At 40.6% G+C, this 144,179-nt stretch overlaps 2 protein-coding genes across 7 annotated transcripts; both read left to right on the top strand.

Moving 5' to 3' along the window:
• Positions 1-34,091: 34,091 nt before the first annotated feature.
• On the top strand, positions 34,092-100,661 carry SPIN1 (spindlin 1). Of its 6 annotated transcripts, none has more exons than XM_074931978.1 (6): positions 34,092-34,455; positions 74,238-74,438; positions 87,476-87,524; positions 92,762-93,015; positions 94,017-94,250; positions 96,938-100,661. In XM_074931978.1, exons 2-6 carry the CDS (start codon positions 74,411-74,413, stop codon positions 97,135-97,137), a joined length of 765 nt encoding a protein of 254 aa, XP_074788079.1. In that variant the 5' UTR covers positions 34,092-34,455; positions 74,238-74,410; the 3' UTR covers positions 97,138-100,661. The 6 variants fall into 6 exon arrangements, with proteins under 6 accessions (XP_074788079.1, XP_074788074.1, XP_074788076.1 ...); XM_074931973.1 differs by having other exon boundaries at positions 34,095-34,455; positions 74,238-74,462; XM_074931975.1 differs by having other exon boundaries at positions 34,102-34,216; positions 74,238-74,462.
• Positions 100,662-112,609: 11,948 nt separating this feature from the next.
• On the top strand, positions 112,610-121,040 carry NXNL2 (nucleoredoxin like 2). Its single transcript, XM_074931724.1, has 2 exons — positions 112,610-113,096; positions 120,421-121,040. The coding sequence occupies exons 1-2, from the start codon at positions 112,795-112,797 to the stop codon at positions 120,587-120,589; spliced, it is 471 nt and encodes a 156-aa protein (XP_074787825.1). The 5' UTR covers positions 112,610-112,794; the 3' UTR covers positions 120,590-121,040.
• The last annotated feature ends 23,139 nt before the right edge of the window (positions 121,041-144,179 follow it).

Here is a 144,179-nt window from a genome sequence, read left to right as displayed (position 1 = left end):
CTGCTTTTTGTTGTAACACTCCCCTGATGTTATGAGGTGCATATAAGACAACTTCTCCATTAAAGGTAATGCGATTTGTTTCCTCAAGTAATAAGGCAGCAGCAACAATGATTTGTAAACAACTCGGCCAACCCCTGCTCACAGGGTCCAACAGCTTTGATAGGTATGCCACCGGTTTCTTTTGTCCGGCCCATTCCTGAGTTAATACTCCGAATGCCGTTCCTTCATGTATGTTAACAAATAAATGGAATGGCCGCTTTAAATCTGGTAGGCTTAAAACCGGCGCTTGACTTAGCTCCCTTTTGAGACTGGCAAACTGCTCCTGATCCTGAGGGGTCCACTTGGGTATTTTGTCTTTAGACAGTTGTTCATATAAGAATTTAACTTTAAAGCTGTAGTTCTCGATCCATTGCCTACAATACCCAAATAGCCCTAATGCCTGCCGAATTTGCCTCTTAGTGACAGGCATAGGTAATTCCAGAATTCCTTTAATGCGTTCTGGATCCAATATCTTCTTGCCGTTAAACAAATAATGCCCCAAATATTTCACTTTTTCCTCCACAAATTGTAACTTTTCTTGTGATACCCGTAGTCCCTTTTGTGCAAGAAAGTTTAGGAGTCGAATGCTTTCTTTTCTTACATCCTCCTTATTATTCCCTGCTATGAGCAGATCATCTACATACTGTAACAGTACGTTTCCCGTTTGTACTTGGTATTCTTTTAAGAGCTCTTCCAGGGCCTGTCCAAACAGATTAGGGGACTCAGTGAACCCTTGGGGGAGCACGGTCCATCTCAATTGCTGTCTACGGCCTGTCTCTGTGTCTTCCCATTCAAAGGCAAAATAATCACGGCATTCTTCTGCCAGTGGAGAGGCCCAAAAGGCATCCTTTAAATCAGCCACACTATACCAGGAGTTATGGGGTCCTAGCCTGCTTAGCAGTGTGTATGGATTTGCTACTACAAGGAACCGGGTGATAGTTCTTTTGTTTATTTCCCTTAAATCATGTACGAGCCGATATTTCCCATTTGGTTTCTTTACAGGCAGAATGGGGGTGTTAAAGGGTGACATACAAGGCCCTAAGATTCCTTGTGCTAGCAATCGATCAATCTCTGGTTTTAATCCTCTTCGTCCTTCTAGGCATATGGGATATTGTTTTACCCTCACAGGTATGTGGGGTTCAGAAATTTGGATTTTAATCGGTGGAATTTCCAGTCTACTAATTGTGTCCGGAGAGTACCAGACATCGGGGTTAATTTGTCTTTGATCATCCACGGTCAAAGGATAAGCAGACACTGTTAGCTCTTAATTTTTTACTTTAATTTCTAATTGCAATTCAACAATTAGATCTCATCCTAGCAGATTAAATTCTGCTTCAGGGACGAGCAAGAGTTCACCCATTCCAAATTTATTTTCAGTTTCGAATACCACATTTTTGATTTTGTTTACTTTAAAGGGTTCTCCTTTTGCCCCAATTACCTGTACTTTTTCAGGGGAAATTTTACATCCCTCAGGTATTTGCCTAATAGTCGATTTCTCAGCCCCAGTGTCTACTAAAAAGGTGAACTCTTGTTTGTGGGGACCTAATTTTAATTTTATCAAGGGCTCATGATGACTCCGGTCCCCTAAAATATAGAGCCCCTGACTCTCCTATTCCGTTTTCAATATTTCTTCATCCCTGATCCTTTCTCTGCAATTCTTCTTTATATGTCCCTTCTTTCCACAGTAAAAACAACATCTCTGTTCCTTCTTTACTACTATGCTCCCTTGTTTCGTTCCAGCAGATCTGTGTTCACCAGTCCGCCCTTTGCGATCCTCTCTGACCGCTGCTACCATCATTTTTACTTGTCGCTTACTACTCTCTTCTTCCCGCCTTACATAGACTTTCTGAGCTTCCCTCAATAATTCATCCAACCCTCTATTCTGCCAGTCTTCTAACTTTTCAATCTTCCTTCTGATATCTTCCCATGATTTTGCCACAAACTGAGTTTTGAGGAGCGCTTGCCCTAAAGGTCATCTGGATTTACCCCGGAGTATAGCTGAAGGGCTTTCCTCAGTCGTTCCAGCCACTCAGTAGGGCTTTCATCTTTCTTTTGCATTTCATTAAATGCTTTATTGATATTCTGGCCACGGGGTACTGCTTCTCTAATCCCCTGAATTACTATAGTTCTCAGGTCCTGCATATGAGTTCTATGCACTGGATCCTGATTATCCCAATTAGGTCTTTGGAGTGGCCATTTAATATCTGCTTGAGGTCCCTGGGCATGTTGAGCATCCCACAGTCTCATTCCTGCTCGTCTAATCATATCTCTTTCCTCGATAGTAAATAATTGACCAAGGATAGATTGCATCTCATCCCAAGTATAAAGGTTTGGTCCCAAAAATTGATTTAATCTTTCTGCCACTCCGAGTGGGTCCTCAGTTAAGTTTCCCATCTCGGTTCTTTTAAAATCCCGTAGGTCAGCCGAGTTTAGGGGTACGGAAATATATCCGATCACAGGTTGAGGTCCCCCCATGGGTATTTCCCTTAAGGGGTACATCTGAGCTGCCCCTTTTTGACTTCTAGTTACGCGTTTAGGAGGAGGGGGAGACCCTTGTTCTGACTCTGGTGGGGGAGTGGGCGCTCTGGGGACCTCTGGAGGGGCTGCGGGAGCAGGAGGAGGAATGTAAGGAGGGGGGATTAGAAGGGTTTCGTCTAACTCTTCCTTCTTTTTCTTTTGTTTAGTTTTTTTCTCATTTAGCAGGTAAAGTCTAGCTCCCGGTCTTTCGAGCCACACTTACGCATATTGACTCTCCTCTGGGTTAAGGGGTTTTTTACTATTAACCCAGAGGTTTAATTGCTGTCTGTCCCAATCTTCTTCTGACCCATAGACTGGCCAAAAGACATTTTTAGAAATCTTCTTCCCTCCCCATATCTTAGTACAATATTCTATCATCTTCTGTTTATCTTTCCCTAAGGTTCCAGGGAAATATCTCCAATTGTCTAAGATATATGCCAGAGGGGTATTCTTAGGTACAGTGGGTACCCTTCCCATGGGAGTCGAAGGTTTGCTGCCCTTCGCCCCCATCTTCTGGATTATCCACAAATATACACTCACTCGCTCCCCTTGTTCCTGGCCCAGTCCCTCGTGGGAGATGGAAAACGCAGTACTTAAGGGTCCACACTCGCTTGGTTCAGTATATCGAACCTCTCACTCATTATAATCCAGGAAACCCAATCCCGCCCGAACGGCAAACCCGCGAACAAATTCGCAATATACTTACGCGTCCTGCGTCTTCGTCCGGACTCCCGTGCACAGAATTTTTATGGGATTTTACCGGTTTCTCCTTTGCTCATTATTCTAGAATTTTTAGGTTCGTCGGTAAGGTTGAGGTAGGCTGTCGGTCACGGGGCCGCAGATTGCCGCGGGGCGCCTCCCCGGAGGACAGAAGCCCACCGTTCCTTATCCGAGTCACGGCACCAAGAAATTGTTATAAATTACGACCACAATGCATCATAATCCAATTAGAATTTTATTAATTATAGCAAATAGAATATGAGCAAAGACAGCGCTGGACGGCAGGGGAGTCTGCGCTCCGCCAACTGCCGTCCTGATCAGTTCAAACAGTCCCTTTTTATACATTCTTCCTTCCGTGTTCATGAAGTAGTGGAGGTACTCTGCGCATGCTTCAGTTGTTGTTAGGGGGTCGTCTTCTGCCTCTTGGTGGTCGCTGATGTCCTTATATGGTGTTACTTCTCCTGTTTCTGTCAGTTTCCTGGAAATCTGGTGGTTATCTTATCTTGCACAAACGGTATCTGGTGACTGTGTAAGCAGTTGCGGTTATCTTTTGTTGCCTAACCTTTACATTGAGCTTAACATAAATCTTAATAAACAATACTCTAGTCCATAGTTTCTCACAGATAGCAAATAGAGAAATAAGTGTTCAGGCAGAAGTAAGGCAAACAGTCTAACAGAAGTTCCATGAGGCTAAGTCCATTGTAGGTCAGTTAAGTTCTTTACATAGAAAAACTCTGATTTGTGCACCTGAGTGTGGAGCATGCATCCACACTTAAATGGTGAAGATGTAACCCAGCTGGCTCTCTCTAACTTTCCTCTGTTTAGGGAAGATTTAAGCATTTTAGTGAATCTAGACACAAACTTTTAAACAGGTGTATAAGAGGTTTTAGCCTCATGTTTCCCAGGAAAGAGTCTTCATACTTGTTTGAGAGCAACTGCACTTGTTGCAAGTTGCTGGGAGCATTAGGAGGCCTGATCAGTTGCAAGGGAAGGACTCCTGTGAGTGCATTCAAACTGTGAATTATTCTAATCATGGCCCTCATCCTGCTTTAGGCAGAAGGGCAGAAAACCTCACAAAACACAACTTTCAGTGTTTCTTTACAGAGTAGTCTAATCCTTAGTCAGAGATGACCACCTTTTAATCAAAGCCATTTGGGATAAAGAAAACCAAGAGGTGTAATTCAACTCATTGCCTCCTCATAATCCCTGACCAAAATCTCCTGAATTCATACAAGATCCACTCAGAAATTGACTCAAGAAGGAACTAAATGATCTTGGAGAAGATACAACAATCTACCATAATAAAATCTACTGGAAATGTAAGCCAAAACATCTTGCTAACAATTTTATTTTCCTCTTTGTCTTGCTTTTTGTCTTGCTAAATATATTTTTTTTGAGAATGAAGTAGGTCAATGTCAAAGTAGCTTCTGGAGGATCTGTGGATAGAGATGAAAAGATAGAAGCAGGAACTACAGCAAATTCCTTGTCCCTGCCATGAATTGGTATCAAGGTCTGTAAAGTGAGCTCATTCAACTCAAAAGTGACTCCTAGACAAGGGCTGGAGGCTCCGCTAGGGAGGCCCAGGTTCCTGTGGGCTAGACCATGTCAAGTCCTGACACCTTTGGCAGTGGATTCTTCAGCACAACCCTTAGCTGAAATTGTCACTGGGAACTCGGAAAAAATTATTAAGAGAGACAGGAGCATCCATGAGATGCCTATGATAAACTAAGGCAGAAAAACTCAAGTGCAGGCCACTTTAAGTAGTTAGGGGGGAGCCCACCAGCATGCCCCAGTTTAAGAAAACATCCCCTTAAAACTAGGGTAATTAAAGGGAGTAACTCACAGTGCAGGTAGCCCAGAAGGAGGATTTTTAGATGTACTATTACTAAAGGAAAATTGTCCCACAGTGTATTTGGAAAAGAAAAATAAAGTATAGAGGGCAGTCAGAGCTCCGTGCACTCCAACTGGTCATTGACACAGAGGGCAGTCATAAGTGGATGACATTTTAATCCACCCACCAATCAAGGAGAGGAAAAAAAGAATTTATGAAAGAAGTATTGCCTTTCCTAATTGAAATAGGACTTAAACACAGTAGGCAAAAGGCTCAGTTAGTTCAAAACTAAGACAAATACTTAGGGATGTCTTTAGACGATGAAAATGGATCAATCCCTTCATGTTCACATTGGAAACACTGTAAAATTCCAGCCTCAACCAATGTTTATTCATTTTGGTAATTTCTAGGTTTAATTAATTTTCCCTAAGACTTTATCAAATCCTTTACAAAAAACCACAAGCCTCTGTATTTTCTTGTCCTGGTTTCAGCTGGGATAGAGTTAATTTTCTTCCTAGTAGCTGGTACAGTGCTGTGTTTGGGATTCAGGGTGAGAATAATGTTGATAACACACTCATGTTTTAGTTGTTGCTAAGTAGCACTTACCCTAAATTAAGGACTTTCCAGCTTCTCCTGCTCTGCCAGCGAGGAGGTGCACAAGAAGCTGGGAGGGAGCATGGCCAGGACAGCTGACCTGAACTAACCAAAGGGATATTCCATACCATGGCACATCATGCTCAGTACAGAAACTGAGAGGAGTTGGCCAGGAGGGATGTATTGCTACTCTGGCATTAGTCAGCATCACTTGTGTTTTCTTGGCTTTTATTTATCTTCCTGTTATATTCCCTTTAATTAAAATTATTATTAATAATAATATTTTAATTTTTACAAATTTGTATTTTAGTTATTAAACTGTTCTTATCTTAACCCATGAGTTTTACTTTTTTTTGATTCCCCTGCCCATCCCACTGGGAGGGGGGAAGAGTGAGCAAGTAGCTGCGTAGTGATTAATTGCTGGCTGGTGTTAAACCACCACATGGCTACTCTAGAAAAAATGTAAATGAATGTGGGGGAAGGAACACAGTGAGGCACTCTTAAAAAGATTTACGTATGGCCACTGCATTAGCACCCAGACCTTCCTCCTTCCTTTTACCTTCAGTTATCTGGTTTCACTGAAAGCATGGGAGCCATCCTTTCTCAAATACAAGCACAGAAGGGTTACTGTATAAGCATCCAGACTTTTGAATGTCAGTTAAGCAGAAGTCCAGTCCATGTGAAAGGGTTTGCCTTGCCCTAGTATGGATACTGAAGCGTTGGGATTATGTAATTGGAAGGTCAATAGGATTATGCAAACTGCATACTCCTGTCTAAAATAATTTCAGGTAAAATTAAAGACAGTCAGGTTAGCAAACCCAGAATTGCACAGTAGACTCTAGCTTTAGTAAACCATGGCATCAACTTCAAAACTGCACCCCAAAAACCTGTAGCCCCATACAAGTTGATGGAGAGAGAAGTACACACTTCTCCCTTCCTCAAGGCAGAGAAAGTCTCAGCCTGCAAAATGCAGTGAATCACAAAAGGAAGCTGCAAAAAAAGGGTTTACCATCTGCTACATAGATGGGTCCCCCTTTTATGACAAACGTATTAAAAAAACAGGATATAAAAGCAGTTATGTGCTAGATGGTAGAGTATTGTTTGGTCCAGCATGTCCCCAGTCTGCATAACATTCAGAGCTGCAGGCAGTGTTGGAGGTTTTGAGATTCGAATCGCCAGATATTCTTCTGGCAATTTATATGGACTTAGACTGGACTGTGTAAGGCTCAGCTCAGCTGTAAAATCTGCTGAAGAAGGGGATGCCATCACTGGGCAACGATGGAGAGCAGGACTAGGCGTAGGCCAGGTAGCCACTCACTATCTGTTGACAACTGCCCCAGGTGTGCAGAAAATGCCTCTGACACTCCCTTCGCTGCTTATCTGTCACCAAGAGCTGCAGCCTAGACTCATGTCAAGAGCATGACAATCGGGCAGCAGTTTGGCCTCTTGTGTGGTTAGTAAAACATCTAGAATCTTTAGATGGCAATCCAGTAGAACACAATGCTAAAGGGCAACAAATACCTAATCTAACCTAGACCACAGAAGGAGTAATCTGGATCACACAGTCTCCTGCCCACAGTGATCAGCAAACAGCAGCAGGATACTGTAATAACCAATATGGCTGAGAATATGGACAAGCAAGCTGTATATAGGTCTGAACAAAGCACAGAGCACAATCCTGACTCCATCCCTATTGCAGCTGTCACAACTCGGGCTCAGGGCAGAACTGAAAGAGTCATTTTAGATTTAAGTAACTTTCAGGAAGAGATTAAAGAGCTGAACCGGCTGAAGCAGGAAAAGACCTATCAGGTCAGTTACCACAGTATGAGAAAGTAATAGCTACTGCACAGCAGATGCAGAAGACGGTAAGCATGGAATTACGTCTCAGAATACACAACAGTGTACTGGGTCAGGCTGAGCCGGAATTGGCTTTCCCCTATGGAAGCCCTCACAGTGCTGTGTTTTATGTTGGGAGCTGGCAGGGTGTTGGTAGCACCCTGGAGTTTTGGCTGCTGCTGAGCAGTGCTTACACAGCACCAAGGCTCCTTCCGACATTTCCCCCCCAGTGGGACGGGGTGGGCAAGATCTTGGGAGGGGACACAACCAGGAGAGCTGACCTAAACTAATGACCAAAGGGATATTCCAGACCATGTGACATCTGTCAGTATAAAGCTGGGAGAAAGGAGGAAGGGGGTGGGGTCACCCTTGGTCTTCTGAGGCAACAACTATGCATATCAGAGCCCTGATTCCTGAGAAGGCCCAACACCGCCTCTTCATGGGAAGGAGAGAATAGATCTGTTTTCTTTTTTTTGCTTCCGCGCGCGGACCTTTGCTTCCCTTTGCTTATATTAAAACTGCTTTTGTTTTACCCACATGGACTTGGTCTATCTTATTTTCTTTCCCCTCTTTGCCCTGTTGAGAAAACAAGGGGAAGGGGGGGAAGTGATAGAGCCACCTGGTGGGTACCTGGCATTTAGATAAGGCCAAACCACCACAGTATTTTTGGTGCCCAACGTGGGGCACGACAACAGCCGTTTTATATTAAGCGTGCTGTAGCTATAGCAGTTATTAAGCGACAAGCTCTTGTGCTGTTCACGGGTTTGTTGATTGCGCTGCTTATCTTTATTTTGCTAAACTCGGGAACATGATGCAAGGAATTGGGAACATCATGAGTGGTTTTATTTTGCAGGCTCCCGAGGTACTTATTCATCCTTATGTCAGCTCCTTGATACTGTTCATTAATGCTGTTCGCCTATTGTGGGTTGTGTGGAGCTCAGTATGTTTTTGCTGTAAGAGAAGGCAAATTTTGGGTGAGTAATTACCAAAATGTGCCCTGAGGCGGCCTGTCCCTGGGTGGCAGGGGGAGTGGAAGGATTTGGGCAGATTCCTAGGACGGTTATCACCTCCTGTAGCCTGGGATCTTACCCCTGAACAGGCAAGCAACCCCACAAAATTGACACACCACCTGATAGAAGGGTGCCTTGCCTATCCCAGTGAAAACCAGCAACTCCTAGCACTGTACTGGGGCCTGGCCTATGCTTATTGAGCTGCAGTTCAGCACTCTCAAAGGGCTGTGGCTGAGATGGGAACTCAAACAACAACAACAATAGCAGAGATTTTCCCAGTAGTAAAAAAGAAACAGTGGGCAAGGAGAACAGCAGGACCATACCGTCAATTAATAAGGGAAGAGAAAGAAGAGGAAGAAGCTGCTCCTTCAGCAAAGGAGTCAGAAGAGGGAATAACAGAACTGAAACAGGAGGCGGAAACTACCCGGTCCCTGACGTCATCAGAACTGCGAGATCTGCAGAAAGACTACAGCCGCCAGCCGGGTGAGCGGATCGCTGCCTGGCTGCTGCGATGCTGGGATAATGGGGCAGATGCTCAACAACTGGAGGGTAAGGAAGACCAACAGCTGGGTTCCCTTGCTAGAAATCGAGGAATTGAAAGGGGAATTGGAAAAGAGACAGCAATTTGCGGTCTGTGGAGACGGCTCCTTTCAAGTGTTAGAGCAAGATATCCTTTCAAGGAAGATTGTATGGACAACTCACCAGGGAAGTGGACTACTGCAGATGAAGGTGTCCGGAGAATTCACAGTGATGGAAGTCATCTATGGTGATCCAGATAATGATGAAGCCCCTAAAAATCCAGAGGATGTCCTGTGCACAGGGGCCATGTGGAGGAAGGTGATTAAAGGTGCGCCACCCTCATATTCTGCCGGCTTTGCTGCGATGTACTACCCAGAAATGGATATGGGAGAAGATGTACACCAGCTGTGGAGGCAGTCTCTTCCTGGCTTCAGTATTTTGAAGAGAATCTTGGTACCCCCTCATCTCTACGGGCGAGTGCCCTGGATGTCCCAAGAAATCAATTCTCTTCTGCCCGAGTCAGGGAGAAAGGGAAACCCAGGCTCATGACACGTAGTGAACATTGGTTCTTCCTGCGTGGCCAGGGGGAGCATTGTGGTAAGGCATTAGCTGTCTTTTTCTACCTGCCAAGCCACAGAAATGTGGCACTCAGATCACAGCTAACCTTTGCAGGAGGTTAAAACCTTCATGGGAACAAAAGCAGACACCAATATGATGGTTGCTACTTGTTCAACTTATTAGCTGTGCAATTGCCTTATATATGCTCCTTAAAGGTATCCACCTTAAGCATGGCTGTGTTTTCGTAACATTCTTCTTTGGCATGTTTGATTGGTTCCCTATTCTTCCCATACATCGCAAGGTCTTCCAAGCACCTCTCCCTACACTTCCCCCTCCCATGCTATATAGCTATATTTGTAATAATTGAAGTGCTCGTTGTTCTATTTCTTCATATGTATGGTTTTTTACTCCGTTCCCTTTTTCCTTTGCTTTCTCTTCGTTCTTTTCCTGTATTCACCACAGCTGCTGCATGCTTCTCTGTAGTGCTTGCCCATACGTTGGATATGGGAGAGATGGTTCGTCTAGCAAAAGATCCAAGTAGCCAAAGTCCACAGAAAATCTGCAAAACTTTTAAGAAGAAATGGTTATTTCAGATTTTATACATCGTGCAGGTATCCATTTAATTAAACCATCCTTTTCCACTGCTGTGTACCCACGCCCAAACACTCTCAGCGACCAGCCCGATTCCCATGCCATCGCTCCCGGTTCCTTGATCTGAAGCAAAGGATAGTTTTTTGTCGCCTGGTTTGGCATAAATTGTTTCCACAGGGGAGGTGTGGACCCGTTGCCTCTAACAAAATGATTTAAAGCATAAAGGGTGCGGGACAAGAGTCTGCTCTCGGTCTATGGGTATTGTCCCCTTATGACCTTCCCCCTCCCCAAGCTCTTGTAGTTTTGCTTTTAGGGTGCGATGCGCACGTTCCACTATTGTTGCCATTTTGCCCTCTATGATTGGTGCCAGCGTGGTGTCCATGTGCTGTTCTCCTCCTGGGCAAACATCTTGCTTTCAACAGTACAGCTTTCTTACCTTTTGCTACTCACACTGTTTCTCAGCCCTTTGGCTTTGCAGGTTTTCTTCACACCAGCTACAGCCTGTTGTTACAGTGAGGCCATTCGGTCTGGATCGCTCATAACATGTCTGTTGTTTTTTTAACCAGTCCATGAATCCCTCTTTTGTTTTTGAGTGATCTAGACCCTTTTTATTGTTTGGTCCATCATTTTCACAAAACACTTCCACACAGAGCTTAACATCACTAAAAGATTACAATGACAATTAAAACGCTTATTCCATATAAAACCAAATTCTTTAACCATCTAGTAATTGGTAACCTTTTAGCTGAATCATTATTAAATATTCTTTCTTCTTCGAGATGTAAACCTATCATGTAAGCATCACTACAAAACCAAGTGTCATTTACTGGTACTGCTGAAGGAGACACATTTTGCCATCTTAGCCTATATACATCCCCAGGCCTGATCTTGCATGCTATTCCCAGCTACTGGGGGAAGAGAGCCTCTCAGCTCTAACTCCAATCAAACAGGTCTGAGATGGGTCGGCAGCAGTTGCTAAGCCCAGGCAAAATGTCTGCTGTCCTGATTGATTTTTCCCTGCCACCTTGGCACAACTCAGCAGTTTCTTATCTATCTTAGGAGGCCTGTTCTTCATCAAAGCTTAGCTGTTTGTCAGGCTGTGTAAGGCCGATGCCTCCCAGATCTCATCTTTGTTTTGCAGCGGCACCTGCAAGACTTGTTTGGGAGCTGTTATCAATTAAGGGTTAGATAAACTTCAAAACACAGCATACTTAGAATAGTTCCACAGAAGGCTAAAACAATACAGCAGTTACAATTACTAGTTAAAAAGAGTAGGCTAATTTCCCCACCCAGAATTAAGGGTTATAACTAAATACTACAAAAATAAACAGTAAGGAAAATACAGAGTAGCACACTTAATTAATAGAAGTACTAACATTCAGATCCGCAATTGCTAGGGAACCCTGGATGCAGCAAGAATTTAGAGTGCCCTTCCTTACAAACTGGAAATCCTACGCAATGTGTCCATCCGTAGGTGAGGCATCCAACGCCACTGCAAGCAGGTCCAGCCTCTAAATCCACAGGCCAAAATAACTGGTAATTTTCTTTGAGCGGAAACATCTGATTCCATCCTCCTGTTGGGTTCCACCTGGAGCCTGGCCAGCTCTCCAGGGGGAAAACCAAGGGAGTTTCTAGAAATGTTAAACACTTAAGCTCTTAATTCTTCATATTGCTAAACAAAGAAAGTTGAATACACACATTCTTACAGCATTTCATCCTCATTAATAACTACATGTCATCTAAACTACATCTTTCACTAGTGACTAGTAAGCCTATATATCTCATTAAGGAGCTGCAATTACTGTTAGCGTTTTCTCTTAAAAGAATTGGCAACTGTAGTTTGTTGTGTTGCGGTAGCAAACATTACCCAGACATTCTGCTTAAATGATCAGTCGAAGAGACCGCAAACAGTTGGTACAGGGGCATCCACAGCAACCACAGCTGGATCCTGAGTGCTGGCTGCCTCTCACGCCTCAGGTATGGTGGCACACACCTTGCCAGTAATCACCAGGGACTGTGACCTGTGAAGACACAAGCATAACCTCTTCCCCAGGTTATTAAAGGAAATGGTCCTTCTCAGTTACCCCTTTCTAGGTTTTTGTTACCACTTGAGCTTTGCTTTGGACTTCTTGTTGATCTGGTATCTGTGATGAGAAATGACACAATATTGGTGGTACCTGTGAGACGGGGGAATGTTTAAAAGGTTCGTGACATATAATGCCTTATCTAGTCTTTCGTGAGGTGTAGATTGATACCATGCATCTCCCCTTTTCTGTTGTTGTAACAGATGCTTTAGCTTTAGTGAGAGTACATTTTACTAGGAGTCAGTCTTGTGTCACTGTCTGAGCCCAAAATATTTAAGGGGTACCTGCTGATCGAAATCCTGAGTAATTGCGGCTTCTTGGCATACTGTTAGGGGGAGCCGCAGTAAAATAAGCAAGCCGAACAATTTTTGACCCTTTTGTTACAGAACACGGGGGTTCAGGCCATAATTCTGAATTTCTTCTCCATAACCAGCACCTACGCCCCATGTAAGACTGTAGACGATCTTTTGCCAATATTTCCATTAGGCAGATGGTTCAGAGGTGCACTCTCCCCGCAGAGTATGCACCTAAATTCAAGGCAACAATGAACACAGAATTAGTGCCTCCTGCTCGAGGAGGTGTTGTACATGTAACGCTTGGAACCCTGAGCCCAAACCAACGGCAGCACGGATGAGCCAGCGGGCGGGCACTAGGACCCTGTCGCTCCTCGGCGGCCGCTTCCCTGGCCGGAGCACTCGGCACTGCAGTGGGCCGCGGCTCACACACACACACACTCACACAGGCACACAGAGGCGTCCCCCACACTCATTACCGACACGAGATAAAGTGGCAGCTATTACAGATACGAAGACTCCGTTCAGAACATCTAAAGCCTGTGCTCAATGACAGCGTCAGCACCTGCTCTGTGAAAAAACTTGCCGCTTTTGTTGGGGGGGGGGGGGGGGGGCGGGGGCCGGGCAGAGCGCGGTGCCGGGGCCGGGCTCATCCGCAGGCGGCCGCTCCGCGGCGCGGGGGGGGGGCGCGGGGGGGCCCCGGGCCGCAGCCGACATCTCCATACTGCGCGCCCCGACCACTGCTGGACCCCGCGGACTCCTCCGTCTGAGTAGTCTCCTCTGAGAAACGTTGCAGTCCCCTTTGTGCATCCTTAGATGCGTGTTGTTCGGTTTGGGTGGCTTTCATCAATGCATTTGCCTTATCCCATGTCATCAAGTGCTCTGGTTTTCCCAATTTTGCCTGCTCTGATAAATCAGCTTTTATTAGAGGCCAGAGCTCTGACTTCATCCAATCCATTGGCTCAGCCAGAATACCGAGCTTTAATAATCTTTGTAGCATCTCTTTTAAAGCGCTCGCCTTCATAGAAGTCTTATGCTGTCTTCCCCATATTTTTATTACCTTGATTGTGGCCTCCACGGCGCGCCGTGGAGTCTCCCGTCCCGCGTGGAGCTCCGCCACCTCCTGCCGTGTGCCGCCGACCGCCACCGGTCCGCACACCGAAATCACCACTGCCCTCACGTCAGGGTCACCATTTGTTGTGGTAAGGCATTAGTTGTCTTTTTCTACCTGCCAAGCCACAGAAATGTGGCGCTCAGATCACAGCTAACCCTTGGAGGAGGTCAAAACCTTCGTAGGAACAAAAGCACAGACACCAATATGATGGTTGCTACTTGTTCAACTTATTAGCTGTGCAATTGCCTTATATATGCTACTTAAAGGGATCCACCTTAAGCATGGCTGTGTTTTGGTAACATTCTTCTTTGGCATGTTTGATTGGTTCCCTATTCTTCCCATACATCGCAAGGTCTTCCAAGCGCCTCTCCCTCCAGGGGACGACATGAGGAAGTGGGATGGTCAACCTACCTTTAAGTGAAGCTTGTGTACATGAATTGTGAGGAAAGACCCCTGCCAAGAAGAAGGTATCCGAGAAGGTTGTTAATGTAGCTGGTGTAAAACCACAAGATAATAATCAGCGATCTCCCAGGTACAGGAAGACTGAGATCACCTCCCTTGACCCTGATGAAGGAACCTCTGGCCTGGCACGGCAAGGGTCAGACAGTGAATACTCCGACCAAGAACGGGAATAGAGGGGTCCTGCCTCCAGCCAGGAGGAGGAAAGGGACGATCAGGTGTATTGGACAGTGTGGATTCAATGGCCTGGCACATCAAATCCACAGAAGTACCAGGCTCTGATCAACACCGGGGCACAATGTACATTAATGCCATCAAGTTATAGAGGGGCGGAACCTATCTGGATCTCAGGAGTGACAGGGGGATGTCAACAACTGTCAGTCCTGGAGGCTGAGGTTAGCTTGACCGGGGACAAGTGGGAAAAACATCCCATTGTAACTGGCCCAGAAGCCCCTTGTATCTTGGGCATTGACTATCTCAAGAGGGGGTACTTCACAGACCCAAAAGGATACCGATGGGCTTTTGGTGTGGCCAGGGTGAACACAGAGAAGGTAAAACAGTTGTCTAATCTGCCTGGCCTCTCAGAAGATCCTTTTGTTGTGGGACTGTTGCGAGTTGAAGAACAACAGGTGCCAATTGCTATGAGGACTGTGCACCAACGGCAGTATCGTACAAACCGAGACTCTCTGGCTCCCATCCAAGAACTGATTTGTCATCTGGGGACCCAAGGTGTCATCAATCAGACACATTCGCCTTTTAATAGCCCAATATGGCCGGTACAAAAGTCTGATGGAAGGTGGAGGTTAACAGTAGATTATCGTGGCCTGAACAAAGTGATGCCACCACTGAGTGCTTCTGCACCAGATATGTTAGAGCTCCAGTATGAACTGGAGTCAAAGGCAGCCAAGTGGTACATCACAATCAATATTGTAAATGCATTCTTTTCAATTCCTTTGGCAGAAGAGTGCAGGCCACAGTTTGCTTTGTGGAGGGGCATCCAGTATACCTGGAATCGACTGCCCCAGGGGTGCAAGCACAGCCCCACTATTTGTCATGGTCTAATTCAAACTGCACTGGCAAAGGGTGATGCCCCTGAACATCTACAATACATTGATGACATCATTGTGTGGGGCAATGAGGCAGAAGAAGTGTTCAAGAAAGGACAAAGAGTAATTGAGATTCTTCTGAGAGCTGGGTTTGCCATAATAAAAGTAAGGTCAAGGGACCAGCACAAGAGATTCAGTTCTTGGGACTAAAATGGCAAGATGGACGCCATCATGTGCCTATGGATCTTGTCAACAAGATAGCAACTATGTCTCCACCGAGCAAAAAGAGGGAAACACAAGTCTGAGATTTTGGAGAATGCATATTCCAGGTTACAGTCAGCTTGTGAGCCCTCTCTATCAAGTAACCCGAAAGAACCATTTTGAGTGGGGTCTTGAGCAACAACAAGCCTTTGAGCACATCAAACAGGAGATAGCTCAGGCGCTAGCTCTTGGGCCTGTTCATACAGGACCAGCTGTGCAAAATGTACTTTACACATCAACTGGGGAGCCTGGCCTCACATGGAGCCTCTGGCTGAAGATACCAGGTGAAACTCAAAGTCAACCATTAGGATTTTGGAGCCGGGAATATCAAGGATCAGAAGCCCACTACACTCCAACTTGAAAGGAGATACTGGCAGCATATTCGAGCTGCTTAAGAAGTTGTTGGTACAGAAGCACAGCTCCTCTTGGCACCACGATTGCCTGTATTACACTGGACGTTCAAAGGAAATATCCCTTCCACACACCATGCAACCAGTGCTACCTGGAGTAAATGGGTCGCGTTAATCACACACCGAGCTCCGCTGGGAAAACCCTACCGTCCAGGGATCCTGGAAGAGATCATGGACTGGCCAGAAGGTAGAGATTCTGGAGCATTGCCTGAGGAGGTGGCTCGTGCCCAAGAGGCACCACCATAGAACGAGTTACCAGAAGATGAAAGGCGTTATGCTCTGTTTACTGATGGATCCTGCCATGTGGTAAGAAACCATCAGAAGTGGAAAGCTGCTGTGTGGAGTCCCACAAGACGAGTCTCTGAGGCCACTGAAGGAGAGGGCAAGTCAAGTCAGTTTTCAGAAGTAAAAGTGATCCAACTAGCCTTAAAGATTGCTGAATGAGAAAAGTGGCCAGTACTATATCTCTCCACTGACTCCTGGATGGTGGCTAACGCCCTGTGGGGGTGGCTACAGGAGTGGAAGGACAGCAATTGGCAGCGCAGAGGTAAACCCATCTGGGCTGCTGCATTGTGGCAGGACATCGCTGCCCAAGTGGAAAATGTGGCTCTAATGGTATGTCATGTAGGTGCTCATGTGCCCAAAAGCTGTGCCACCAAAGAATAAGCAAGTAGACAAGGCTGCCAAAATCGAAGTAGCTCAGCTGGACCTGGACTGGGAGCGCAAGGGTGAGCTGTTTGTAGCTCGATGGGCCCATGAAACATCAGGGCATCTTGGCAGAGATTCAACGTACAGATGGGCTTGTGATCGAGGGGTGGACCTGACCATGGAGGCCATCTCACAGGTCACTCATGAAGGTGAAACATGTGCTGCAGTCAAGCGAGCCACACGAGTAAAATCTCCCTGGAACAGAGGGAAATGGCTGAGTTTTCGATATGGTGGGGCCCGGCAAATTGACGACATTGGACGACTGCCACGCACACACCAAGGCAAGCGCTACATACTCACCATGGTGGAAACAACTACTGGTTGTCTTGAAAAGTACCCTGTAAATCATGCCACTGCCCAAAATACCATCTTAGGTCTTGAAAGGCAAATTTTATGGCGACATGGTACTCCTGAAAGAATCAAATCAGACAATGGGACACATCTTCGAAATAATTTTATCAATTCCTGGGCAAACAAACACGGCATTGAGTGAGTTTATGAAATGCTGGGGTTTCAACCCCAAGCCCCAAATTAAGGCTGACATATGGGTGATTCCCACAGCCCTTCACAAAGGGGGGGTGGGTTTGCCTTTAGGCTTCCCTCCAGGGTGGTGCCGGCCTTGCAGACAGAGCCATTGGGTAAAGGAGCCCCAGGTGTCTGCATTAAGGAAACAAGGGTCAGGTGTCCCACTGAGGGATAAAAGCTGGGACCCCTTGCAGGAAGGGCAGTGTCTGTCTGTGAGGTGGATGCACTGTGCAGAGTTCCCTGTTGGGGAAGGACCTCCTGCCTCCCTGGGACTGGGCTCCAGCCGGGTCTGGCTTTTGTAAACACGGGCTCTGTAGAGATTCAATGTGTGGCTTCCTTGGTCTTATGTATTTGGCTTGCTGACTCGGTTGTCTCCTGTCCCCTCTATGGGAGACTGCATTTCACCATTTATTCCACCCATTGTTGGTCATGTGGTGTCATTGTTGGGGTCAGTGGGAGTGATGTCGATTATGTATAATCTGACTGACTTGTTTGAACCCCCAGTGCTCACCCACGTACTGACCTTTTGTATCAAATACAATTTAGTTATTGGTTCATCTTTATGCTGGCTGTGTCCTTTATGCTAGGCCTAATAATTGGCAAAACAAAATTAGCGACGAGGATGGCCCTGTCTGAAGTTCCTGGTAGGGAAGATCCTGTGTATAGTTCACTGGCCCTCAAGTGGTTTAAATTTGGGGGACCATGTGAACAGTGGGAGAATCGGTTGGAGGAGGCTGAACTGCAGGATGTATTAGAAAATATTCAGAAATTCTCCAGTAAGGCACAGGATGCTGTAACCTTCGGGAGATGGGGATGGATCCTGTTAACAGCATATAAGAAACAGCACCAGCAAAAAGATCACTTACTGGCTGAATGTTCCTGTATGTGAGCTCAGATTATGACATTAGAATCTGTAAACAAGCTCCTTACTGATAAACTAGACACTTCTCAAACTACTCGAGAAGGATACAGTATGAGTTGCCCAGTGTAAATGTGGGAAGAGATGGGGACAATGTAGTCATAAGAAGGTCCACTCAGAGGTTATACAGGTGGATGTACACTGTAACCCTGATGACTCAGATGATGATATCTGGTACCCTGAGGAGTCTGATGGGGCTGGTGCCTCAGGTGACTCTGCAGATGTGAGACCAGTCATCAGGAGGAAGGTGGAATTTTCTGAGGGTGAGCCATCAGTAAACAGACCTACAATGGAAGATTTCACACAGCAAGAAATCAGTGATATTCTTGCACTGTTCAGTCAGAGACCAGGAGAGGCCCTGCTTGCTTGGATGGTACGTTTATATGATCAAGGAGCATCAGGGGTTAGCCTGGATAATTTTGACGGCAGAAAGTTTGTAACTCTGAGTTCAGACCCTCTGGTGCAGGAAGTGTTTCGGCCTAATGATGACAGTATTAATCTTTTGGCTTCAGCCGCTGTGGGGTGCAAGGCAAAATAACCCCTAGAGAATTCCTGGCCAGGTTCTGACCGGCCATGGTATACTCTGCAGGATGGTATACAGCGATTGAAGGAAGAAGGAATGAAACTGGCCATTCATGTAGGCCATGTTAATGTGTTGATGCAACTTTGATTGCCTGTGCCTATAAGAAATGCAATCGTTAGAACTGCTCCACTGGCTTATAAGAAAGTTCTTGTGACTCTCTTACTGAGTGAAACAGGAAATACCATTAGAGATGTACTTGAGAAAATGCATCAGCTAGGTGACCTTGGAGAATGGACTCCCCGGCAGCATCAGGGCTATCGAGAACTCCAACGTCAATGGGGCCCCTGGGAGTATACACAGAACCGAGACACCCGACGCAGTAAAAATACTGGACGTCGGCTGTCTCAATGACAATTGTTTAAAGCTTTATTAAAAGATGGCGTACCTCTCGCTAAAATTGATGGTCTTGACACCAGTGAATTATGGAGGTTGTACAAACAGAGAGGGTTACAGAAACCCCATAGAAAAGTGCAGAATTATCAAGCACACTGGTCAGAAACTTTTCAGCCTACAGCACCCCCTCTGGATCCTCAACGGGATCCCGCCTTTGTTCACGGTGGGCCCTCTGGGAGCAGTTTGGTTGTTCTGGGGAAGAACCACGAATGGCAGCAGTATTCTGACTTGTACCCCTCAAGAGACAGTAGGTACTGTAATCCATACAGAAATATTGGTCAAGCTCCGGTACATTGGGCGCGGGAGGACTGACGTCCCCATGTGGAGCTACAAATATTCTGGAAAAAACAGTCCTCTCAAATAGTGAAGGCTCTAGTAGATACTGGAGCGGAGGCCTCCTTGATTTATGGAAATCTGAAAAAATTTAAAGGTCAGTCTGTGTTACAGGACTGGGTGGAAAACAAATTGAAACTGTACAAACCCAAATTGATATGAAAATTAGAAATCTTCCAAAATGACAGTATACAGTCATGATTGTTCCGATCCCAGAGTATATAATTGGAATAGATATTCTTAAGGGACTGACTTTGAATCTTCTTGATGGTCATTATCAATCTGGGGTAAAGAGTTATATCACTAACTGAGCAGTTTTAGTAGGGAAGATAAAAATACCTCCGGTTCAGATCCCAACTGCGACCAAGGTAGTAACCATGAAACAGTACAGGATTGCAGGTAGTCATGAAGAAATTTCCCAATCAATCAAAGATTTACTGGCTGCAGAGGGTTTAAAACTGACTACCACAATGTGGAATAATCCAATCTGGCCAGTCAAAAAGGCTGATGGATCCTGGAGAATGACTGTGTGTAGGGAGAGGCACTCGGAAGACCTCGTGATATATGGGAATAGGGAACCAATCAAACATGATGTTACCAAAACACAGACATGCTTAAGGTGGATCCCTTTAAGGAGCATATATAAAGCAATTGCGCAGCTAATAAGTTGAACAAGTAGCAACCATCATATTGGTGTCTGTGCTTTTGTTCCCGCGAAGGGTTTAACCTCCTGCAAGGGTTAGCTGTGATCTGAGCGCCACATTTCTGTGGCTTGGCAGGTAGAAAAAGACAGCTAATGCCTTACCACAACAACTGTGGATTATAGAGAACTGAACAAGAGCACCCCACCTCTTGTGACAGCTGTACCTGATATGATCACTTTAATAGAAAGAGTTCAGAGGCATCCTGGCACGTGGTATGCTGTCATTCACCTGAGCAATGCATATTCTACGATTCTGATTGCAGAAGAGCATTGGGATCAGTTTGCATTTACATGGCAAGGACGGCAGTACACCTTTACCAGGTTTCCTCAAGGATGGGTGCATAGTCCAACTATCAGCCATAGAATAGTGGCTGATCACCTGGATGAGGTACAGCTCCCTTCTCATATGCAAATGATCCACTATATTGATGACATCCTGATTCAGGGGACCAATGAGGGTGAATTACAACAAATGCTTTAAGTGCTACTAAGGTATATGAGGCAGAAAGGTTGGGAGATTAATCCTACTAAGATCCAAGGGCCATCTCAGACAGTTAAATTCCTAGGAATACATTGGAACTGTGGTCATTGAGAAATACTACCTAAAGCTCGGCAAAAGATTCTTGACTTTGCTATACCACAGAATAAGAAGGAGGCACAGAGATTTATCGGACTATTTGGTTTCTGGAGACAACATATTCCACATTTAGGACAGACTCTGGTCCCATTATACAAGGTAACTCACAAAAAGCATGAATTCGAATGGGGAAATGAGCAGCAGGCTGCCTTTGAATTGGCAAAAGAGGCTATTCAAAGGGCTTTGGACTTATGGCCCGTGCAGGATGGCGAAGTAGAATTGAATTTATCTGTAAATGGGTCATGTGTTAATTGGAGCCTCTGGCAGAAACAAGGGAAGAGAAGAGTCCCCTTAGGATTTTGGGGAAGAAAGTTACCAGAGCCAGGGCATAATTACACGCCCTTTGAGAAACAACTGTTAGCCTGTTATTGGGCCTTGATAGAAACCGAGCAGCTCACGATAGGCCACGAGGTGGCCCTGCGCCTCGAATTCCCTATTATACAGTGGGTTAAAAGCTCCCCGAAGACTCACTGAATAGGGCATGCACAAGAATCAAGCATTATAAAATGGAAATGGTACATCCAGGACAGAGCAAAGATGGGACCTGGTGGTGTTGCTGCCCTCCAGGAGCAAGTAGTGGCTGCCCCCATGCGGGATCAAGAGATAAAGCCTGATCCTATAGCTGAACAGGAATCCCCTGTGCAATGGGGGAAGACCCTGGATCAGCTGCTATCTCTTGAAAGGGAACACTCACGGTTTACAGATGGGTCAGCTAAATATATAGGAGGGAAAAGGTTTTGGAAGGCAGTGGCTTATCATCCTCATTCAGGGAAACTTCTGGAGACCACAGGAGAAGAGGGAAGTAGCCAGTATGCTGAGTTATATGCAGCATATATGGCTTTAAAATAAGAGGATTTAGGGGAATGTCACCTATATACCGATTCTTGGTCAGTGGCAAATGGATTGGCTACTTGGCTGCCAACATGGGTAGCCAAAGACTGGAAAATTTATTCTAAAACAGTCTGGGGAAAGGCAATATGGAAAGATATTTGGGAATTGGTTCAAAGAACCAAGGTGACAGTATTCCATGTAGATGCTCATAGTAATATAAATTCACTTGAGCGTCTTTACAATTCTGTCACTGATAACCGGGCAAAGATTTCCCAAGCCGGACTGGAGTTCCCTCAGGAAGGAGACCATGAAGGCTTGGCAAAATGGGCACACCAGAAATGTGGGCATCTTGAGGAAAAGGCCATTTACAAGTGGGCCCAAGAGCATGGCATAGTTATGTCACTGGATATGATCAAAACAATAATTGCCCAATGCCCTGTGTGCCAGCATACTCAAAAGTGCCCGGTACCAAATATCGTAAAAGGAGAATTGGGAAGAGGGAAATTGCCAGGACAGATCTGGCAGATGGACTATATTGGCCCTTTACCCCAGGACCGAGGGTGCAAATACATCTGCACCACAGCTGACACATATTCAGGATACTTGATTGCTTATCCCTGCAGAAAAGCCACGCACTGTAGTACTACCTCTACCATAGATATAATGATCCTATACTATGGCATCCCCTTACAAATACAAAGTGATAATGGGTCCCGTTTCTGAAATAAATGTGTACAGCAATATGCAGAGCAGCATAACATTCAATGGATCTTCATATCCCATACTATCCACAGGCTGCAGGACTAATTGAACGAATGAATGGGCTTTTAAAGGAGCAAGTAAAAAAGTTGGGAAATGGAAACCTATCCCGATGGAGATCTAACCTGATGGATGCGCTTCACACCCTCAACAATAGACCCATTGGGGAGATGGAGACACCCTTGATGCGTATGACTACGCCCAATCTGCAAATAAAGCCTCTAATGGTAACTGAAAATTTAACCTACTGGGAAATGGTTCCAGGGGCAATGGCCCCCTACTGGGCCACTCCAGAGCCTGCTGGGCTAGATCTTTATGCGTCAGAACTGGTAAAGATAAATCAAGGCCGGACAAGGGTTATTAACACTGGGATAGGAATCCAAATTCCCCCAAGACACTTTGGCTTAATAACTGCTCGCTCAAACCTAGCCCTAAAAGGCGTTCATGTAATGGGAGGAGTGGCTGATGCAGACTACCAGGGAGAGATCAAAGTAATCCTGCTGAATAATGGCGAACAAGATTTAGATATTCAACCCAATGATAGAGTAGCACAGCTATTAATATTACCAATTCTGAAAACAACAGTGAGGAAGGGGGATCCACCCCAAGTCACCGCTGTTCATGGAGACAAAGGATTTGGATCCACCAACTTCAGTAATGGGGCGAAAGTATGGGTCCAAGGGCTGAGTGGCCCCCCTGATCCAGCTGAAGTAATAGCTGTAGGAAAACATAACACCATCCTAATCATGAAGCCTAGACAGAAAAAATGGGAACATGTCCCCGCAAATAAATATTATTTGTGGGAATAATTATGGTCTAAGGTTTTGTCTTCTAGACCTTGTGTGGCACTGCTGGGAATGTGAAATCTCTCCTGTGACAAATGAATTTAACCCGAATGGGCAGCGTATGGGCTGGAATACAAGTTGTCGCTGAACTGTGCTGAGCAGATGACATCAGCTTCAGATCCACAGTCACACTGATCTTCTAACGAATAAGACCACAACAGTGAAGAATATGAAGAAACAGCTGAGATGACTGTGGCAGTGTCTGCAGCCAAATACAAGATAAAGATGTCACATGTAGAGATCGTGTGAGGGCTCTGGTCTATCCATATGTCAAGGGGCCCAGTGAAATGCTGGGGTTTCAACCCCAAGCCCCAGAATAAGGCTGACATACGGGTGATTCCCACAGCCCTTCACAAAGGGGGGGTGAGTTTGCCTTTAGGCTTCCCTCCAGGGTGGTGCCGGCCTTGCAGACAGAGCCATTGGGTAAAGGAGCCCCAGGTGTCTGCATTAAGGAAACAAGGGTCAGGTGTCCCACTGAGGGATAAAAGCTGGGACCCCTTGCAGGAAGGGCAGTGTCTGTCTGTGAGGTGGATGCACTGTGCAGAGTTCCCTGTTGGGGAAGGACCTCCTGCCTCCCTGGGACTGGGCTCCAGTCGGGTCTGGCTTTTGTAAACATGGGCTCTGTAGAGATTCAATGTGTGGCTTCCTTGGTCTTATGTATTTGGCTTGCTGACTCGGTTGTCTCCTGTCCCCTCTATGAGAGACTGTATTTCCCCATTTATTCCACCCATTGTTGGTCATGTGGTGTCATTGTTGGGGTCAGTGGGATTGATGTCGATTATGTATAATCTGACTGACTTGTTTGTACCCCCAGCGCTCACCCACGTACTGACCTTTTGTATCAAATACACTTTGGTTACTGGTTCATCTTTATGCTGGCTGTGTCCTTTATGTTAGGCCTAATAATTGTCAAAACAGACTATCACATCCCTTATTACCCGTATGTGTCTGGAAATACTGAATCACAGAATCATCTAGGTTGGAAAGGACCCTAGAGATCATCTAGTCCAACCCTTCGCCTAGCACAGTTCCCACCTACAGCATATCCTTAAGCTCTAAATCAACCCTACTCCTGAACACCTCCAGGGATGGGGACTCCACCACCGCCCTGGGCAGCCCATTCCAATGCCTGACAACAAGTTCTGTAAAGAAATGCTTCCTAATATCTAGTCTGAACTTTCCCTGGCGCAACTTGAGGCCATTCCCTCTTGTCCTGTCGCTTTCTACTAGGCTAAAGAGGCTCAAACTCAGCTCTGCACCCTCCTCTTCTCCAGACTAAACACCCCCAGTTCCCTCAGCCGTTCCCCGTACGACCTGTGCTCCAGACCCTGCGCCAGCTTCGTTGCCCTTCTCTGGACACGCTCGAGTCATTCAAGGTCCTTTTTGTAGTGAGGGGCCCAAAACTGAACACAGGAATCGAGGGGCGGCCTCACCAGTGCCGAGTACAGGGGCAAGATCCCTTCCCTGTCCCTGCTGGCCACGCTATTGCTGACACAAGCCAGGATGCCATTGGCTTTCTTGGCCCCCTGGGCACACTGCTGGCTCCTGTTCATTGGGCTGTCAATCAGCACCCCCAGGTCCCTCTCTGACTGGCAGCTCTCCAGCCACTCCTCCCCAAGCCTGTAGCGCTGCTGGGGGTTGTTGTGGCCCAAGGGCAGCCCCGGGCATTTTCCCTTATGGAAACTCCTCCAGTTGGCCTCAGCCCATGGCTCCAGCCTGTCCAGGTCTCTCTGCAGAGCCTCCCTACCCTCGAGCAGATCAACACTCCCACCCAACCTGGTGTCATCTGCAAACTCACCGAGGGTGCACTCGATCCCCTCGTCCAGATCATCAATAAAGATGTTAAACAGGAGTGGCCCCAAAACCCAGCCCTGGGGGACACCACTCGTGACCGGCCGCCAACTGGATTTAACTCTGTTCACCACAACTCTCTGAGCCCGGTCGTCCAGACAGTTTTTTATCCAGCGAAGTGTGCAATTGTCCAAACCTCGAGCAGCCGTTTTTTCCAGGAGAATGCTGTGGGAAACAGTGTCAGAAGCCTTGCTAATGTAAAGGTAAATTACATCCACAGCCTTTCTCTCATCCAATAAGCAGGTCACCCTGTTGTAGAAGGAGATCAGGTTTGTCAAGCAGGACCTGCCTTTCATAAACCCATGCTGACTGGGCCTGAGCATCTGGTTGTTCCTCATGTGTTGCATGATGGTGCTCAGGATGAGCTGCTCCATCAGCTTCCCGGGCACCAAAGTCAAGCTGACAGGCCTCTAATTTCCCAAATCATCCTTCCGACCCTTCTTATAGATGAGCATCACATTGGCCAATTTCCAATCAGTCGGGACCTCCCCGGTCAGCCAGGACTGCTGGTAAATGATGGGAAGTGGCTTGGCGAGCACCCCAGCCAGCTCCTTCAGCACCCTCGGGTATATCCCATCTGGTCCCATGGACTTGTGAATGTCTGTGTGATGCAGCAGGTCACTGACTGTTCGTGGATTGCAGGGGGGTTGTTCTCCCAGTCTCTGTATTCTGGCTGTGGAGGCTGGATTTCATCAATACAACTAAACTTGTTATTAAAGACTGAGGCAAAGAAGGCATTAAGCACCTCAGCCTTCTTCTCCACACTGTTGAAGACTCTGTTGAGAGCATTGGACAGTGCGGGATGGAAGCACTGGGATATAAATTTAGCGGAAGCCACTTGGCTAATTTACACCAGAGGATCTGTTAACCATCCTGCTCCTGCCCAAACAAACCCCCTTCATACTGTGGGAGGAGATAAGGTCCCCGTAGTACACACAGGGAAATGGCTGGGGAAGGCAGTGTGGGTTGCTCCTCCCTTGGGAAAAGGCAAGCCCACTCGTGGGATTGTCTTTGCTCGGGGACCTGGATGTACTTGGTGGGTAATGTGGGAGGATGGGAATACTCAGTGTGTGCCTCAAGGACATTTATCCTTGGGGGGAAAATAATCTGTGGGGTGAGTTGTATGTTGCAGGAAGTGATGGAGGAAGTAGGAACGACGAAGAGTGAACCAGATATGTGCAGTGACGACCCAAACCTAGGCGGTGCTGGAGTCCAACAGTCAAACATACTTCTCCTGTCCTGAACATCCATCTTGACAGATGGGAGTGTCCTGGTTCAGCTAGGATAGGGTTAATTTTCCCCAGCAGAGAGGGGGAAGGGATCTCCAGCTGGGTTATTCATACCATGCTGACTGTCAGGTCTGGTGCAGCAGCGCAGGAAGCTTTTTCCTTTGTGGCTTTGGTCACGGGAAGCACCGGGCTGTCTGTACCCATTGCGGTATTTCTCTGTATATCTTTTGTCTTGTTAACTGTTATTGCTGTTTACTGTTGTTATCATTGCTACTGTTGTTGTTCAGATTGTTTATTACACTGTTGTATTAAATTTCTTCTTATTCTAACCTGGGGTTTGTGCCCTACTTGTGTCCGAGGGTGGGGGAGGGACAACAGCAACGTGGTCTCTCGTCCCGGCAGGGCCTAAACCAACACAGGGAGCCAAGTCACTGAACATCTGAAGGAGTGAAGAAAGCTTATGGAATGGATAAATGAGTATTATGTGGGACCTGGGCATGACGTAAATGTGAGGAATAAGTGGTGGAGACTGTACTGGGTCTGGCTGAGCTGGAATTGGCTTTCCCCTATTAGCAGCCCTCACGGTGCTGTTTTATGCTGGGAGCTGGCAGGGTGTTGGTAGCACCCTGGTGTTGTGGCTGCTGCTGAGCAGTGCTTACACAGCACCAAGGCTCCTTCCGACATTTCCCCCCAGTGGGACAGGGTGGGCAAGATCTTGGGAGGGGACACAGCCAGGACAGCTGACCTGAACTGACCAAAGGGATATTCCAGACCATATGACATCTGCTCAGTATAAAGCTGGGAGAAAGGAGGAAGGGGGTGGGGTCACCCTTGGTCCTCCGAGGCAACAACTATGCATATCAGAGCCCTGCTTCCTGAGAAGGCCCAACACCGCCTCTTCATGGGAAGGAGAGAATAAATCTGTTTTCTTTTTTTGCTTCCGCACAAGGACCTTTGCTTTGCTTTGGTTATATTAAAACTTCGTTTGTTTTACCCACAAGTGTTGGGGTTTTTTTATCTATCTTATTTTCTTTCCCCTCTTTGCCCTGTTGAGAAAAAATGGGGAAGGGGGGGGGAAGTGATAGAGCAACTTGGTGGGTACCTGGCATTTAGCCAAGATCAAACCACCACAAATACCTAATCCAATGCCTATATTAGCAAGGCCACAGAGCTAAGGCAAACATTCTGAGAATAGTGAAAGACACTGGCTGGTGGCCTAACAGGAAGAAGGATATAGATCACTTGTGTGAGAATCACCTTTCCTTGTGCACAGCCAATGGAGATTATGGTGGAGTAAATGCCCCAGTCCAGCACCAACGTATTAACTGCCTATGAGTATGACTGCAGATTGACTTTGTGGGACATCTGTCAGTGACAGCTCAAAACAACAAATACAGGTAGTATTAGATCCTTTCAGGAAAACCAACACTGCAGCCACCACTGTACATCTGTTACTTAAAATCTTTTCATGATAGGGTATGCCCCATACCATAGATTCTGATCTCAGAACCCGCTCTGTCTGAACAGTTATGCATGAGCTGTGCAATGCCCTACAAATAAAGCAAAGGTTCCACACTGCATGGCAACCCACACCTTCACATAAACAGCAGAGTTAAGGAAGCTTTAACAAAATGGTGCAGAGCTAATAGGAAGAATTGGGATGAGAAGCTCTGCAATTATTTTCACAGCATTATGAGGATCTAAAGCAACTCATGATTATACTCCCTTCCAAGTTATGATACAGTGGCAAATAAGAATGCTTGAGTCCTGGTGGTTTGGGGTAGAGTTACCGAGCCCTTGGGAACACAGGGTAGTTGAATGGGTAGAAACATTAGTGGAAGAAATAGCCAAGACTTACCAAGACATAGGAAGACAACTGAGGAAAGCCCAAGTGGATATGGACAACATGTTAGAATGTGATAGCAAACCAGTTACATTGGTAGTAGCCAATAATTCCCTGTGAACATTTTCTGACACAGAGGTGGGATGGATCAGCCTGTATTACACATAAGGTTAGTCCTGCCATTTATCACATTGAAATTTCACAGAGCAAGTGCAGAAGGTCATGAAGAAAATACCTGCATGCTTCTCAACTGAAGGAATAGAAAGCTGAACCTTCAGCCACCACAGATAGGTGAATCCCAGACTGGACTTGAGTAACACTAATTTCATCCTTCCGCAGAGTAGTAACATGTGTTTGAACATAAAGAGTTCTGAACACTTTCATCATAACTATACCCTTTGCCAGGGAGTGAGGGTGGGGAGGGGGTTGGCAGTAACATCCTCCTGTAGTTCTGCTGTTCACAGGAAAAATGCAGTCATATCTATGCATCTGGTTGATATATGCTATGAGAGCAACAACAGTAAAGACCATTCAATCCATTGACAAGCAACTAAGACCTGTGCTTCTAACAGTTTGGAGCTGCTAAATGAGGCACTACTGTGGTAGACTGCCATATGCAATGGTTCAATGGTCACAAGAGTGGAACATACCAATGCTTCCATGTTTTCCATATACTGAGATGGACTGAAAGCATCAAGCATCCCTCTGGAAACTTTCTATGCTTTTGTTATAGCACACATCCTTTAGCAGGTGATCAAAATGGAATTATTGTGACTTGAATTATGCAGGGAAAAACCCAAATATCACCACCTTTAATGTTTATACTGAGACTTGTGAGGTGGTGCTGTCAGCTACTGCTTCAGCTCCAAATTCCCTATCTAATCTTGCCATTCTAACATGGTCTCAAGTCTTAGAAGAGCCAAGCAATGAACTGTACCTTGGTTTGATCAACCCCACGAGTCTGAAGACCATGAAAGTCATTGCAGAATGAACTCTCTACAATTGGACAATTAAAGGCAGAGATTTGCACAAGAAAGGTCCTGGACTGGCTCATCCCACTGAGTGGAGGCACATCCAGTAAAGCTATGTCAGTTATCCACTTCAAAAACTTTAGGAAAATGCAATTTAATTTTAGGAAGGGTCTGGAAGGGAATGATACATTGGGTTTCAGAAGAAAGAATCAAACAATGCCTGTGTTTGTCCTTCCATTATTAATGAAATGTCCCTTTATGACTTAAAATTCCCACTATTGGTCTTCATGTACTTAAAACTATATCAACCTACTAAAATCTTCATAAACTCAAAAACTTCTCTTAAAGAAGTCCAGATGCAATTAGATGGCTTGAACATATATTATACGTAACTATGCCCCAGTGTGCTTCCTACTTGAAAGTAAGCCAAAAGGGATAAGATAGGCCAACCCACAGCATTTAGAAACACCCAAATCCAAGTTTAAAGGGGTTGGAAGGTCTAAGTAGATTCTAAGGGAGCAGGTTTGTCTCCTATTAATGTTGCAGAATTAAGTCATTTCTAATAAGCTTTCTTATACTACCAAAAAGTAGAAAAACTGAATCGACACCATGCCAATTCTTTTGACCAACTGGGCACCAGACAGCAAGACATCGATAAAAATCTTCCAACAAAGGAAAATATTACAGAAAATTATGAATAGATCATGCTTACAAGTATTAAATGTCTTGAATCAGGGAAAATAACCTATCTATGGTTATAGCATATATGCAAGCTGAGAATGTACTACAGACTATAATCATTGTCATGATTAGGCAAGATAGAACAAGCCTTTGTAAGAACTTAACAGAGGTAGAAACATTGATCAAACCTCCACTAACCACGAATGAGATTTCTCTAACTGCAGCAAATTGGTAAGTGCTACTTATCATCCAGACATAAATCAACTATGATTATTCATAATCCTAATTTCAGATGCTAACAGACATATTGAATGTCTATCCTGTGATCTGCTCGGGTTTGCAAGAAAAGTAGGATTTAGTAATGTATACTAGGGAGATGAACCACTACGATAGCAAGAAAGAAATAGTTTTAAAACTATGAATGTTGAAGGTTGTCACAAACACCATTCTTGGATCAAAGGTTAGAGAGTCATAACCCTTGTTTCTCACCATGCCCCACTGATTCTTCCTCCTGTACATTTGATTTGGTCAAGAGGAATAACTCCTCTATAATTTATGTTGGTACGGGTCATTTGTGTGTCAGAACTGCCTGTACTTATGTTCTTACTTCGCTGGACAAGCTCAAGAAATGGGCCCATGTGAACTTCATGAGGTTTAACAAGGCCAAGTGCAAAATCCTTCAGCAGGGTTGGTGCAACCCCTGGGATCAATACAGGCTGGGGGATGAAGGGATTGTGAGCAGCTCTGTGAAGAAGGACTTGGGAGTGCTGGTGGATGAAAAGCTGGACATGAGCCAGCAATGTGTGCTCACAGCCCAGCAAGCCAACTGTATCCTGGGCTGCATCAAGAGAAGTGTGGCCAGCAGGTCAAGGGAGGTGATTCTCCCCTTCTACTCCTCTCTTGTGAGACCTCACCTACAGTAGTGTGTCCAGCTTTGGAGTCCTCAGTACAGGAGAGACATGGACCTGTTGGAGCAGGTCCAGAGGAGGGACACAAAAATGATTGGAGGTATGGAACACCTCTCCTGTGAGGAAAGGCTCAAGGATTTGGAGCTGTTCAGCCTTGTTGCATTTAGGCTGATGAACTGATTTGGTGATTTGGTAAGAGATGAATCCCCTTGCATTCTAGCCAGTCCTCAGAGATTAGCGGGGCTAGGGGCGGCTGGATTTATCTCTTAATAGCTATGCCAACTGGGGCCATGACTATAGATCTGACACCAGATGCACGAACAGCCCGTATGCAGTAGGTCTGGTTGCATTTAAGAGCAGTCAGGGTCATGAATAGTACAGTTTATTATTATGAAACATTTACAGATTCTTTAAGATTGCCTGCGATAAATGCGCAAACTGCAGGTTGGTTATATAGCACTACACACAAAAGAAAAACGATTGCAATCACACAATTCCTGCGTAATCACTCAGCTTAGCCGAGGGCACAAATCTTACCAAAAGATGTCCCTCCTTGGGGGGGGGGGGGGGGGGGGGAAGGGCGAGGGGGCAAGGAGCACAAACCCGTTGATCTGTCCCTCCAATTTGGCACCAGATTCTCGTTCCTCTGAGTTAGATAGAAACTCGGGGTAGTATTTATCTAAGTATGTATGTGAGAGTGGGTGGGACTATGGTCAAGCCATTGTTTCTTGAGTAATGACACAGCACATTCCTTGGTGCAAGGTGAGTGCAGTTCTTGTGGAAAAAGAGGAAGAATGGGAGATAATACCAGCAGAGTTGTGCAAAATAGTCCTTGAGAAGAGTGGAAGAGCAGGAGTTAAGTCTGTATAGTTGTGTCAAATATTCTTTAAGTAAAGTGGAAGAACAGGACCTTGCAGTCTCCACCTTGCTTTGCATACGTCCTTGGTGCCATGGCAACACAAATCGCCGGATCTTCACCCCGTCCTGTATTTGTTCTGGACACCGTGTGTTAAGGAAATGTGTGTTTTGCAGTTTTTTCACTGTTTTGTGTTTTCCGCACCTCCAACAAGCCTGGAGAAGAGAAGGTTCCAAGGAGACCTTCTTGTGGCCTTTCAGTACTTAGAGGGGGTTTATAAGAAAGATGGGGACAAAATTTTTAGTAGGGCCTATTGTGATAAAATAAAGCATAACTTAAAGAGAGTAGATTCAGACTAGATATAAGGAAGACATCTTTTATGATGAGGGTGGTGAAACACTGGAACAAGTTGCCCAAAGAGGCTGTAGATGCCCTAGAAACATCCAAGGTCAGGTTGGACAGGACTGTGAGCAACCTGAACTGAAAATGTCCCTGCTGATTACAGGGGGGTTGGACTAGATGACCTTTAAAGGTCCCTTCTAATCCAAACCATTCCATGATTCTATGTTCTTTTAATTTCAGGGAAATTCAACCACTGGTTGCTTATCTCAACAGCTGTCTTGTACCTCAGTGATACACACATGTGGTTACAGATTTTACGACCCTGCTTGGGCAGTATAGCATTATTAAGATATACCCTCATCTTTACCAATCTTTTTTCCCAATTTCATGCTTTCTCTCTCTTTCCCTCTCTTTCCCTAATGCTCTTGGAAATATCTCTTTTTAGTTAGTCATCCTTGTTGAAAATTTTTTTTAAATTGTAAATGGATAATATCCCAGACTCTGGGGTACCCCTTTGTCAGAGGAATTACTGGGGATACAGTCCCTCTGTGATGAAATTGAGTTGTGAATTTAACAAAGGCTGACTGAAGATATGATTCTTTGTTTTGTCAGTAACAATTGTAAACAGAATATGTATGCCTGTACATTCATGTCCCTGTATTTTATTTTCTGTCAACGAATGTGTGAATGATATGATTCCCAAGTGTGAACTGGGAATTTGGATCTTACCCTGTGTATTTGCTACTTTTGAACTAAGAAATCCCAAATGCGTACCCATCCTTTGAACCAAAGCATCCTTACCCCAAATCAATTTCATTTCTTGGACTCCAAATGTATGTACACGGGGCCCTTAGACTCATGCAAAAGCTCTACATGTAATGATACTTTATGGCTCCCTTAACGGGTGGAAGTTTGTTTTATGGTGTTGTAACAGCAAAAATCGTATTATGTCACGATATGCTTGCCAAGCTCTACTTCAAAAAAAAATACGCATTTGATTTGTTAAGGCAGACTGGGTCCCTGCTGTTCACCTGTTTTCATTGTTAAAGAAATTACTCAGTTTGTCAGAAGTGAATTTACCGATTTTCCTCTTCTGTCGTCAGTTTGAAGTTATGAATGGCTCTTGGAAGTCTAGGCTTAAATGATGTACCAAACTGATAAACTACGATTTGATGACACTGTATTTTCATCAGAACATCTACAGATGATTTTACTTTTTTTCCCCCCTATGATTAAGAGTTTACACACAGTTTAGTCTGCAAAATTCTGGTACGGTTTACTGAATTTCCTTGTGTTCAACTCCATCTAATCTGTGCACATTTCATTAATTAGAAAATGCTCTCCACAACAGCTATGAAGTTTGCTGTTTCTCTTCTAGATGTCCGGGGATTTAACACCAATGGTTCAGAAGATGACACTTGTCTGTGGTCCAGCAACTGCTGAACAACAGCCTTGACTACTTGCACGTTTCCCATCAACTGCCCTCTCTATCAGGCTACTCAAGCCAAAAGCTGAGAGCACACAAGACAGCGCACCAGGACTGTGTGAAGAACTTGTAATCAGTGCTTTTGTTCAGCTGGGATTTTTGAAGTGTTCCCCCACCCCTTTTTTGTTTCTGTTCCACAGACAAGGACACCATTTTAAGATTTGAAGGAACTCCTGCTTCTCCATCACAGTAACATTTCCCGTCTTGCAATGATACCGATTTAGTGCAAAATGCAGGCTTTCAGTTTTCCTTCATACTACACTCAGCACCCCCGACAGTCTCTATTACTTACAAGCACTTTGCCTAGTCAGGCAAAATGCCAGTCAGCCTTCAGGTACCTGCACACTCTTGATTTCTTTCTGTCAGCACGACAACCAGCACTTCCTCAGATCACCTGAGATTGTTTGAGGGTTGGAAGGTGCTCGGGGACACCACAGAAACCCGGCTGAAAAAGCTGGGCACCATGACAACCCGTGAGACCGCCAGCCGTGGCCCTGGGCCCCAGGTCGGCCGCGGGCCCGAGGCCTGCCTAGGCCAGAGGCGCTCCTGGTGAGCGGCACCGCCGCCACGACCCGCTGCGGCCCGCCCGTGAGGCGGCGCCAGGCGGGCTGCGCAGAGCGGCGAGCGGGCGGGGCCAGGCCCGCCCAACGCCCCAGGGCCGGGTAAGCCGCGCTTCGGGCCGGCCCGGAAGGCAGGGCAACGCGGCAGCGGCGGAGCGCCGGGCGGCTGCGGCGGCCGCGCAGACGCGCTGGGATCGGCGACGGCGGCCGGGGCCGGGGAGCGCTCCCCCCGCTCCTGTCGCAGTTCGGGAGCCGCAGTGCGCCTGCGCGCCGGCGGAAGGGGGCAGGGCGGGGGGCAGGAGAGAGAAGGGCGGGGCCCGGCCCTGTGTTTTGAACGGCCCGATGCGGGCGGCTCACTTTTTGGCAGGAAGGTGAGGAGGCCTCTATCCTGGCGGCGGAGCTCGCGTAGGGAGAGGGGGATCCAAATGTGGCAGAGGCGAGCAGGAGGTAGCGGCGGCGGCGGAGGGGGGCAAACGAGACAAGGGGAGCGGCCGTCCTCGCTGCCGCCGCGGAGGAACTGAGTGGCCTGGCGAGGCAGGGGGCTGCGGCTGCAGCGCTGGCACCCCCGGGCCGCCCGCCTGGCACCCCCGGGCGCCCGTCCCGCCGGCAGGTGAGCGAGCGGGGAAGGCGGGGGAGGGGAGGGGAGGCGAGGCGGAGGGGGGGGGGGGGGGGGGCGCAGCGAGCGCAGCCCGTCGCGCCGCCCTTGGCCTGGCCCGGCCCAGTACCGGGCAGAGCCGGAGGGAGTCGCTGTGGGGGAAGCCGGAGCTCTGAGCCCAGCCTCGCCTCGCCTCCCCCGGGGCTGACAGTATGTGTCCACCCGCGGGCGTCCCGGCTCCGCGCCCCCTCCTCCGCCGCGGCCCGTCGCCCCTCCCGTCCCGCCCCCACCGCCCGCCTCAGGGGCCCTCCCGGAAGCCGCAGGAGGCGGGCGGCGGTGGGGCCGCGGGGGCCCCGGGCTCACGTTGCGGTCTCTGCCGCCGCTTCCCCCGCGGCGCCCCGTCTGCCGGGCAGCTCCCACCCTTCCGGGCTCCGGGGGGCAGCCGCCCGCCCTTGGCACCGGCCCCGGTCCGCATCCACGCTCCGTCCCCTGCCGGAGGGGAGGGGTCCGCTCCCCACCCGCGGAGCCATTGTATGTGGGCTGGGGCCCGCCGGGGGGGCTGCCGCAGAGAAGCTTCCCCCTCGATAGCGCACGCCGAGGGAGGCGGGGACGGGGGAAAGCGTGCCCCGGCTCCCCTCCCCGCCGTGGGGGAGCGGGGTGAAGGGGGCGTGAGTGCGGTGGCGGCGGGGCCGGGCTGGGCCGCGCCGCGGCGGCCGGAGGGGGAGCCGCCGCCCCGGGCCGGCAGCGGCGGGGCTGCGGGCAGCGGGGCTGCAGGCAGCGCTGCCGCGGCGCGAAGCGCCCCGAGCGTGCGCGTGTGTGCGCGCTGCGCTGGGATCCTTTGTCTGCCGCCGCTTTCCCCTCCTCCCGCCCTCCCTTCCCACTCCCTGGGCCTGCCTCTCCTCCCTCCTCGCCTTTCTCTCTCCCTCCCTTCGTTCCCCTCTCTCCCAGACTCCAAGCGCTGCTGCAGCTGCAGGTTTGTAAATACTGGACCAACACACACACAACATGGCTGACGCTCGCCCTGCTCCTCCACCAGGGTCTCCGCCTTCTCCCTCTGTCTCCGCCGCTTAGCCTCTCCTCCTTTTAGGCTTTTGTTTCTTTCCCCTCCCCCCTCATCTCCCATCCAAAAAAAAAAGAGGAAAAACAGTTCACCCTCCTTATTGCGAGCATGGCGGGATTTCAAGGGTAAGGATCCTCGCTTTGGAAGCTTTCTCCTTTCGTTTCGCTGCTTACAACAAAATGAAACCTAAAATCAAAGGGGAATTGGGAACCTGGCAAGGCCTGGGGCGAGGGAGGCAGGGAGGGAAGGTGGGGGGGGGGGGGGGGGGGGGGGAAACTGGGTGAGCCCCGCTGAGAGAGGCTTGATTGGAATGTGCGTATCTTTTTCTCTTCTTGGGTGGGGGGAGGCTGATGCACCAAAGTGCTGGCAGAGATTAAATACTATATTCCACTTGCGGAATGATCTTTCATTCAGGGCCGTTTCTTTCATTTCAGGACGTAGTTCGGTATAAGATATCAACTCAGCGCAGTGACGTTAAAAAGACCTGAACTAGTTAGGTCAGAATCGGCATTGTGTAGGTAAAAACCGTAGCATAGGCTTTTTGAATTTCTTTGCATCCCCTGTATCTCCTTGTCAGTGTCTTAAACAGCTCACAGATCATGGGATACAAAACTGGGATTAACACTTGCCAGCTTTTTTTGTTGGCAGTTTTTTGTCACAGATTAATTTGCCCTTGTGATGACAATAGCACAAACTGAAGCATTTCCTTTTTGCTAAAATGAGGCCTTCTGCTTTTCAGATTCCTTTTTTTTTTTTTTTATAATGGCATCGTGAATTTAAGTGAGCTCGCAAACTGAAACAAGAGAGCATGCTTCTGACCTCTCAGACACAAGGCAAATGCTCAGTTCAGTACCCCCCACCTCAGTTATTCAGAGCACCCCCTTCTGGCTTTGACGAAAATGGCTTATTTTTTTTGCTTATGACGTAAAACCAAAATAACTTGAACGTAGTTTGTTGAGGATATATAAAGTGATCTGCTGTGGAACAGATTTGTAGCTAGGTTGTAACAAGGGTGAATGCCGAACGTGCAAAGACATGATGCTTTTTATTGCTTTCTCTGTGTGTTACTGTAATAGTAAATGTTGCGTTTTTTGAAGGTTATGTCTAAAGACATGGTCTTTCAGTCATATACACAGGGATAGCTGTGGCTTCTCTTAATATCTGAGCATTGCCCTGAAGTAACAAATGTCCTAGCTCTGTCGTCTTTGTCTGCTTTGCTTTGGAAGCTTCTAGTGGAGAAGCACTGGCATGGCATAATCATACAGTTTTTATTGGGATAGAAATATATACTACACTTCAGTGCTGAAGTACTCATATATTCGTACATTTTTTCTGCTTTTTCAATCTCCATTAACAAGCATTGATTAACCAGAGGTGAGGAAAAAATAATTTATAATAATAGAGTTTACATCAACGTAAAACTTGAGTGGAGTCATCCAAGTTACAAGATCATTTTGGAATGTGTATCTACGTCATGGCTCCTGAGCCAACTGTGCTGCTTCAAGGTGGAAAAGTCTGACCATAAGTCTGTAACTTGATATATCAGTAGATTCCTGGAGCAGCCAGTTACTATTTTTTTTTTACGTTTAATAACCTGAAAGCAATATTATTAGTAAAGCCACAAGAATAGTTTATGTGTTGTTGCTAATTAGTCATTCATTATGATAGCCACCAAATTTTGAAATTATTGCTCTCTTACTAAAAATGTGAAGTGTACTGAGGTATGCAGCTCCTCCCTAGTAATAAGCCTTTGGATACTTAAGCTGATTCTTAGGCCGAAGAGCAAAATAAACAAAAATAGGCCATCTGCAACACATCTGTTTAGATAGTGGATCACTTAAAAATAGTTGTGTTTGTTAACTGGTACACTTTAGTTTTGTCGCTAGAACTGTATTTTATTCTGTAAAATTTCCTTGCACTTCATTAGCTTTGTGAAGTTTTTTTGTCTGTAGCATCTTTGCTATACCTTGTGATTGTAGTCTTTCTTATGACACCTTGAAGATTTTTCTTTCTGTCTTGTGTTGATTTGGTCAAAAATCAGTATTGTGCGTCTTTGTATCCCATGAGGAGCTGATCTAGTTGAAGAGCTTGCCAAATATTTGTGTCTTTGGTACCACTAAGTGAAGTCACTCCAGTGTTTTTGTCATTGTGGGTAATTCCAGGCTGTGTTTAACCAAATTAAAAACCCAGTACTAGTAGAATCGTCTTCCAAAACTGTTTACTTTTTCATATTGGGAAGTGAGACTGAGGAAAAAGAAAACTGTGAGAAATGCAGTCTCAGTGATTAGCTTTTTGGAAGATGTTAGAAATGAACTGATTTCTTTTAAGAAGAAACACTTTTCAGTGAATCTTTGACCAAGTAAATAATGACTTGGTGTAGTTCTAAATATTTATGAAATTACCAATTGAAATATAAAGTCCTGAATGTAATAAACACTTTTAGTTACTCTTCAATACTTTTTGTGTATTTTCTTGGTCTGAGTAGTATTCTTCCATTGACTTAGCCTGGATCTTTCTTTGCTGTCTGTTGCCAAGCTGCACTCTTTGACTTGTTCAGATTTGTAAACATCCAGCTGATACAATAGTTGTTTTAAAGTGGTTTTTAATGTAATGTATAATTAATTTGCTTAATATTTGACAAATGAAAGATTTTGAATAAGATTCTATTTTTCTGAAGAAATAGCCACTTTTTTTAAAATAGAAAGAAACCTGTTACTGTAAAGTTCTCATGCTTTCATTTTGGGTTTTTTTGTCTATTTTACTTTCTTTCCCCAGGTATTGGATCAGACTTGACTTCTTGATGTTGTTGCATGAGAATATGTTTTTGTAGATGGTTAAAACCGATTTAACCAAGTGGTTTAAAACCTGTCTTTCAGAAGTTGTTCACAGAAGCTGAACCGTGAGACAGAATCACTGTTATGGACAGTTACTTTCCGTTTTGTGTTTAGATACCTTGTTTCTCATACCAGGTGTGAGAGAACTTTTTTGTTGTTGTTTTTCTCATTCTCCGTCTCTTACTACTCTTTCAAGTTCAGTGGTTTTATGATTGGAAGGTGAATGGTGATCTTTTTTGACACAGGTTTTCCTGATGAGCAGCTTCTGGGTATCAAGATGTCCCACTTGCTGTCCAGATACTACCTATCTGTCAGCATACCACATGACTTAAAAGAATGGGGAATGCAACCTGCCTTGTATCAGTGTGCAGACAGTGTCCATCCACATCTCTATGACATGGATAAGTGTTGAGTTCCTTGAAACAGTGTAGTTAACTGGTTTGTATTTATCTATGAACAGCTGATTCTAGAGACAAAGGGGCCTCATCACTGATCAGTTTCAAAGAATGGTGAGATAGTTTAATTCAGATTTACCGCTTCCACCGTGGGGTAGTTGGAATTAACTTTCTGCTGTGGTGTAAAATATGAGTTCGCTGATGGCATGTGGAATTCAGGAGTTGAGTTGATATGACTATCGGCTTGTGTAGAATGGTTCTAAATCTAGGTTACCTTTTTATGCTTCTTTCCTGTAGTGTATGCTGTGAAACTGCTTGTAAATCTGTGCTATATGAGGTCTTGTTTGACTTGCTCACTTGGAAATTTTGTTGAAATGGTTCCACAAAATGCTGAAATATATCGAAATTGCTGTTGTTAGTTGTGGTGACTACTAGCCTTAACTATTACCTGATCAGATTCTAATATTCTGCAGTTATTGCAGGGTGCTTGAGATGTTGTTGAAATATCTTCTGATGATTTTTTGGGGATCTGCGTGCAGAATAAGAGTTACTGACAGTATACTCCAAGCACTTACAAGTAGGGTTTTTCTAGTCTTTTTGATAAGACTGTAAAGTTTATAAACCCCTAAGAGCTGATTAGCTCTTGGTTTGGGTTTTTTGTTTACTCAGTTGATCTGTTGTTTGTGGTTTTTTTAAATGTTGTTAAATGTTCCAATATTGTATTTGAGGTCTACACCTACAAGTACTGGTGAGAGTAGATACTTACTTCAATAGTAGTTCTGTGGATTTCAGTATTTAAATGCTTAATTTATACAGAGTAACTGCTGAACTTTAGACCTTCTGTTCTATATGGTAGTTTGCACAAAATGGAATCGTGTCATTTTAGTTATTATTTTGGTTTTGTGTTTTCCAGTTGTTCTCACATTGTGGATTTATGGTGGCCTTGCATAGTGAGAACATTCTTGTCATGATGTCCAACTGTTGAGTCCACTTGCTGTCTTTTAAGTCATCTCTTCGTTTTCACTTCACTTCTGGCCTAGCTGTATGCAGGTCCTATTCTCCAACCGTGTGGAACTGGTGGTCCCCTTCTTACAGTGCCAGCTACCTCAGCTGAAGGGCTCTGAGTTCAATCACTACAGCTGTCTTTCTTGAGTGATGGGTGGTATGTGGTAACCTAAATATTCTTAATGCTGATTTCCAGAGTTGTTTGTTTTAGAGAGTGTGGGAAGCCTGCCTGGTGAAGTCTGAGACTACTTTTATCTGCAAGTTTAGAAGTACTTTAGAATTAAAGTGCTCCATTAAAATGTGTTGCTTTCTTTAAGGTCACTGGTGCATCTTCCATCCTTTGTTTCCAGGTCTTCCTAGTGGTTCAGAGGTAGTCTTGAGATCTCAGTCTTGGCAAAGTAACTATGTAACTTTGGGAGCAGCCTTTTTAAAATGACAGTTCCCTCTGAATGTATACCTTGGAGGCTTTTTTCCCCCCTATCCATTGTGTTACTTTGTATTATCTCTTAGATTCCTCTTAGAGCAGAACAATTAATGAATACAGGGAATGTTTGTACATTTAATCTGTTTTAAGATTACTATGCCAATTAGGTCATAAAGCGTAACATTGCCTGGCAATTTACTGTCTACTACTGATGCTGCTATTTGGAGTGATACTGCTCTACCCAGATGTGGCCAGTCATATATAAAATGAAAAAGTAGTAAGCTTGACTCATTTTTTCTCCCAGCAATATTCTTTGACTTCTTCTAGAGCATAGTAAGATGTTTTAGCTGGTCAGTGCCAATACTGAGGTAAAATTTCATCCATACAGACTTTAATTTGATGCCCTTTCAAAAACCAACAAACTTTCTTTTCTTGTGAACCTGCATTAATCCAATTTAAATGTAAAAATGAACTTTGCTAGATCGTACTCTCTTGCCCTAAATGGGTAAGAACTAAAAGATTTATTAGAAGTCAGACTTCTGGTCTGGTATTTATTAAAATCAAATAATTATTTCTGTTGCAAAACTCATTTTCTTAATTTAGTATTTATGTTCATTCACAGACTTCTTCCCTAGTATGTGGAATAAAGGTAGCTTAAGTCCAGTGTTCGCTGTTGAGATTTTTAAATACAGAAATTCCAGCTTTCTAGATTTACTATAAGTGTTGTGAGCTGAGTAGCATAGGAGAAGGCATGTTCTATAATAGTTCACTAGTGACATTTCTGTTAAGTTTTCTTGGTAACTTTTTCCAAATGCCTTGACAAACATAATGTTTGCCAAAATTCGGTATAGTGCTTAGACTTCTAGTATGTGAAGGTTAAGTACGTATCATATACTAGCAGGTATTTTGTCAGTTCTACATGCCTGTAACTTATCTCAGGTCTTCACTTGAACTGTAAAAAGGCTTGTAGATTAGACTGGCTTTATTTTCTAGGAATGTAAAAAAAAAAAAAAAAAATACAAATAATGCTTAGAAGATGTAGGTTGTGTAACTCATACAGTTATCCTTGGAAGACAGTTGTCTATGTCTTTATGGTTCTGGATAATTGCTTGCCTGTTCTGTTTGATAACCATGTGTGGTTTAGACAATGATATGAACCCCAAAGTGAAATCAGAATGGGAGCAAATATATTAGAGATTAGTGTACTACCCTCTCAAAACCTTCCAGTTGCAGACAGCTTTATTATAAATTGACATAATTACTTTTTTTCTTCGTTAATCCCTTTCAGAAGTTCTTTGTCTTTATGGTAAAGATGATGCACAAATTCAGTAATGGTTGCTTTGCCATCAGTGGAACTTCAGTTTTGTGAGATGTGATTGGCCAAAATCCATGCTCTGACAAGAGTATATTCAAAAAAATAGCTTAACAGTGAATTCTGCCTTTCATTTGACTTCCTACAAATCTAACTCTTCAGTGCTTTTAGGATTAAGGAATATGTCGTTGTTTGATATACTTGGAAACCACAGATTTTTGGATATTGATAGGGTTGACATGCTGGCAGGTGGAGGGAGCCTTTACAATGAATATTGTCAGGGTCATCTCTCTACTGAAGGGAGGAAGAAAAAGGAGCTTCTCTAGAAGTGAATAAGGATAGAAATCACCTTGGTGAATTACATCTCTCCATCTTCTGCAGCTCCATTTTGTAAGCAAAAGCATACTTTACTGTTAGGTGCCAGCCTTAAGACAGAGAAGGCAAACAGACTCTCTTCTGATTGATGCGCTCTCCAACCTGTTCAGGTTGCTGGGGGAGATTCATTTCTACCCTCAGTGTATATGTGTATACCTGTGGCTTGTATGGAGAGACATGAGACAAATATATGTTATTTCATATCACTAGGGACGTGTGGCTGTATTAATAATGGATGAAAAGAACATTTTCCAATGGTAATATTTTGCTGTGGCCTTGGTGGGGAGCCAGGGTTGAAGAAAGCACTGTATTACAGATAGTTTTAGGCTAGATGCTTGAAGAATGGAATTCAATGTGGAGGTGGATTTCTTGTTTTGTTTTTCCTCATATGTATAAAATTAATTGAAGGTGGGGGTGTGGGGGGAGGAGCGTGAGACTTCATTAATAAATATCCTGGTTTTCAGTAATGCTTAGGACTCTAACCACATTTCTAGGAGACTTTGTTTGGGCAGGGTTGGCACAAGGTTGAATATGAAGCAGAGATCAGCATAAAAGGCAGAGGCATTCTTGGCTATTCTTCTGTGTGCTGTTTACCTGCAGGACAGACTTCTAGAAAGCCTCACCTGCTTTTGTACGGAAGGATATCCTGCCTTCTGAGATTCCGTTTTCATTGGAAGATACCTCACTTTTTGCCTTTTTGAATTTCTATTTCTCCCCTTTGTTCCTCAGTTGTTTCAAGTACCAAGGACAATCTAGTTCTCTCCGCAAATAAGGATGTGTATTTCCAAAAGGAAGGAGGGATGTGGTCTTTTTGAAGGATTTTTGGTTTTATCACTAATATCTAGATTGATGCAAAATCTCAGGAAATACAATTAGATGTTTGTTAGTGAATCTAGTTCAGGTCAGATATAAAGCTTTCTGGAGAGAAAATTAGATTACAGATCTAGAAGGGGAAAAGTCTACCTGTTGCTGCTGCTACAAATTCTTACTGAAGTGCTGTCTTGATTAATTTACTTTCTCATTTCATTTCCATTTATGTAGCATGCACAGGGAAGGAATTTCAAAGGAGGGTTTTTTATCGGAGCCTATTATCAACATCTAAGAAAGGAAAGAATGTTTGCTGTGGGACAAGCAAGGTATGGTAGGGAACAAGTGACTCCAAGGTGGTCCTCATTCTTTTTGACTTTCTTCTTGCTCTAGTTTTGTCAGCTTTCTACTATTGCAGAACAAGAGGAATTCAGTGGTTTAAGGCAATTGTTTCTGAGCAAAAATTGTCATATACTCAAACTCATGCAGATGTTATCCTAAAATACATTCTTTTAACAGTCCGGTATATAACTTCTCAGAGTAACTGGAAACAAGTCTTCATCCTCTTAAGTACGTCAGGGTCTTCTAATTAATTTCATGAGTATGGAGATACCATACCAATTTCAGAACGAGTAGCTTGTGTATTTTTCTTCCACGTTTTAAAAAGCACCAGCATTATGAGAATTGGTCTTTTCTGATGTTTTCACTGCTTTTAGGGAAAGTCACTGGTTTTCCCTCCCTGTTGTCCTGCCCCTCCCCACCCACTAGCCCCTGACTTAGGCAGGATGTGTTGTGTTTTCTATCAAAAATCTGAAAGACCTGTGTGTAAGCAAAGAAAATACCATATAATGCTGATGGTTTTTATTCAAAAAGGTATGATCAGCAGTTTCATGTTACCGTTGTTTTCCCTGATGAATCCAGGGTTGACAGCAGTATTTAAATTATTAATAATACAAATATCGGGTATCATTTCTCAACAGCTATACTACTCTTATATAAGTAACAATTCTTGTTTTAAAGTGCTGTGCTTTCACTGACTCTCCAAATTTATCAAAAACGACATAGTTAACTGTAGCTAGAGCTCATAATGCAATGCTGAATTTTGTTTGCAGTGCCTTGCTGTTACTCATATTATGGCTTTGACATCTCTTGCAACTCTTCACCATTTAAAGCTGATAATCTGTTTAGGCTGAGATTGATACTAATATTGTAGATTGAGTGAATATTCTGCAGCTGGTCTGGTAAAATGAAGATCATGTTATTGGTTAGTATCCACAGCAGAAGACTTGCCAATCTTAACAGCAAATGCACTTAAGTGATTTATGTTTCCAGTGTAAACAGTTACTTGAATGCATTTGTATGAGAACTGCTTTCATCTAAGCTAAAATGGCTGAAGGTGAAGAAAATAGGTAGGACCAATTCAGTTCATTACTGGTTGCTCATCTTTTTCAAGATGCACGTTAGAGGCAAGATACCATTTTCCCTGAGTCCTTTTTTCTTTTTTTCTGATCATTGCAAAGATAGGTTGAAAATTACTTTTGCTTTAAATTGTCTAATCATAAGTCTATAAGCTTTTCTTAAAATGAGATGTGCAGGGAGAAGTTTTTTTATGCTTTGGTCTCTTGTCTCTGTGATCATGCTTCAGTTTGCAAAATATTTGCTCTTCCATTGCAGTAATTCCTAAGAAAATGATCTGTCCACTGTGACTAGAGGGGGCCATATTTTACCCAATAACTTCACTTAATTTGCCATGGTTTACTAATTTTAAAAATTTAGCTGGCAGTAATTTGCCACTGGGTTACCTTCTAACAGCTGGAATAGGTGTGTTAGCCCTGGGCTTGCTCTTCCAGAATGTTTGGGTGATCCTTTTGACATTTGGAACATTTGGAACAATGTTTCTCAGACTAACACAATTAAACCTAGTCTTCAAACAAAGGTTGGTGACCTAAGTATCCCCTATGAGGAGACACTTAAGGGAAGAACAGGGAAATGTCTTACTTTCTCAGATGGACATTTCCCTCTCTTAGTTTCCACAGACCTGTCTTTGTCACCAAACGAAACCAAATAAACTTGCTTACAATAATAATAAATTATTTGGGTCAACTCTGTCTGTAGGAACATGAGTAAGGACAAAACATTTGCATTATAAAGCTCACTTGCATTTACCATAGAATGGTAGCAAACCCGTGATGGTTGTGTCTTGGGCAGTGGTTATTTTTGTGCGTATGTTTTTTTTGGATTCAGAAGAAGAGGAGGATAGCTACCTATCAATAAGGAGAAGCTAAGCTGCTTCATATTTGATATGATACAGAAGTGTGCAACTTAAGGCAATTATACTGGCCTGTGAAAACTTGTTACCCTAGTGTCTGTGCTTGTTCTTGCCCTGGGGTTCAACACAAGGTAATTTGCAGTAGACTGAACAATTAGGAGCAGGTTTTAATTTACCTTTGGATAAAGGGGTGCAGGGAAAATTCTCCTGGCTTTGAATAAATACTAAATTTCTTCAAATTTTTAATAAAAGCATTATTTTGTAAGATTTCTTTAAGCATGGAGGTCTGTGCTTACTGTGCATCAGCAAACTGAAACACACACAAGGTTTAATCAGTGAGTAGTTTTTCATTGCCTGTAAAAGGAATTACATGGATGCTTTAAAAAGTCATTGTGCTTCAGAGTCCTGGTATATTGTGTAAAGTCACAGGAAGAATTGTAGCAATGTGGTGAAAAGAAATTAAACTATCTTAATATTATTAAGTGATAAACTTTACGACTGTTTTTAAAGCTGCTTGGCTAAACTCTTATAGCTGTTCATGACAGTCCCATAGTAGGACAGAAGAATACCAAAATTGAACTATGTTTTCTGTTGACATAGGCAAATAATTCCATACTAAACAAAAAAAGTTGTGCTTATCCATGCTACTTGAGGACAGAGTAAAGTAGAGCTCTAAAACAACTCATTAAAAATGCTCGATGCATGTCTTTATTGTTCTAGTACTAAAACTGTGTATAATAATTGCAGTAATGGACTTTTTTTTTTTTTCAAAATTAGTTCTGCTGTGCCAAAGAGCGACTGAAAAGTTTGTGTATACATAAATGTTTCACTTGTTCTTCTCAGCTGTTGGAAAGGAAGTAGACTAGAAACTTTTTTATTTAAAAGCCTGTATATGAATTTGTGTTGAACGTAAAATTTTATGGTGACAAGCATGTTTTGTTTTTTTTAATGAAGCTGTTGCAAGTTCATTTGGCACTACTCAATTCTCTTATTCCTTCTTAAGCTTGATCCCTATTTGGTAGAACAGCCAGTGTGTGTGTATTTTTTTAATACCAAATTTCAGATCCAATTTTTTGGATTCTTGGAGTTCAGTTTTAGGTATGTATTTTTTGAACTAACATGGGAAGCAAGGAATTTTTCAAAGGGCAAGCATATGGCAAAACACTGTTTGGTCAACTATTATTGAATCTGGTTGTGACATTGCTAAGATGGGAGGCAGATCAAATAAGAAACTATGACATTTAAATCAGTTTAATTTTAGACAAATGCCTAAAACCAAGCTTTACTGTTCATAAGACCTAATTAATAACAGATTAAGCCTGCAAGACTTTCTGGAATAAACCTTTGGAGAACTTAACTTTCTTTTGTTTTCTGAGTTATTTATTTATGTATTCTTAAAATGGGCATATAGTTGTCCTTTTCCTCTGAAACCTGTAGGGAATTTCAGAAAACTAATTGTACTTGGTGTGAGGCTAAACTTCAAACCTGTAATTGAAAAGAGCTTATTCTTACTGCATTCTGGATATGGTATGTGTATGTCATTTCCCACTCCCAACCTCTTTTTCCTCAGGACTTTAATTTTTCTTTAATAGTTTTGTCAGTGCCTTTTTTTTTTCTTTCCTCAGTATGTTGATGACTAGCTCTCTTCCCTTTCAGGCAAAGTGCTATGCCTGTAGTTAACTGTAACCATCAGCTGATGTACGGATAGCTTGTCCAGTTTAGTGAACGTGTAGTGTTACCACTGTCACTTACTTCTAATCAGCCTGTATGATTTGAGGTTTAGCATTTAAAGATTAGTGCTCTTGGGATGTAAATTCCGTAACCACTGGTGTAAGATTGCTTTAGTAGTGGGTTATAGGCCTTTCCTGGCCTTTTTTGTTTCTCAGAAGAACTCCAGGGACATATAGAGCAGACAAAATTAAACAGAATGAAGAAGGCTTTAATCAGAGGTTCCCAAACTGGTTCCAGTTGATTCAAAGACACAAACAATGGGAGAAACCTTGATCTGTGAACTACTAAGCTGGACCAGCCAAGGTGATCATCTCTTGCAGGCACACCTGTCTGTTCGTCAAGGGAAGATCAGGAACTTTGAAAACCTCTGGACAGAGGTGAGCTAATTCCTAAACAACAGGTCTGAATGATGTATCCACTAATGGAACTTCTTGATGCCTTTTATATGAAAAAGAAAGGATAAAAAATAGATAAAGCATAATAAAAGTACACCTTCTGTTGAAAGCAAAATTAGTCATCTTCTTTGTCTATCTTTCTAATTCCACAAGTGGAAAAACTAGCTGACCTCTGGTTAGCTTATTTGGTAGCAGAGGGGGAGGAGAAGTCAGTTTTGTATATTTACCCTTCTGGTGCTATTGTGAAGATCACTCAGTGTATCATGTACGTGCAGGTGTGACAAGGCTGCACGCTATGAAAGTTCATAAAGTTCAGAGAACTATTAATTTGCTAATGTACCCGACACAAAACTAAGTATAAAAGTGTTTTTTTGTATTGCATTCACTTTGGTGGCTTCTATCCCTGATACATAAATAAGGCTGCTGTTGAAAGGTTGTGGAGCTGTGCTAGAATATTTTGTAGACAATTAAATGTTTGCAGATTTTAGTGAAACATAGTATTTCTGATTATTTCCACAATTATCTGCCATGCTGAAGGATGATTCTTTTTCCTGTTAGTTCAGAGATCTTCTCTGAACAGTTTAAACAACAGTATCAGTTGCTAATGGGCTGAAATAATGCAAATTTTTCTGTAATTATTTATAATAATTTCTTACTTTCTTTTGAGCTTACATTAGTTTCAAGTAATTATTTGTCAAATCTTTTACCACCTTTTAGGAAACAGATTTGAAAAAAACTGGTAGTGAGTTGTTCCACATACTGGATTGTTGTGGTCATTAGAGCTGCTGCCTGTCTGAGGATTGAGAGGTGTTCATTTAAATCACCACTGTTAAAAGCTTGTGAGGGCAAAACAGAGGAGTTTTTGCTGTTGAAGTTCATTGTGTTAATCTTTGTCTGTGTTCGTGATGCAGGTATTGAGGTATACTTATGGACATTTGGAATAAATGGTGAGTTTTCGGGTGTTTGTGTATATCAGATTGCCTATTTGGAAACTTGTCATTACCTTTTACCTGTCATTACCAATACCTAAACCATTACTTACTTGTGTTTAAAAAAAACCCCACCAAACCTTTATTGTTGCTCTGTAAGGATCTGTAACAGTGGTTACAAGAGCTTTTGCCAATTCCGAGAAAGAAAATGTGTAGTCTGTTAAACAAGTGTTTTTCTTATAGTGAAGTATTGTGAGGGAATTGTATCAGAACAGAGATGTATTTCATCAATCAGCTAGCCTTCCTCAGATAAAAACATAATTTAATTTAACCTCTTTACGGAAGCTATAAGTCTAATAAATAATTGTAGGTGTGCAATGAGACGTAGCTTTTGTTAGGAAGGTTAGTTTCTTCAGCTGTAGAAGATTCTTGTAGGTATAACTTGTTGCGTGGCCTCCTTGGAAGTTCTGACAAACTTTGAGTGTGTCCTTGGATTAGTTTTCATTCAAGTTCCATTAGTGATTTGAAAGATAAAATGGAAGCATACTTACAAAATCGGAGAGAGTTTGGGGCAGCAAACTTTAAAAATAAAAATTAAAAGTGCAGAGGAATAATAAACAGAAAACACGAGACTTGGAAAATATGCTTTAGCTATAATCTACTTTCAAGGAAACATCTTAAAACATATTATAATTTTGAGGACTTTTTAAAGGCCTACTTCTCTAAGATGCTATTTTATTATACACGTTACAAGGAGGGGGAAAGCACTTCCTAGCTGTCTCCAAAGTCTTCAGCATGCAAAATAATTCGGGAGTAGTTGTCTCTATTATCCATCTATAGCTTTCCATTTCTAGGAAAGCTTGCTTTGGTTTTGTATGAGTTGGTAACAATTTATTTTAAAGAGCTAATTAAAGAAAACACTGATAAAACTCAAATACATTTTGAGAGTTCAGTCTCCTTATTTTAGGAGGGTCTTGTTTGGTTAGGGGTGGTTTTTGCATAAAAAAAATTTTTAATGGTGTGGGGCTATATGGATCATGTTGTCTACCATTGAGGGAAAAAAGTGTTGTACTTCCACTGTTCTCCAGAAAAGCTAGAATAATGTTTTTCTTAAGAGATATGAAGAGAATTGTATGGTTTGATAAATTCATTTTTCTTCGAGGGCCAGGATTATCATACTGTTGTTAGGTGACTGGACTACCTACAGATGAATTAAGTGATAAGGCTTGTAACAGAAGAAATAAAATTCACCAGTGTGTCAGTGAACTTGTAATTTAATTGCCAGTGTCCTGGGGAATTAAGGGAAGAGAAAGCAGAAAGGTTTCTTTTCAACTAAGTCTTACAGCAGAAACATTAGCTCAACCCCCAACTCTGCTAATACAGAAAAGCATCCCTTTATAATACTTTTAACAGAAATGAGATCACATTAAATCACTCTTGCCTTTTCCTCTTTAAGCGTTATACTTGGTTAGTAGTGTTACCCAACAGGATACGAGAATTTGTAAACAACCAGTATGATGCAGATAAGCAGACACTTCTTTATTAACAGCCGGGTGCGCAGGGGAGTCGTCTCACCAACAGTACACACCTAACTCATGTGGCATACTGGTTATATAGGCTATAATGATGCATAGTGAACAGATTCTCACACATAGTCATATCAGTTCTCATCATTCATTTTCTTAATCCCACCCTTTCCGGTCACGTGCATTTTGTCTTTAAATTGAGTTGAGGGGCTGCTTTTATGACCACCATGGACCACCGACTCAAAAGAAAGACCCTCCAAAGTCCTTGTCTCAAGGACTTTGGCTCACACTACAATTTTAACATGCTTCAAGGTCCCTTCACAATGTATCCTTTAGAACATCCTGGTCAACAGGGCAATAAATCGTCCTTACCGAACAGCCTAACAATAGTACCTGGTTATGAATCTTACTCTTTGAATAGAAATCTGGTTAGTGATTATTACTGGCCTATGAGGCCTTAGCCTGGGACTTTACAGTGGACTTTGTAGCAGCATGACTGGTTGTATGGTTACTCTAAACTAAATGCAGTGTTTCTATGGCTACTTAAAACATTACACAACTATCTTTTTCTAACTATAATAAAACCGATACTCCTATTAAATTCCATTTAATTGATTAGGCCTAATCATTCCTTATTTAAATCAAAATCATTAAAATCAGCTCAAATTAATAACAGATCAGTAACATTTTGCCCCTTTGAAAATTTTGACAATCGTCTCAGTACTTTCATACTGATCTGTTACATTTCTGTCTCACTGTATGATGTTGAGAGTCTTGGTATTTCTTTTATCAGGCAATTGAATGCAATTTTGCTGTTAATTTATTTCTTCAAGCAGAAGTAAATCATCAAGAAAACAGCCAGCAAAATAAATAACATGCCATGTTAATCCACTAAAAATTTTTTCTATGCAGTCTTCTGACATATATTCTCAGACCTTTACAGTATCTTCCTCAATTTTTGCTAGTAATTCTAAGTCATGCTCTTCATCTTGTGTCACATTTAGGATATGTATGCAGCAATGATATACTCTTGTTTGAGGTATCCACAAACTCTGGGCTTGTTGAGCAAGTGCATGTCTAGTGCCATTCTGTTTTGCAAAGTCATTCTTGAGATTGCCTGTAATTGTAAATTTAATTCATTAAATCCTTTCCTTGTGACATTTGCCAGTCTTTCTACTTGTCCAGTCAGTCGATACAGCCATTGCCTGTTTCTGTGATGCCATGGGATTCAAAAAGGATTCTAGAGCCTAGCCAATTTTTAGTCCCATTGAGTGTTCATTTTATCTGTCTGATCTTTTAACCTGCTTCAATTTTAAATTTTCTAAGGATCCTTTAAAGGGAGGCTGTTTCCAAATTGGTCACAATTGGCATACATAAAATAATCTGTTTTACTCTTCCATCCAAGGGCAGATGCATTGTCCAGGTTCCATTACTCATTGCCCAAACTAAATGTCCTGGACTGAATTGTAGTTTTTCTACAGCTAAATATTATTCCTCTGTTGGATGTATCGGTTTTGATTAAATTATGGCCATTTTTAAGTCCTTCACAAAGACACCCATATTTTAAGGCTGCAGCCAAAGGAGGAATTATCTGAATTATTAGGTCTACATTGCTGCAGTCATATACCTTCTCACATTTCCCTGAAGATGCTAAATTTTTCTTTTCTTTTAGTGTCCTTCCTTTATCATTTACTGATGGGAAGGCTGCAAATATTGTCCCATCCCAAGTAAAGTAAAACACCAAGGAGTTCTAGCCATATACTGAAACTGAGAAAATAAAGACATGGTCTGTAAAGAATCCCATTGCACCTCTTCTTATGCAGTCTGACTGGTTTTGTCAGTCACACTTCCATTCCATGATGTTTCTACTTACGCTGTTTCTAATTTGTTCATCATAAGAACACCACCCAGCTGTTCAATATCTTCCTATTTTTGTGAAAACATTTAACATTTTTTCACAATCTGCTTTATTCCCTGGGGACTTCCATTGTTTCCTGGTAATTTTCACTTGTTCATACCACTCAACAACAGGTTTTTATTCACAATGAGTAGTCTCATTTCTGTGTCTTAAATTGGTCAAATTCAGTCTTAAAATTCCCCATAGAACAGATTTGCCTACTACTCTTGGTATCGGTAAACAAGCAGTAATCTGTGTTATGTTCCGTAAATTCCTTAATCCTAACATCAAATTTTATTCTGGTGATTTCTTTGGGAGGTGTATTAGCTGTGTCTACCTGCCTTCTATTCATCTCCTTCAGGTCTAACATTTCCTCATAATTCTCAATTGCATTTTGTCTTTCAGTTGTTACCTCAAATCAGGATCCCACTAGCATCAATTTCCAGATTAAAATCCAATCTAAAACAATTTTCGATCAATATATAGACATATTTTAGAGTCAGTTTTGAAGATCCCAGATCCCTACTTAAGACCTTCCATGAAGGGGGTGCCTTCTTCACTCTAGTATAGCGAATCCACACATCTGTTTGTGCAATTTTGATAGCTGTAAAGGTAGTCAGCTGTATTTGAAAGGGTCCTTTCCAGTGTTCTTGCAAGGGTTCAGAAGTCCACATCTTCACATAGATGTAGTCTCCAGGTTGTGTCACGTATTCCAGGGATAGAGGTCTGTTCCACACTACTGTGTTTCAGATTGCAGTCAGGTTTTTTTCCTAAGGAAAGTAAATAATTTTACACATCTTGTTTTCCTTTTACATGCATATTTGGATTTGGTTCTGGAGATTCATATGGTTTTCCATATAATAATTCATAAGAACTAACTGATGTGCCACTTTTTGGTTGTACCCTGATTCACAGCAATGCCAATGGAAGTGCCTGAGGCCATTTTAAATTAGTTTCTTGACATATTTTGCTAATTTGCCTTTTAGGGTCTGATTCATTCTTTCTACCTTTCCACTAGACTGTGGCCTCCGTGGTGTAAGTAAATCCCAGAGTTGTATTCAGGAACAAAGTGTGGGCCTCTATCTGAAGAGATCCTAATAGGAACTCCAAATCTTGGGATTATTTCTTGTAGTAACCATTTTAGAACCTCATTTGCCCGAGTGGTACAACAAGGAAAGGCTTCTGGCCATCTTGTAAAAGTATCGACCCCCACCAGAATGTACCGATACCCATTTTGTCTAGGCAACTCTGAGAAGTCTACTTGCCAGTAGTCTTCTGGTACACTTCCAGATTTGAGTCTACCCATTGGAAGCTTTTTATTCACTACCGGATTATTTTTCAAACACAGTTCGCATTTTGCAGTTATTTTGGCAGTTCCTAACATCTTAACTGATGCTAGTTGTCTTTTTTAAAGGGTTGTGAAAGCCTCTATGCCCCAATAACACTCCTGATGTTTCACCTGAATTATTTCTCTCATTAGAAGAGGTACTATTACTTGTCCATTATGTGTCACCCACCATCCAGCTAAATTTTTCCTAGCATTCAATAATTGCCTCAATTTATCATCTTCTGAATATTTAAGTTTCTCCCCTGGGAGAACTACTGTTTTGATTGGAATTGATGCCATTTGTAACATTGTTTCTGTCTCTGCTTTTCTGGCAGCCCCATCTGCTAACTTACTTCCTCCAATTTCTTTTGTATTCCCAACCTTATGTGCTTTACCAGTGCATAATTGCCACATGAGTTGGTTTCTGAACTGCTTGCAATAACTGCAAAATTTCATCCTGATGTTTAATATTTGATCCTTGGGAGACAATAATCCGCATTCTTTCCACAAGACTCCATGGACATATACTACCCCAAAAGCATACTTTGAGTCAGTCCAAATATTTCCTTTCTTTTTTTCACTTAATTCAAGATCTCTAGTTAAAGCAATGAGTTTTGTCTTTTGAGCTGAAGTGTTGACAGACAATGCATTTGCATCTATGATCAAATTGTCAGTTGTTACCGCATATCCAGAGTATTCGTCTTCCACGTGTTCCACAAAGCTGCTGTCATCTGTGTATAACTCCCAGTCAGGATTCTCCAACGATGTGTCCTTCAAGTCCTCCTGACTGGAGTACACATGTTCAATAGCAGTCAGGCAGTCATGCTCCAACTGCCCTTCTTCCTGTGTAAAATTTAGAAAAACTGCAGGGTTTACCAGCTTAGTTTTTGAAATTACATTGTCTTGTTCAGTCAGGACCACCTGGTACTTCATCATTCTGCTCAGGGACAACCAATGTCCCCCCTTTTGTTCTAAAACAGTTATCACCATATGTGGGACATATACTGTTACAGTTCTTCCCAAAGTCAATTTCCGGGCCTCTTGAATAAGCATTACTGTAGCAGCAACTGCTTGAAGGCAAGCAGGCCATCCTTTACTCACAGTATCCAACTGTTTGGAAAAGTATCCAACTGGTCTCTTCCCACTTCCCATTCTCTGGGCCAGCACACCTAGTGCAAGATGACGTCTTTCATGAACAAACAACTGAAAATCTTTGGCTAAATCTGGAAGTCCCAGGGCAGGTGCAGACGTTAGAGCTCGTTTTAAATCTTTAAAGGCCTGTTTCTGATGCGGGCCCCATGCAAAGTGAAGGTTCTTTTGAGCTTCCATACAATGACTTACCTATTAGACTGTAATTCATTATCCAAAGATGATACCACCCGGCCATTCCCAGAAAGGCCTTTAGTTCACAAATGCTTTTCAGCTCCAGTATGCCACAAATGGCTTCCTTACATTCTGTTCCCAGTTGCCATTGTCCTTTTGAAATCTCAAAGCCCAGATATATTACAGTCTGGCTTGCTGTTTGGACTTTATTTCTGGATACCTTGTACCTGTTTAGTCCAAGAAAATTTAAAAGTTCTGTTGTTACCTTTTTACAGGTGGATCTTTTTTTTTTTGTAACAATTAGTATGTCGTCCACATATTGCAAAAAGTAAGTGTCCAGTCTTTGACCATGAATCATCTTGTTTCCATACTTCAAGTTTCTTTGCCAAATGATTTCCAAAAATGGTTGGACTATTTTTAAATCCTTGGGGTAGTCTTGTCCATGTTAATTGCATTTTTTGTCCCGTTTGTGGATTTTCCTACTCAAAGGCAAACAATTTTCTGCTTCCTTCTCCAAGGGCAAAAGAGAGCATCCTTCAAATCAAGCACTGTAAACCAATGATGGGTCTCTTTTAATGCTGTCCACAAAGTATATGGTTTTGCCACTACAGGATAAACATCCTTAACTACCTGATTCAGTGCTCTTAAATCTTGTACTGATCTGTATTCCCCTGAACGTTTTCTGACTGGTAAAATTGGGGTATTATATTCAGATTCACATTCCTCAAGAATTTTGTGTTCTAAAAACTTGTCAGTCAATTTCTTAATCCCCTGCCTAGCTTCTGGTTTAATTGGATACCGTTTAATTCTCACTGGTCTTGCACCTTGTTGAGGTTTGAACTCGGCCAGCAGCCAGACGCCATGTGGCCGGCCGTTCACCCTCCCCCTCCCTGGTGAAACAGGGGAGGGACAAAACAAAGAGAATTCGTAGGTTGAATAAAAATAAAGGATTTACTAAATATAACAAAAGAACAACAGTAACAATAGTGAGTGCAAAAGAAATGGGTAAAATGCAGCAGTGGCTTACGGAGCACGGCGATCACCCCCCAGCAACACGCGACCAGACCGGAACCCGAAAATGGTGGCGCCAGAGCGAGCCCGCGCCCACCTGTATCCCTGAGCATGGCATCACATGGGATGAAACACTCCAGGGACTGATGGCACCGGCCTCCTAGCTGTGCTCCCTCTCAGCCTAGGGAAAGTTAACTTCATCCTGGTCGAAACCAGAACACACCTTCTTTCATTTCTATTTTCACAGGTAGTGCTAATTTTGATTTGTCAGTTTTTATATTTACTGTATGTTTCCCATACAGTAGGGATTATTGCTAGATCTCCTTCCTGCGGAATTTCGTGTTCTTTTATTCTTTCCTTTATCATCAGGATTTCTCCTATCTTTGACTCAGGTATTTTTAGAAAAAGTTCCCCTTCTTAAAAAACAATCTGAGCATTTAGTTTATACAGTAAGTCTTTTCCTTAGGTACTGGACATTCTGGTACATACAAGAATTTGTGTAATTATTTCCAAATTTCAAATCCAGGGGTTGAAGGAATGGCCTGTCTTCTTCCTTTCCTGTCACTTCTCTTATGTTTGCCATTTTGATTCCTAATTTTCCTTCACAGGTATTCAAAACTGAAAATGTTGCTCCTGTATCTACAAGAAATTTAACCTCCTTTTCTCTTAGCTTAATTGCAACCAGAGGTTCAGCTGAATTCCCCTCCAGTCCCCTTCATGCATCTAGGGTCATTACTCTTGCTGCCTCTTGCTGACCACCCCTCATCTTTGGATGTTCTTGTTTCCAATGCCGCCCTTCTCTGCAATAAGCACACTGACGGGTGCATTAAAATTTCAGTTCCCAGTATTCACAAATCCTCTTTTTGCAGTAGCCCCTTGTCCTCTCGCGTGTCCTTGGCCTCTCACTAGTGCTCCTGTTATTACAATCAGTAGCCTGTTTTCTCTAGTTTTCTTCTTCTCTTTCTCTCGACTATTACAGATTTTTTCATGCAGCCTCCAACATCTTATTCACATTTTGTGAATCTTCTCCCTCTAGTTTCTGGAGCTTTTTATATCTGATGCAGACTGCCCCATAAAGATCAAGGCCACTTGCATCTGAGCTGCTTCTGTTTCCCCTCAAATCCGTGTATTTTTTTGCAACTTCCTCAGTCTTTCGAGAAATGCAGAGGGAGATTCATTTTTAACCTGTCTTACCAATTCACAGATTTAAGTATTGGTTTACCCCATACAGAACCCATTTCTGATATCAATTTAATCTTTGTCTATGCTCCCCATCATTGATCCCACTGTGGATCTCCAGAAGGAAAATTTTGCTCTAAAGTTCCATTGATCATCCTACATATAACTGCCACTTACCAGTCCTCAATGCTGTTTGTTTCTCCATCCTGTTCAGTAAGTTCTCTAATATTCAAATCATTCCAGTCTGGGTCCTGCATAATTGTGTCGCTATTCTGCCTGTTCTCTCAGGATCTTCCCTGTAAGTCCCTGCAGCCTATTTCCAAGACATCAGATTCATAACTGAAAAAGGCACTATTACATATACTGGTCCGTCATGACCCCCTTGTCTCAAAGGGGCTATTACCTGTGTCTGCTGCCTGGTTCTCCTAGATACAGGAATATGAATTACAGCTGCAGCCAGTCCCTCATCCTCATCTTCTATTCCACTACTTTCTGACTGGCATCTCTATTGATTCACTATCTCTTTTACTTCCATATCCCTGTCTCTGAGGTCTCTATTCTCCTTGTGGAGGGCACATATATATGTATATATATATATAAAAAAAATTCTGGTCCTACTTCATCTTTTTTTGGGAGATGTTTTAAGCACCTTTTGCCAATATCACATGCAGAAACATTTATTTTCTTGTTTTCAGAAGTCAAAGCCATTATGAAATTATCTGAACTAATCAATTTACATTGTCTGCCAATCAGTTCATTTCCTCAAATAAAAGAACAAATCTATGTATGGAACTTCATTCCGATTTCCTTCCCTTCTACAAAACAACATTAACTGTAATACAGTGTTATAGCTCAAAGTTCCATTGGTAGGCCACTTTTCCTGATCTTCCAAAACATACAGACGTCACCAATGATTACAATACTCTTACCATTTGACTTTTACATAAGTCATCATGTATTTCTCCCCAGTGTGCTAACAGACATCCTAATGGAGAAGTCTTCAGTACTTTTTCATCAGAAGCCAATTACCAACACTCTTACTCTTGAACAAATGTGTTCAGCTGCCATTTCAAACTATTTTGAAATTCATACACAATCACTCAGTCTTTCACTTTGTTCTTCTCTGGCTGCACCCCTCATGGGATAACAGAATGACAGATCTGAACTCCACACTCTCTTCATACTTAATTGTATGTCTCAAACTCACACAAACGTCAGCAATTTTTTTTTTTTAGATAAACAGATACAAACACCAAAATAGACAGATACCAACAAAACCCCTCTAGCGTATAGGTTTCTGCAATACCAAAATTTGTCAAACCCTGCAATAGCTTTCACTTATGTCTCGTGGGCAGACACCTAGTCTCCCAGTCCAAATGCACCCTTAGTCCAACCCTGTGCAGCTTTTTCTGTGTTTGATGGGCAGACGTTCCCAACCAAATAAGAAGTGTCTTACCAATTCCAGGGTGTGTTGCAAAGAGCTTTACGGATCAGGGATCAGTGAGTATCCCTGAGAATTCCTTGGTGCCAGCTGGAACCAGCCAGGTCCCCGATTCCTCCAGTCTCTCTTAGTGAGGTCCCATATGGGTCACCAGAAACTGTCACCAAATAGGATAAAAACTTAGTGACACCAATGTAATGCAGATAAGCAGACACTTCTTTATTAACAGCCGGGTGCGCAGGGGAGTCGTCTCACCAACAGTACACACCTAACTCATGTGGCATACTGGTTATATAGGCTATAATGATGCATAGTGAACAGATTCTCACACATAGTCATATCAGTTCTCATCATTCATTTTCTTAATCCCACCCTTTCCGGTCATGTGCATTTTGTCTTTAAATTGAGTTGAGGGGCTGCTTTTATGACCACCATGGACCACCGACTCAAAAGAAAGACCCTCCAAAGTCCTTGTCTCAAGGACTTTGGCTCACACTACAATTTTAACATGCTTCAAGGTCCCTTCACAATGTATCCTTTAGAACATCCTGGTCAACAGGGCAATAAATCGTCCTTACCGAACAGCCTAACAATAGTACCTGGTTATGAATCTTACTCTTTGAATAGAAATCTGGTTAGTGATTATTACTGGCCTATGAGGCCTTAGCCTGGGACTTTACAGTGGACTTTGTAGCAGCATGACTGGTTGTATGGTTATTCTAAACTAAATGCAGTGTTTCTATGGCTACTTAAAACATTACACAACTATCTTTTTCTAACTATAATAAAACCGATACTCCTATTAAATTCCATTTAATTGATTAGGCCTAATCATTCCTTATTTAAATCAAAATCATTAAAATCAGCTCAAATTAATAACAGATCAGTAACAGTAGGAAACCTCAGCAGAGGAACTTGATCCTAGCCAGCTTTACAGTTCTGTAGATGTTAAATGTAATGTAAATGGAGAGTTTTAAAATACATGATTGCATAACCTCCATGTTAAAACAGGTGACCTGACATCTTTTTGGTCTTGACATTTAAACATAGAAAAGTTAGCTCTTGTTTTAGTGGACTAGCAAGATTCAGCCTTATTTATGTATGACTATTTTGTAAGGCAGTGCAACTCACATGCCTGAGGCTGAATTACAGTAACTTCATTTAAAAAATAAAATCAATAGTGCAATGCACTGCTGGTGGAACTAGCTACTGTGAGGCATACTTGTGTTTCTGAAGGCCTTCTAGAAACAGCTGTATTGGTAAAGAAGGTGGAGATGGATTTTGGAATACTTGAATTTTATTAAAAACAGCACGAGAGGGAGATGCTGCGTTGCTGAAAAATTGGGCCAAGTGTTCAGTGCATTGTTAACAGCTGGAATATTTGGCTTCTAAAATGATACTTACAATGCCTGAAGTGTTTCTAATACCAGTAGATTTTGTTGTGACAAGTTGTATGCCATGTAGAGTAGAAGGCATGCCTTAAGTGTGATAAAAGATACTATTGGAAATAAGAAAACTAAATGTGAACTGTTCCTGCTCTGAAAACTTCTTTAGCTGCAGAAAACAGGGAAGAATCTTCTGTGCAGTTAGTAGTCGTATACTTACGTGTCTGTTCTCTTTCAACAAAGCAATGAATAGTAATAAAGTCAGAAAGAACAATTCGATGTGATTGCCTCCTGTAAAAGGGAAGCTGTCCCCTGCAATACAGGGAACAGGAATGAATTTCCTGGAGATTTACAACTGATAGCTTTAATTATTTTGCTGACTTTAACAATGAAATAGGAAAGCTTTTTTCCCTTTCTCTAGAAGTATTGGTTGTCTAACTCATTCTGTATACCTCAAGACTGTCTATAACTAAATGTGTGCAAAGTGCTTATCTATCATATGTGATAATCATCTTTTGTGTTCAGCTATAGTATGCAAATTTCTTCCAGTGTTTGGAGCTGTTCAACCTTTTAAACCCATAAGGTGAAGGAGGTCACTTGAATTCACCAGTATAGTTCTTCCTCTTGCTGTACACAGTTGTGTATATGTGGATACATGTGCTTGAAATTCATTCTGAGTAGTGTTTGTTTTCATATTAATCAAGTATTTTCAGTTGCATATTCACTAAACAGAGAAAGGCTGGTGAAGTTAAGGCTAGTGAAATGTTTGACAGGACTTTGCTTCTTGATATTAACTAATTTTGGTTGATTTACGGATTTTGGTAAAATTACTTAATATAAATGGGAAGGAAATTTAAAAACCACTTCCAAATCCTGTACCACCTCTTCTGTTCTTAAAGTTATGACTACTAATACAAGAGCAAGTGTGTGAGTTGTTGAATTTTATGTATTATAATGGAAAATAGTACTGTTACTTAAAGTATAAGGGCAACAGTTTGGATAGCTTAACTAATGTTTTAAATAATATTTTTAAAACATTTTCTCTTTTAAACATAAAAAATTGCAGTCTACCTGCTTATGTGTGCCCTGCATTTTGCTATTGGCTGACTAAAACTTGAGTACTTAAGATGATTTATGACTTATCAAATATCAATTAATGTTTTCTGACAAATGTGGTTCATTAATGAAGGCCTAGTACTTCACTGCAATGAATGTTTGAGCTAAGAGCTGCTAATGTGTTAGAAAGCATCTTCATCTTTTAGATTTTTTTTAAAGTAGTAGCTGATGAACTGAATTTCTGCTACAGGCTTTTTATTAATTTGTGTGGCATAATGAATTTAGTTGTAAACGAGAGATCATAGGGTAGAAGGTGAAAAGGGACCACTGGTTCTAAACATTTATGAAGAAACATGCATGTTCTAACAAAATGAAGGGAAGAACAATGTGTAGGAGCTGATCAGAATACATTGGTATAAGATTAGGCATTAAAAATGGCTTTCTTCTACTGCATTTTGGACTGGTGGGAGGATATTGTGGTTGGGAAGTGCTTCTAAAGAAGGCATATAGGTATTCTGTGATACTGGGGACAGTGGTGCTGTGAGTTGGCCCATGGTTCTGTTTATGCTGGAAGTCACTTCATGTTCAAGTTTGGGAGGGCTTGTTTGCAATTTTTTTTTGACTGCCTGAGATTGACCATTAAGACTTGCATCTCTTTTTCTGGATGTATACTTTAATCTCTTTGGAGTTGACTTCTAATTAAACTTCAGTCAAAATTGCTTCATTATCTTCATGATGATATAACTAGAAAAAATAGTTTTAAATTTTTTCTGCACAAAGAAACTGTAGCCTTCTTGATCCAATACTTTAACCTTCAAGTTAGAAAGGTGAAACGAGTATAATGTCTTTGATAAAGACATAATGTGTTTTACTAAAAAATAGCGAGCTGCTAATTAAATACTTCAACAAATAAGCACTGAGCAATTCCTGTGCATGTGTACTTAGCAAACATCCACTGGGGTTTGGCAGCAGAGCTCCCGAAGTCCTAAATTTTCTTTCTCTTCAGCATTGTGTGGGCTGGATAGGGTTGCAACTGTAATTCGGTAGTGTGTCAGTGAAATGCTGGGGTTTCAACCCCAAGCCCCAAATTAAGGCTGACATATGGGTGATTCCCACAGCCCTTCACGAAGGGGGGTGAGTTTACCTTCAGGCTTCCCTCCAGGGTGGTGCCGGCCTTGCAGACAGAGCCATTGGGTAAAGGAGCCCCAGGTGTCTGCATTAAGGAAACAAGGGTCAGGTGTCCCACTGAGGGGTAAAAGCTGGGACCCCTTGCAGGAAGGGCAGTGTCTGTCTGTGAGGTGGATGCACTGTGCAGAGTTCCCTGTTGGGGAAGGACCTCCTGCCTCCCTGGGACTGGGCTCCAGTCAGGTCTGGCTTTTGTAAACATGGGCTCTGTAGAGATTCAATGTGTGGCTTCCTTGGTCTTATGTATTTGGCTTGCTGACTTGGTTGTCTCCTGTCCCCTCTATGGGAGACTGCATTTCACCATTTATTCCACCCATTGTTGGTCATGTGGTGTCATTGTTGGGATCAGTGGGATTGATGTTGATTATGTATAATCGGACTGACTTTTTTGTACCCCCAGCGCTCACCCACGTACTGACCTTTTGTATCAAATACACTTTGGTTACTGGTTGGTTCATCTTTATGCTGGCTGTGTCCTTTATGCTAGGTCTAATAATTGGTAAAACAGTAATTTTTTGTCCTGCTGAAGATGACCAGTGAGACCTTTTCTGTTTGTATTCTGTGTTCTGCTTTATGCTTAAAAAAAAAAAAAACATTGCTGACTGAAATGCAGAGTTTTTCAGAGGTAATCGCTAGAAGTTTTGTTTGTGACAAGTAGCCCTTAATGAGAAACCAGAAACTACAGAGAAGGATGTACTGCAGCTAGTTTTGCAAACAGGCTAGGACAGAAAAAATGCTGCAGTGATCCCAAGAGGATATCTGTATGAGGGACTATGTAAAGAAAATGTTGATCAGCTGGTTGAAATGGTCATTAGCAAATGACTTGCAGGAATTTTTCTGTGAAGCAATGGTAAAATACATAAACACAAGGAAGACTGGAAGCTGATGTCAGGGAGGATAATGCAGAGAGTGTGAGGCAGTGTTGGGAAGTAAGGTGTTTAAACAAAGTTTAGAAAAGTAAAGGACTTCCTCGTTTGCTTTGATTCAGTATTCCGGAGTGGCAGATAGATTTAGAAATTATGGTAGAGTGACAAGTGATTTTGACAGTTAGAGATCTAGCCAGTCTGAAAGGGTAACTGATGTGTAATAAATGTGGGCAGAGCCAGGCACGCTGTCAGTGCCACAGACTTCTTAATCTGATATCCTCAACAGAAGTTCTTGAATGTGCATATGCAGTATTAATAGTAGCTTGTGTTTAGTGTTCATTAAAGCTTAGCTCACCTCTAAAAAAAAAAAGTTATTATCCATGTACTTAATATGTGAAATAAAAGAAGAGCAAAGCTCTAAAGAACATGGAAAGAATTAGTTGTGTTTTTACAAAGAAAGCCATGTATGATTGGAGTGAAACAAATGTAAGGAGTACATGACTTTGCCTTTAATATTTAACTCTTTATTAAATAGCAATGCATTGTGACAAGTTCCAATGATCCTACTAGGAAAAAAGTTCATAATGATTTACATGCTTAGAGTAAGAGGGAAATTTTCCAGAGTTCTGTAGATTAAGTCTTACAAAAAATTCTAAATAGTTTAGGAGTATTTTTTAACTTCTCAAGCAGTGTTTGTATGCAAAAAAAAGTTGAATTTAACTTTGCTATTTCCAGGGTTTGATTTCTGTATTGACTTTTCTTAAATACAATTTTTGGACAAGGTTCAAATATTTTAGATTGTTTTCAGAATTTATTGTGCTGTATGCTGCTTCTTTGCTTTGTGTTTAGTTTGCATATCCTTTGAGCAGTTTTTTATTGCTCTGAAATATGAAATTTTGCACACATTAGTTATAATGTTATTTTGTAATTTCAACAGCTTGGGCTACAACAGTTCACACTGCAGTTCTGTAATTTGTGGGATGTGTTTTTACAGTGTTCTTAGTAAAACAGAATTTGCTGAAGTAAGATCAAGGGAAAAATGTCTCATAGTTTTAACATATGTTGTGAAGTAAGCTTCTCTCAGATTTCATGGGTCAAAAATGTATGATATTGGGATTCTTGTTCCTCTTTCACTGAAGAGTCTTACTCTCTTACAAGAATCTGAAGCCATAGTTTTAGACAAATTTTAATGTATAAATTGATTCTGATATAACCCAAGTGATGCAGTTTAGTTCTAAAACTTTTACTTAATGTCAGTGTCAAAACTGTCACTCAGTTATTTGTCAACTACATTTTGCTGCTGCATGAGGTGTTGATGACACTGAGGCATAATGTGTAGCCTCTGAGAACATTTACAAGTCTTTCTATGTTAAGTGTCAGAGACATCCAGTTCAACTTCATAACTTCTTGGTGGCAGTCTCTGTAGGGTAACTGTGAAGCACTTAACTTTCTTCTTACTGTCAGTCGTGGTGTTCTCTAAAAGTAGTCCTCTGATCATTTATGAAGTCAGCAAGAAAGTAGATGTAGCTCACTTGTTATCAGTTAAGGTATTTTGAATCTTCTGATCAATTCTATCCTTTGTCCTTATCCTATGATCTTAATTTCATGCTAGAAAAGAAATCTCTTTATGGGAAGACTTTTTGTGCATTGACCTTATAGCTCTGTAGAATTTTAGAGTAGGGTTCATTACCATAACTGCACATTAAGGTTTCCCACACAGTGGTTTCCTGAACTACTTGGACAGTTACTGGAGAGTGAATAATGGAACTTTGTACAGGTTATGTTGACATTCCTATCTAAATCTATATGCAGAAAACTGTAGGAAATGGTTCAGGTCTCTGATGGATCAGGCTTCCACTTCTGTTTTTGTTTGCTAAGAATGGTTGCTTCAAAGCCCCGTCTAACCTGTCCTTGAACACTTCCAGGAAGGGGGCATCCACAGCTTCTCTGGGCAACCTGTTCCAGTGTCTCACCACCATCACAGCAAAGAATTTCTTCTTCCCTCTTTCAGTTTAAAATAGTTACCCCTCATCCTAATCACTAGTCTCCCTGACAGAGTCCCTCCCCATGTTTCCTGTAGACCTCCTGTAAGTACTGGCAGGCTGCTGTAAGGTCTCCCCAGAGCCTTCTCTTCTCCAGGCTGAACAACCCCAACTGTCTCAGCCTGTCCTCATAGGAGAGGTGCTCCAGCCCCCTGACTGGCTTTATGGTCCTGCTCTTGACTTTTGCCAACTGGTCTATGTCCTTCATATGCTGTGGGCCCCAGAGCTGGACACAGTACTCCAGGTGGGGTCTCACAAGACCTGAGTAGAAAGACATAATCACTTCCCTTGATCTGCTGGTCATGCTTCTTTTGATGCAGCCCAGGATACAGTTGGTTTTATGGGCTGCAAGTGCACATTGCGGTCATGCTGAGCTTCTCATCAACCAAACACCAACCAGGTTCTTCTCTGCAGGGCTGCTTTCAATCCACTCATCACCCAGCCTGTATTTGTGCATGGAATTGCCTTTACCCATGTGCAGGATCTTGTATTTGGCCTTCATGAGGTTGCACAGGCCCAGCTCTCAGGTTCTTCTGGATGGCACATCCCTTCCCTCCAGCATGTCACAGCTTGGCAAACTTGCTGGGGATGCACTCAGTCCTACTGTCCATATCACCGACAAAGATGTTAAACAGCATTTGCCTCAGTATGAACTCCTAAGGAACACCACTCATCACTGCTCTCCACTTGGACATTGAGCTGTTGACTGCAACTCTTAAAGTGCAACCATCCAGCCAGTTCCAAGTGGTCCATCCATCAAATCCATGTCTCTCCAATTTAAGGACAGTGATATTGTGTGGAACATTGTCAAATACTTTGCAAAGTCCAGGTAGATGATGTCAGTTCTCTTCCCTTATCCACCAGCACTGTAACCCTGTTATAGAAGGCCACCAGATTTGTCAGGCATGATTTGCCTTTAGTGAAACCATGTTGGCCGTCACCAGTCACCTCCTTATTTTCCATGTGCCCTAGCATAGTTTCTCTAATAACTTTAATCATGATTGGAAAGAAAAAGATGGTAATTTGAAATACATCTGAGGTACTTCTGTGCTTTCACTGTACAGGTGTTCAGATAGCTATTAGGCTCTGCCAGGTGAACAGCTGACCTGCTAGTTGAGTCATTTCCAGGCAGTTTATCTTGGACACTTTTACTGTGTGCTCTCAGCTTCCATTATGGCCCACTGAGTAAAATATTTGATATGTGAAAATGCAATGCATTTCATGGAGAATCCCTTGGAACTATATTTATGGTATGCCACTTGTGAAGACTGTCACTTTTGGGGACCAAAATCCTACATTCATGTCAGATACAGGGTTTAGAATATATACCAAGGACTAGCATAAAATAGCGTGCCAGTCAGGTGAGAATGAGATGACACCATAATTTGCTGTTGACCAGAAAGTCTGAAATAATCCTTTGATTGCAGTAACATTTAGATGCACTTCAGAAAGTGCCACCTTGGTGTATATTTGTAAGAAGTAGGAGTTTAATTCTAGATACTCAAATTTTCAGGAAAGTCATTCTTGCTACCTGGAGAGACTTTGCCTCCTTCAGTGCTTAATTTCTACACAACAAAGCTTTAATGATCAGTTTCACTAATGTGGCATAAGTCAGATCCATTGACTGTTGTCTTAGTTTAGAGAACATTTGGGAAATCTCACAGTTTAAGGGTGTTTTTCACCTATAGACTTTATTTATTTTAGGAATACAATGTATACTTCTGTGAACGTGTAAGATGAACACCCTACACTTGGTTGTAGGGTGCTTAGAATTAAATTCCTGAAATTGATTTCTCTCCTAAGTAATCCAGGGCTTTTCAGGGACCACAGATGCGAGCAAAATATGTCCAAACAATCTAGTGTGTTCTTCCTGTAATTTAGAGCAGTTGTCTAGGGTGGTAGTGTCCAGTGCGATTACTCTGGCTTTTGGTTTTCTGTTTGGTGTTTTTCGTAGAAAGTGAAAAATCCTACTTGTGGGGGTTTTTTTTGTGTTCCAGGCTATTCATGGATCAGTGCTTTAATGCAGACAAGAACACACTTCATTTTGTACCTTGCGTCTCCCACAATAACTAGTTATGTAAGCATAAGAGTAATGCAGACAAGGCTAAAAATTATTTACAAAATTTTGGAGGAAATAACATCTTTTTAGCATTTAACCTGTAACAATTTTTTTAAAAAATCAGAAATGGGTGCATTCTAACATAGGGGCTGAGAAACCTGTGCTCTCCTGCTTTCTTTACTGGCTCTTTTATTACAATTTAGAACTGTGGTGTGGAAGTTTCTGAAAATTAGTCTTGCAAGATGATACTTGGATGCTGAGAGGGTGATCAATAAGTCCCTGACATTAAAAAAGATAACCAAGTTTGTTAAATACTGTTGTTTAATACTGACTCTAATGAAATTCTTACCGCTGACTTTATGAAGTGACTGATTTATACACTGTCAGAGTTTACTTCAAATTACATCTGTTGCAAACATAAGAGTTCTTAAATTCTAAACTGGATTAAGTGAGACAGACTGCTTTAATGATGTCATGAGGAAAATGCAGTGGAAATGACCAAACTATACTGTTGTCTCAGTAACAGCTACATTTTGCTAAATCAAGAAGAAAAAAGCCTGAAGAGGAAACACTGGAAATTATACTTTCAGATTTTTCTCTCTAGCCGTTCCTTCCTTTTTTTTCTGTGTAAGAATTTTGAATGCAGTCTTTGGGAGTTATGCATGGGTTCTTGCGTCATGGTTCAACCCCATCCAGCAATCAAGCAGCTGATTGCTCACTCACTCCTCCCCCCTCCCAGTGGGATGGGCAGTAGAATCCGGGAAAAAGTAAAACTGACAGGTTGAGATAAGAACAGTTTAAAACTAAAATGAAATAAAACAGAGTAACAACAACAATTGTAATGAAAAGGGGCATAATAAAAGAGATAATAAAACCCAAGAAAAGAGAAGTGATGCAGTGCAGATGCTCATCACTCACTGACCAATGCCTGAGCAGCAATTAGCCCCTTCTGCCCAACTGGCCCAGTTTCTGTACTGAGCATGACGTTCTATATTATGGAATATCCCTTTGGCTAGTTGGAGTCATCTGTCCTGGCCATGCTTCCTCATGGCTTCTTGTGCACCTGGCAGAGTATGGGAAACGGATAAATCCTTAACTTAGGGTGCGTGCTGCTTAGCAACAACTAAACCATCAGTGTGTTATCTACAGTATTCTCACAGACCACTGTACCATCTACTAAGAAGAAAATTAATTCTCAGCCGAAACCAAGACATCTTGTAAAACCATACTAATGCTTTAATTCAATGAAGTTGATTTTAAAAAAAACTATTTTAAAATCCACATTTTACCTGAAGTATTGTTTCCAGTTTTAGTAGACCCATGGTAAGGACATGTGCTGAAAGATGGCTTAGACAAAACTTGTTCAAACTGTTGATTGAGACAACTTCTGGAAGGGTAGTAGCCTTTGTAAAGCTACTTATCTAATTCTGAATCATTGGGACAGTTCTTCAAAATATTATTACTGTTGATATGTGTTTTTCTAGTATAGTGTTTTCAGGTTTTTTTAGGATTCCTCAATTATGTCAACTTCCCTGGTTTTATGCTATAATATGAAGTTCTTCAGAACTAGAGCAAACCCTTTTTTGTTCTGTATTATGGTAAAGAGTCTGTCCATTTATTCAAAAATGTTTTAATAAATAATTATTTATTAATATAAACTGCAGTGTGTGCTCTCTTGCATTATTATAATACAGGAGTTTGCTGAAAGGTTAAAAACATTTTTATTCCATTCCAGAATCATCGTAAAGTATCAGTCTGATCCCTAGAATTGGAGTGTATACATGCGGTGCTTTCTGTTTAGCAGAAACTGTACAGTATTTGCAGTCCCATTGTCAACAAAAGTCACTTGAATAGACACCCAACCAACAAGAAATAGTTTGCACAGATTTCAGATTCTTTGTCTTCTGCTGAATAATCTGCAGTTGCATCACTATAGCATTGTAGTGTGAAAATAACTTAAAATTTCGTGGTTTTATATCTACCATAGAATCACAGTGGTTTGGGTTAGAAGGAACCATTAAAGATCATCTAATCCAACTCCCCTGCCATGGGCAGGGACGTCTTTCACTATGTCAGGTTGCTCAAAGCCCTGTCCAACCAAATACATGTGCGTTTCTGTGTGTTTGTATATATGCACACAACAGCTACATGCCAGTGATGCTTGTTTCTTTACAACTGTAGACAAATAATACATCTATCAGTAGAGGAAAAACTGCAGAGGGTATCAGTAGGGAAGAGATAGTAGTACTTGATGTGGTGCCTTTCATTTCATAAATCTGTAGTTGAAACATTGCTCTTCATGGTTGCCAGCTGTATGTTCTTCCTTCTCAAACATCAGATGTTACTACCCACACAAAATCCTAGTGATAGGATAAAAAAAGTTAATAACCAATATGCTGGTTGTGTGGGATACTTCAAAACAAATTTGGAATTTGAGGACTGAATTCTTATACCACAGGGAAGTGTCCGGGCTTTTTTAGGGATGGGGGAAAAAAAGGTAACAGAGACTAAAACTGGGCTTTTTTTTTTTTTTTTTTTTTTTTTTTTTTTTTTGTCACTGTTATTTAGCAGCTATTTTAATGTTAAGATTGCCTTTGGGAAGGGGATGCGGAACACTTGCATAGGATGTTTCTGTTCATATGGTAAAAATTAGGGAGTCTAAATAACATACATGCTTCATCCAACTTGTTAGTGCTGAAAGCATGGTACTACTTTAACTGGAAGATGTACCAGCAATTCTGAGCTGAGTTACAGAAATCAAAATAGTGCTTACCAAGGAATCTCTTCAGCTGATGCATTTTATTTCAGAATTACTTCTTCCACAGAATGGTCTTGTAATGCCTTGTGATTTCACTGAACATGTGCAGACTTCCAGCATGGGAGTTGCGTGCATGAGAAGTCATAATAGGATACTAAAGTGCAAATGTTGGGAGTGCACCAGCTGGTGTCAGAGGTGTTCTGGTACTGTTTTCTTCTGTGTTCATGATGGTAAAAGACAGATACACTATTTAGGAGTGAAGCACTTATCTTTGTGGGTTTGATGACATTAGCATTAATTATCGCAACTATGTTTTCGTGCTACTGACATCCCTTTTCCATGGATAGTAGGGTCATGAAGCTTTCACTAGAATGCGGTAGACAAAATAGTGCTCTGTGTTGCAGTGAAATGCGTGTAATTTGGTAGAAAAACAAGCACGAATGCTAACTGAACGTTAAGCTAGAGAATTCTTTTAGGTGGTTACATCTATTTTCATGGAGTTCAAAGATCATATAAAAACATATTAATGTTTCTATCCAGGTTTGTAGAGGAGGTTAAGCTGGTTCACAGTGAAAGTTGCAGTCTTATGTGAATGCTGGGTTTTCCTCCTTTCGTCTTTATTGCAAAAATAGTAATTTTCTTAACACAGCTTTATTTTTTCTGCCTTAATATTGTATATTCCTCCATACTCTGATAGTATGATTGTACTGTTCTTACTAAAACTGATCTCATTGACAACTTTGTTGTAGGGCTTGAGTTCTTAGTCTAACATTTAACCTTCTATGAAACACTGTACAATAATTAGAACATGGTGAGACAAAGCAGTCATCTAATTCCCACTTTTTTTAAGTAAGTGTACTGTGATCTAGGAAGGTGTGTAAAAACAAAGGAGCAAAACACCTGGGCTGGTGATCAGTTGCAGTTAAAAGAATGATTGTCTTTAACATGCAGCTGCATGCTGCTGGTGACCTGTGCTTTAGGGAAATCGGTGCCTAACACGTAGGCAGTGGCAGTTCTCTTTTGAAAGTTACTGGCAGTCTGTGAAGACTAGTATAACCTGGTTTGGATATGTCAGTTTGGATCCAATGAAAGTACTTCTGGTGTTTTCCCTGTATCTGCTGCAGTTGTTTCATAAGTCATCTTAGATGCATCCAAACAAGGACCTTCTACTCTTCCTTAACAGTATAGCTTATTGCTATTGAATAGGTTAGAAGCATGTTTTGGTTTTGTTTTCTACTTTTATGTGGAACATGACATTCTTACACACTTGTAATAAAACTTTGTAATAAAAGGTTTTGCCTTCTGTGAGTTAATTTTCTTAACGATTTTCCATATTAAAATTTTAAGGTATTTTTAAGAGGGCGTTCAATGACCTGGTTATTCGTTTTATTGTGTTTGGTTTATTTTTAATTAATTAGGTGAGACTTAGTTACATATGCTTTAAACATGATGTTTTCAAAGTACATACATTTATTTTCAAAAAATCAGGTTTTATCCCTCTTTATTATCTTGAGAACTATCAGTGTACAACTGAAATGCAAATTGAATTCAGAATGCTAGTTTTAAGAAAACTCAAGTTTCATTTGCTTTCAGCAAAAAATCTCAGTGGGGTTTTGAATTAGTAACAGTTACTGGCTTAGTTTCTAGAAAATCAGTTTGAACTGTTGAATCTGGTTTTGATTTCAGTAACCTTGTGTCCTGGGGTTCAGAGAGAACAGGGAAACACTTCATTAAGTGCTAGCAAATGAATTGTGACTTTAAAAGGATTAGGAAGTAATTTTCCTTTTTAGAGGTATGACTTCAAATTTGTGGCATAGTAATGATTGGTGACAAACCATTAAGAAAAGTTAACTGGTAGAAAACCATCACTTTTCTGGTGTTTTAGTTATTTTTGTAAACATAACTACTTAACAACCAGAGAAATTAAAATATCTATATAGTGCTTTATATTTTTGCCATGAATTGAAATCTTGGTGGGGCAAAGTATATAATACATACAGGTGTTAAGAAATATTTACAGCTTCTTAAATAACAGGTCAATGGCTTACTGAAAAAAAGGGTATGTTAATTTCTAAATCTGAACAGTTTTCACAGTTTGTGGGTTGAGGTGGTGGTTTGGTTTATATTTGAGGGGATTGGGTGGTTTTTGTTTGGTTGTTTTGGGATTATTTTTTTTTTTAGTAAATATAATGCTAGATTATAGTTTATTCTCAAGTAATAGCTCTCTAGGGGAAAAAAAAAAATGGATCTCTCTTGTATGCTTATGCAGTGCCTGTGAGACTGAATATGGTAGTATATCACAGTAGTGCTCTGAATTCAGAGTTTGTTTCATAATCAGTGATGCTCCTGTACTAATGTGTTTTAACCCATAGTAAAATATTTTTGAGTTTAGTAGAAAAAACAATCCTTATGCTGAGTTCTAGTCAAGTAGTTAAGCAAGCTAATTGTTTTCTGTCCTGGTTTCGGCTGTGATCATATTCTTCCTGGTAGCTGGTACAGTGCTGGTTTGGATTTAGCATGAGAATAATGTTGATAACACACTGTTGGTTTAGATGTTACTAAGCAGCACTTATCTTAAGGAATTTCAGTTTCAAATGCTCTGCCAGTGAGGAGGTGCACAAGAAGCTGGGAGGGAGCATGGCCAGGACAGCTGACCTGAACTAACCAAAGGGATATTCCATACCATAGGATGTCATGCTCAGTACAGAAACTGGGCCAGTTGGCCAGGAGGGGCAAATTGCTGCTCAGGCATTGGTCAGAGAGTGGTGAGCAATTGCATTGTGCATCACTTCTGTTTTCTTGGGTTTTATTATCTTTTTTATTATGTCCATTTTCATTACAATTATTGTTGTTACTCTTCATTCTGTTTTAGTTTTAAACTGTTCTTATCTCAACCTGTCAGTTGTACTTTTTTCCCTGATTCTCCTGCCTATCCCACTGTAAAGCTAAATTAATTGCTGCCTGGTTTTAAAGCCCAACACTTCCTATTGTATATCCAAGTGTTTTTTAAAAGTTGGCTATTATTGCCCTGGTATTGTTCAGCATTGTTGTATACACACTGGTAGGTTTCAAGAAGAGGTGAAATGTAGAAAAAATATTAAGTTCCTGTAAATTAATTTTTAACTTTAATTTCACAAGTTCTCAGAAAGTCTTGATTGCAAATGTCTTAATTTGGCCTTCCAAACATAGTACTGGTCTTTTCTAAGAACTGCAAATTACAGAGCTCTCATCTCCTATTGCTGTTTTTTCCTAGGCCTATTCTTCTATGTTGCTTTGATGTTCCTAGAAGTTAATGGTGGTGATTCATGAAAGAACTGACAAGCTTGTTAGATGTAAATGAATTTTTCTGCTAACAGTTTTAACCATACCTTAAGGCCTGTCCTTTTATGTTCCCTTATTCAGTAAGGCATGAGCCTAAGGTGCTTCTTACCCTCAAATGGGACACTAGTTAAAGGCATTTCTCTTGTTTTTAGCCCTGGCATAAAAATTGACAGCACGTTCCAAAACTGAAGTAAAAGAGGGAAGACGAGCTCTTATTAAGAGATTACAGAGAAGGTGATTGCAGCAATGACATTTCTTAAGGGAATGAGGCCAAAAGGATGATCCGATCTCACTTGTTTTAACTGTGTGCAGCACTGACGTAATGGATTAGTCTGGATAAATGTTTCCTGTCCAAAAATGTCAGTCTGAAATAAGTTAACTTGCACTTCTTCAATTTTTCAGATGATCACAAGTTTCTGTAATTAAATCCTGAAGAGGACTGCAAAAAGCTGTCACTTCCTTCATCTAGAGGAATGTGGTGACTAAATGTTTTAGAATCTCAAGAGTTCAGGTGTTGAGAATTGCCAAAAAATTCTGCAGATCTTCTGTGAACTGATGGCTTGAGCAGTCATTGCAGTGGCATCAGTGTTTTTCATACCTTTTGTGCTGCATTTTTTTCAACATTTAACTTTTATGAAACAAAGTTTTGCTGCTGCGTGGGTGTGAGGGTGTCTTGTTTCTAATAAAAGGAAATAGTTGATTTGCACTTTACCTCTAGTGAAGAGGTCTTGTCTCAACTGCTTGGATGACAACTCACTCACCAATTCTCAGGTCAAGGATTAAGGTGAAACAACACCAGAGATTCTTCAATTCACAAAACTTAGTTTTTATTTGTTCACAACAGACACTGGCATGGAACTTTGTCAGTAAGCTTTGCACCCTCTGCAACAAGCAGTAAACCTCATAGCATACACCGACAAACTGCAAACCTTGCAACACATGCTGACAAGCAGCAGACATGCCGTGTCAAGACTTGCCTTATACGCAGGGATACAGGGATAGAGAATGAGAGAAAAAAGGGGAGAAAAGAGAGCAAGAGAGGCAGAGGGGGAGAAAGAAAGATTTCCCCAGTTCTGGTTCCAGTGTTGGCCCAACCAGCCTAGGGGTCCAGTTGGGGAGCTGGCCAGGGCTTTCGCTCATGTCCTTTTATAATTCCTTGCTCCTCCTCTGGGTAGGCACTTGAACTTATTTGGCTGATTAGGCATCATGTGCAGCCTGTGCTTCTCAAATTCTCCTTGCTTTGGTACCTGCATAGTTTGTACCTTCAAATTCTTCTGTAAATGGATCAGTGAGCTTGGGGTTGTTGGGGTGTTACTCCCCCCTCCCTGCAAGTATGACCTTTCTTAGCACATGCATTTTAAAAAAGGGCTTCTCTATTGGCTCCTTATGCAATTGCTCAAGATAGGGAAGTTCACCCTCAGAAAAGTGTGGTCCCACCTCCGCAGGACCTCCTCCTGTCACTGTCATTACCTGCACAGCCCTGGTGTTTCCATGGAAGCCATCTCCTTTACCAAATTTCTTTATTGGATGTTTGAGACATTAGCTGTGGTTTCATTGGACCATCATAGAGGGTAGTATAGTTTCTTCTAAGATAGTCATTCTTCACTGTACTAAGATCAGTGGTTTTTAAGAAACTTTCCATGTGTAGTTGACTGTGATATGGAACTTGCCTGTGCATATGAGGGAAGAGTAGCAGCCCTAATGTTTGTTTTGCTGTATAAAATCTTGCCTCTGTGCCCTCTTTTTGCTGAATGTTTTCAGAGTAATAAAATATGAAGGAGCTTCCTGTTGAGTATGGAAACAACCATTAAAGTGAAACAAAGTATTTTTATCTTAACCAAGTCTCAGATCAAACTACTTATACTTTACCTGTTTTGTTTTTCAGAGTACTGTAACTGAAAGTGCATCTTTTACATTTGAGGAAGGAATAATTCATGATTGAATGGTGGATAATAAGTAGCTGTCTTATTCCAAGATTAAGAAGATATTCCGAGTGTTGGGAAGAACTGGATTTTCACCCTAGTCCAGCAGCTTTGCTGCTCACTTAAACACAGATGAATGAAGACCCCATTTGGAAAATCACCAGGTCAGCGGTCCAGAGCTGATGCAGGTGAGGGGTATTTCTGGGTGGTTTTGTTTGGTTTTAGCTGGTAAAAAGTGTTCTTACTTTATAAGGGGTTTTTAGATATATGTTAATGGTATTATGAACATGTTGTTATTCCTGTTTTAAAAGGATATTTCCTTTTGTTACAGAAGCTGATGAATTGAAAAGGCATGCATTAAATTAGTTGTACAGATGTGTATATACGAAGTGTTTAATATTGTCTATAATACTGAAGTTTTATTAGAACTGTAGGTTACATAAAATTCTAAAAAGGAACAAAATCAGCATTTTCGGATTACACTGACATATTAAGGGAAGAATTGCACTTGTTCATCTCAGTGCTGGAACATAAACAAATTTATTCACCATATGAATAATTTGAGTAAAACTTCATGGGTTTATAGATTTCATGGTTTTATAGAAGCTGATCATCTAGTAGTTGTGAAGGAATCTCTTGAAAACACTACAAAAGTGCTAATACTGTTGCTATTGTGTGTGCTGTCTAAAATAGGTTAGTCAAAGTATTTTAAAGCAATTTTTTATTTAGAGAAATTGAAAATACAATGAAGTGTTCATCCTCTCATGACTAGTTAGGTTTATTCAAAGTTTTGTACCTTGAAAGACTAATTAATCTCAGTCTTGTGCACTCTGTAGTAAGGAATATTAGCAATGACGCAAAAAAGCATCAAGTGACCAGTGAAGAATTGTTCTGTAGATTGATACTTGGTCCTAGACTTTGCTTCAGCTGTGCATTCTCCCCCAGCTAGTGTGGGACAGGGATAACAAATTATTATTTGCAGGTTGTGAGTTCTACAGACCAGCAGTTTGAGAATGAAAAGGTTACAAATGAATGTTCATTCTTCTGTTCATTTATTTGCTTTTTAATTGAACTTGCACAAAAGCAAAAGTCACTAGTACATGACCTGTGCAGGGAAAGACTTTGTAGACCCATGATGCAGCATATTTTCTATCACCAACCATGGTGAGTTGGTGCTTTTCTAAAAGACTCAAGAAATTAAGCAGCCCCATATAATTGGGGAAGTTCAGTTAACTTTGAAAATATCTAAGCAATAGTCCATGCTGGTGTTTTCAAATACTCATCCGTTTCATTGAGAACTGAAGTAACTGATACTAGAAAATTTCTCTGAAACACCTTGAAACTTTCACAACTGTTTACCTGTGATTAGCTTACATTAATGTTAACTTCCTGTAGCTCATTTGAAATATCTACTGATTTTAAAGGTAACTTCAACAAATCTTTTTGATAAATGGTTTCAAAGGAGAGATCCGGTGCAAAGTCTTAAACACTTGGTTCAGTGAACTTTCATTCCATCAGCTGATGCATCATCCTTCTTGATTCTAGCAGAATACCTGTGGGAATGAAATAGAATTGTATTTGTAAGAGAAGAAGGGCAAGTAGGCTTTGATCTGGTATTTGACTTCAGTTTTGTTGACTTTTAAGCATTAACTGGGCATGAAAATTCAGACACTAGGTATTTAAGGCAACTGTTAGAAATGTTCTAACAGCTTCAGTGTGACATGCAATGAACAACAAAAACTACAGCACAGATTTGAAATGTTATAAGGGTGATTATGGGGCTGATTTTTTTTTTTTTTTTTTTCTAATACCCAAAAAAGTTATACAAGGACATCTTACTTAAATATGTTGAGAAGAAAACCTCACTTCCTATTGGTCTTTTTTTGGTCTTTTTTTTAAAAAAAAAAAAAAAAAGATGATTCATTATTTTGAAGAATCACATTTTCTCGTATTTGTTCATTATAGTTTGTCCTGTAACTGGCACCATACAAAATTGTCACTCAAATTGACCCACAGATTTATTTAGGTGCCCTTTTTGCTTTTTAATATCACTGTGTAACAGTTACAATTTGTCTTTATTGCTTTCCTTGTAAAGATTTTAATCATAACTGAGAAGTCCTTAAATCACATTCATTTGATTTATATAGTATTACTGTCATTTAAATACAACCAGGAGTCGTACACATTTGGTCGAACTTAACTTGTGGCATAGTTGTGGCCTAAGCTTGGGTATTTTGGTTTTTAGCCTCTGGCTACTTATATTCTTGAGAAAGATAGGTTCTGACCTTGCTGTTGTTGCTTCTTCTCCTGATTTGGTGGGCTGACACTAGATAACCTTTCACTGCTTGTGGGGAGAGGTGTAGGATGGGAGTGGGGAGAAGCAAAGGGGGGTGGGGAGGTATGAAATTATCAGCTGTTTATTTCTTGATCATGGATATGCGTTACAAAAAAGTACAGCAGGCAGCTGTCATTAGGAGACTACATAGCTCACTCTGCAGTGAAAACTGAGCATGAGAAAACTACCACTGAACAAGAAAGACAGAACATTTGTTTATCACAGCAATATTTTCTCTGATAGTGGTCAAATTATTCCTTTGAAAAGAACAGCAAATGCAATAATTGAGTTCATCATTTTGATGGTTGGAAGAGTGGCCTTACAGTGTGATATAAATTGAGATTGTAGCAAGTTAGTTGTTTGGGGTTTTATTCTTTTTTAAAAAGTGTCTCTAGGAGAGAAAGCTATCAAAAGTGCAACCAGGTTAAGTGACAGAGTGATTTAGGTGGCAAGTCTTCCTCTTCTTTTTAGAATGAGAATGTGGTTACAAACAGGTGAAGAAAGAGATTCTTCCTCAGTTTTATGTTGTTATTTTTTCCTAGCAAATAAACTTTTTTAGTCCTGCAGTTATGACAGTCTTCTGTGCATTAGGATTAACTATGTGTCAGTGATACTTGTGACCTTTTATAGCCTTTTAAAATGGTCATGGTGATGTTTTAGGTTGGGTTTGGTTTTGATATTTTTGGGGGGGGGGGGAATGTTAAGAAGTTACCCTAGTTAAGTGATTACTAAACTTGACAGTTATTTTAAATAATTAGCAACACAATAACAGTGGGTGTAAGTATGACATTTGTTACCTACATAATTGGAGAGATACAGGTTTGCTGGATGGCTGCATCTAAAGAGTTACAGTCAAAAGCTCAATATCCAGCTGGAAAACAGTAACTAGTGGTGTTCCTTGCGGGTGTGTACTTAGTAACTTCATCAGAGTGACATAGACAGTGGGGTTGAGTGCACCCTCAGCAAGTATGCATGTTGAGACCCAGCTGAGAGGTGCAGTTGATTCACTAGAGGAAAAGGATGTGTATCATCCAGAGGGACTGTTGCGGGCTTGACAGGTGGGCCCACGTGAATAACATGAAGTTCAGCAAGGCCAAGTGCAGGGTCCTTCACCCGAGTTGGGGCAGTCTCCAAGATCAGTACAGGCAGGAGATGAATGGACAGAGAGCAGCCCTGCAGAGAAGGACTTGGGGGTACTGGTGAATGAACAAGAGGATATGAGCCAACAATGTGCACTCATAACCCAGTATTTGGCTGGTTGTATCCTGGGCTGCATAAAAGGAAGTGTGGCCAGCAGGTCAAGGGAGGTGATTCTTCCCTCCTGCTCTGCTGTCATGAGACTCCACATGGAGTACTGTGTGCAGCTCTGGGGCCCCCAACATAAGAGGGACAAGGATCTGCTCAGTTGAGTCCAAAGGAGGGCTGGAGTGCCTCCCTTATGAGGACAGGCTGAGAGAATTGGATTTGTTTGTCCTGGAGAAGAGGAGGGTCTGGGTAGACATTATTGTAGCCTTTCAGTTTATAAAGGGGACTTAAGAGAGATGGAGAGAGGCTATTGTGATTTTAACCCCAGCTGGCAACTAAGCACCACTTAGCCACTTGCTCACTCCCCTCTTTGGTGGGATGGGAGAGGAAAAGCAGAAGAGTAAAAGTGAAAAAACTCATGGGTTGAGATAGAGACAGTTTAGTAAGTAAAGCAAAAGCCAGGCATGCAAGCAAGTAAAACAAGGAAATTGGTCGCTCTCAGTCAAGTTGATACATCTCAAGAACACAGGACTCTCTCACATGTAAAGTTACTTGGGAAAACAAATGCCATCACTCTGAACGTCTCCCCACTTCCTTATATGCTAAGTATGATGTTCTGTGGTATGGAATGTCCCTTTGTCCAGTTGGGGTCAGCTGTGTCCCCACCCCTAACTTTTTGTGCACCTCCAACCTACTTGCTGCTGGGGTAGTATGAGGAGCAGAAGAGGCCTTGATGCTGTGTGAGCACTAATCAGCAGTAACTAACCATCCCTGTGTTATCACCTTTCAGCACAAATCCAAAACATAGCCCCATACTTACTGCAAAGAAAATTAACTCTATCCAGCCAAAACCAGCACAGAGGCTTTTTACCAAGGCCGTTAATGATTTTAAACAGAAAGAGGGTAGATGTAGGTTGAGTATAAGGACAGACTTTTAGACAATGAAGCTGGTGAGATACTGGAACAGGTTGCCCAGAGAAGTTTTGGATGCCCTGTCTCTGAAAGTGTTCAAGGTCAGGTTTCATAGGACTTTGAGCAACCTGATCTAGTGAAAAGTCCCTTCCTCTAGCAGCAGGGTTGGACTCGGTGACTGTTGAAAATCAATTCTGTGAGCTGAGGAGGTGGGGCAGGGGATAGAGGTGAGTGAGGTGATTCAGTGATTAGCTAGAACAGCTGTAAAAAAGGTGTTGTACATTATCAAGTAACTTTGGGGTGAGATTTGCTGTGCTTTACCAGCATTATGGATGCAAAGATCTTACTGTAACATTTATTGCCTTGCTTTTTTAAAGATGATTGCCACTTCTGAGAAATTACATGAACACAAGGTGTTTCAGAACAGCTAGATAACTTTAACTGGAAAACAAGTTTTTAAAAGTCTTGCCTATAAAATTGCTATCATCTGTGAGTAGATAATATAGCATTAGTATAGTCTTTCTATTATTCATTCTTCCTGTTGATTAAAAGATATGGTGAAGGCATGGAGACAGTTTACTAACTTTATATTTGATCTGTTAATCATGTAAAATCATGGGATTCTAGGAGACTCTTGGATCATGTACTGGCTACAGAAAGCTCTCTGGAGGTATAAATAAACCAGTGCTTGTGTCGTGTATTCATATAGGGCAAAATTTAGTGCATTGATGAAGCTTTTTGCAACTGCCTTCGATTTGATCCTGTTGTAGAGACTTATCAATCAGTGACATTACAGGTGTGGTGGCTTCTTTGAAAAAGCCAGTTTTGATCTGTCTGGTTTGCCTGCCTACAAAAGAAATGCTTTTATTTGTTGTAAAATGGATGTAAAAGAAAGAGGTACATTTGCTAGGCTTGTGAAATCTGTCTCTAGTGGAAAACATACTTCGTAGTTCTATCCAGAAAAATAAAGGGTAGGATTGAAGATAGAGAAACAAAGAAAAGCTAGACTTGTTATTTTTTCACAAAAGTAGAGTACTTGTCTACAGCCTTTATGAGTTTGTCAAAGTATAGAGTCACTTTACAGTTTGGACCGATCAGCCAGTTGCTCCTATGCATGGCTGTGTGCCCATCTTTCTAATTAGTGTATGGCTGTCTCCAATATAGGGGAATATAGATTATCTTATTTTAATTAACTTTATCTAGTATAACTGATTGTAAAATAAATTGTGATCACCCTTGTGTTTACACTTATTTTTGGCCTTTTTTGGTCTAAGGATCACATGTTTAATGCTGTATAACTGAGAGGCATGGTCCCCTGGAGTCCTTCCTAGCAGTTATCTCCCAGAGGTACAGAATTCCACCAAAGTGCATCATGGTCATCCGTGACTGGATAGTTTGAAAACATAATACCTTAGTAAAGGAAAGAACTAGGAGACACTACATCATATACAAGCTTCTGTAGTTTTTTCCCATTTAAAAGCAAGCATAAATTGTTTCAGTACTGCCTTTGTGAATTAAGAGATCCCAGTCCTAGATGTGAGTTGTTTAAGATTGCAGTGAAATCTTTTGGCAGAGTCAGATTTCATTTTACCTCTGTACTTCTGGTCTACTTCAGTTAAAAGTACTCCCTTCCTTCCCCAGTCTCCTTTAAGTTGAGATTGGCCAATACTAGGTGAGAGTAAGTATGTCAAAGTATTTCTTAGGTCCCTGAAAGTAATTATGAAATATACAGAAAAATTCCTACAGTATTACTGCTGCTTCCACAGAAGATACTGAAAAGCATCCAGCTTTTGCTGATTGTTGTGGACACAAGGGATATTAAGAGAAGTAAGATATTTTTGGTGTGTTTTGAAGAGCCTCTCTGATTTTCAGGGATTGAATGTCTGACGTGACTGACAATTAATAAAAACATTGCCAGTAGCTTTCTCCCATCCTTCTCCCTGTTCTCTCTTCCTATACGCCCCAGCTGAAATGACGTGTATACTTACTTCCCTTGGAGTTAACATCCTTAAAGAATGTTTCTTTTAGTGTGTCTTATTTTCTTTACCTGTCTTGTCTAGGGCAAAGTAGAAGTATTCAGAAACATGGTTTCTAGTTTTGCTGTTTAACTGTAAGGATCTGTTATAAGTGGAATTAACCAAGCCTTGGAAAACACACAGACAACATGACAGTTAAATGCTTAATTCTGTTGCTCTTGACCGGGAACTGTGAATAGGTTATAATGGGCTTTACCCACCTCAAAGTAATAGTTTTTGCAGTCATTGAAAGACTACCTCACATTAGCTACTTGAAACAAATGTTTTATCTCGGCATGGGTCAGATAATATTTTGCAAGGAATACAGAGGTGCTTTGAGGTGTATAGCTATTCCTCTGTGTGACAGCATACTTTTTGTATTTTTACTATGGGTGGTTGTGTCTGTTGGAACATACTGTCTTTTTGTGTTCTCTGGACTGTAGTGTAAGCTTCTATTAGGGAATGGTCTTTCACATGCTGCTGTTAAACAGATAGAAGTGTGTACATCTTATTGATGCAATTTTGAGGATTACAGCATTATGTAGTATATTTATGGTCTTAGAGTGTGGAACTAGTTTCCTAAGTATAAAAACTGTAGGGCCGGGGGGGGGGGGGAGTATTACTATTTTTTATAAATAATATCTGTAATTGTTTTAGCAGTTACTTTGTTTAGATGCTTTTGATAAAAAGTGGCAGAAAAAGCAGTTTGAAACAATTCCAGTATGTTACTATCATTTTACCTGGACATCATCCTTCATTTTTGGTGACTGAAAGGGGATCAGGCAGTGAAATTTGGAGGTATGATGGGGGAGACTGCATGTGTGTGTGCTCAACTCTGCAACTGCTAAATCAAGCTGTCTTACTGTTAAATGTACCTGAACTACTTAAATTGGCTTCTTTAATTGTCTTGATTTCAAAATCATCACTAAAGATTCCAAGGATTATGGGTATACTATTTGAATACATCTTGTTATCTAGTAAGGAAGATGCTGTCCTAAGTGATAAATAATAAAGTGTCCCTGTTGACATCTTGAACACTTCCTCCTTTCTGCATTACCCTTTACACACACACGCACACACACAACACCACCACCCCACCCTACCCACGTTAGATACAACTTCAATACAACTTCAAACTCTGGATGTTACTGACATTTGTCCCTGTGAGTAGCTACAGATTTCTTGCAGCTTTCCAGTAGCAGTGGAAGAACTATTGTTGAAGGAATTTTCCTGGACCAAGAAAGATCCAGGCAAGCAGATTTGTCAGATAATTCTGATTTTTACCTTGTTATTAGAATATGCTAAATGTAGGGATTCTGTGCTGTTCTATACCCCCGTTTAGAGCAGCTGTAGGGGACAGAAATGTTCATGATTCGTTGAACTCCTGCTACAGTTTCTGCAACTGTCTACCCAAATGAAGTGCTACACAATTAAACTGTGTAACCTGAGATGTCTTTAAAAGGAGTTTGCATCTCCTTAAGATATTACTGAATTCAGACTGTGTAAAAACGAAGGTGAATTCTGGCAAGTAGGCTTATAGTTGATGTGAAAGTATCCCAAGATCTTCATATACTTGCTATTGTATCTTTTTAAGGCTTGTTATATTTCTATTAAACATCTAAATGCCATAATTTTTATGTATTGAACTGGGAGCTATCTTAAGGTACCGACTGACATAAAAAGCTAAGTAGTGCTTAGTTATCTCAGTTGGCTTTGGTTTAGAGCTCACTGTATAAATGAACAAGTTGGATCCTATCAAAAATGCAAGGTTCCTAAGGTGAGAAGTTAGTTAACAGGGCAAACCACCATTCCCAGAGGTCTTGCACAGGTTCTCCTTTGTGTTTATTGCAGTTTCTGTATTAAATCTTCCTTCTGTTCTTCGTATTGGAAGACTAATGCTTTGAACCTCCCTTCTTATGCACAGGTTCTGAGTTCTTGAGCAGAGGACAGAAAACTAAACCATTCTATAAAATATGTGGGTGTTATTTGTTTAGTGTTTTAACTACTTGAGATAATTTATTCAAAATCTTACTTTTCCTCATCAGCCAATAATGTAAAACATAGAGTGCATGTGTTCATTTTCTGATAATGCAGTTCCTCTACTTTAGAAGAACAGATATATTTCTATAATAATTTTGGTTTTAATAAAGCACCACCATATTTTTCATAAAACATGTTTTCTATGATGTATTAATAAAATGCAGCCACCTCGTATACAGTATGATCACTAAGCTTGTTTAGTAGTTGTAGTCAAGTCCCAAAGTCTTTTGGGTTTCTAATCAAGCTTTTTGTTGGTTTTCTTTTTTTTTTTTTCCCCAGGTAATAGTTCATATAAACACGCAGCTTAATTATTTGGTCTTATAACAGTCAGAAATTCCAAACAGGGTCTTCACTGCAGTAATTGGCATGTGAGGCTTAATTTTTGAAATCCAAACATTTCAGATGTCACTACAACTGGAAATGCAGGTTCCTGAGGATTTGATATGAGCTTGAGTGTTGTAAATATAAGATGTTGTATTATTTGAATTCTGCCCTTTCTGTAACTTGGTATATGTCCTCTTGAATTTTTCATATGGAAATGAAAAAATTAAAATACTTATGAAGACTTCAAAGAATAATGGTACTTTTAGTACTTGACTCTGTTGTGTGACACTACTACTATGATAACAGTTTTCAACATACGTATTCCACAGCTATGCTTGGACTATGCACATAGTGTTAAATTTAAAAGAATTGATTTGTTTAGACCTATAAGAAACTCAAATATTTCTCTGTAGGCATTAGTCTAAGTGTTTATAGTTGAAATTCTGTGCATGTTTATACATACATGTAAGACATTTGTTACACATGTCTCAGTCCAATACTCTGGCCAGGTTCTTTTAGATACTGCAGACAAGGAGTGTTTAATATTCTGATATCAATTGAAGACATTTGACATTACATGGGATTCTGATTTAGCAGAGCAATATACTGAAACTGCAACACAGTCATAATGTAGCAATTACACTATACAGTGGCTATCACAGTGGCCTGCTGATGGTGTGAGCCACCGCACTATCTTTTGTCCTGAGCCCTATAAAAACCCACATGGCTGGCCCATGGTGGACCAGGCTTCTCTGTGCTGTAGCACCCAGGAGACTGTCCTGACCTACAAGCTCAGATCTATCCACCATGTCTGAGATGACAGATTTCAGCATGGTGATTTGTAATTCCTGAGTATTCTCCCATCACCATCTCCCTTGCCTGACCCCCACCCCTCCCTGTCTAGCACAGCCCCACAGCAAGTCTGCCTGTTGCAGTGCAGAGTTTGTAGGAGAATCCCTAGTCCTTAGTACTAAATCTTGAGCCCTCCTCCCTGGTGAGGCTAACCTAATTTGCTCCTTTTCCAAACATAGGACAACCATTCTAGGGGTATACCTTCCAGTTTAGTTAAAAATTTAGTTTGGAGATCAGTTAACTAACCCCAAAAAGATAAAAAGGCTTTTGAAAGGATGCATCTGGTGTTTGATTTTTATCACGGGTACAACAACTTTACAAAATTATGTTTTTTCCTGGGTCATGTGAATAGTCATCATGAGTGTTGTGGTTTAAACCCAGCTGGCAACAAAGTACCACACAGCCACCTGCTCACACCACCCCCCCAGAAGGGATGTGGGGAGAATTAGAAGGGTAAAAGTGAGGAAAAAAACCCCACATTTTGGGTTGAGATAAAAACAGTTTAAGAATTAAAAAGAGATTATTATGATGATAGCAGTAATTTTAAAATGGTAAGAAAAAGAGAAAAGAAGTGAGAGGAAAATAAAACCCAAGACAGACAAGCGATGCCAATGAAAACAGTTGCTTACCACCAACTGTCCATTGCCCAGCCAGTCCCCAGGCAGCAGCAGCAGCAGACCACACCACACACATCCCACATCCCCCTTTTGTTGCTGAACATGGTATCATATGGTATGGGATATTCCTTAGGTCAGCTGGGGTTAGCTGTCTCGGCTGTGTCCCATCCCAACTTCTTGTGCACCCCTAGCCTTCTTGGTGGTGTGGTGGTATGAGAAGCAGAAGAGTTCTTGACTCTGTGTAAGCACTGCTCAGCAGTAATGAAAACATCGGTGTGTTAACACTGTTTTCAGGACAAGTCCAAAACATAGTCCCATACAAGCTACTGGGAAGAAATTTAACTATCTCAGCCAAAACCAGTACAATGAGGAAGACTGGGAGAATCAGGATCAAGCCAGACATCTGGCCATTTATTATCCTCAGCATACACAGCAGCCATCACTTCAACAGTGTGTTTGATTTGACCTTAGTAAATGATCCCTACACATGGGCATTGGCTATGATCTGAGGCAGCAGTTTTCATTCTGAGAACTAACTTCGATTTTTCTGGCTGTGCACATCACCTTTTGTACATCATGTTATCTTTTGTAACTGTTTTTTCTGTTGTATTTTTCTTGCATATCTCTTCTGCTGACTTCCCCACTACTGCTCACAAGTAGGTTTCTAACAACCTGCTTTCTCCATTCCTCTCTCCAACTTATTAGAACTTTCTTTTTTTTCATATTCATCCCAGAATACCACTGGGATCAGTGCAATGTTCTTCTGTTTCCACTTAGGATTTCTCTATTCCTCTTTTTCAGATTTATCAGTTAGCTCTTTCCAGCCTTTGTTAGCACTCACAATGTTTTATGCCCTGTAAACTGTAAGAGGCCTGTCTGCAGACAGTCTTTTGAATACCCTTCCTTACTCACAGCATAAATCACCTCTTTTAGGCTCTTATTCATGACTGAAGTGCTAAATCGGAATTCCCAGTATTGTTGAATTGTTGGTACATAACATTCACCTTGGCATGTCACAGGCTGTTGTGGCCATGATGCCAGTTGGTGTCAAGAGTTCACTGCTCTCTGAGCAGGTTCTCTTACATATTGCACACAAGGAGGGTTTAATGTTTTAACACCTTTTTTTTAAAAAAAAAAAAAGTTTTTGACATTACACTGGGTGTTGGTTTAGCAAAATTTTATAACCATAAAATCACCAGTACTTAGCAGAATATAGTAATTACAGTATGCAATTGCATCTCAGTACAAATGCGATTCTGTTTGCTGGTCTCTGTAACATGCTTACCATCACAGCACTGAGTGTCCCTAGTTGCAAGGAAGGAATATATGAGTTGAAGCTGGTTCAAGCCTGTTGCTCTTCTCAAAGCTCTTCTTGTTCATTGTTTGTTTGTGTGCTCTGTTAATGCTGAGATGTATATATACTTCCCCAGTGCTGGTCTGGCTAACTCAGGAAGGTGTGTATTTGGACCCTTTTAATTAACTCAAGGATGAAAAGTTACACAGTCATTTTATTCACTTAACTGTTGTAGCTTATTGATCATCTCAACTGTTACAGCCATTTTCCTAGAGCAAAGACCATACAGGTCCCTTGGGTTGTGTCCCTTCAGCTTTCTTATTAATAGTTATGGTTAGTCACTCCTTATGTTCATCCCTGAGCTTGCATATTGGGTTTGAGTGGCAAGATTTTGGTAACAGAGTCGCTACAAGGTCGACTTTTGTGAGAAGCTGCCAGAAGTCCCCCATGTCTGACCGCCAATGCCAGTCCGCTTCAAGATGGACCCGCTTGTGGCCAAGGCTAATCCAACCAGCGATGGTGGTAGTGCCTCTGCGATAACATTTAAGAAGAGGAAAAAGTTGTTCCGCAACAGCAATTGCAGCCAGAAGAGAAGAGTGAGAATACGTGAGAGAAACAACCCTGAAGACACCAAGGTCAGTGAAGAAGAGGGGGAAGAGGTGCTCCAGGCACTGGAGCAGATCTTCCCCTGCAGCCCATGAGGAAGGCCATGGTGAGGCAGGTTGTCACCCTGCAGTCCATGGGGGTCCATGGTGAAGCAGATGCCCACATGCAGCACGCTGAAGCAGGTGGATGCCCAAAAGAGTCTGTCACCCCATGGGAAGCCTGCACGGGAATAGGCTTCTATCAGGATCTGTGGCCCCATGGAGACAGAGGACCCTGGGCTGGAGCAGGTTTACAGGCAGGACTTGTCCACACTGGGGACCCATGCTGGAGCAGTTCGTGGAAGACTGTCTCCCATAAGAGGGACCCCACACTGGAGCAGGGAAGGGTATGAGGAGTCCTTGCCTTGGGAGGAAGGAGCAGCAAAGACTACATGTGATGAACTGAACGCAACCCCCATTCCCCATGACCCTGTGTCACTGGAGGGGAGGAGATGGAGCAATTGGGAGTTAAGTTGATCTGAGAAGAAGGAAAGGACAAGGGAAGGTGTTTTTAACATGCGGCTTTATTTTCTTATTACCCTACTCTGAATTGATCAGTAATAAATTTGTTTTCCCCAAGTCGTTTTGCCTGTAATGGTAGTTGCTGAGTGACCTCTCCCTGTCTTTGTCTCAACCCATAAGCCTTCCACAAACCAGCTGAAAAAGGAGAGTGATAGAGTGGCTTTGGTGGGCACCTGGTGTCCAGCCAGGGTCAGGACACCACGGCATTATGAGCATGTAGCCTGTGACTGTCTCTGCAGAGCCTTCTGCCGTTGTAGCAGTTCATTGATTGGTCATAACATTGAAGTGTTTGGGTTGTTTACACTTTGACATTCAGAAGGAAGACTTTTGTGTAAGGTGGCTTTTTTTGCATTATATACACACTTTATTTTTCAATAATTGGAACATCATTTATATTGTAGGTCATGCAGGAGTGTCTGCAAGCATGATGAAGAAAAGAACTTCCCACAAGTAAGTTGTTAATGCTTTTACTAAAGTACAGCTCTCAGTAACTGGAAGTACTGTTCTAGAAATATATATGGTTCTACTCACTTTGTTTTTGAAAATCACATGGAATAATATTCAGTCTGTGTACAGATGTAGAGTCAGACCTCGTTCTTTCAGAAGGGCAGTAAGAAAGAATGTCCTACACAGTTTTAAATGTTTTGACCATTAATATGAAATTACACTTGAATGGAATTTTATAATTCTTTATAGAATTCAGAGAGAAAGAGTTGCAAACCAGAAATTAGGCAAGTATACTGTAGGATCTCTGTTCTCTGGCACAGAGTTCATGCGTTGTCAGCAGGCCAATAAAAATTGCAAAACATGCTTACTGATAACTCAGTCTGGAAGCAATCTTAGAAATATCTAATCTTATATTCACTACAACTGTAATTTTGAAAAGGATTTTTCACATTTCTAAAATAAAGAATGTACTGAAATATTTCTGTAAGGAGACTGCTTGCTATACGTGTGTGGAGGATACCTGCTTATCCTACACATTCATGGCACATATTTTTCCCCTTACAACATTTTTAAATAGTAGTAGCTGAACATTGGTGAGTACCTGTGTGAAATAGAGGTAGTGTTCTGGGTATAATTAGTCTTAGCGTCAAACAGCAAGATAACCTATCTGACTACATCTCTGGTGGGAGAAATCTAAGCTGGGTAAGTGTGAAACTTACTGAAATGTTACAAGTTGTATTTTAAGTGTAAAGTCATATAGTGGTGCATCAGTTGGAAGTAATTTGTTTGGTAGGTGTATTTACCATGATTAACATAGTTAATGATTGCTAACAGTTTTAACTGTTTCCCAGAGACAACACCTGATGTAAAACTACTCAAACCCCTTCTACCAGGTCATCATTATCCATTCTTGTCTATCTTCATAGAAGGCAAAGAGAAACATTTATTTGTCTAGAGGCAGGTAGAGTTGGTTAAAACTAAATTTTTCTTGTTCTCTTTCAACCGCTCAGAGAAAGGAGTGTATGATGGGAAGACTATCAGAGGTGGGTTGCCTTTTGTACTTGAGGGTGGCTAGATTTGTCTTTATTGTTGTGTTGATAATACACTTACTTAAATACCTAAATAGGCTGTAAATCTGTTAGCATAAAGGCTTTTATGGGGCATAAAAAGTTTTGATCCTAAGTGACATGGTTTTGAGGCATTTAACTCAAGCATTCAGCTTAGTTTTATGTTAATTTAGCCTAGCTTATTAATTATTTAGTAAAGGCTTTTTTATACCAAATCAAGATGATTTCTCATGTGATGCTCACTGACTTGTGTGAGAACGAGGCCAAGTAGTAGAGAAGTATTCATATTTGTAGTTTACTATAAATGAGTATAATGAGAATGATCATGTAATAACATATGCTTATATTACTCTGAGCCCTAACGGTAGACCATGAGCATTTAGAGAAAAAGAGGAACAACACTGCTGGCACTCGAAGGCCATCAAGGAGATTTTAAACTAGCTTCAGAAGGGTTTGTGGCAGAGGAGGAAGCCAAGAGGATGGAACAGGGCATGACTCAGTAATTGAGTGGTAGAATGAGCAGCGTGGATAGGTCCTTACTGAATGGTAGTTATCTCTTGAGCCTTTTGGAAATGGTTCCTGAGGTTATAGGGCAGTTCTTCCAAGTGCTCTGTCAGTGGGTAGTGGGGATCTCTGCCAATACGAAGCTGACCTCACTGGCATCAGATCAATCAGTAATCTTCCATATCTCATTCTTTCTACCCTTGGTGAATAAGGAGAGTACAGTAAATAGTGTAAAACAATCGTTTCTTCGTAGGCTCTTCAGATTTCTTGTAGTTGACAATTCAAGGACTTTGAGGTGCAGGTTATATGTGTAATATAACTATATGTGAGCTTAAACATTTTGAAATTCTGATCCCACTTTAAGATAACTTGTAATCTTAGTTCCTGCAGCATCTGAAGATGAAATTCGCAACTGAATTATGACTTTTGAAGGGAGTACAGAAAGTACTTTAAAACTTTTGTCTCAACTAACATGCCTCATAGTCTGAATATTGTGAAAAGTAGTTAATAACAATTCTCTCATCACCATTCTGCTATTAATGACAATCTGCAATAAGTTTTTGATCCTGCTTTTAATAACTTTTCTGCTTAGCACTGTGAAAGACTTGAAATTGTACTGACCATTGCGGCTGTATTGCATTTATATTATTTTATAGTTTTCTTCCTGTTTTTTCAGTCTGTCTTCTTTCCACATCTGAGGGGTATGGTTTTCTTTCCTCCTTCTGTTTTTTTTTCCTTAGTTCTACCCTGTGGTGTTTTTCTGAAATTATATGATCGGAAAGGGGGGGGGGGGGGGGAACACAACCAAACCTAAATGGATAATTACTTGATAGGTTATTGCAAATTGCCATTCTTGTTTTTATAAGTACAACATTGAAGTAATGGTTCATTTTTCTGCTACTAGTCCTGTGCAATTCTGCACTACATTGGTTCCCCTGGTAGCAGCTGCCAAATAAAAGTTTGTGTGAGGACCATAAAAATACAGCTTTAAAATCTGGGAAGACTTTTGTCTGTGTAGTCTTTAGATAGTTTCTAAAGTAACTGGTTCTGATAATGAAACCTTTTCACATAGCTAGGTTTTACTTTCCAGCTTAGTGCCTTCACGATAAGGAAGAGCATCTGAAACTTTTGGGGATTAAAGGGCCATTTACAACAAAGATGTGTCTGATGCGTCGAGCTATTTTCAGGACTTGCTATTTTCTGATTTTCCTGGCTCCGTGTTTTATGTGTCTAGAAAAATTGTTATCTATTCTTCAAGAGCAAATCTTTGTGGAATTCTAAAGATAGTTCTAATGAAACAGAAGGTAAAAATTGTGTTGGATCTTCTGGCTATAGCATCGTAGAAAGTTATGTACATTTGTATTACTTAGTATGAAATAACACACTGTTGAGGAGAGGAGAGGTTTAGTTATCTTGCATGGAAGTATATTCATAGCTATTATTTATTGATAGTTAGAAACCTATTCTTACTTTCTTACCACATGTTCAGATGCAAGAAGTAGTATGTTTTCTCTGATAATTTACTAGTTTGAAAATCTTGTTTCTTACAGTATGAACCACTGCAAATGAAAGTGAATGGCTGTTCAGTAGTACAGCCTTTAAACAAAAATTTGAACTGCAAGTACACCTGGTGGGTACTTGTAATTAAATTTGTAATGCTTTTTGCTCTCTGAGGCATTTTAAAGGTAGTTACCAGTTTGAACTTAGTTATGCAGACTTTTTCCATCATTTTTAAACATGAGTTCAAAGCTTTTCACTTAATTGTTCCAGTTTAAACATTGAAGTGAATTATGCTTTATAGGCAGAAAGTAAAAATGACTGTGAGGTTGAACATGAATAATATGATTTTTACCTTTTTCAACAATTAGATGATTAGCAGCATAGGCAAACTGCTTAAAACTGGCATTGTTTTATCTGTTTTAACTTTTTATCTTCAGTTGGTTTAATTCTGCTTTAGAATTAAACTATGATTCATTAAACTAAATAAATGAATTCCATGCAGAACAAACTCATTGCGCTGAGAATCAGATCTCTGACCTCATTTTGTAACAGTAAATTATTACTGAGGCTATTACAATTAAAGTGTATATATATATTTGAGCAAGAATTAGAATTTGAAAATGTGTTCTAGTTTCTGCATAAAATTAGAACCAGCTTTGTGGGAGAGTGTTTCTTAACTGGAGGAGGTTGGAGTTCCTATTATAATCTGTGCTTTCTAAGTTAGGAATACCAAAACCACATTTTGATCTTGCTGAAAAGCTCAAATGGTAACAAAAGTGAAATCTGACAAAACCTCCTGCTAAAATCTTCGTGGTGAATGAAAGTCCGGAGGTGGGACAAGCTGCTGAAGGAATTGTACATCTTGTTTTTAATAGTTATGATTACATCCTCAGAATTAAGCATTACAGTGTCATGTAGTGAGCGCAGTATTCGGAAAGACTGCTTCCAGGATTTCCGTGGTATGCTTGTTACTTACCTTTTTTGGATCATACAGGAACTACTCTGAGAGCATTCATTGTTCCTGGAGACATTTCTCTTTGGTCACTGTCTCTTTATCTAAAGAAGAGTGTTGTTTTCTGCAACTGATACTCTCTTCTGGATGTTGCTTTTAAGCATGCTAGTGGTGTGCATATTTTACTGCCATTTCAGTGAAGCATGCTATAAGTAGTAACCCAAAAATTTATTTCACAACTAGTTGACATCCATGAGGATTTCAGTCAGGCAAACCTCCAAATATAGGACTAAACACGTACATTGTAACATGCTAAAATAGTCACAATATTAATTTCTTAGCACCAATATATGGCTATAATGTTCCTTAGTTTCTTCCATTTGTATTCAAAATTGTCGATTCGCATTTTTAATAACCAGGTAGAACAAAACTTGCATAATGCTTTCAGTGATTTGAAACTGTCAAATAGATTACATGACTGTTGATCGGAACAACAACTGTTACTCACCAGAGGGAATTTCCATGCAACTTTCATGAAAATATAGGAAGGACAAAAAAGTATATTTAATCTATTTTCCACTTATTGTCCATTCCACCTGCAGAGTATCCCTTCTTGCCATTAAAATTACATACCATTTTTCTTTTGCTGTACTAAAAAGGAATGCTAGAGAAGTGTTGTTGAAAATGCTTGGAGTCAAAAATGCTCGTAAATTGAGAAGAAAGCTAAATTTCCATCAGGTGAAAACACAAGTTAGGGAAAACAAACACCTTGGAAGAGTTTTAATCAGCCACTGGTAATGTTTCCACTGAATACTTTCTCTTGGGACAGGAGTTGTGTTTACTGTTCTGCAGAGAGCAACAAGGAAGTAAAGTTATAATACTGCCAGGTAACCTTGTGCTTAGAGACATGATCAGGTGAGTTTTGCTTTTAATATTCAGTGTAGTAAGGGCTAAAATAGTTCTTTTGGCTTAAGCAAACCAGTTTTAGAAACACTTACTTGGAAACCGATCTTATAAAGAACATCAAAAATGTGTCACTACTTCTCAGTGTTTTTTTCTTTTTTCCAATACAGTGTAATATGCTTTATACCCTAATTTAACTAAGGTGCACTAAGCTATGAAATATATTGCCATCTTAAAGCATACAGCTCTTGTCTGGTGTAGAATTTGGAATATGTATGTACCTGTTTAATATTAATGTTTGTATCCGTGTACAGAAAGCATAGAAACAATGTGGGACCAAGCAAACCTATTTCTCAGCCACGAAGAAATATTGTTGGCTGCAGAATACAGCATGGATGGAAAGAAGGGAGTGGACCTGTAACACAGTGGAAGGGCACAGTTCTTGATCAAGTTCCTGTAAACCCCTCTCTCTATCTTATAAAGTATGATGGATTTGACTGTGTGTATGGACTAGAACTGCACAAAGATGAAAGAGTTTCAGCACTTGAAGTTCTTCCAGACAGAGTTGGTAAGTGTTTGGGGTTTTTTTTTTCTCATAAATTCACATACATATAAGCTGACGTACTATTAAATGTTCTCCACTCATCTCTCCAGACTTCCTCTAAGATAACATCTGACCACTTCAATGTTAATAGTCAATTTCATTTTTGTCACACGGCAGGTAATCTAAATGCTCTTAAATTTTCTTGATTCCACAAACATTTGATGATACCAGTCAGTGCAGTGCTGTCTTCTGTCTTTAAACAGTGTGCAGTACATTCTGCAGTTTTTTAGAGTCTTATCCTTAAGAACCATATGTAAACTCTGATATTTCTGTTAAAATTTAAGCTCTAAGCCATATTGGCTGTGTTGTCTGCTGTTTGTGTCTGACAGTAATAATGTTACATTTTTCCTCATATACTTCCCCTAAAGTACTCTTAATAATGGGGAGAAAAGGCACTTTCTAAGTGAAAGATCTTCATGAGTAACAAGGCTTTTTTGATTTTCAGAATTAGCTCTGAATTGTTAAACTGCAGGTTTTTTCAAACTGCAGAGTTCAGTATTTACTCAGGTAATTAGTGCTTTGGAAACAGAATAAGCTGTGGCTTCTGATTGCAAAGCAATTGATAACAGTTTCTAGAGTGGTGTTAGGGGGAACCAAACCCCAGAGTTTCATTAATAACTATATAGAATTGATCTATAATTGGCCTCTTGTCCTTTTCTCCCCTGCCTGCCTCTTCCCATTCAGTTTCTACTTAGAATAGAAAGAGTCTTCACTGTTGTGGCCTCAATGGATCTCCCTTTACCTTGCATTATGACTAATCATAGGCAGTACGATGATGTATTGTTATTTTAACAACACTCTGAAGTTATGCAGTTCTTCAGTATTAAACTCTCTGGAATGGACAGTGTTTTGTATATTAACTGACTAACTTCCAATCACTTGTTTATGAATAAGGGTAAAGACTATTTTTCACAAAGATATGTATATGTGCTTTTGAATGAATTTATGAAATGCTGTCATTTCAGCTTCATCTCGAATTAGTGATGCCCACCTGGCAGACACAATGATTGGAAAAGCTGTGGAACATATGTTTGAAACAGAGGATGGCTCAAAAGATGAATGGAGGGGGATGGTTTTGGCTCGAGCTCCTATTATGAACACATGGTTTTATATTACCTATGAGAAAGATCCCGTCTTGTACATGTACCAACTCTTAGATGATTATAAAGAAGGTGACCTTCGCATTATGCCTGATTCAAGTAAGGCCAGTTACTGTTTTCTTCTGGAAAGTGGTAGCTTTATTATTTATTATTATTAATGTTTGGCTGTGTTTTATTTATGGACCAGAGAGCTGACAAAGATCGTTGTTACTCCCTTTAATCTTACTTTTTTTAACTATTATAACTAACAGAGGTGGTTATAGCACAACAAAGAGCATCCGTGTTAACTGCTGAAATATTTTGTCAGCAGTCACGTATGCAGGGAAGGCATTTTCCATAATCCTAATTCTGCTGAAAATATGTACATACTACTGTGGAAGAAAGAGCGTATGCTTAGATTTCTTAATGGAAACTGACAAACCAGAAGTTTTCCACTGTTTTTTTTCTTATAGAAGTATCACATCTCATTGAGATGGCTCTTTATTTGTGTTTCTGAATCAGTTGTTGTGGGAGTAATATTTATGGACCAACTAATATACTCAGTTTAATTTCATTGGGATAGGTGTCTTCAGTATGAAAACTTTTGAGTAACTTCTTGGGGGAAAGATACTAATTTGAAAATTCATTTTCTCTCACATGTTGCAACACACTAACTAGCAAGAAAAGTATTTCAGCAGACTAGAAGGGATATTTTTTTTCTTACTTCTTGAAGTGAAAGTCATCAGGACTTTCATATTAGTTCAAATGATTTGGATAGCCAGTACAAAAAAAGAAGGGGGGAAAAAAGCTTGTGAAGTACTTTGGTTTTGTTTCTCCCATGTACCTAAAACACACTTCTCTGAAAGAGGCAATCTGGGGTTTAAAGAAAATTAATAATTGGATAACAGTAGTGGTTGGCTACATAGTGCTTTACATGAGTTATAATTAATTTGTTGAGTTTGAGACTGTCTTCCTTCAGATCTAGTGCTGATAAGTCTGATGGCTAAATAAACATGTTATTTGCATAATGTCTGTAGTCGCCATCTGTGTTTAAATATTTTTTTCTCCCACTCCAACAAAAAAGCAACATGTCTGCTGCATTTAAAGAGTGAGCCACAAATATTAATCGAAAAAAGTGACCTTCCTCTTCCTACAGAAATAAAGCAAGCTCTTTCAAATTTGGACCTTCAAATAATTTGTTCTTTGTCTTAACTATTAAAAAGAACTTGGAATGTATTGTAAGTCTGCTTTGCTTTCTTCAACCTTCAGGCATGGGGGTAGGGGAAGACCTTATGCTTTCTCTCCATTTAGGAACTAATTTGATTTTAGTGCACTTTTTCCACTGTGCTCACCACAAGACAACTGACTGCTTACCTGTTCCCAAAACATTTCTCAGTATTTGCTAATGTGTCTGAATCTGAACGCTTTCCAGTTCTTTTGAATTGTGTCCTTAAGTCCGTGATTGGATGTTAAGAGTTGTACTTTTCAAATCGGATTTTAAAATACCTGAAGTATGTCTGTAAATCTGGGGGAAGTAAAATTTTCAGGGAACTCGCTGTTCTCAAAGGCAGGCTTTGCATATGTGAGGAGGCCAAAATTTGGATAATTTCTTTTAAGGTTTTTTTGGTCAGGGGAAAATGTATTGCTGGACCTGATACTAAAACTTTGTCAACACTTACTAATTCCTTCCAAATGAAAATGTAAGAGTTTAACTTGCAACTTTGCCAAGGAAGACTCATCACATAAAACTGATATTAAGAGGATAATAACTGTGTATGACAGTGTGTTTATAGAGGAACTGAAACAAAAACTGAAAGAGCAATTTCATAAGTTTGTGGAATCTTAAGTACACGCCAATCTATTTATTCCCTGCTGGGGTTTTTTTGATTGTTTGGGAATTCTTTTACAACTCAGAACTGAAAAGAAAATGAGTGAAATCTGTAAAGGATTCTTAATGCAAACTTGGAACAAAGACCTTAATTAAAAGCTTAGGATTTCCAGAATAAAAGCCACATCAGGTGTGACCATTAAAAAAGTTCCTCACTGGAATACAAAACACAAGTTTATCTAAACTAGTCCAAAAAAAAGACAAGCTGAGAAAGTGTGATTGGCTTCTCATTTTCCAGTACAAGTGCTTTTTAACTTTTATCATATTTTTTCTGTGATTGGCTTATAACCAACCCCTTGGCAGCTAGCATGTTACAAATCACAACTTTTTGTATCCAAAGTTAGCATAGGCATCATCTAAAATGTATTTCTTGCTAGGTATTGTTAGACAGGAAAATAATATGGTTAGCCTTTACCAACAGCATTATTCCAATATGGAGTCAAAAGCCCCTTTTAATAAGGAGTTTACATTTACCAACAGTTCAGAAGAGGTGTTTTTGTTGCAGTGGCATGCATGCCCTGAAACTCTGAATAATGTGTGTAGAGTTTCGTTTGGCTGCCTTTCTGCTAAGGACACCCAGTGCCTTTTTCTGCTGGTGGCTTAGATTCAATTATCCGCAGACATTTTCTATAATTTATGCATAAACCTTCATGTCAAAAGATTTACTTCTCTTACGAATCAAAGTGCTATTTTCATCATAATAAAACTGAAAGACAGTATTACTTGAAAATTTTTCTGCAGTTGTACTTTCTAGAAGCATGGCAATCATTAGGTGCTTGTCTGAACAAAACTAACTTTCTACATACTCTGTATTTAAAACTTCTGATTGTTTCATATGAGTTTTAAAGAAAGACTCTGCAGTTGTCTTCCATATTGGAAAAATTCCATTAATGTCTACTTAAATACACTTGTGTTACAGATGATTCACCTCCTGCAGAACGGGAACCAGGTGAAGTTGTGGACAGCCTGGTAGGCAAACAAGTGGAATATGCCAAAGAAGATGGCTCAAAAAGGACTGGCATGGTCATTCATCAAGTTGAAGCCAAACCATCTGTCTATTTCATCAAGTTTGATGATGATTTCCATATTTATGTCTACGATTTGGTGAAGACATCCTAGACGTCATCATGAACTTTTGCCAAATTTGTGGAACTATTAAATGTAAAATTTGTAGACACAAAGACTTGACTGCTTTCCAGTTTAATGAAAGCTTAAATGTCCCTGCGAACCCACAATCTCTGCCAGCAAAACTGTTTTGTTCTGAATAACACAAACAAACATGACACATTTTGTGTAAGAGAACTCCTTTTCTTGAAGGAAGTCAATATATTTGGGCAGGAGGGAGTTAAAAGCAAAGAACAGCTGCAAATTCAAGCTGTGTGAAGTTGATCTAGTGTTGTAATCATTAATCTAAATTTTTTCATAGATTTTAACTTTTTCTTCAACCTTGCACTCACTTGTTCAACTGCCACATGCAAGTGTAGTTTGATATTTTGATATGCCTTCTTTTGTAACATTAAATTTAATTTCTTGGCTACTGGCAGTCCTTGTTTTCAGGGTTGGGACAGAGGTGACTTTTCTGAAAGGTTTAAACAGTTTGTGCAGCATTGAGGAGTGCCTAACCCAAGTAACACCAACCTACTGTGTTTCTACAATTTATTTCAAATTTAGCTTTTTAAGAACTTGCAGAATGTGGAAATACTTGTGCATTTTTGTTAGTCACAGGGCAGTAGGATATCAAGTGTTTGACTTATGCACCTTTCAGTGAAAAGGCTTTAAACTATAAAAATATATTTAATCTGTATAGCCAGTTAATTAGAAAATGCAGGTTAATGGCCCATATTTACAAGTTGTAGGAACCAGTAAAATACATGCAACAAGGCTGCCTTCAATCCTAAATGTTGTAATTCTTTCTTTGTTATACACACTTCTCAGCAAAACCCAAGTGCTTGGTGCCACAACTTTAACAGTATATATGCTATTTCAGAAGATTTTAGACTACGCATTGGCAATCAGTAGTCTCTCATTTAATATCAAAACCTAGCAACCTGAATGTGTGTGGACTTAGAAGCCTAACAGTAGTTAATATTTTACATGGTAAATACAATCTCATGGCAGGGGGGTGGGTGGGGGTGTTCTTTTACACTGAATACTTACTTTAGAGGAGAAGAGTTTGTTGCCTTCTGCTCAGTCTGTTGCATTCCTTTGTTTGGTTTGTTTTGTCTTTAATCATTTTGGTTCAAGAAGGCATTTTCCCAATTTATTATTTTTCTGGCTTTTCCACATAAGGAGTGTCCGGACAAATCTACAGCTTAAACCTGTTGTTGCCTTTTGTGATGTACATTGTACTTGCTTTGAGGTATGCTGTTAACATGGATTTCATTCTATGAACACTAGAGTTCTGCATGCCAGTGGTGTACTATCTAATGGAAGCTATAGGCAGTCTCAGTGGTTCAGTCATCTGCATTACATTGTGGATGTAAATAGCAGCCCACAACAGCAAAATCCTTTCACAGTTTTAACCTTGCAGGATAGTTGTAAATGAAAACTAGGGGTTTTTAAGTGTGGAAGCTTTTAAAAGTATCAGAATTGCAACAACAATCAGCACAGCAACAAAATTGTCATGTTACACTAAAGCAGAGCTCTTCAAGTTTCAAAGAACTGTTTCATATAAATACAGTATGTGAAGAGAGTCAACACTGTTGATGGAAGGGACAAATACTCTGATATCAAACTGTATGCTATTAGTGGAAGGATGCAGGAGAGGTGCTGTTAATCAGAGATCAGAGGTCCGGATTGACCTCTATTGTGGGTATTCTTGATATTGAAGACTCAGTGGTTTAAGCCCCTTTCTGTCCATTTTTTTGCCTGATTTCATATTTTAGCCTTAAGGCTTGTGCCTCATGCTGTTGAATGGTAATAACTACTCTCCATATGAATATGATACCTTAATTCTTTGTCCATTGCTACTATATTGCATTATGTCCAGTATTTCATCATGGGCAACCAAAGGCAGGCTATTGTCTTTCAGTGAATAGCTTCTCAATGCAGTCCTTAAGCACTAAGTACCTGAGTCGTAAATGTTCCTTGTGTTTTGAACAAAGTGAGCAGATTTGCAACACAGTGTTTTCATCCTGCAGATCTGTTATGTGTTTTCTATTGACTCTTAAGAGTCCTGCATGTAAATCTCAAAGCTTGAGCCTGGCTCCATGAGCCCAAGTTGATATTTGTGGCACAAGAATGAGTGAGTGTATTGATTATACACAAGATACATGAATAATCTAGTACACTGAACTTTGGGCTATATATGTGAGGAATACAAGGTTTGTTTTGAAATATCTGAGGTTTAGGTCTACTGGAACATTTTTAGCATTAGGCTTGCATTTGTGGGTTTTCTGCAAGCCTCTTGAATACACCATGTATTCTGCCAATTAGAGTATAATCTATAAACTGTAAATTTCATGGTTGTTTTTAGATGTCCCCGTTGTCTGTTGTGTGGGTATTTCTTTTCATCTTTTTTTCCTTTTTTTTTCTTTTTTTTTTTGATAGCTTAAACCACCTTTTTGAGGCTTGAGACTAATTCCACTCCCTGCCCATCTGCTTTGGGCTTTGTTTTAGGCTCATGTTTCAGATCTGCATGCAGTGCTTGCGTTACCCTGGTAACTAAATGTTGGTTCCTTGTTCTAGGGGTTCAACATTACTTTCCAAAATCACATAGAACTTGTGATGGCACAAGCCATGGATCTTTGTATAAAAGTTATTTGCCTTTCACATTTACCTGCTCTAGTATTGTTGTATATTGTGTGTGTGCGTGTGTGACGTCAGGCTGCCATGTAAAACTTTTTAAAATTAAAAAAAACAAACCTTAAATGCAGACCATCCTTTTTTGCATGCTTAGAAGGTTAGAACATTCAATGTAACAAACTAAAGTTGCATGTTAAAATGTTTAGGTTTTTGTTTCGTTCTGTTTTTATTTTGTGTTCAGTTTTTTGTGAATTTGCTTATTGTGCTGTTTTAATGGTTGTTAGTAGGATTAAATGCACCGGTGAGACGAGCATAGTGCCAACAGAAGGTAATTTTCCAGTTGTATGTGTCATACAGCATTTGAAGGGACCATGTATTCTGTTAAAGAAAAAATAAAACTGCAGTTATTAGCAAAACACTACATTTTTCTTCTTTCTTTCAAGTGCCAAACCCTAAACTATGTTGGACTAGATTATCGGGAGGACCTTTTTTATTGCAACAGGTAGCAGCCTTCTTTAAATTAATTAATTAAAAATGGAGCTTTATCTTCAGATAGAATTGACTGGTTGCTTCAGGGAGAAGAATTACAGTAAAAACAGTTTCTGGTTCCTTGAAAATGCTGTGCTTTTTGTATTTTACATCATTAGTGCAATTTGGATGGTTCTTGGTATGTGTATAGTTCAAAGGTCTTCGTGTTCACATTTTAAAATTAGGTAATGACTTCATCTTTAGAGCTTGGTTTCATTATTTTTATTTTATTTTGAACAATGTAGACAGTTCCCTGTTCTCTGCATTTAGAAGTATAAACACTTTAAATCTGTTACTTAATTCTGTAAGTAATTTTTATAACTATGATGTAACTCTATCCTTAAAACATTTAAAATAAACCCTTTATGTGCAACTTATGCCTGCAAATTTTGTTCTCATGAGCAAAATGTAGTGATGTGATTTCAGATGGTGAAGCAGCAGTTTGAATTTTCAGTTTTCTAATTAAAAATGATTTATTATTTTAATGCTGATCAATATATGCTGGTATAATACTTGCCCTATGAAATAAGTGTGCTTGCAAGGCCAAATATTTATTTTTTTCCAAGTAAGTATAAATGCTGATATGATGAAACTTGGCTAAGGTAAAGCATACTGCTTAAATTATATTTTACCAGAGAAAAACTCCACTCCAGGGGTTAATGTGAGTCTGTGAAGGAGTCTCTGTTACCAGAGCACACAAAATATTTCAGCAGTGGGGAACAGCAGAAGCATTTGGCAGTGTTTAGGTGATGCATTTGTATGCTTTGAATTAATAAAATTCAAAATTCAATTAAGCACATTTTACTGATAATAAAAAAGCAAAGTTGATCCAAATTACAGTGATGAGCAGAGAAGATAACACCACCATGCTGCAGATTTTTTTAAGTCTTGTAAATTGTAATGACTAATGCATGAAGACTTACTTTGTGTTGTTGAATTACTAAGGCAGACTTCCAATATGGAATAGATTTTCTTTATTTCTACCTCTTTTCTGACAGTAAATGGGTAAGTTATAGGGATACACCAAAATGGATTTTTTGGCACCAAGCTCATTAGATGTATACTTAAGATCTTGGAGCATGCCAGCATGCAGTTGGGTTGAATACCCAAGCCTCTTCTGTTGCCTTAGTTCAGTGTCCTGTTTGCTGTATCCTCTTGCCTGAGAGACTGGCCCCAGAGAAGATTTATATTGTGTACATCTGCTGATGAGGGAGAGTCTAAGGCTTTGCCTTTGCAAGAGTTTCCCATACAAAAAGCAGACGTTAATCCATGTGAGCTGGCTACATTAAATTATAGTTAAAAATAGATACACCAACATTTTATGACTAATGCCTGAACCTGTTCTGTATTACAGGTGATAAACCAGCCTCAGTTTTGTAGCATCTCTTTGTTGAGGAAGGGGCCTTATAAACGAAGATATTTTTGCTCTCTGTTACTGCAGTAATGGAACTGCCCCTGAAAGCTGGTTACTTAAGAGCTCATTTACAAGCAGCTCAAATGTCAGTGCTTTGAAGGCAGTAATGCCTCACAGATTCAGGAGGGCAGGTTTAGGATTCCTACCCAGAGCTACAGCTTTAATACTACTGTACTCTTTTCACATCTATCAGGTTCCTCCTTGGGCCTATGAAGAGGTTATATTTTCAGAAAAAAAAATAGCTTCTCCCCGCTCGGTGAGTTACTTATTTTGAAATTAACAATTTTTTTAATATTCATACTGTAAGCAGTTAAGCCACTGATGGTTTCAGTGGGCTCCATTGGTTTTCTGAACAGGTAAGCTTTAATAAGGATATTTTTGAGGACATCGGGCTGCTGCAATTTAAGATCATTAAGGTCTAGAAGGAGAAGTAAGAATAGGTCAAGGAAACAAAAGGTATCTTTCTTCATCCTCAAGCACAATACAAAAAGATTGTCACTTTATTTTTTTTATGCTTAGAAGAATTTTTTTTCAATCTAACTAGTTTCTTTTTCAGTAAGTTCCTGCCTTGATGTGTTACATCACTTAGTTCTTTTCCCTGCCAATATCAATACCTTACCATTTTAATTCATTTCAGTACTGGCAGCCTGGAAAAGTTACCAGTCTATTACACACTTTTTTTCAGGCTCTGCTCTTCTTATTTTAATATTTTACTGCCCTGTGAATTCCTTGATTTGTCTTCCAAATTGAGAGTGCGGAGCTGCATACACACAATGTACAGCTGTGTATGCACAACAGAAAGCAGCTGGGGGCTCAGCGGTGTAAGTAAGGTGGTATCTACTTAACACTTCCTGTGCTACTTAGATGTTAATACAGATTTCTGCACATTATTTTTCTGAAATCAGTTATGATTTGTGTAACTTGTACACTTTGTGTAAATAGTTTTGCACTGAGTTAACCCATATACTTTCACACTGGTTCCACTCACCCCGCCTCCATGCAATTAATCCTTAAATTTACTTGCATACAGTACAATCTGACTTTTACAAGTCCTTTTTTAAACATTTTGATGCACTTAAGTCCCATGTTGTTCCTCAGGTCTCTGCACTAGACTGATCTGTTCGAAGTTGACTTTGATAATGGACATCTGTGCATTTACTTTGATCTGAGCCATAGTTATTACTACTTAAGAATGACATGACATGAGAGACATATTTTTGTTAATAAAATAATCAACACAACTTTAAAAGCACAGTCATGATAAAGTGATTTCATATAAACAGCCACTTTTTTGGGGAGAGGACTGTTTGGTGGTATTTTTTTTTTCTTACGTTTGTATGAAAGGTTGCTCAGTGACAGGGCAGCTACCTTTAAGTATGAGAAAGGAAAGTTAAGATCTGTACACATTTCACTCAACTGGATTTTGGTCTGATGATTTTAAGTCCTGCTGCACTAACTAGCTACACGTGGTATTATATTCACCTTTGAACTGGGCTGGGGGATGGCTTCTTAAATTATCTTCACAAAGACCTTTTACCACTGGAGTCTTGCACTGGGAACACTGGTTGTCGTGCTTTCCACAAAAGGTCTAATTAATTTGATTTTACAACACTGTTTACTAACTCCTAACCATTTTTAACTTAGAGAAGCAGATGTCTACCTTGAACTCTCATTAATTTAATGAATTAAAAACCTAACCTTTTGATCTTTTAAGAACAAAACACTAATAGCAGAAGCATTAGAGAAGGAATCTAATGATTCAAAGGTCTATCCTCTGAAATGTGAAAAGGGTAACAACAGCAAGTTTTACAACTGACTTTTTGCTACATTACCACACATTTCATTATGGAAGGTTGAAACTGTGTCTTGCTGGGAATCCTCATTAATCTTTGGTTTTGTTCACTCATTCTGTTTCTGCCTTAAAAGGATATTCCTTCTGCCTGATACAAAACTCTACTATTGTTAGTGAGGTTCAGTGTATTGTGTACTTAGAAGCTGGCAGATAGAATAAAATTTAAAAGCGGAGTTATGGTGCAGTTTTCTGAAAAAGTGAGGTAGAAAAGCGAAGTACTCCGATTCAAAATTTCTGATGGTAGAGGGAAAAAAAAAAACGGACCCAGTATCTACTACTCAGGAGAATAAAAGTTTATTCCAAAAGAATGAAAGTAAGACTAATCAAAAGGATGCTCATAATATATCATAAATTCTATGAGGTTTTACTGAGGAGAAAAGAAAATTGAGGTTAATTATTGCATAGGATAGGCAATACTTTCTAATGCTGTAAATCTAAACATTTTTATCCTGGTCTTTAACGTGACATTACAAGGCTAGCAGTGTACATGGGAGAATTGATTCCTAGCATTTTGGTTTTCACCCAATTAGTTTAACACATAGAAATTCTCATATTTAAAACATAATCAAATTGTGCAGGCAAATAGCCCAAATTATTATTATATGTGTAAGTAACACTTGCAGATTACAAAATTACAACTACCAAAAATTACTACTAATTGCTACTAACGAATCCTACTCTTACAGATAATCTGAAAGTATGAAAAGAGAGATCTGAATTCCTTGAGACTTCTGTAGAATACGGTTGTGTGTGAAAGGAAGGAAATGCTTGGAGAGTGCTAAAATTCTCACTGCAGAAAACCTGTGACACATTTTTTTTTTGCACTCAACATAGGTTCTAGATTGCAAAAACAAGTGATGCTGAGGACTTTATCCACTTGAGTCAATAAACAGCAAAGGAAAGTATGCACTGTGCTGCTGAAGACAGAAATTTGAATTCTGTATATATCTGCGTTTCTGTAAACTGTACGGTTATATCATTGGCAAGCATCTTAGAAATAACTAAAGCAATTTCAAGGTTTGTTTTGGTTTGTGTTGTTTTGTTTTTCTTCCTGGGATTAGTCATTAATCTTGAATGGTTACTTGGCAGGGTAAATGTGCAGAATAACCTCCAGAGAAAATGGTGTAGGGGAGTGAAGAAATCACCTAGCCAACTGACTGAAATCCTGAACTGCCCTTTGGGATGGCAGTGAGACAGTAGGCAACATACAGCAGCAACTGAACTTGCTTTTTACTAGGCTCTCTGCCGTAGCTATAAGGATATAAATAGTTCTGAAGCAATAATCCATTAATCACTGAGCCAGATTAAGGTTGGTCCTGTCCCACACTGTAGTGTTCTCTTTGCAAAGTGATTAACAACATATAAGGAAGACTCTGTCTTGATGCTCTGGTACTGAGGGATCTAAGTCTGTTACTTGTTTTCAGGATCCAAGGCCATCTCAACGGGAAGAATTTGTGACAATCAGAGATGCAGAATGCAATGTGGTTTTACTGTGAACGTGGAAGACTTATGCTTTGAGGCTTCTTTAAAATTTAACTACCTATCTGTGCAGACAACAGATTTGCTGAGAGCTTGGTAGAGCTTCCAGGCCCTTGAATCCTGGGCCTGACTTTCTGCCTCTTCACCATGTCCCAGTTGCAGTGGCTTAGCCCCAGAACCGTCCCTGGATCAGAGTTTTCAGTTAGTCTTCCAATTTCTTGAATAAGAAGACGACAAAAATGAGTTCAAATAATTCCTCCTCTATATTGTTTCAGCCATAGAACAAGGTTTGGGATGAAGTTATTCTTGAGATGCAAGGATTTAAAATAGCTATATCCCATATGAAAGGCCCCATCCATGCTGGAGCAGAAGAAAAGTGTGAGGAGGAAGGAGCAGCAGAGGTGGAGTGTTATGACAACCCCGCATTCCACAGCTGACTGTATTGCTTGGCGACAGGGGAGGAGATTCAGGAGTGAAGTTGGGCCTGGGAAGAAGAGGGAGGCGGGAGGTAGGTACTTTTGATTTTGTCTTTGTTTGTCACCATCCTACTTTATTTTTAATTGGCAATAACTTAATTTTCCTAGGGACCAGTCTGTTTCACCTGTGACAAGAATTGGTAAGCAACCTCCCTGTCTGTATCTCAGCTGATGAACTTCATATTTTCTCTCCCTGTTCTGTTGAGGAAGGGGAATGAGAGTGTAGCTGGGTGGGCATCTGGCAGCGAAGCAGTGTTAACCTGTCACAATAGTATAAGGATTTACCCTACTCCATAACCTTGTATATGATTTTTTTTTTTCCCCTTTGGCTAGCATAATTTTGCATGTAGCTGAAAATTATGTGATTATACAAAAATCAAAGTTTATAAGGCAGGTGACACCTGAGTCTTTGACATCTTTCTCCCAAGTTAAATGTCACTTCAGAGCTCTAAAATACTGTTTTCCTAACGTATGTTCAATCAAAGGAACAGGTTTTCTTTTTCTAGGCTTTTTCTTTTCGCAGTGGAACTTTTGTTACATGTTAACTGATAAAACAACCAAAGAAGGGTTGTGAAAGAATGCCAGGAATTGGTAAATGAACTACTAAAGCTGATAGAGTGACCCTGCAAAAGCATTACTGTGATTGAAAGCCCAAGATAAGTGTGAGAGATGACACCATAAGAATATCAATCAGGGAAATAACAAGATAAGCTCACAGGAACAAAAGCTACTGACAAAACCAAGGAGGGAATTACTTGAAATACGAGTGAGCTTTTCTCATTAACATAGTAAAAACCCACACTTGAGTAGGAGAAAGCCCTCTACCAAGAAACGCCCCTTCCTCACTGAACATGCAGTTTAAAAAGAGGATCCTGTGACTTTAAATGGAGACGAGACATCGCAAGGACTAACCAGCAGGAGGATGGCCACATTTACCAGTAAAAAGTACTGATAACTGTCACTCGGAACTTATAAATGTTTACCGTATGTTAACCAAGGTGTGCTAGCTTTGTGGAATTACTACATAGCAGCTATCTCTGCACAGATACAAATCAAACAATTATCTCGACTACGTGTTTTTCAGTTCATTTTATTATCCACCGGTTAAAAGAACCCAGATTTTACTACAACATTTTCAACCTATGCCAATTTTCTGGTGAAATTTCTTTCTCTGTGCAAAACACACACCATGTTTTAATTGTCTTAGCTTCTAATTATTTCTCTGTTTCTAATGGTTTTAAAATTAAGGAGCATCTAGGGGATGTTGTGTATTCTGGGTATGTCTGTGCAAGGGGAATGTCTTTGGGATTTATAGTGGTGAGATAAAGCATGTACAATATAAATGACAGTGAATCCCAGCCTCAAAACAAACCAAACATTTCCTTTATGCAAACAGCGAAACCAGAGATTTCTTATGAAAATGAGCATGCTAGACAGAAAGTTCTCCCTGGAGACTATCTGCAAACACCTGAGACAAGTGACTGCAGTGATGTCAGTGTGCTCTGCCAAAACTTCTGTTAGGAGCTCCTACTAGCTGCTGCAACATAAGCTGCATTGGCAGCTTACCTATTTGCAGAAAAGTATTCTAGCTTTTAGCCCTGTAACATGTCAGCTTGGCTTTTTTTGGGGTTTTTTGTTTGTTTGTTTGTTTGTTTTTGGTTTTTGGGTTTTTTTTTTCCCCCAGGACCTGTTGCATTATTTGCTAATGAAGAAAGGTATACCGTGGGGAAACTGGAATGGAGGCAATACAAAACAAGGCTGAATATTCAAAGCATACTCTGTGTTGATCTTACACATTAAGAATCTGTAATGAACATATTAATCTAATAAAACAATAGGTCATTTCAAGTATCTCTTTTAAAGATGAAGTGGAAAAAATGTTACTAGGCTGAAATGATGCCAAGACAAGCTTTTTAGTAGTGTCATCTCCCCTTCTATAAATAAGAATATAATCCTTTTATTCTTTAAAATAGAATTCTTTCAATTCATCATACTGTGAATGAAGGACCTGAAGTCCTTGGATTAATTAGATTGTTCAAAGTTAGTCTAGCCAGAATAGAGCCTGCTTACAGGGTTGGCAGCAGTAGATGCAGGCTGTCTTCTCCATGACTAAAGCCTCTTATTTGAGTTTTGCTAGGAATGTATGTGTTCATATAGCCGGAGGCCATTTACTTTTGTATGTGCCTAACACATTATTTTAACAAAGTAACTGAAACTCTAGAGTCCCTCCTTGTGACAATCAGGACTCTTTCTTCCATCAAAAACTCAGAGAACAAACAGGATTAGATGGTGGTTGCTACCATCTGTAGAGGACAAAGCTGGATTCTGCAGGAAGTCTCACACAGCATTTCATAAGGCACAGAAATGCAAGATATAATGTTGGATGATTCTGACCCTGGAAAGGATGAACCTAGTCAGAGGTCTCATCACAAAAAAATGTCTACTTATTTACAAAAAACTGTGAAAACGCTAAAGAGTGTAGAGGAAAGAGTGTTTGAACTCAGATGAACTTGAGCAGAATTTTATTACAGTATTTTTCCACTGCTGCGGGCAAAAATACTGTTCCTTGTTGCCATGCTGCTGTATTAGAGGACTCTGAACTGCTTCCCTGTTGTACCTGTTTGGAAGTCAAATGCTACAACACTGATATTTCGACTATCAAACACTATTTGGCACTTTGATACACAGTAGCCAGGATCCAAAGTTAGATCTAAAGGATGGTTGAAACAGTCTTTTCATGCTGCTGGGAGAAATTCTTATACCTTTGCTATTTTCCCAACGTTCAGCATTTTGAATTTTGAACCCAGGGAACAATGGAAAAAATGTAGACCCAGCTGTAACATTTTTTTTATACTAGATTTCTTGCTTAGTTAGAATCTGTTAACAAGTTTGAGTATTTTCTGATTAAAAAAAAAAATATTCCTTGCAGTCTCTCAAATCCAGCTAATTTATAAGTCTGTTATGTCATTCTTTCTTCCTTGCTTCTGTGCTATTGTTTATTTATACCAAGAATGCATATTAAGTTGGGACCCAGGGGTATGTTCCAAATGTTAGTGTAACAACTGTTACCTATAATAATTATTACCTGTTATTTGTAACAATCTGTTGCTTCAAAAGAGGGGATATACCTTACTTAAACAGTATCTTCTTTGTTATTTGATAGCTGTTACAGCTCTTTTTCAGTCCTGACTTGATGCTAAATCTCTTTGTGGTAAGAGTATCTCTTACTCAGGGAAAGCAAGCCTTTAATGTGTGTGGTATGTCATTAGGCACTAGATAGTTTGAATAAGAAATAAAATTGTAATTTAAAGAACCTATGCACTACTTATTTGGTTAATTTTCCTACTTAAAAAAAAAAAAAATAAAGATACTGTTATTTCTTTTGTGTTTGGAGTTTACACAGGGGAAGTAGATCCAAGAACAGTTATGAAGGAACATTCACAAATTATTTGTATTACTGCTGACTATGTAATAATGACCCACGTGTCTTCTGATTCCAGCTGAGAAAACAGTACCAAATGTGGCAGCTGTAAGGAGTGCTATGAATAACCAGTAACTATTTTAGTTGGCAGATTGTGTATGGTATAATGAAATTTTTTTGGCTCAGCATTTCTTTGTGCACTAGTCTCTTTTCACAGCTCATTAGTTAATGTATTGAGTTGAGACTAAGAAGCTTTCTTTCACTTCTTTTTTACTGTGTACACTGTAAAAAGTAATTTTACATTTTCTCATCAATAACTCGGATTATGACTCTCTCCTGTAAAGCATATTGATATGTACTGTGAAAATGAAACAAAAGCAACTGTTTTGTCTAGCTGTATTAATGGTTGCTGTATATTTAACTCTTTAATCCAACTGTATGTTTCCTTTATTCTGTGTGTTTCTTCACTTGATGTCTCCTTTAGGGTCTGTTTTTCTGACTAATATTCACACACAATGGGATTCTCCAAGGTTAGTTTCTAATCTGACTTCTTCAGGAATTGCATTCCCTATAGTTTTGTCCAACCAAGGTTTATCTTGATTACGTTTGTCACTTTCACTTTTTAATTAGAATACAATTAATTACATGGTGTAATAATGATTAAATTGAACACAGGTCCAATAAGCCCTCATTCAGGTAACACTCTCCTTTGAGTAAATTTAGTCAGCTTTTGCCTTATGGCTTCACTGGACGTATATATGACTTATCAATTGTGTTACACAGGTATGCATTTCCTACGGAGCTCTTAAGAATTATAAGCAAATTGAAACCTTTTGTTTAACACATTTTCACTTAAAAATCCAGAATCATGCATTTACAAATTATAAGAGACTGCTTATTGAAAATGCTTATTAGATCAAATCTTTTACTACCCAGAACAGTGCTAGCTATGGAAAAGGTGCATAAAGGAGAGAGTGAAGAGTATGTTCATTAAAGACCTGGACAGGCTTTCAGAACCTTCTCCTAGTTAAACTTTTAAATAGCCTATAAAGATATTAGCTCTGCCACCAGAGGTGAATGGAATTACACCACCTTGAGTATGTATTATATTATATAAGAGTTCACAAGTTCGGACATTTTTTACTTCTATTTCATTTCTTCTCTGTGTCTTTCTCAGCATGCTGCCCTATATCATTGAAAACATGACTTTATTGATGGTATATTTTTTTTAATTCTCATTTTCTTGTCAGAACCCAGATGTAATTAATTTCAATGTTAACTGAAGCAAAACACACAAGGAAAGTAGGGTCATCTTTGCAATATGCATTAAAATGTAGAATTTACATTAATATAGTAAAGCCAAATATAGTAAAGCCATATATAATACAAAGCTTGCTTTCTAGCAAAATCTGAAATGCAGTATTTTGTGGTGGGAAGATTTTATCTCAATTATTTACCTGGAAGCCCCCAGAGGCTTCTACTGGATGAGCATTGTTTACAAGCTTTCTGATAGTGTCATGCCAGAGCTATACACTCCCTTGAGAAAGGATGACAGATTCTGTGTAAAAAGCTCCATTATTATCAGTCTAAATGGAGATTATGGAATAAATCACAGTAGTGTTAACACTTCTAATGAGAATATTCCTAGAAGATATTTGTAGCTGAAACAGGCTCTAGCCTCCTTGGTATAAATCATAAAATAAAACTTTTTTTACTGTTCTGTGCTAGTGTCATAGAAAACTGTGTAGTAAAATCAAAGGCATTTGCAAGATAAAACTTTCTGTGATATGCAGCATCTCCAGTGAATCTGTGAAGTCCTGACAGAGTTGGTCACATCGAGGTTCCTGAGGAAGGTATCTGTTTTCTCACATTTAGTAGATATTCTTTAAATAGTTTCAAGAACTTTAATATCACCATTATTGAGGCTTATGATCTGGAGCCCATCAGCCAGTAATTTATAATTTTCTTTATAAACTAGTACGTGTGCATGTGCCTGCCTCCTGTATAGACAGGGTCTGGCTCAAGCCATACAGTCTTTTGCACATTTTAAACTTTTATCCTATCTTCTACTGTTACTATGCTTAGGGAAAGGCGAAGCATACCCAAAGTAAAACAATTTACAGAAGATAATACGGTTATCTTCTCATATAGGAGATCATGCTTTTACCAGCTACAGGAATTACCAGAGGTAAAAAATGGCAGTTGCTTTGCATGCAGAAGGTTTTCAGCAAGTTACACATAGACAAAGCAGCAAAGCACTGTACTTACTCCCTGTCAGCTTGGAATCCTGTCTTTGCTTGTTACACATGTCAACAGGCTTAGTACAGACAACTGTAATCTCCAAACTTGTGCACCTTGTACACCCAGCTCTTTCTCCCTGGGGAGCTGTGGGTAGCGGAAAATTCTTTCCTGCATGCCCAGAGGCCTTGAAGACATTCTTGATATGTCCTTTTCTCATGGAATAGTACTGTATCTGGCTAACCAGCCTTCAAACCTGTAGAGGTGGGATAGTTAGCAAGTTCCTTGGGTCATTGCTTCAGTTCATAGTATCTGAGAAAATATGCTTTCACTGGTTGAAAGAGAAATGGGTAGGAATATCAGTAATGAACCTATAGTAGCGTAAACTTATATAGAAACTTTTTTCCAATTTCCTGTGGCTCTACAGGCTCCAAGGGCTCTGACTCCATCCTGTTTCACAAGTGGTCTCACAAAGGCAGATAGTGTGAAAAATCAAAAGCTCAGGTGAGCTGAACTTCTGTGCTGTTTTAAGAACAGCCAACCTTTCACAGGCCTCTTCTACTTGTGACATCAGGTGTAAGTCTGAAGAGGAGAACAGCACAAAACATCATGCAAAACTTGGAGAAAGGATTGATGGAAGATGGGAGATGGGAGGATTACGTTTTAAATATCACTTCTGTGTCAGAAGCAGATGCTTGGATTTGAAAATTACATCGCCTGACAGTCCATGAAAATGGAGAAATACTGCATTTGAACAGAAAACACTTTCCAAACACCTAAGCAATTCCCGCGCCCCACCCCACCCCACCTCCCCCGCCTCCAGCAAAATGGCAGACTAGTAATTGCAAACTAGCCAGATATACTGGGACATAAATAAAAAGGCCTGTTTCATAAAGATTAATTTGCATGTAAACAACTCTCAGAAAAAAAATAATAAAGGCTGAACTCATGCTTTTTTAAAGATACGTGAGCTTTTGCACAATAAGGAAGCAGTCTTTTAGTTAGCAGTATAATTGCATAATAAAAGGAATAAGGGGCAAAAAAAGAAGAGAGAATACAATTCCCAAATCAAACTGATCACACAACGAAGTGGTTACTTTTGATGAAGCCCAGCGAAAAAAAACAAGCCAGACCAACATTCCTGTGTTAGTTCTGTGGTGCTTCTCCAGGCTTTCTCTCACAAGGTCAGAATTTTACAATGATATCTTGTTCCTTGCACTCAGGACAGAAAGTGGCTGTAGGTAACAAAAAATTTTGGGTCAAGTCAATGGGAGAAAAAAATTAAACCTGTGTTTTCGCGGGCTGCTGCCCGCGCGTGCCCGGGCCGGCGCCAACACCCCGCCACGGGCGCACCGGCAGGGGGCGGGGCGGGGACACACCTCCTGCCGCGGCCATTGGCGAGGGGAGCTGTCAGTCATCACGCCGGCCGGGTATAAAGGCGGCGGCGGGGGTCTGGGAGTAGTTGCCGCGGTGGGAGCCGGGTTGGTCCGAGCGCGGGGCCGCGGCGGGGCCGCGCCCGGGCCGCCTGGCCTCGCAGCACTCAGGCCTCGCAGCCCTCAGGCCTCGCAGCCCGCAGTGTCGCCCTCCGCTCTGCCGCGTCCCGCGGGGGCCGGCCGCGGGCAGCATGGTGGATGTGTTCAGCGGGCGGCTCCTGGTCAGCAAGGACGGCCGCAGCGTGGAGCCCGAGGAGGCCCTGCAGAACAAGGTTGTGGGCTTGTACTTCTCTGCCGGCTGGTGCTCGCCATGCCGCGACTTCACCCCCGTCCTCTGCGACTTCTACACGGAGCTGCTGGAGGAGACCCAGCCCCCCGCCCCCTTCGAGGTTGTCTTCATCTCTTCCGACCACAGCGCCGAGGAGATGGCGGGCTACATGCACGCCATGCACGGGGACTGGCTGGCCCTGCCCTTCCACGACCCCTACAAGCAGTGAGTACCGGCGGCGGCCCTCGGCCCCGCCTAGGCTTTCCGGCGAGGGGCGCCCGTACAGCGCCCGCCCGGCGGGCCGCGGCAGGCGTGCGGTCAGGCGGGGGCGCCGGCGGCGGCGTAATGTCACCGTGAAGTCTCTGGCACCAAAGCTCCCGGGACCGCCACCTGCCCTCTCGGTCCGCTCCTTCCTCTCCCGCCGAGCGCCCTGAAGCGCAGGTTGCGGCGCCTTCCGTTGGGCGAAGCGCACAGTTGCGCGTCCCCTCAGCCTGGTCCGGCCCCGTCATCTGAGCAGCGGGTGCTGCCTGCCGGTCTCCCTGCGCTCCCGCAGGGCTGCACCGCAAACGAACGGCTTACCTTCTTCAGAGAAGTAATGTGGCTTTAGCTTGTGCCTAGAACACGATGAAGGAAAAAACAGTTTTGCGTGATTAATTTTAAAAGGTCTTTGAAGAAGGGTTAATAAAGACCCCAGGTATTAACAAGATGACATGAACAGCGAGTTAAAAACAAACCAATGGCAAGTGAGGATCAAGTGGTTGTTTTTCAGCACAACAGGAGTTATTTAAGTTGGTCTGCGTTGTCTTAGTTTATTAATGCTTGGAAAAAAAGGCAGAGGAAGAAGCAGCAAAACTCATAGCTGAACAACTTAGAGGAGAGCAGAGCAAACTGTGAAGAATTTCAGACAGATACAGGTAAGCTAGCTGAAAAAGAAAGGTAATACAACCGGAGTTTAGCTGTGGCACATGCACATGCTAACTGGGATGTTCTTGTGCTTATAGTTTTCTAAAGGGGCATTCCTGTCGGCAGCTTGCTCAGCAAAACAAAAGGAAAAGGACATCAAAACAAAAGGAAAAGGACATCGTCACGTGTAAGAAACATGGTGAAGCGTAACACCAAGCACCATTTTGACGACCTTAGTCAAGGGTGCACACTCATTTGGATGACTTGTCAGAAATATGACTTAGTTTATACTGAGAAGTATAGATTGGGTTTACAGGGGCACAGGTAAGCTGTTTAGGGCCACTGAAATGCCTATAACTGGAGACTGAAAATACATGTAAATAGTGGTAAAAGGCGCTTTTTTTTCCTTTCTCTTTAAATAATTCATAAGTACCTTGTGGAAAACGTTGTTACAGATGTTTTGAAAGTCAGGGAGTTAGTGTGATTTTTAATCATATACTGGGTAATTAAACTCACACATTTGTTCTAACAAATAACACTGTTGTAGTGCTTCTGCTAATTTCTAGCTTTCGTTTAACTTGCTCCATCCCTGGGTGCTACCTTGGGTAGAGCTGTGGTAACACCCTAGCTACTCACTCAACATGGAGCAGGTTTACTGTTTGTCAGTGCACTTCTACATCTTCAAGAGAAAACATCCTGAAGCCAGAAACTATTTAATCCTTTCTTAGTTCATTCCTAGATGTCAGCAGCCAATTAATGTTAGACCTTTTTGGCAAGAGTTGCCATTGACTTAAAAATAGACTGAAATAGCAATCCTGTTTTCCATAGTTCTCCAAAGGCTCCCCGGGCAGTAATTGTATTTGGTGACTGCTAATCCTAATAGAATTCAGGCAAGTTTCCTGACAGGAATGTAGCACTTGAAGCTACTGCATCCAGCAAGCTGATCAACATAGAGCATGGGCATGCATTTAGAGCTTCACCCTCTGTGGATTAGGGGTCTATTTCTGACTCTGCTCTTATCCAAGTCATGTGGAATGGAGGTGCAGGGATAGTTTAACTGGCTTTTCTGTGGCAGTCCATAATGCCCTTCAGAATCCTGTGGAGAAACATGGCTTGTCCTGTCACGGATAGGTGTGAGATAGATTTTGAAGTGCCTTACTGAAGAACAAAGTGCAGAGGGGTATGAAAATGTTTTTGAAGTTCTTGCATGTAACAATAAGGGGCTGTGTGTAGATGTTCAAGGTGCTTAGGTTGAATTTACTGGTAGTTTGGCTTCAGGGATACTGGTGAATCGTTGTAGACTTAGAGCAGACAGATGTGTGTTCATTAGACCAGACTATAATTCTGGCTAGATACTAATTCAAAGTAAGAATATAATTTTTAAATGGACTAACATAAATTAATTATTTGATTATCAGTATTTATTAACATTTATTATTCATTAATATTTTTAAATTTCCATTGTAAATAATTCACATTGGTTGCTCTTTTGTGGACTATGTAACAAAGGCATTTCAGTGTAGTTAAGATATTCCAGCTGGTGACTTCAGTGTTTAAGATACATAATTGCAGCATAGACTGAAGTCTCTTCTAGGCACAATAGAGATAATTGTAATTTGCCTTCTAAAACACATTTCACAAATGGAAGCTTGGAGTTTCTTGGGGATTAATTTTGTCTTGCTGAGAAATAGCCTGCATTCATACTTGTAGTGTATGAAGTTTAATGCCTTGCAGATAGCTGCAGAGAAGCAAAATACTGAATTCAGAGCAGGATCTCAAGACTCTTTCATTCTGTCAATCCTGACTATTTCCCAGAGATGGGGCTGCACCTTTACTACTTCAAGTAGTCTGTTGCATGACTAACAGGAAATACTGCTCCAGGTGCCTTGACTGTTTGCAGCTTTAATATTGATTTTTTTGCCGCCTGAGGCACAGGCTTTTGACCCTTGCAGGGGTGTGTGAAGACAATCTAGTAGGAAATGAGCACTAGGAGGAGAAAGAGAATAGTAGAGAGGAAGAGCAGGAGTAGGACAGAATGTGACAGCAACAAATGCTAATAAGTGGGGATTGATGTTTTAATTATGATACACAAAGACATACTGCTATGGTTTTACTGAGCCCTGTTGTGAAAGGCGTCATTCTCTGTGTGGGTGCCAAGTGCATGCTAGTAGTTCTTGCAGGCTGCCAGATAGACAGGTATTTACTGAGTCTGTCCTGTACACCTTGGTGAAAATTAAAATCACAAAGAATTCCGAAAAAGGAAAATTAAAAGGGTATGCTTACATTTTATATTAGGAAGCTTTAGGTATAAGGGTAGATTGGCACCTACATGAATATATGAGGGGTTGGGGGAGATAAAAAGGGAAGGCAGAGGAAGAGTGAAAGTATCTGAGCAGTTAAGAGCTATTGCCTGTTCTTAGGCTCTTTAGACTGCTATCGCAGAATGTCAGCAGACACTTTTAAATTGAATCCCATCCATATAATGTGCTTGTTTGTAACTAACAGTTAACAATGCAGAAAGTTCACAGCTAAAGAAAATAGATTACAGGATATACTGCTAGAAGCAGATTAGCAAAGATGTCCATCAGTTTCCTGAAAGCTTTTCCAACTGAAAGCTGTTAAAATTCAAGTATTATCAGGTACTGCATTACACAAGTGTATAAAACGTACCATTTATGTTCCCAGTATATTAACTTTGCCCAGTTTTGTCTACATCTCAGAAACCCTTTTGTGTATAGATCTCAAGCCCTTACGTAAAAACAGTTACTGTTGTCAGTTAGCCCCAGTAGGCAGCCAAGCCCCAGCTGGCTACTGGGTCAATCCCTGCCCCTGTGGGATGGCGAAGAGAATCTGAAGGGTAAAAAAGAGAAAACTTGAGGGTTGAGGTAAAGACAGGTTAATAGATAAAGCAAAGGTTAACACACAAGCAAAGCAAGATAAGGAATTCACTAGTACTTTTCGGCAGGCAGATGTTCAGCAATTTCCAGGATAGCAGGGCTTCATCATGTGAAACAGTTGCTAGGGAAAACAAATGCCCAAACTCCGAAGACTGGTTTCTTCCTCCTTTCTTCAGCTAAGCACGATATTGTTATATGGTGTGGGATATCCCTCTGGTCAGCTGTGCTCCCTCCCAACTTCTTGTGCACCCTCAACCTACTCGATGGTGGGGTAGCATGAAGAGGCCCTGGTGCTGTGTAAGCACTGTTCAGCAATAGCTAAAATATTGGTTTGATTTCCTCCTATAGTACATATTGTAGATTGTGCAGGTGAGTCACAGGATTTGAGATCCCTATTGGAGAGGATGATCTTAAGAAGTTTTAAGAAGCTGGTTTTGTAAGCACCTGTACACACACAGTGATTAAGAAGTGTTGTCTGCATAACTGTTCCAGAGCCGCCTTCAGGTTCACTCATTTTACAAGTTGCACACAAATGTAAACAAAATCTGTGCGTGCTTCAGCTTGGTTTTATGCAAGCAATCATCAGCTGAGAAGCTGTGTAAACAAGATGCCATGCTGGAGTGGGTAAGCTATGTATGCATTTCCTTTAAGAAAGCTAAGTGTTAATTCCCAGTCTTCATAGGAAATTACCTTCAGTTTCCTACTGTTTTCTCTCTGCTACAATTGTTATTAGGCATCTCAAGCTATTTTATTCTCTGCTGAACCAGTAAAATGCATCTTACACCCATCTTGTTTGTTATACAAGTGGCATGAGGTAATAGTCTTTTATGTGTCTTCTACATGAACTTGCTTTGGAATGTTTCTTCCTTTTAGCAGACTTCAGAAAGGTTGCTTGCTTTTATTTCAGAATTCACTGAAAAAGCAAACCTCATGCTAAGACCTTGTTATTGCTGCTTCTGTAACATTTCCTGCTTTATTGCTCAGCTAACGTAATGGCAGAGCAGGATCCTTCATCCGTTGATTTTTCTTCTCTTAAGGAAAAATATAAAAGGAAAGATTCATTTCTGGAATGCCTTGTCTGGGCCAGTATTTCACCTAAGGGTTTTTTTTTTGTATTTTTAAGACGACTCCTCTTTTCTAGGAAAACATCGAGAATGTTTTTTAACTATGTCTATAGATCTTTTTTTCTACCTAGCCAAAATTCTTTGACATTTGAACCTCACACAGCAGATATTCTTGCTTGTAATGATGGTGCTCAGGCGCTACATTTACATTTAGTGTTTAAGTTTTGATCTGAGAGTGATGTTATTCATGTTTTGGATGTTGGCTGTTCCTTTATTGCTGCTTGTGTCTATCCTCTGGGTCTTCTAAAGGCGCTTAATTTCTGCTCACTGTGACAGAAGGCAATGCAGGGGGGTAATTTTCCATACAACAGGTTAGATTTATTTTGGGGAGATTGTTACTTTTAGCTGATCTGTTGCAGTTCACTTACCTGTTTCTTATACCCCTTCTGAAATATATGACTTCTTCAAAATTGATTACATTTATCTGGGATTTCTTTTAAACTCTGTAACTTGCATCTTAGGTGTAGATTTTGTGTTCTTCACTTAATCCTGTTAGATACCAGCAGCTCTGTCACCATAGCTTGCACTCCTACCACTGCAATTGTGGAATATCACTTGTATGATAAGCTAGAAGCCATTGTCTTTAACTTCTGCCTTCCAAAATTAACATTACAAATTCATTAGCGTCTATATTGTTTCATTCATGGCGTTCTGATGTCAACATCCAGTACAATGAATAGATGTGCTGAGTGTGACATGGTAGGAAATGGATAATAGTTTTCTACCTTTTAGCTTTGTTTAAAAAAGGTGGGGAAAATGGCCCAGGGTGATTTTCACTTTATAACCATACATCTAAACCCATTTCTCTGACTATTTCTATTCAACAAATGGTTTCCTTTCTTCTTTGGACATTTAGTGTTAATAGTAAGTAGTGTTTTTGCTGCTGCCATGTATTTGGAAGTAATTTGTTTTTGCAGTGTCCTAATAAACATGACGGGAAACTTCAGGCATTCTTTATCTGCTTTTCTTTCTGAGCTAGAGCTGGGGCAATGAACTGGTTCTGGAGCTCCTGAAAACACTTAAGGATCCTCCTGTTGAACAGCACTCTCAATAACTCTCCAGTTTTACCTGATGTCAATTAAGATGTTTAATGAGCTCAGAGCTCATTGTCTGTCTTTTAATTACCAATAAAATCCATACCAAAAAGTTGACAGTCTTGGTGTTTAAGTCTTGGTCTCAAAATAGTTTCTGGCTTATTTCTGTCCTGAATTTTACTTTTTCATTTGTACTCGAACATCACCATTCCAAGTGACATGTATGTCTTGTCTTATCTTATCTTTCTGTAAAGATAGATCCATGTGCCTTGCTCGTTTCCTCTTTATTTTGTCGTGTAGCAAACAGTATAGTAGTTGTTAAGCCATTTTCCCTGGAAGTATTTTTCATCTTGCAATTTCTGTTGTCTGTGTGTGTCGTGCTCAACTGAAGTGGCTTTACTATGCAGTATTCTTTGATTCTCCTGTATTTGCATATTCTTTTGTTTTCATCTTATCCCTTTCAACTCATCTATATAAACTGAATTCTACTTCACTACTTCATGTGGCTAATAGCCTGCTATTTGTGCACTTTCATCTCTCTGGTGTGTAATTAGTAGTCATGCCTCGTGATATCATGTGCCAGTGTCAGCAAGTATTTTTGTTTCTCTTTGGATGTTTTGTGTCCTCTAGTTTCCTCCCAAATATTTATTTCCAGTATTAAGAATTGATTTATTAATTCTCCATGTATCTTCAGCTTGATCCCATTAAATTTCCATCCTTCAGAAGTCTTTTCTTTCCTAGTTTTTCCTGGTTTACCTACTCAGCAATTGCTTGAATAGATCTGGATTTAATTCATGGAACATCACTGTTTGTGTGGCTTTTAAATGTTTTAACTGTATTTTAACTATATTTTGTTTTAAAACAGTAGGCTATTTGAGACAGACTTATTTGTAATCTACCTGGATTTTTCCATCTCCTGACACAGAGAATGGCTACTATCGTCCATGTGATGGACAGAGGAGGTGTTGGAACTTTATTCTTGGGCAGTTTAGATGTGTAGCCCTTATTCCAGATCTTTCAGTGGCTTACACTTCTGTATGTAGAAGGCCTGTTTCAGTGGGGGATTTCAAGGCATTTCTGCTGTTTCATCTGTTTAAAGGATTATGTATCATGCTTTATTGGAGATTATAGGATGTAGCTGTATGGAATTCGCACACTTGAACATCTTTGTATAGTAATAAATGTCTAATGCAAATTTAAATGAGATCTCCTCCTATCCAGTAAAAAGGGACCAGAAGACAGCCGTTTCTAGCTAGTAAAAAACAATGTGGAAGGCTGTGATGAACTGTCCTTCCATTGATCTCTTTATAGTCTCTGAGAGTCAGTCTCTGCTCTTGAGAAGAGCAGTTACAGGAAGGGTGCTGCAGCTCTCTGAACTCCCTGAGCTCAGTTTCACCATGTAAACTGCCAGCTGCAGCTTTGTTCATCTCTCTATACTACCCAGTGCTCTGCCTCAAGCTCTGAGGAAGCCCAGGCACTCATCACTTCTGCTCTCCCATGCATCCTGACCACAGTACGCTACATGAGAGACTAGGAGTTTTCTTAAAATGCTCCCTAATGATGTGTTTTATTTTTAATTTTTTCCCCTCAGTGATCTGAAGAAGAAATACAACATAACAGCAATTCCTAAACTGGTGATTGTGAAACAAACTGGAGAAGTGATTACTGACAAGGGAAGAAAACAGATCAGAGACAAAGGGCTGTCCTGTTTTCGGAACTGGCTTGAGGGTGCAGATATCTTTCAGAATTTTTCTAGCTAAAAAGTTGGCAGATAAAACAAGACAAGGCATCATGGAAAACTTTGTAGAGCTCTGAAAAGATTGTTGCCTTGTTCAGAAAAAGAAGGGTAAGGCTTATTTATCTTTCCTTGTAAACAAATTTTGTTTTCATCTTGAAGATTAGCTATTCTAGTAAGTAATAAAATGAAATTGTTTATTTTGTATTGTCCTATCTACTGTATTCAGTATGAACCAAAGCATTCCTGATGATACTGAAGAACTTCCGGAGGATAGGCTGTTTTAGACAGTAATAATGGAGCACTGTGAAATCTATGCAAACACTTGGTTTGCAGAATCTGTACAGCAAAAATTACGTATATGCACAAACCTATTTTTCTTGATGACAATTTTTTTTCTGGTGATTAGCACATATTTTTATTAAGAAAAGGAAGTTGTTAACTTTAATAAACTGTTTGTGAATATGTGTGTCTAATGTGTCTTCCTTATCTGTCAAGCTAATCAGAAGATGTCGTGTTTTTTAAACAGTACACATTTGTTTGTCAGTAGTGAAGAAATACTTCGTTTTTATTTTACTTCATGTTACTTAAGTTCTGTGGAGTTTTTCTTACCCCTGGATTTTTAAACTTGACACTGTAAGCTGTTATCTTCCAAGATAATGTCATGTCAAGTCTAAGATGAAGCGTTTTCCGTCTCCTTTTGCCAAAGGGGGATGAAACAAACATCAAAAATTATACCAGATCTCTAGGATGAGTGCATCTTGCATCTAAAGCACAGCCTGTTTGCCTGTGTTCTCTACCAGTTGTGTTCAGATTCGATAGCCAATATTCATGACTGGGATCCCAGGTCAAACATCCATGCAATTGGTGAGCTGAAGAAATACTTCCTATACAAGACGAAAGCTTGTTGATTAGAATTTGAAGACTTCAGCAGAATTATTATTACTCCAGTTACTAGCACTTATGTTATTAACACTTCAAGTCCAGATTACTCAGTTATTACAAGTCATTCCCAATAAAGATGCAGTTAAAACTTACACACATTAACTTTTCAGTTCTATTGCTATGTTCACCCTTCCTCTTGGTTCTAATGTTAATAGTGTTTTGCTGAAGATGACAACTTGCCTCCAACTGGACTGTGTGCTACTGATGGCAACTCTCTGGGCCTGGCTGCTCAACCAGGTGGGAGTGGCATTTGCTATCGTCCAGCCTCAGGAACCTCTTGCAATGGACATGGCCTCACAATGGCATCAGCCGTCTCCCTCAGCATTCATGAGTGCAACCCATCAGACCCCATGGACTTACGTATGTCCAAGTTGGTTAAGTACTTCCTACTTTGCTAGTCCTCTTCTGAGTGTAAGTTTTCCTTGTTCCAGACTTTCCCTGTAGTCTCCGGATACAGAATGTTTATCTTATGATACATGCTACAGCAGCACTTGTGTTGGTCTGCCTGCTAATTGTGGCCCATAGGCTCTTGACTGGCTCCTGACCAGTCCTGAGGTAGAGCTCCATGCACTCCCAGCTGCTCTGCTCTTTTCATGTGAAGTGTAATACCCTCTCTTTGCCTTCATGGCCTGTGCTTACTAAAGAGCCTGTGTCCATCCATTGTGGCACACCAGTTGTGTGAGTTATCCCACCATATATTTGTGATCCCAGGAAGGTCATAGCCCTGTAATTGCACAGACTTCTGACTCCCCCTGTATTTCCCCTGTGCTGTATGCGTTAATGTAGAGGCATTTCAGTGAAGCACCTAAGTGTGTAGATTGCCCAGAACAGCAGAATATGGCTGTGATCAAAGGGGTTCCACTTCAGGCTTGTTCTGTTGATTGCTGTGTCTTTTCTGAGGCCATTTGCTTACTGACCCCATCTGCAAATATCTTACTTGTTTGTTGAGGAATCTTTGCCTGACCATGAGAAAACTCAGCAAGGAAGGCCTAAAATTAGTGTGTGTGGGTAATTTTATCATTTAATAACAAAGCCATGTCATTTTCTTGTAATGGAGAAAAAAAAAAATTTCCCAGGGTGGAGGGGAATATGTGTAAAAAATTATGTACTGGTCACAGTATATCAGAAAACATGTACTCCAGAGAAACTGAATTTAATAATAGATCTATGAAGTGTTCAGAGCTGTGATAGCATCTTGTAGCTGTTCTTAAAATGACACCTGAAGATACTGCAGACAATTTCTAATTTTCACCACTTAACTGTATAAATAATGCTCAGGTTCTTTTCTAATGATTACTAAGCTCCCTAGTGATTTTCTTGTGCAAGTAATGCGTAGGCACTGCTTGCTGTTCCAGGACTAGCTAATGGCAAATGTATTTCAAACATGAGAAAATAATAATAAAAGAGCTTCCAAAAGGTTTTGCAAATAATGTTGCCTGAATGTGGGATAAATTATATAGCAAAAGCATCCACTGTGACCTGTTACCAGATATCAGGCATCACTTAGGCCAAGATAGCTTGGTTCAGTGTTTGTCTATATGTATGTATATGGAACAACTCAGTATTTTAAGACTGAGATGGAGTTAGGTCCTTTGAATAATTGACATACTAATTCAAATTAAAATTCATCCTTAATGATGGAGGAAAGGTTTATACTATACAAAATACCTGATTTTACTTCAATCAGGGGCTAGTTTTACAGAGACGTGTTTGGAAGGTCAAAAAATTTGTTTTTCTTTGTCAGTGCTAAAATAATATATGTTTGTCATAGATGAAGTACAGGGCAGTGGAAAATACTGGCTTATTAGCAGCACCTTGTTAAATTAGAGAAGCAGATCTCAGTGGGACAACCGTAAGGCTTGTTGTTACTTAGAATTTGTCTATTGGGAATGAAACTTACTAGCGTACTAATATTTGAATTTGCAGAATTGTCCCTTAACTTTTTAAAATATCTTTAACTCACTAGCAACTTTCTATCCTCCATCTTTAGTTATAGTTACCTTGAGTATTAGTTATACTAGTACTTTTTCTGAATGAGGAGGAAAAATGCATTTTTTAGTATAAAAGAGACAGTAGCATAGTGATAATAATGGGTGCTGCACACTCATAAAGGAATCAACTAAAGACTAACTAATGGTAAGAGAAGGAGTCTCCTTCCTTATTCCATTCAACAAGATACTGCCCATTATTAGTAAATGATTTATGGAGCAATATATCTTAAGAACCTGTAGTGCTAATTTTTGTAGATTATTATGGAGAATTATTTTGCTGGGGAAAATGGCAAGGGTTATAAGTTAAAACTTTATGAACTGATCCATACTGTGGTTTTTGAGGAGGGTGGCTAGCTGCAGGTGAATGCTGAAGGCTGTCCGGTGACCACTGAACTTATCATTTGGGAAGAGGCAAAGCGTGGTGGCAGGTTCAGATATGAAATAAACATTATCATCACAAATGCAACCAACAGCTTTCTCTTCATTAATCTTTTATTTCTTTAACTCTCCATCAGTGTGAACCCCTGCTCCCCACTAGACATTCCTTCTTCCTTCTGGAGAACTGCTGTTGTCAAACTTTAATAATTCTGTTCCTGTCCAGTATTGTCAAATAAATTAAATGCTTTTATTAATAGAATTTTTAAAGGTAAGATTACTTACCAGTGCTATGTGTTCTGAAAGATGGAATAGTGCTGTATGCCTAAAATGCAAAAATTTCAGGGATAGAGAGATGGTGTCTAAATATATTAAAACATATGTGGGTAAATTTAGTTTTAAAAATCTGTGTTTACTCTTTCGTATTATTGCAGTTTTTTGGATGACTTGCAATGAAAGGAGTTTTCAGACTCACATAGTTTAACCTTTGGGTCTGGAAGATTCCTTTGGGTGCTCTGGGAAGAAAAATGCTAGTCTTAGCTAGAATGGATGAGACTGTGATAAATAACTATGCAGAAAATACTTATGGTTATCAAAACTCATTTGTTTTTGTCACACCTAAACTGTATAGTTTTGAGATTTGGGCTGAAGAATAAAGATCTAAAGTGGGTACTTGGAACCATTTCTTCAAATGCTGTAATGATTTCTTGCACAGTCACAAAATGAAATATCAGTAGCTCTTTCTGCAGTAAGAGGAGTAGACTGCAAAGAGGTGTTTTTCAGAAAACAATTAACAATTGATACATACATGACAGCTTTTTCCTTTTCATACCATTTCCACCCTGTCCACAATCTGATTTTGCTTTTTGCACAGCAAAGTTATTTGTTAAGACTAGACACCTGTAAGAGTCAGGTCTAGCTGTTACGTGTTCTTTGTGTAGGCAATATTAATAAATGGGCAATCCTAAATTTTCTCCTATCAGTTTCTACAAAGATGGACATATAGAAGAGCAAATCCAAGCAGAGCTTTATTTAAGCCTTACAATTCCTCAATTTGATTTAAATTTCCCTAGATCAAGTTCAATACAATTCATGACTCTCCAATGTTAAGAAATGTTGTCAGGGTCAACTGAAGAAATTGCTATGGAAAGTGCTGTTTCTGTCCAAAAACTGAACTTAAGCACTGTGGTACAGTCCCAAATAAATACTTCAAGTACAATTTGAAATAATTTAGCACAGGAGTGTCTGAGCACACTGAGATGTGAGCCCTGATGATTCAAATAGATAAACAAAACTGTGCAGTGAGGTTGTTAATAGATATAGGTACTGTCCTGTAAATGGTAGTGCTGTGCTGATCCACTGACTGTGCCTACTTAGATTTGTAAGATGTTGATAAATTAATAGATCCTTGGAACAATAAATGACCATTTTGCATAGTTGGTAGCTAAACCTACCCAACCCTTCTCATACTAATAACCTTGAGTGCATGCACAGGGCATCAAAGAAAACATTTTTCAGGAGTGAGAGTATTAGCATGAGGGCACAGTTCCCATGCAAACATAAAATTTACCACTATGACTATGCTTGGATTTCAAAGGAAATTATTTTACTCAAGTAAGGGGAGCTTTGTCCTGAAATGAGGCTGTTTAGTGTGATTCTGTGCTTTGGTAGTAGTTCCAGTTTGGTTTTGAAAGGCACTCAGTTTTCTATTAGCAGGACTGTCTGAGGCCCAAGCTTTCCTTAACAGATAGCCTGCCTGCTTAAACATAGAAGAGGGTATTTTTAGTCATGTTTCATTTATGCAGCCATCTACTGTTTATGTTTATCTCTTCCTTTGGGATTAAAAACAATATTGTGAGCCTCAAATGGTACTTGGGTCTCCTTATTTCTATTTCATTTTGCAAGTGACCCAGTCTCTCTGCTCCTATTTTCTCCCAGTATAACATGTAATAACACAATGAATGCCACCTCTGAAGACTGAGGTGTTTGAAGGGTGCTCTGAAGCTCCAAATAAGCTCATGCAATGCCAATACATACACATTTTGTGACCGAGTGGAGTCTATATACATTGGAGGTGTACAGCTGTTATCTTTTCAGTCTCACCAAAGCAAAATTTCATCATCTAAGTGTAGGTATCATCTTTGTACAACTTCCTAAAGTTGCTATCACAAGTAGTCCTATGTGATGAAGACTGGAACGTATGCAATGAGAATTAGTTGAAATCTTGATTGTATCCTGATGTCCCAGTCCTGACTTGCTTATCAACACTGAAACATACATGCTTTGTTCTCTGGTTCCACATTCAGCGCTGCCACTAGTCTGGGTATGAAGAGTGTTGCTTTTACTAATACGCTTAATTAATACCTATCACCAGCATAGTATTCACATTAACTATCTCAGTTTAGATTTGAAGTTGACACATTGTCACACTCCTCAAACAGAATAGATGATTCCTTTCTAAATGCTATCTGTTTTGAAAGTTAAACAATTGCACATTTAAGGTCATACAAGAATTTCAGTATATGGAGAATTTGACTGTGCTGCAGGAGAGATCATGTGCAGAGACCAAGGCAGAAGTATCCCACATGACGAAAGAATAAAGACAGAACGGAACTTCTTGGTGTGGAAGAGGCTGTAACTGCCATGAGAGGAGCTTACAGAGGAAGTTGTTGACACTCTGGGCTGAAACAGGTGTAGGACTGTGAATAAAATTCTGCTGTGTTTGTTTGAGTTATCCTACATTCAAGATAGTGGAATTTTCTTTGAAGATGAACAAGGTTGGCCAAAAAAAACCCAAACCTTTCCATTAAGTAGTGGTAATTTACAAAACTTGAAAGCTTTGTCTTTCTGCTCAAGTCAAAGGAGTAAGCACCAGCTTTGTCTGAATCATCTAGCAAATGTTCAAAAGCAACTTTCTGGCAGGGATGTGGAAGCAGACCTTGCCATGCTTAAAACTGGGTCAAGGGCACAGCAGCATTGTGAGTAAGAGATGGAAGAGTTGGACAGAGGTATGTGGAGGTCACATGGCTGCAGTTTCTGAGTTACCAAGAGGAAATGGGTATATCTGCTGCAACACAGGTCCTATACAGAGGCTGCCCTGACATATCAAGCCCCTTCACAGAGCAGTTTCTATGTGCTGTAAATGTGTATAAACCCTAGTACTGTTTTGTTAAATCAGAGTTTTATTGATAGGGGACTGAACCTCTGTCTCTCTATCTTCTTTCCTACAGCTGTAGAAATAATCTTCTGTCTGATTTGAATCTGCAAAGTAGATTGCATGTTTACACCATGACAAGTATTTTGTGTAGTATAATAGCTCAGACCTTTTCTTAGCAATTTATATTTTACTGTACTTCAAGTCTGGGAATTTCTGACCGTCTGAACTCGTCTGTGAATCCAGGCAGAATGCTTCTCACTCACAAATCAAGCCATGGTTTGTAATCTGCTTACCAAATTGGTTTTAAAAAGAGTTGACACACTTGTCCTTTGAAGGAAGACTATTAGTTTGAGGTATTTATTTTCAGTCTCATCCCAGAACATTCTAACCTAATGGTCAGATGTGAAAACAGAATATGCAGTATAAAAGCTGAGGGCATTAAAAGCTATGTTAGGAGTATCTGATCTGTTAAAGTTTAGAGGAAAGAATTTGATGGGACCATCAAGTGCAGTCTGGATATGCCAGGGTATATTCCTAGCTGTATTTGTTGACAAACTGTACTTGTTAACAAACAATTTGTTGCTACACCCCAACTGCACTTAGCATATAGATAATCCATTAGTACAGGGCTTCCAGAAGTGTTCCTGTGACTTTCAGAAGGGAGGTGCAATTATGCCAGATAGAGCCACCGTGATTATTGAAGTGGGATGTGGGAGTGTCTCTTCTACTTAAAATAGTAAGGAAGTGGGTGTTCAAGAGTTAGGCAAGCTAGCAAGAGACATAGCCAGCTGCAGCTGCTCCTGGTTAGGAGGAAGAGAGAAATGGGGGAACATGTATTAGCCTGGAGTTGCCATTATCCTCACCGGTTGCCTTCAGGCTGATATCTGTTGCTGTAGAGCCAAGGCCAAGGGTAGCTCAAACTAAGGACGGGGTGCGGGGAAAGAGGGTGCAGACCAGTCTTACCGCTCTGTATTATCTGTGCTTTCTGTATGGAGCAGCAAGGCTGAGATCCAGCAGCAGAAGCCAAATCTGAATCCTCATCTGAGGGTAACAAAGAGACAGTCTTGGTCCTTTGCTAGGCAAGATGAAGGGAAGAAAAAGGCTGCAGCAGACTGTTTGTTACATCCACCTCTCCCTGTCCTGTGCTATGCCCACATTGGGAATCTGTTTAATTGTTTTAAGACATTCTCTCTAAACCCTTAAATGTTTTATCTAAGGAAGAGATTCACAGTTCCTGAGGACTCATGAGAAAGGGTATTTTAATCTCACTAGGTGTCACACTTCACTAAGCACAGGGTCAATTAACGCAGGGGTTAACTATGGAGCAGTAGTCACCTGCTGGTTTTCAGCATACAACCTTTACTTTTCTGTGTGTTTCTCCAGCTTTTATCATATATATTTATCATTCTTCTGTTTAACCATTTGTAGTGAAGTACACTAGCTCCTAAATTGTCATATATTAGTAAGAGAAAATCTTCTAGCAAACTCGTTTTGTTTGTATTGGGTGTAATTCACAACAATTTACAATTTACTTATTACTTATTTAAAATTATTACTTATTACAGCATGTCCTTTTTAAAAATGAATGTATAAAGTTATACCAGTGAGTTACAATCTGGCTGTTAAAAAGGAAAATGAAATTTAAAATTTAAGGTCTGTGTATGTATGTCTGATTTAAATATGCAGAACTGTGATTTATATCAAGTGATCTCCCCAGAAATAGCTTATCTTAGAGCACACAAAACCTAAGCTATCCAACAGTACATTAGTGCATGAAGATAATTCCTTATTTTACTTTTGTAATACTTCAGAAAATTTCTTTAAGACTTAAATTGCCATTATAGCACCCTGAAAATAAAACATGAAATAACTGATGATTTACCATGGATAACTTAGAACACTGAGAAAGTGAAGAGGCCTCTCGATCAGACAGGAAAACATTTCTAGTTCATACCAGTTACCCAGGATATGTAACAAATATATGATTTAACAAAAAAAAAAATTAAATTTTATCATCTCTCATGCTGATTTAGTGGTGTATTCATGACTCCATGTTTATTAGGTTCTTATCAGCAAAGCACCACTCTTACTGGTTTTATTCCTGATAGATACCACACTGAGAATCCCTCTATCTTCTAGCTTATCTTGAAAAATTAAATTGTTACTTAAAAATCTGTTTTATTGAAAAGAGAATATGGACTCACAAAGCTTGCACCTTATTATGGCTTTCTCAGATTTTAAAAAGGCACAAGAACTATGCCACTAAATTTTTAACAGCCTTGAAACACAAAACCTTTTTCTCCCACAAGTGATTGCCCAGGATGAAATACGACTGCTTTAAAGAAATGTTTTACTTTATTCCATGAAAGGTTGCACGAAGATCCAAATTTCTTTGTTTCTCTCCACTCTGATGCCAAATTGCTGCAAGAAAATTGCTCATCAGTCTTTCATTTCTGTCTCTGGATGATAAATACTTAAGGAATTTCACTGACCTGATGCCCTACAAGGTCTGATCTTAGTAAAAATACTTCAAGTGGTTTCTTAGCCTTCTTGTTTATCATAGCAGGAAATCTGTTGCTGTGTGTAAAACAAAAGTAAATTTTTTCTAGTTCAGAGGGTGAGATGAAACATTATTAGTTTCAGGCATGCCTGGGACTGTTGACAGTGCTCAGGAACTTAGCTCATCACCACTCTCTCTCAGAAAGGTGAAAGACTCCAGAGAAAAGCTAAACCATGTTCATAAACCATCAAATGGAACGCACAACTGTCTGTATGAAACCAGACAGATTCTTGAAGAGAAATTTTTCCCTATGCTAGAACAGGGTCCATTGCCCACCTAAATGAAATTAAATTCTGAAAAGAGGGTTTAAATGGAATTTAAATAGTTCAAGGATGATTTTCAGCACAGCAATGAAATTTCTCTTTCTCTCCTGGCATGGATCTCACCACAAGTGTGACACTGATCTCTAGAAACACTGTTTTCTCAGTTTACCCCCAGTTACTAGTTGAGAACATCTCCAGAATTTACATAAACATTAGCTATAATTTTAGAGGAAGATACAATGTAAAGTAGCTTACATTATGTACAAAAGTAACTATTATTCTCCGTGTAAAGTGAGAATGTGAATCATTCAACATTTTTATCAGCATGCTCAGAAATAATGATTGGTGTCATTGAATATTGTGAGTGTGGACCAGCAGTACTCTTGCATTATTTTGCACTAGGTGGAAATCTTCAGCTGGGCTGCTATAGACTATAATAACAGCAAAAGCAAGTTGATGGAAGTAACAATGATGAAAAGCAGAATGTTTTTTCTCTTAGGACTCATAACTACAAAAAAATTAATTGAGTACCATTGTTCTTACTATGAAACCAGCAAATAGATTACAGATTGAAACTAGTAAGCACAAGAAAAACAGCAGATTCCAGGGCAGATTTCTAAGGTTCATTTCCTAGCCTTCAGTTAAACAACATGATTCATCCACTAGGAAAAAGATCTGTTATGACAAACAGTGCAGCAATCCTTTTAAAATTAGTTTTCTAGAAAAGCCATTCCCTCCAAATAGAAGAGGCTTCAAAGCCAGTCAGTCTCAACTCTGTGTGCCCAGCAAGATCATGGAGCAGACACTCCTCCTGGAAATGATGCTAAGGCACATGGAAAATAGGGAGGTGATTGGTGACAGCCAATGTGGTTTCACTAAGGGCAAATCACACCTGACAAATGTGATGGCCTTCTACAACAGGGTTACAGCATTGGTGGATAAGGGAAGAGCAACAGCGTCATCTACCTGGGCTGTGCAAAGCATTTGACACTGTTCCACATGACATCCTTGTCTCTAAATTGCAGAGACATGGATTTGATGGATGGACCACTTAGTGGGTAAGGAAATGGTTGGATGGTCACACTCAAAGAGTGGTGGTCAACAGCTCAATGTCAAAGTGGAGAGCAGTGACAGCAGTGATGAGTGGTGTTCCTCAGTAGTTGACGTTGGGACCATTGCTGTTTAACATCTTTGTCAGTGACATGGGCAGTGGGGTTGAGTGCACCCTCAGCAAGTTTGGCAACAACACCAAGCTGTGTGGTGCGGTTGACACACTGGAGGGAAGGGATGTGCCATCCAGAGGGACCTGGACAGGCTGGAGAGGTGGGCCCAGGCCAACTTCATGAAGGCCAAATGCAAGGTCCTACACATGGGTCAGGGCAATCCCATGCACAAACATAGACTGGGTGATGACAGCAGAGAGCAGCCCTGCGGAGAAGGCCTTGGCAGTGTTTGTTGATGAGAAGCTCAACATGACCTGGCAGTGTGCACTTGCAGTCCATAAAGCCAACTGTATCATGGACTGCATCAAAAGAAGCATGACCAGCAGATCAAGGGAGGTGACTCTCCCCCTCCACTCCGCTCTTTTGAGACTCTACCTGGAGTACTGTGTTCAGGTCTGGGGCCTGCAGCATATGAATGACATAGCCCTGTTGGAGCAAGTCCAGAGAAGGGCCAAGAAAATTATCAGTGGCCTGAAGCACTTCCCTTATTAGGACAGGCTGAGACAGTTGGGGTTGTTCAGCCTGGAGAAGAGAAGGCTCTGGGGAGACCTTACAGCAGCCTGCCAGTACTTAAAGGAGGCCTACAGGAAACATGGGGAGGGACTTCTTAAAAGGGCATGTACTGATATGGTGAGGGGTAATATTTTTAAACTGAAAGAGGGTAGGTTTAGGTTAGATATAAGGAAGAAATTCTTTCCTGTGAGGGTGGTGAGACACTGGAAGATGTTGCCCAGAGCAGCTGTGGCTGCCCCCTCCCTGGCAGTGTTCCAGGCCAGGCTGGACGGGGCTTTGAGCAACCTGGGCTAGTGGAAGGTGTCCCTGCCCATGGCAGGGGAGTGGAACTAGATGGTCTTTAAGGTCCCTTCCAAACCAGACCATTCTACGATTCTGTGAAACTAGACAGGGAAATGATTGCTTAAAAGTTGTCCCAAACAAAAGAAAAATGAACATTATTTAGTGGCTAAAGCATTCAGGTTTTTTAAAACATTGTGACAAATGATGCCATTACCCATCTCCAGGGAAGGCAAGACAGTAGCTAAAGGCAGAATTATTTTTTTCTTCATGGCTGTTTGTTTAGTTTGACTTTCTTCTCTTGTAAATGAATCAGCCTGTTTTCCGTGACTGTTAAAGCAAGTAATTTTTTCTCAAACACCTAATTCAAGGAAAGATTATGAGTATTCTTTGCTGTTTAGTCCTGGGCTATTTTTTTTAATTTCCTAATCTGCTTTCCTTAAAGTCTGCTGAAATCTAACTCTAATTTGAAGGATTTTTTTTATGGTAAAATATAATAATGACACTTTGTGCCTGTCTGGTCACATGCACCCAGATTTCACCATCATCAAAACACCAGCCATCCTAACAGTCCTGGGAAGCAGCTGATATGATCTGTGTTCATCTTGCAGATGGGAAAAATAAGATGTAATGAAAGTGTCCGGAAAGGTTGCTTTTGAAATTTGTGGCAATGCCAGGACCGGAACACAACTTGTGGTGTGATTTGAATCCTGAACCAGTGATTATAACTGTGAACTCACTGCACAATTATGGTAAATATAGGTGATTCACACAACCATACTAGCTTTATAATATTTTTCAATTAGAAAAGTTGATTATAGGCAAGTGTGAAAAGTTATGCTCTCTTGGGCTGAACTATTTGGAAAGCACCACCTTGTGCTGTATAAAAGATAATATAGACAAACAGCCTGTAGCTGTAATCACTAAATGAGTTTGTGCTTTCATACAACTATATTTTTCTCTTCAGAGATGTACAAATGAAAAACACCATGATAGCAAGATATGTTAATTACATACCCACAGCACCAAGTGCATGTATATCCTAGTGTATGTATATCCTAAAAATGAAAAAGAGGGGAGAGAGAGAATATTTACTCCAATAAAAAATATATAGTTCCAGTATATAAAAAGAATATTTACTCCAAGAAAAATGATGAGGTTCATGACACCAGAAATAATGCAGGACACAGGAAGGATGCAGACTCACTGCAGGTACCTTCTAAGCCCATTTTAAAGAGACAGGAATACTGGCTGGTTATCTTAATAACATACTTAAATATCCTTGTGCTATGGCTAGTGTACCCACTTTCCCAGGACATGTTCTTTTCCTGCTCTCAGAGTCTTGCCCAGGTAGATGTTTTGGTAAAAGAAGCTTGTGCCTGTGCTTTTTAATCTCTGTGGAAGCAGAAGCCAGAGTTATTGCATGGGAGGAGGAGCAGCAGTTACCTGGGCGAGCAGAGCAGGAGGAGCAGAGCATCAGGCATCTGGCTTCTGGACAGAGCTTAGGCTGGGATGAGAAGACACAGGAAGATTGGCAGCTCGGGGTGAGGAATTTAAGAAGACATTTGAAAGAATGAGACGATCTGGAGTGACAGTAATCAAATTTTTTTCTTGCAGCCATATAATTCTGAGTTGGGATACACTGGCAGCATCAGGACAAGCAGGGACTGGAGCAGAAGAGGCTGGGGGCTGCGTGTTACATGAGGGTCGAGGAGGGGTGGGATTACACTGGGACACCTAGACCCTCTTCCCACTCAAACAACAAAACACTGTCAGGTTTGTGGACCAGAGCAGATACCCAAAACTTAGTGAAACACCCTCTACGGCCAGGAGTCCAGATGCTACCTTCTCTTCTGATACTGGAAACTTGTTCTGTCGCCAGCAGAGGTGGCAGGAAGGAGCCATGAGGCCACAGCAGCGTCAGGCAGCAGTCACTAAGTTCAAGAGGGGATTCCTCTGGCTATTTGTAGTGTTGTGGGAGGATCCTGGGGACTCCTGCAACCCAGAAGAGAGGCTGAGGGCCCCTAGAGCGCTCACAGGCCCGCTCTGGTTTTGCAGCTGGGGTGCTGCTTGCTTCATCTGCCCCGCCGAGCTGTGACAGGGCAGGGGGCGTGCAGGAGACATGAGTGCTGCACAGCTCGTCAGTCCGCCCCCGACCGAGCATGAGCTCAAACACAGGCACTGCTTTGCTTACCTCAGCGCGACATCACTCCCTTAGCTAAGTTCTAGCAATTGTATAGAAGTGGACCTGAAATAGTTCCATTTGCTCATAACTTTAACCAATGGTTTTCATGTCGAGATGAACTATTGCTACGATTTTCTCTCTCTTTAAACACCTTATACATGCAATATCCACACAATAAAGGTAGCTGTTTTTTTAAAAGTGCTTGCATCTCCTCTATTGTGTTATCCTGAAAGGCAAGCTGTCTGAATGTGGTTTCTTTTTGTGTGCATTGATCTGTTAGATCAGTCCTCTTATATCCCATCTCACCTTTCCAACACTCAGCTGAATCTTCAAAGCACTGTTTGTTCTCTGAGCAAGATATTGCTGTTCTCACAGTAATTGTCCTCTATCTCAAATAAATTGAAATTGAGACAGTTTGAACAGGGACTTCGATAGATTAAGGTTTTACTTAGTCTCTGCAGTTCCTATCACCATCTTTATATATATTTTTATATACATATATATACAGAGGAGAATGGGGGATAAGTAATTTTTAATCCAGTTTTGCTGTGGTTGTTAACAGCTGCTCTTCACAGTTGTTGACAGAAACTGGGGATATTCTTCTAGTTGAGAAGAGAATGTTTATTAATGAGTAATACCCCAGCAGACACGCTTACTGTAACAATCCTGTGTATGACCCACCTGTATAAACAATGTGCCTTCTTCATAAAGATATTCTGAGATTAGTGATTATGGCATTTTTATCACTGCAGCAACATGGACTTCAGAAACATTTCTGGGCACAGGAAACTTGCTGATTTGCTTAAGACAAACCAAACTAGGTTGTTTTTGGCCTTCCTAACTTCAACCTCTCCTGATTGCTTTTGTTCCCTCTCCACCATCCCCAGTTTGCCAATTGAACAGTTCCACCTTCTGCATTAGGTTGTCTGAAAACATCTAGGCAAAAGTCAAAATCAGCTCTCTTTATAATATGTAACCCCTCAGAACAGCCCATTTTTAACATCCACAACCATTGTGGCAGGACAATCACCCACTCTGTAACACAGGTTTTTCAAAACAGTCCATAAACAGTTTACATGTGTTCTGAAATTAATCCTATCTCACCTCCATCTCTCTACTCTACTGCATGAACTCCTCTTTTAGGAGACATGATCTGAATTACTTATGTTAAGCACTTGGTGATGAACAGAAAAGAAAGGGCATTTTTAAAGCAAAGCAGTCCTAGCCAGATTTGACTCTCAGTGGCCTAGGCTTTGTGTCTCAGCTCTTAGGCTAAAACACTAAAAAGCGGTGCTCTTCCCTTTGTTCTCCCCATAAAGAGAATCCTGAGTTTATGTATCTGGTGCTTACAGTAATGTTTCTGGGACACAGCCTCAGAGGTGTAGTCCTAGCCAACATACTGACTTTTCTAACCAAGACTAAGTCTCAGTCCTGCAAGCATGCCGTGAGATCTCAACTCGGAATGACCTGAGCCTATGGAATGAAAATGTCCAGAGGTTTATGCACCTGCTGTAATGAGACTTGCAGGATGAATAAACCAGGCCAGTAGGACGGGAGCTTGCCGTTTTCCATTTCAGCGATTACCCACAAGAGGGCAATGTCATCCCTATATACAGTCGTTCAGTGGCAGAAAACACCCAGAGCCTTTGACATCCTGCATATTGCCACCTCTGCTGACATCTCCATGCTCTGCTGAGTTGGTCTTACAAAAATAGATCTATCTAACGGTATGATTATTAATTATCAATAACTGGACCGCCATTTATTGGCAAAGGTACTGAAACATCATAACTGGGAGGCCCTTCACTGTCAAAGATAATGTAAACTCAAAGGTTACTTGTGATTATGTGAGCCCCAAATTTGCATGCTCTGCTGAAATCTTGCAATTTACTTTCTAAATGTATATGAGGAAAGCAACTTCAGACTTTAATGCTGGCCTGCTATCCTTAAGTAACAAAATTATCAAGCAGATGAAAGGAATGTGAGCCCAATGTGTATTTGTTATTGGTGGGAGCTGTGGGGAGAAATGGTTGAGGAGAGGGAGATGGGAACTACTGTTCAGCATCCCAGCAAGTCATCAGTGCATTGGTACGCACTTGTGTAAATTGCCCTGTAAACCGATCTTAGGATTCATTAGTCTGCTATAAGAGCTCTTCATACGTAACACAGTGGTAAACTGTGTTTTCTTATTTGAACCCAAGATGTGTCAGGTGTGCCTAGCCCCTCCAGGATGTGTGCCTGCCTCTTTAAAGAGTTCAGTCTTTACAGCTGGTTTTTGTTCTCTGCCTTTATATGCACATAGGACAAGCTAGCAACATTAACCATCCCGGTGCTACCAGTTGTTTTGCCATCTGGCATGTCAGCAGTGTAAGCACAATATTGCAAAATCCAACTCCTCCACATCATTCTCTCCTTGCCGCAGTGGCAGCAAAGATAAATGATATTCCAGAAGAGGCACCTCAGCAGAAATCCATGCCAGGGTCCTATCTCTGCATCTCACGGGAAGTGCTTAATATATTTCAGGATCAAGCCTTCACGAATTACCCAAATGAGTCTATGTCATGTCCAGGGCTAGGTATCAGGGCTTCCTGGCTCCAGGCTTTCTGTTTTGACACAGCCATTTGGAAAGTAAACTGTAGACACATCCAGATGGTGAGCCTTCAGTATTGCAACTGGTGAAGCTCACACAATACTTAGCTTTACTCATAACATGCATGCTACAAGTTTTAAAGCCCTAACATCAAGGGAAAAAGAAAAGGCATTCCAGTTTGAGCTACAGCATTCTAATTATTCTAATTGAGTAACACTTTTTTTAGTAGCCAAAAAACCTCTCCAAAACAGAGAAAATACAACAATAGGAATAATTTATTTTTCTCTGAGATATTTTTTGGATTTGGAAATTTGGGGATCAGAAAAGTTTAAATTGCTGATGGTTTCTTTTCCAAACTTTGAAAATGGTCCCAGCAGCTGCCTTTTTTGCATTCCTTGATGCCTCCTGACATTGTAGATAATGTTCGTTCAGTGCAGTCTTAGCTGGTGTGATTATTCCTGTGCTGCAGTGGTGATGCTCTCTGAAGCATTCAGTAACACCTGCAGATGTGTGATGGAAAAGGAAATTTGTTGCCTGACTAAACAATACACTGGATTCTTTTGGCTGCTTTGTGATTTCCACTGCCTGAACATCCATCTAACATCTATCCAAAGCCTCTTTTGCTACCTGAATGGTGTAAAAGTATCAGAAGTAGGCCATAAATATCCATACTGATCCTGTTACAATTGCTGTATAGCTCCCCTCTCATTTTATCTGGAGATTCTTTGTTAGTTTAATTCTCCAGTACGGTAAAAGAGCCTGAACATATCTATGGAGGTGGTTTTTTTCTTTTTTTTTCCTTTGTTTTGCGTTTTTTTGGGGGGTTTTTTGAGTGTTATGCTTATTAAAAAAATGCAAAGGTCATTTTGTTGTCACTTCAGCACAGCTCTCAGTTTTATATTTTGTCTAGGTACAGCCTTAAAAAAAAGTAGCAGTTAAATGCAGAGTATTGCTTTAAGTGAACAAGCTAAATGTGGGAGTGAATATTCTCTCAGCACTTTGTTGTTACCTATGGAGTACAGCCAAACTGAGGCAGGTGGTGATCTGAGCTGCCTGGCACATGGCTCTGCAGTGGCAGGGTACCTGTGGTACAAGGGCCATCCTCTGTTCGCTGGTTTTCGTTTCTTGCATATGGAGTAAGCTTGATGGGAAAGAACAAGAAGCACATCTCAAGTTTTGTTTGTCCTACTAAAATACATTATTTCTCTTGCATGACTTACCTAATTTGCCACCCCTTTCAGTCTTGAAGCTTTAACTGTAAAGCATATGTTTGGGGGTAAAAGAAAATTGTTTTCCCAGAGCCTGTGCTCTAGTTTTTGGGACTCTTAGAGATTTGGGATGTGTGAGATGTCTAGAATAGATTTTCTTTTGCTCTTAGGCAGTTTTGTTTTCAAAAATGCTAGATTGCCTTGCCAGTGGCACAAAACTATATAGAGCATGCCACACATGATTATGAGAGCCTCTCTGCTAGGCAGATTTGGCAAGTATACTACTGCAAAAATATTTAAACAAGACCACTGCCTAGTCCAAATACTGACACTGTGGTTTTGTTGAATGCTTTTTAAACCTCTGTCACTGTTCTAAACTATCTGGATATGTTTTGAAACAGAACCCTTTGAAATAAACACTAAATGTACTTTGGAAAATGATGGAGTTTGAAATCAAGTGATTTTTTTTTTTTTTTTTTTTTTAATTGGCTCCTGTAATCATTAAGCTCTCTGTGGCTGGGAAAGAAATCTAGATAACTGTGTCAGTTACTCTTATTGCACTCAGCTGATACAAGATGACATGTTTTCATTTTGTCTTTCACGGATTTCAGCAGAAGAATGCAAATGTGCACTTTGTTCTGTTCTTTGAACAGAGCACAATACAGAGCTGGGAAATAGCTGAAAATAATGATCTGGAAAAGTGTATATATATATATATATATAAAAAAAACAAAATCTATAAAAGAGAACAAATTATGTTCCATCAAAAAAGGCAAATGCATTTGACAAAAGGTTTGCAAATGTAATATTATTGTTTTATTACCATATTCCTGGAATTCTCTAAATTTTATTTCTGTTTCTTTTAATTACATCAGTATTTGTCTGAGGGTCTCAAACAGAAAACCTGTGCATAGAAAGGTGGAACATGATAGAAGTTTTGTTTCTTTAACACATTTGCAATAAAAAAGGCAAGATCTGTATAACAGAAAATTCAGCCTGCAATGATAAGCTGCTGGTTGTTACTGGTGCAATGGTCCCTACAAACAGTGCCAAGTGTCATCCTCCAAAACCAAGATACTAAAGGATTAAAGCTTTGTGATAGTGTCATAGCTTATTATTTTCCTATCATGACAAGAGAGACAAGTCTGTTCCTTGCAAATCCCAGTCCTGCCTGTCTCCTAATTATCGTACCAGCGCCTAAAGCACCAATGACAGTTCCTTCCCATTTTTCTTACTCATTACCCACTTCCTCTCCTTACTACACGTGGGTGTTGCTGCACTAGATTCATGATGCTCTTTGCCAGTGATAACCTGTTAGATTGTTACCTCTGGAGTGATGCTGATGACAGATGATAGTGCCCCCCTACTTCTCTGGGAGCTGGGACTGTGCAAGTCAGAATATTGCCTTTCTGCTGGCTGTCCAAGATTGAAGAAGCGGAAGTTGTACTCCTCAAAGGGGTCAACCACAGCACAATACTGGATAAAGCTGGGTTTAGTACAACAGGCAGCGCCTACAAGTGTAAATTAAAAAGCAATCTCCAATGACTTGTTCTAGTGACAGTAACAAGGAGCTGTTTGGTCACCTTGGGTATAGTATTCTTCTGCCGCTTGCTGACAGATGTTTCATTTTGGTGGCTTGGCTGCTAGGAGTTTCTACTGCTTTCTGGAGGCTTGCTTGAATAATGAACATAGGCTATTCTTCTTCTCTCTACCTGATGAAAGCTTCTGGTGAAGTGTAGCAGAGCAATTCCCCTACAAAGAGATCAGGACTGGATGAATGAAGGATGTTAGCAGACATAAGCCTCCTGGGACAGGGTCATGAGGAAAAGCAGACTCACCATCATGAGGACATTGATGCAGTAGGGTTAGCATGCAAGAGTGCGCTCAAGGCCTGCCCATCCTGCAAGGTGTAGAAGAATTCCTGAGAGACACTGATGTTTGGGAAAGAACGGTCTTTTGTTGTGTGCTTCATGTGCCAAGGACCAGTTCTCTGTTTAGAGCTCGTAGTGGCTAATGCAATACAATGAGCCATCCTAGTCTGTGGATTTTGGAACATATAGATTACACTTAACAACTAAAATCAACAGTTGATTAAGACTGTGAAATCTTAGTATGGCTTAGAGTAGTTTAAGAATGTAAACTGCCTGCAAGATGAAGCCTCAAAATTCTCATGGAGATTTGCTGTTTTTGTGATCTGCGCTGTGTGAGCTTTCTGAAAGTACATCATGAATAAAAGAGAGCAGTGTCATGACCTTTATTATAGCAATAAAGGGTTGTTCTTTCTCAAAAAGTTTTTACAGAAAGCAATAAGCTCATCCTATTGCATGTTTTGCAGCCTGTGTAGCAGTCCCAGGGAAGCTGTCTTAGAAAGAACAGGTGCAGGTTTAAAAGCTATGGCTGAAGTGGGATGCAAACGGAAGACCATTTCCACCTCCGATTAGATGCAGAGCCTGTCCTGTGACTGAACAGACAGTGAGAGTCACTGTCTCCCAAGGGAAAGTTATGTGAGCCAGTGATCAGGGGAAGATACTCAAAAACATACTGGTTTATTTTCTTCCCAGTTTCTGAAATTCACTTGTTGTGTGACCTTGAACAAATCTTCCAGCTGTTGTTTCCCATTAATTAAATGCAGATGATTTTCTTTTCACATTGAAAAAATGTTTTGAAATCAGAGGACACTAAAAAATGTGGAATTTATCTTAGAAATTAGAGGTGATCTGTTGTGCCCAGGAAGGGTACAGTAGAAGTAGGCCTTCCCTTTTCCCTTAGTTTAACATTAGTACAAGTTTGTAACAGAGTTCTGAGGATGTCCCTTTGTTTTGTTTCCTAGATTTTGACACCTTTTATTCCTCTCACTCCCCCAGACCTATTTTTGAAGCTTCTGGTACAGAAGTAGCATAACATCACAGTCCAAAACAAGAAAGCTACAAAACCCCCCAGTGTCACCATTTCCCAAATGCACACAATCATACTTGTACCCCATTGCCTTCTCTCCAATATGGAATAAGTGAGGATGAGTCTGGTCATTGACCCTCACACTCTTTCTGCAGGTGGTGAGGGTGAACACTTTTCAGGGGTAGCACCAGTTTTTGCTGCTTCATAAGTCAGGAAATGTTACTGCAGCATTCCCAGTCTGTATCTGTGAGCTCAATAATGACTAAATATTACCCTGCTCTTTGGTAAAGCAGCAGCGAGCTCCTCCTCTGGGACTCTTACGATGTTCTACAGGTGGGCAACAATTGCAGTGGAGCAAGATAGAGGTGGGGAGCAGAGCTGAACCTCAAACCCAGCTGTGAAGCACTCAGCCCATCTGTTAGCCAGGGGCTGTAGCAGAGCAGTAGCATCAGCCTGTGTGATAATGAGAGAATGACTTGGCCTGCAGGGAGAAACTACCATGTGGCCATATTATTCACCCCTCATGGGGGCTTGGGCACGCTTCAATTTTTTTTCTTGGAAATGGATTCTCTAGTCAGTCATAGCCACTCTGCGTGGTTCCAACCCTTGTAAAATTGGATTTCCTTGTTGCAAAGTAGAGAGATGGCTCTACACTCTGCTCTTGCTCCTCCACTCCTGCAGGAGGTGCAAACTGTGACCAAGTGGGTGGTGCTGGTGGTTGATTATGGCAGGAGAGACATAACACCTCTCCTCCCCATCTCATTGATGCAGGTGATCAGGTGCAGATGGCTGCCCCCTTTACTGCCATCCACAGCAGTGAATCCAGCCCACAGCAAGAACAGGACTTGTGCTTCCTCCAATCAATGATTTAGCTACAGAGAGGTGGAAATGAATCTGGCCTTCTCCTGTAGCTGATTTGAAACTTCAGCAGCTCTGGTAAAGATCTGTGTTGTGTCCCATGAGAAAAATTCCCAGTGGATCTCACAGTATCCTAGGATCTCTCAGATCTTACATGTACAGAATCAGCAGAAATAAGTAAACTGAAGAACCTGATACTTTGCAAGCTGTCTGAAGTATGCACTGGGTAGCTGTAATGAAACTTGCACTGCTCTTACCCAAACTACCTATATTGTGAGTGGAAAGTTCAGTTGACCAGCCATCATAGTTCTTACAACAGGAAGACATGTTAAACCACACCAGACCTGATGTCTATCTAGTTTAGGGGGTTGCCCCTGTGCTGATTCCAGGAATTCCCCCCACAAGAGGTAGCTGTGGGACCACCTGTCTCACAGAAGTACTATCTGGCTCAAAGGAAGATGGGCCTGGGACTTAGCATTCCTTCAGTTAATGAGGATACCGTTGGACATTTTTTATATTAGCACCAGTGTGTTACAGCACACAGGTAAACACACGTTTAGATTTAAAAGATGTATAACAAGGAAGTCATTTCCCTTTGCACAGCAATGAGACTGTTACTGCGACGTCTTTTTTTCAACTTGGCTATAATAATATATTTGTCATGTCCCAGGCTTCAGTCAGTAGCTACTTGTTGTTGATGTGACCATTGAGATGAATAGATGATCTGCAAAGAGGTGTAAAATCCATAAAAAATAAGCCTGCAAGGACACAATAATTCCACAACAGAGAACTCATGGCCATTACATCTTTCAGTATTCATGTTGTCTTTCCTGCCTTATCTAAATCTGAACACAGTACTTTTCTTTTCCTCCTCTGCTACCTACTCCCTTTCCACCCTCTCTCTCCACTCCAACAATTGTGCCCATAGTCATTCAGTTACCTTTTTCAGAAACAATTCTAGCATTAGTACCTTTTCAGGGGAAAAAAAAAAAAAACACCAAAAAAAAAAAAAAAAAAACCCACAAAAAAAAAAAAAAAAACACCAAAACCAACACACCAAAAAACCCCCAAACCACCACACACAAAAAAATCCCCCCAACCCAACCCCAAAATTTTCCAAGAGATCCGTGACATGTAATTTCAGTGGGCATCAAATACATGAACCCATGGTTAGCTCTTCAGAGGCTGCTAAGGTAATGTAAAAAGAACAGTATCAAGCAATCAGTCCTGTTCATGCTGAAGCATTAAGTGGACACTAACAGAGAGAAGCCTGATTTCTCTGCGTAAAGAAAGATTATACAGATGCCCCAGTCATGCTTGTGACCCCAGTGTCTTGTTTCTATTCACTGGATCAGCAGCACTCCCTGTGCACTTACAGCACTGACCTTTTCACTGCTATTTACCTGACTTGTTCAAAACCATTTGCTTGTTCTTTTCTGAATCCCAACAAAGGTAAGAGAGTACATTGATAGCCCTCTAAAAGAGAAATCTGTGGCTCAAATCAAGTGCGGAGTCTGTACTTACACTTCTCTTTCTCTACTTGACCAAAGCATGAGGAGCTCTCTTCCCTTGCTGGGAAGTCTGTCTGAACAGCTATTTTTCTCCATAGCTGTAATCTCCCCTTCCCCTATCCCTGCTGCAGTTTTCTACAATTAGTCTCTCCCTGGCAAGGGCAGCCTCCTCTGCCCTGTGGGAGATGGTCTGGACCTACGCACACACAGACAGTCTGTCCCTGGAAATCTCAAGAGAATGGAAAAGGCAGCATCCTTACAGGAAGGTGCAACTTCAGCCCATCTTCATACCTCCACTGGAGACCAAGTGCGACTGACGTGAAGAAAGCAGACGAAGGGAACCCTCTTCCTTCCTCCATACTGGGCACCTCATGGTATTGTTTTAAGAGAAAAAACGGATGAAATGTTATTTCTTGATGTTTTTTTAAGGGAGAATGAAATTACTGCTTCCATTGTGATGCTTGATATTGCAACCATTCTTTTCTTGTCAGTGCATTTTTATCAATATTATCTCTGGCATGTTTCTTTTCCATAGCCAGATGGCAAGATGTGGACCATACTTACTAGGAATTAGTCTGATTAAAAGAAGTGTGACATTGTTACCGTAAAAGCTGGCAGAGGGAGGAAGTGTTAGAAAGCAGGTATTCTTTATTGCAGCACTGGGTGCACACACGAATAGCTTCGCAAAGGCGAACACGCCCCAGATCTATAAGAGGCAGCTAATATACAGTGAGATTATACATATTCATAACTTTTCCAAGAAATGAGTTACGTATGCATTAGATTTCCTGGAACTAATTACAATAGCTGCATCATAATTGGCATGTGCTTTCTTGCTGGGTGGTGGTCTCAAGGGGTCCCTGGTGGTCATTGGTAGTCTTCCTCAGTGTCTGCTGGTTGACCTCAGTGCTCACATGTGCTCACAAAGGTCTGTCTAGGAGGTGTTGTGCAGCTGTGCTGTGTCTTGAGCTCGTTTGTTTTAATTTGTCCTGTCCTTATTCCTGTTATCTTCACGAATAGGTTCCAACTGTCTTATTTATTACTGTCTTATCTTCAAACCCT

This window comes from Athene noctua, chromosome Z, assembly GCF_965140245.1.
Source record: "Athene noctua chromosome Z, bAthNoc1.hap1.1, whole genome shotgun sequence".
NCBI classification, from domain to species: Eukaryota; Metazoa; Chordata; class Aves; order Strigiformes; family Strigidae; genus Athene; species Athene noctua.
This window is presented reverse-complemented; position numbering and strand designations above follow the sequence as displayed.

Coding starts and splice junctions, on each gene's coding strand:
- SPIN1 (XM_074931973.1), top strand. CDS start 74,411: ATGAAGACCCCATTTGGAAAATCACCAGGTCAGCGGTCCAGAGCTGAT. Junction 93,016..94,016: donor AGTTCTTCCAGACAGAGTTG/GTAAGTGTTTGG, acceptor CTGTCATTTCAG/CTTCATCTCGAATTAGTGAT. Junction 94,251..96,937: donor TCGCATTATGCCTGATTCAA/GTAAGGCCAGTT, acceptor CTTGTGTTACAG/ATGATTCACCTCCTGCAGAA.
- NXNL2 (XM_074931724.1), top strand. CDS start 112,795: ATGGTGGATGTGTTCAGCGGGCGGCTCCTGGTCAGCAAGGACGGCCGC. Junction 113,097..120,420: donor TTCCACGACCCCTACAAGCA/GTGAGTACCGGC, acceptor TTTTCCCCTCAG/TGATCTGAAGAAGAAATACA.